At 38.3% G+C, this 142753-nt stretch overlaps 9 protein-coding genes, 7 long non-coding RNA genes and 1 pseudogene across 22 annotated transcripts; 7 read left to right on the plus strand and 10 right to left on the minus strand.

The window, feature by feature from the left end:
• Positions 1–360: 360 nt before the first annotated feature.
• LOC149668120 (fatty acyl-CoA reductase wat-like) lies at positions 361–1970 on the minus strand. Its single transcript, XM_089841292.1, has 3 exons — positions 1438–1970; positions 1178–1353; positions 361–1122 (listed from the first exon to the last, which is right to left on the minus strand). The coding sequence occupies exons 2-3, from the start codon at positions 1243–1245 to the stop codon at positions 702–704; spliced, it is 489 nt and encodes a 162-aa protein (XP_089697418.1). The 5' UTR covers positions 1246–1353; positions 1438–1970; the 3' UTR covers positions 361–701.
• Positions 1971–7755: 5785 nt separating this feature from the next.
• Positions 7756–8533, plus strand: LOC149668121 (uncharacterized). The gene is made up of 3 exons (XM_089841293.1): positions 7756–8134; positions 8206–8357; positions 8431–8533. The coding sequence occupies exons 1-3, from the start codon at positions 7760–7762 to the stop codon at positions 8468–8470; spliced, it is 567 nt and encodes a 188-aa protein (XP_089697419.1). The 5' UTR covers positions 7756–7759; the 3' UTR covers positions 8471–8533.
• A 4312-nt stretch (positions 8534–12845) lies between these two features.
• On the minus strand, positions 12846–31602 carry LOC149668122 (protein regulator of cytokinesis 1-like). 3 transcript variants are annotated; one of them, XM_089841005.1, is made up of 11 exons: positions 31360–31602; positions 29456–29984; positions 27604–27777; positions 26788–27085; positions 25501–25637; positions 25331–25426; positions 24229–24381; positions 22966–23228; positions 22760–22877; positions 13860–13982; positions 12846–13787 (listed from the first exon to the last, which is right to left on the minus strand). In XM_089841005.1, the coding sequence occupies exons 1-8, from the start codon at positions 31452–31454 to the stop codon at positions 23040–23042; spliced, it is 1671 nt and encodes a 556-aa protein (XP_089697131.1). In that variant the 5' UTR covers positions 31455–31602; the 3' UTR covers positions 12846–13787; positions 13860–13982; positions 22760–22877; positions 22966–23039. The 3 variants fall into 3 exon arrangements, with proteins under 3 accessions (XP_089697131.1, XP_089697132.1, XP_089697133.1); XM_089841006.1 differs by having other exon boundaries at positions 12847–13673; positions 13835–13982; XM_089841007.1 differs by lacking the exons at positions 12846–13787; positions 13860–13982 and adding an exon at positions 21498–22057.
• A 523-nt stretch (positions 31603–32125) lies between these two features.
• Positions 32126–39718, plus strand: LOC149668123 (uncharacterized). 3 transcript variants are annotated; one of them, XM_089841010.1, is made up of 15 exons: positions 32126–32266; positions 32775–33036; positions 33505–33605; positions 33679–33774; positions 33836–33942; positions 36388–36475; positions 36546–36668; positions 36742–36858; positions 36943–37546; positions 37609–37656; positions 37733–38445; positions 38507–38731; positions 38799–39030; positions 39099–39157; positions 39395–39718. In XM_089841010.1, the coding sequence occupies exons 1-15, from the start codon at positions 32246–32248 to the stop codon at positions 39701–39703; spliced, it is 3105 nt and encodes a 1034-aa protein (XP_089697136.1). In that variant the 5' UTR covers positions 32126–32245; the 3' UTR covers positions 39704–39718. The 3 variants fall into 3 exon arrangements, with proteins under 3 accessions (XP_089697136.1, XP_089697134.1, XP_089697137.1); XM_089841008.1 differs by having other exon boundaries at positions 36742–37546; XM_089841011.1 differs by lacking the exon at positions 32775–33036 and having other exon boundaries at positions 32145–32266; positions 36742–37546.
• A 3645-nt stretch (positions 39719–43363) lies between these two features.
• Positions 43364–45155, minus strand: LOC149668124 (uncharacterized). Its single transcript, XR_016367968.1, has 2 exons — positions 43588–45155; positions 43364–43469 (listed from the first exon to the last, which is right to left on the minus strand). It is a non-coding gene; the product is annotated as an uncharacterized LOC149668124 (long non-coding RNA).
• A 3430-nt stretch (positions 45156–48585) lies between these two features.
• On the plus strand, positions 48586–54024 carry LOC149668125 (uncharacterized). 2 transcript variants are annotated; one of them, XM_089841014.1, is made up of 3 exons: positions 48586–49358; positions 52281–52348; positions 52420–52559. In XM_089841014.1, the coding sequence occupies exons 1-3, from the start codon at positions 48586–48588 to the stop codon at positions 52551–52553; spliced, it is 975 nt and encodes a 324-aa protein (XP_089697140.1). In that variant the 3' UTR covers positions 52554–52559. The 2 variants fall into 2 exon arrangements, with proteins under 2 accessions (XP_089697140.1, XP_089697139.1); XM_089841013.1 differs by having other exon boundaries at positions 52281–54024.
• On the minus strand, positions 53159–64600 carry LOC149668126 (uncharacterized). The gene is made up of 4 exons (XM_089841012.1): positions 61863–64600; positions 60996–61220; positions 57596–57801; positions 53159–57098 (listed from the first exon to the last, which is right to left on the minus strand). The coding sequence occupies exons 1-4, from the start codon at positions 62195–62197 to the stop codon at positions 55453–55455; spliced, it is 2412 nt and encodes an 803-aa protein (XP_089697138.1). The 5' UTR covers positions 62198–64600; the 3' UTR covers positions 53159–55452.
• Positions 64601–66122: 1522 nt separating this feature from the next.
• Positions 66123–67216, minus strand: LOC149668127 (uncharacterized). Its single transcript, XR_016368131.1, has 3 exons — positions 66665–67216; positions 66549–66597; positions 66123–66478 (listed from the first exon to the last, which is right to left on the minus strand). It is a non-coding gene; the product is annotated as an uncharacterized LOC149668127 (long non-coding RNA).
• An 11634-nt stretch (positions 67217–78850) lies between these two features.
• Positions 78851–80532, minus strand: LOC149668128 (fatty acid hydroxylase domain-containing protein 2-like; annotated as a pseudogene).
• Positions 80533–84048: 3516 nt separating this feature from the next.
• LOC149668129 (uncharacterized) lies at positions 84049–86791 on the minus strand. The gene is made up of 2 exons (XR_016367981.1): positions 85761–86791; positions 84049–84467 (listed from the first exon to the last, which is right to left on the minus strand). It is a non-coding gene; the product is annotated as an uncharacterized LOC149668129 (long non-coding RNA).
• A 10278-nt stretch (positions 86792–97069) lies between these two features.
• LOC149668130 (uncharacterized) lies at positions 97070–98107 on the plus strand. The gene is made up of 2 exons (XM_089841294.1): positions 97070–97354; positions 97588–98107. The coding sequence occupies exons 1-2, from the start codon at positions 97157–97159 to the stop codon at positions 97759–97761; spliced, it is 372 nt and encodes a 123-aa protein (XP_089697420.1). The 5' UTR covers positions 97070–97156; the 3' UTR covers positions 97762–98107.
• Positions 98108–104389: 6282 nt separating this feature from the next.
• LOC149668131 (uncharacterized) lies at positions 104390–105457 on the plus strand. The gene is made up of 3 exons (XM_089841295.1): positions 104390–104446; positions 104511–104830; positions 104888–105457. Exons 1-3 carry the CDS (start codon positions 104402–104404, stop codon positions 105387–105389), a joined length of 867 nt encoding a protein of 288 aa, XP_089697421.1. The 5' UTR covers positions 104390–104401; the 3' UTR covers positions 105390–105457.
• A 7781-nt stretch (positions 105458–113238) lies between these two features.
• Positions 113239–113881, minus strand: LOC149668132 (uncharacterized). Of its 2 annotated transcripts, XR_016368133.1 has the most exons (3): positions 113599–113881; positions 113433–113534; positions 113239–113358 (listed from the first exon to the last, which is right to left on the minus strand). It is a non-coding gene; the product is annotated as an uncharacterized LOC149668132 (long non-coding RNA). The 2 variants fall into 2 exon arrangements; XR_016368132.1 differs by having other exon boundaries at positions 113433–113881.
• Positions 113763–114162, minus strand: LOC149668133 (uncharacterized). The gene is made up of 3 exons (XR_016368134.1): positions 114082–114162; positions 113851–114024; positions 113763–113795 (listed from the first exon to the last, which is right to left on the minus strand). It is a non-coding gene; the product is annotated as an uncharacterized LOC149668133 (long non-coding RNA).
• A 3055-nt stretch (positions 114163–117217) lies between these two features.
• LOC149668134 (uncharacterized) lies at positions 117218–118223 on the plus strand. Its single transcript, XR_016368137.1, has 3 exons — positions 117218–117894; positions 117966–118141; positions 118197–118223. It is a non-coding gene; the product is annotated as an uncharacterized LOC149668134 (long non-coding RNA).
• Positions 118224–126267: 8044 nt separating this feature from the next.
• LOC149668135 (uncharacterized) lies at positions 126268–127637 on the plus strand. Its single transcript, XR_016368138.1, has 3 exons — positions 126268–126653; positions 127021–127200; positions 127434–127637. It is a non-coding gene; the product is annotated as an uncharacterized LOC149668135 (long non-coding RNA).
• An 8607-nt stretch (positions 127638–136244) lies between these two features.
• LOC149668136 (uncharacterized) lies at positions 136245–137311 on the minus strand. The gene is made up of 4 exons (XM_089841297.1): positions 136914–137311; positions 136738–136845; positions 136600–136671; positions 136245–136512 (listed from the first exon to the last, which is right to left on the minus strand). Exons 1-4 carry the CDS (start codon positions 136931–136933, stop codon positions 136332–136334), a joined length of 381 nt encoding a protein of 126 aa, XP_089697423.1. The 5' UTR covers positions 136934–137311; the 3' UTR covers positions 136245–136331.
• Between the last annotated feature and the right edge of the window lie 5442 nt (positions 137312–142753).

Genomic DNA, 142753 nt, shown 5'->3' on the forward strand with positions numbered 1-142753 from the left:
GTATGGCGTTTAAACGTATCAATCCTCTAACCATGGACCTTGTCGGCAACTTGACCCTCATAGTATTCGCGGCGTTAAAGGGAGGGTCAAGTAGAAAATCAAGTGATTTTCTCAATGTTAAGGCATTTCCCTATTTTTGCGTCGCTCAGCCTTATCCGGAAGGTGATACAATTAGGCCAATAACAGCGCTAGGGTCGACGGTTCTAGCAAACGCAGCCGGGGTCTACGACTATTGGGAGTGCGCGCTGGGGAGATAAACCGGATGTGAGGAAGCGCTTTAGAACCACGAAATAATTCCTCCTTGACGCGTTTCACATCAGCCGCTGACGTCAAGTACTATTAGAGCCTAGTAGGTATAGGTAATAGAATGGATAGGAGGCAGGTATGCAGGTATAGCGTTTCGGACAGAGGAAATTCGGGTTGGACGTGCTCCTTCCTTCTGACCATGCACGGCGTATCAAAAAGCACGAAGAACTTATATAATGTAGCGAGCGGCGTTGCTGGCAGTTAGATGCATTCATTAGTATATTCGTTTCCAACCAAATATTACATATGGACAAACAAAAGCCGCAGTTGTTTTTATTCTTATTAAATGACCAGCAGGTTCTTTTCTGCCTTTGTATTTCACTCAAATCTGACTAACAAGTACTAGGCCTACAAAATAAATGGAATTATGATTGTTTATATTCCACAGAATGCTGTCAATAGCCTAGATTTTGAATTACCAGGGATAGATTTAATTTGAGAAGTAGGAATGGAGAACAGAGTAATATTTGGACGCGCGTCAAAGTACCGGACCCCCTTCCACGGGACGGAGGGGGGCGTATGAAAGAAGAGGCGGAAGGGTCATAGCGATAGAGGAAAGAAGGAATTACGTCACTATTTTTCGACGTCCCCGTCAGCAACGTCATCAAAACGTACCTGTTTAAGTGAGCCAATAAGATAAAAGATTCTACGAGGAAATCGGCTGTAACGGGTACTGGGTAGACAGTTTCTTCGATCAGCGGTTTCTGGCGATTCGAGTACGCTGTTGAGACGTAAACGAAAGCCAATTTCTCGTCAAAAGCTTGAAAAAGCTCGAGGACATTTTTCGTCCCGATGAAGTTGATGGCCAGGGCCTTTCTACAATAATTCAAGGGATTAGAGCGCGACACGCTCTCGAGTAATAAGAAGTTACTTGAGCGGTTCGTTGAACTTTGTGGTGGCGGCCAAATGGAAGACGATGGAAGCGTTTCGCCGTAACATCTCCCTGTCCGACTCGGACAATCCGAGTCCCTCTTGCGAGACATCTCCCCAGACGGCAACTACCTTGGACAGGGCTTCCGGTCTTTTCTCTCGAAGACGGTCGAAGACCTAAACGCGAGCAGGCACCACCACCACCACCACCGTCCGTTATACGCGCGTCTTACAATTAGGGTTGAAAATGCGCCTTCATACCTTCGATTTGAGCAGATTTTTCAGGCGATCTTCACCCACTGGATCGGTGTCTCTGGAACCTTTGGGCCGAATTAGAACGTAGGCGTTCTTGACAAGAGGACACGAATAGAAAATCTTCTCCAAAAAGATCTAATCGAAATGAAAACATCTTTTAATCGAAGTACAATCGATGGTGGTCGAGCGATAACGCGTCACTCTATCGGCATCATCGCGAGTGAAGGGATCAGGTTACCCCGATTTGGGAAAGATTATGATTTTCTTGGCGAGAAAGCCAGTTACCCCCGTGATGAATACTCCCTTGTTGTCATAAAAATCTAGTACTCCTTGCCTCGGTCCGTCCATAGCGAAACCAAGCGGAGCAGTGACTAGGAAAGGCGATTAATTAATTAACTAATAATTATTTATATTATGGTTAATCGCCATTAAGAAATACGGAGAGTTCCACGCGCAGGACATGATACTACTCGGAAAAAGCCAGTTGCTCGGATTCCTCGACGTTATTCTTAAGTTGAAATTTCGAAAAGAACTTTCATCATTTTGGAAATGTATCTTTTACCGCGTTCTCATCAATTGATTTCGACATTTTTATCACCGCGTTGACGCGTTTCTCGGTTTTTGTACTAGGGTAATGGCAGCGCCTGACCGAAGGCCTTACCTTAGACTGCGGGAAGATTACGTCGAGTGTCAAGACGCTTTCTCTCCAAGCTCTCAATCGAAACTGAACTTGTAATATTTTTGGGAGAGAAAGAGATTCGGGGAGAGGGTTCGAACTTCGAAACGCCTTGCAAAAAATGCAAACTACGTTTAAACGTAATTACTAATTTCGTCATACTTTTTGCCAAAAGCGAAAATTCTTTTGTCTGTCAGAAGTCAATCATTCGACGTAAATAACTAAAGTTTCGCTTTAAATTCAACGTTAAAAGTAAATATCTCGAACGAGAAGTATGGCGCGCGCGTTACGTCAGCTTCAACTTTCGAACTACATTTCTTAAATCTTTTTTAATTTTGAATATAATCATATAATAGATAATAATTAGAAAAGGTTCTAGGAGGAATTAACCTTGAAGGCCTTACGCGCTCTTTTGTGGCAGCAAAAACCAACCGTAATTAAGCCAAATCCAAATAAAATTTAATTACGGATAATAAGATGGATGGGCGGCGTAATACGGCGTCCAACCTTTGACCCACGATACTTCTTGATATCAACAAAGATATTAAAATTGGAACTAACTGAAATTATAAGTGCCGCGAAGGGCTTGGGAGCAATCTGACGATCACGTAGCCACTCGCGTACCAAGTCGCCAAAGAAAGTACCGGCGATCTGACTGTTTCTGGAGGACTACTCGGTTCTATGAAAATAATGGAATGTGGTTTTCCATTACACCGGTCACTTTGAAGCTGTTTATAGTTGGGACACCGATTTTACCCGAAACGTACCACTCCTCTACCCGTCTCCCATTGTTAGCCCGTCTTAATTTTTCCAAGGTTGGCAATTTCTCGCGAGACCCGCTCTCTATCGCGTATCCGACCCCTCGCTTTGAAAAAAAAGAAAGAAATGTTTTGAGAAGAGATTGCAATCTAGTTTAGTCAAAGGTCTTTGTGAAGGGTAAAACCCGAGGGGCTCGTCACTACGCCTCCGTGGTGGTCATCCCCAGACGGGCCCCTCCTCCCATCATACACAAAATGGATAATTTAAACCTCCCCCGGGTTTTTCAGGGGCGAACCCCCAGCAGCATCAGCCAGCGCGTGGCGCCGAAAACAAGATAGAGAGAGACTGAATGTAATAAGTCAGTCAAGGTCCGGGATAAGATTAAAATATGGGTGGTGGTATTCCCTTTACTGCATGGTTGTTTACCAGGTAGATTTTTGAAAAGACGCTTTACAAGTGGAAAAGTACCCCGCTCCCTCTATACAGAATGTAGCCCGAAATCTTATGTCGCAATGAAATATAAACTGCGAAAGTTGAGGGGTTTGGGGGGAACTACTTCTCATCGACAATTCATTTGTGATTTTCTCTCGTGTTAGGAAATTCTTCCACGAGACGTGACAGTCATTTCAAAAAGGCGGAAGATTCCTAATTGGAATGCAAATTATATCCAGGATACCTTGAATTAATTAAATAGTAGTAATTAGGCTAGGGAATTTAAATATGGACTAAAACGTTAGGAAGTTTGATTTCTCGGGTTGACGAAAACTGCAATCATGCAACTGGTTTAAGCGCGGTGTTCCGCTTTACGAGAAATACCAGGAATACGTATTTCTTGAAGAATCGACTTTGTTCATGACAAATCATATCCTTAAAATCGTTGCCATTTATAACGTTCTTTTGTTATAGGCTTAAAATATTATGGGAAAATGTAAGGAAATCATCTGAAAATATATAGTTTTAAAAGTAAGCCGCGGGAACTTGAAGATCTGAAAATTGATTTAAGATTTAATTCATCATTGAGTCGCTTTCAATGTTCGCCTATTTATCAAAAAACCCACAGTTTTTTTACAATCTTTCTGGAACAAAGCCGACTTAACGTGACGCAATACTCTAATTCCGAGTACATCCCTTGATGGGAAACTTCCGTTTTCCACCTCCCGGATGTGTCATCCATATCACTCGTACACGAGACGCGAACATTTGTTAGGCTGACGCGATCTATCTAGTTTAAAAGCGGCTGTCTTTCTTAATTTCAACTCATTTTAGACAGTACAATGTTGCATTCCATCATTTGCGTCTTGTTCCTTAGCTCCTTTCAACTCTTAAACGCCTTGAATCAGACGGATAATTATTTCGTAGGTTTCGTTTAGTACACGTTGACGTTGGCGTTTAAATTTAAAGGTACATTTCAGGATGAATCGAAATACGTCGAAGAAGTTCGACGTCACATGCAAGAGGTCAGAGACCAAGTTGGTGACGAACTGAAGGACACCTACGAGCGGGACATTACCGATTATATTCGTCGACGCAAAAGATCGAGTAGTACGAGTACTTCGCTTTCCCACGCATTTAATCACGCATAGTTTATCGGTACCAATACCTCGAAGTAGCTATAGTTACCATTTTGAAAAGAATCTACTTCTAGGGATTGGGACCGATCAACGAGTCGTTGTTGCGCGACATAATAATAATCTGGCTAAAGACGAATTTCTTTTGTCAGTTGGCAAAGGTTGCGATTTGCCTAAGCAAATCGGTATTAACGACGCTTGCATGTGTCAATCGGGACCTCACAAAACCATGGTCGAGTTGGAAATGATCAACGGAGATATATCCGGCAACACCGTAAATCAAACGAAAGATAAACTCGGGAAACATATTTTAAATCATTTCATTCATTGGTATATAGTTGCAAATACCGTGGTGCATTTCCATCGACAGATGCAGCAGTTCTTGCTTTTCACCCACGCACAAATGCGTCGCCGTCGACAAAGAGATGGTCAAAGTACCGGTAAGTACGCGTCTTCGAGTCGCGACCTTAAAAGGCCCGGAAGGTTTCCATTCTAAGTCCCACCCAAAACTTAGATGGAAGTCAATTAGAGACAAATATGTCCGAGAAAAGAAATTTATGGACGGACAGAAATTGAGCGGCAGTGGTTGTTCGAGCAGAGAGGTATGGGACCTCTACGAAAGCCTTCATTTCCTTAAAGACTCGATTAGCCACAGAAAGTACGTGAATACAAGAAAAATAAACAGCTAGATTTAACGATTCTTGTTTCCACGCAGAACAATTAACAATATGTCTCAAGCAAATAAAGACGAGGCGGCCGATAAGAATCCTGATAAGCCAGAAGATAGTCATGAGGAAATGGTTTTTGAACATGAAGATGGGGACTTCATTATCGAGGAGCCAATTAATGAGGCGGCAAATGCGCTGTCCGATGCTGACCAAGGAAATAACAGTTTGCCTAAGCCAAGAAAAACCAGCTCTACGTCTAGCTTGAGTGCAAGTGACAGTCGGCCCAGTACGTCTTCAAGCAAACGTGAAAGTGAAGAAACATTTATGAAATCAGCCAAATATAAAAAGCCAAAACAAAAGGTTGATGCCTATGAACAAACGCTCCTAAATATTTGGAAAGAAAATACAGGTAAAATCAATGCTAGCTCCTGCAATGCCATCCCAGAGGATCCGGATCGTTTATTTCTGTTGAGCCTAGAAAAGGATTTTAAATCTTTAAATGATAAAAACAAAAGAAAAGCAAAACATGCACTCATGCAAGTGCTCGATGATTTGCTTGAAGAGGAAGAACGTGACAAATTGGCAGAGCAAATTAATTAATAATCTGTATTTTCATAATAAAATCATTTTTATTAAACGAGTAATCTTTAACGTCCTTGGTATTCCATTTTACCATTAATAGTAAAATATTCCTTATAAGAATCTCTTATCTGTATGGCTCCTCTTCTACATGCTCTACCTCCTTGCCGAGGAAGCCCGGTCATATTACTGTTATGGTTAAGTCTCCATTCCCCTTTGACCAAATTTCCATGTTCATCAATATGGTCACCGTACTTGATTGGACAATACAAACGCCTATCAGTTTGTTCTTCCTTCGTCATCAAGAAGTTGTGCAAACATACTGCAGCTTTTACAACAGCCTCAGCATTCACTGGGTCAAGAGGTATAGGGCTTTGCAAACATCTAAATCTAGAACTGAGAATCCCAAATGAATTCTCAATGGTCATCCTAGCACGAGACAATCTATAGTTGAAAGTGTCTTGATCAGCTGGGAGATTTCTGCCAGCATAAGGGCGCATTAAATTGGGTTTAAGAGGAAAGGCAGCATCACCAACAAAACAAAACGGAAGTTCAGGCCCATTTTCTTCAATTTTTCTTGGTTGCGGAAAGAAATTTTCATCTTCAATTGCTTTCCCCAACTCTGAACCACCAAAAACACCTCCATCACTTATTCCACCGAAATTTCCAATGTCTACAAATGTAAATTTATAATATGCGTCGCACACCGCCATCAACACAATACTGTAGGTTCCTTTGTAGTTGAACAAGATGGCCCAAGGGCTGGGCCTTAATAGTAATTTTACACGGCTCACGTGACCCCCCGTATAGTTGATCTCCAATAAATCGTACAGCTAAAAACATTTCTGAAACGCAATCGTGTATCCCCTTAATTTCTAATAACGTCACATTTCAAATAATATTAATGAAACTAAATTGTGCACCCCACTAAAGTATAATTTTTAAAAACCATACGAATCAAATAATGTATCTAAAACAAAATCCTGGATCCCCTAAACCAGAAATCACTATGACCGTAAACCGTCCCCTCTATTTTACGAAACCTAACCTAACCATTCAGCATAATCTCTGATGTATCACGCGCACAAAGTGCAGCAGTGCACGAAAATTATCAACTTGTTTCTTCCACTCAAAAAAGCCCGCGAGATTTAAAATACCTTTCTTTCCTCTCTCTCCTCTCCGAGCGGGATGCCCCCTCTCCCTCTTCCCCCTCTCACTAATATACCAGGCAGGCAGCGGAGCTTCGTTTCCCTCCGATCTGGGTTCCATCTCTCTTCGTATCGCCATCGCGTACGCTAGCGATCTCTCTCTCCCATCGTAAGCGTACGCGAAACCGGTTTCGCGGACGCGTCCGGCACAGGGGATTGGTGCCCTTTCTTAAATTTTAACGGAATAAAATTCCGTGTAAAATTAAAAACATAGAGCCAGAATTAGCAGGTGCGACCAATTCATTATGTTTTCCGTCCAAGGAGCCAACACAATTAGGGAAATTCCACTTTTGAAAATAATTTAACGCGGATGTCATCATTGCTTTTTTAGTCATTGGTGGAAGATATATTGGCTGAACTGCATTCCATATGACGTTACAAGTCTTTGGTACAGTTTTAGCAACGGTTGATTTACCAATTCGATACGCTAATGACAAAGTTCGATAGCTATCTCTAGTTGTCAAATACCTATAGAAAAGCTAGTAAATTTACAACCAATTCAAATAATTAAACATAATACAAATATTACCTCAATGTGATGTAAAGTCTTTCTTTAGCAGATATGGCTTTTCGGTAATGGGTGTCTTGTTTAGTTAAATTATCTTTAACGAGACTCAATAAATAATCAAATTGGCTGGGTGTGACTCGAAACACTTCTCTGTACATATTGTCATTATGATATTCATAGCAAATTCTCATTTTCGGTATTAAATTGTAGAAGTCACCATCTACAGGTCGGTCCTGAAACACTTCTCGTACCCATATTCTTCTCTTTTTTTTATTCGATTACGGTGATTTACTATCAGAAGAGAAGCTATTACATTATTATTGAAACTTAAAATATTCTTCTGTTTGGAACACACAGGTGCCATGTTTAATTCCTACAGGAAAGAAGCAACCTCGATGACGAAATCGTTTATGACGTCAAAATATAAGCGTACGTTATTGGTTGATCCTTTGCGAACAACGCAAAACTTGCAAAAATCTTTGGCACGCCAAAGAATTTTGCTCTCTTCGCAAGCCTCGCTTAGTAGACGTTTTTTCTGGTGTGAACGAAACGCGACGGATGAAAGCGAACAATGCGAATGCGGCGAACGTGGCGAAAGACGCGAAAACGGTTGGTGTGGACGGGCTATAAGTACCACCCAAAACATGCAAGACGAATGCAGAGTCATCGAAGTTGAAAAACACAAGAAATGCGATTGCGTTTGCGCTCTCAGCGAAGCCAACTGTAAAGAGTTCGAAGTAATTGGTCTAGTCCTAACCTTTTCTCGCGAGTATTTTAGCTAATTAGTTCCCGGTGTCGTCTCTCTCAGATTTTTAACAAGAACACTTGTAAATGCGCCTGCAAGATTAATTCTAGCATGTGCGGACCGAAAATGAGACCGAATTACCGAGAATGCAGATGCGACTGCAAAAACAACAAAGAATGCTCCAGCGGTTCCCTATTCAACACCGATACTTGCGAGTAAGTTAATTTTAATATCGGGCACGCCCATAAATAGACAGAACAACTTAAGCGTGGATTTATATCATGGCAGATGCGAAGAAGAAACTTACGAAGACTATAACAGCGTTTAAATTGCAGCCTTCTTAATAAAAGGAGGCTTTCGTGTTTGTTTGCCTCAAAATTCCTATGGGGGGGGGGGAAGGGTCCTTTTCCGATAAAAATATTTTGGGACAAAACTTGCGCGAGAATCGCGTGTTGTAAATGCTGGAAAACATCTCGAAAAGAATAAAAAATTGATTGGAAAATTTAATAGAAATGTATTTTTCTGTTTACTACGCTGCATCCCACGGGAAAAAGGCAAGGTGCGCTCCTCTAGATCCGCCTACAAATACAAAGTTCGCCCTCCTTTAAACTAGAGTTTATAGCTAGAAACGTTAATCCTCTGGCAAACGACTAAAAACTTTTCGACGATTCAGGTTATTTTTAATCGTTTGGCTTATTGTTTCTGTGAGTGCTTTAAGTGGCACGTCATGCTACTTAACGCGTGCCTACAGAGTAAACTTTATTCCGATAATAAAGCAGTAGCTCCGATTGTCGAATCAAACTTAGGTTTTAACAAATGAAGGGTCGATGTCACAATCTGACTCTGTCGGTAGCCGCTATCGATGTAAGTCAATTAAGTAATCGAATCTGTCCAATTTCTCGCAAGGTAAGACTAATAATTAGGTACTGTAGCCGTGCGCGTGGTTAACTGTCGCGGACATGGGGGTTATAGGTACTAACTACAAAAATGAGTCCTCGTTTGTAAAATAAAACAAAACTTAAGTTTATTGGCAAAAGATTGAATTTAAAGTATCTCCATTGAGGAGTTAAAGAAGAAGCGAACTGCACTGCTTCTTTACTAAACAAGAACTGCCTTTCTCAAGCGAGAAAAACTAGCCCCTCTACTTTAAGGGGATTTACCTTTTTACAAACAGGTTTTGGGGTCTCTTGGCCCAAGGTCTGTATACCGCTTCGCATTATTAGGTCGGAGCATCCTTCAGGGGTGGTAAGCGGGAGATTCTCCTTTTTGTAGTAGGGGGGCTCTAGTAATTTTTTCCCTTACTATGACGTCTTACGTGGGCGAGAAACAAGTATCTGCGGTAGCTGCGTCCAGAGAGAAAACGTCTCTCTTGTCTCTACTTTGAAAATTGTATACCCCTTTCTTCTTCACCCCTACCGAACTTTCAACGGTTTAGGTAGGGCGAGGCCGATTATCCGTTATAAATTCAAATCTTAGGCGGTAACGGCGCGTTGCGCTTCGCCTTTAGTGGCTTTCAGACTAATTATTTCTGAAAGGTAAATATTATTTACGTCATGAACTTTTAATAGTAAGGTTTAACAAATCTACAAACTATTATAAGAATGAATTATTGCCATCACCTTTCAAAACAAACCAAAGCTGACGATGATAAAATTAAAATTAAAAAGTTACTACTTAATTGAAATAAAATTTGTTACAATTTTAAATGTAGGTCTATTATGGGTACATTATAATTATTCTAAATAACGGTAAACATTATTAAATATAGCAATTTTGAATGCAAAAAGACCCTCGTGTTTACACGTATATAAAAGCCTTTAACGCCGTTCTCCTTTTTCCGGACATACAAACTTTATATCTCATATAAGACAGCTCGCGTATTCTTTGGCGCCCACGTATGACATCAATGAAAAAAGCTAGACGAGAGAGGTAGCTAGAACGGTAAACCGTAAAATCCCAACACCGAATACGCCCGCCTTGCTCTTGGCCACCAACAGCGCCAGCCCGCCTTATATAGAGGCTTGGTCGAAAAGTAAAAAGGGGTACAGCAAGGATACATATGTGATAAATATGTTGACAGAGAATGGACAAAATCTGGCCGTTACAGTACTATCCCCGAATGAAGCACAACGCCTTCAAACTGCGCCACGTCCTTTTAACGGAAGGCAATTCGACGGTAGTCGGCCTGAAAGGGAGAGATTTTCAAATCCTCGAAGCTCTGTCGCGAAAATTGCGATTCCAGTGAGGATATAAGCTCCGTTATCCGAGGGACTAGTCATTCCGCGTAATAGGTGGACGGACGCAATTTCAGAGCATTTGACTAGTCGCTCACTCGCTAACTTTGAACACTTAAGGAAAACTTATGTTTATAACGCAGGTACCGGCTTTCAACGTCGTCCAACGGACAGTGGGGTTTCTGCGACCAAAACATGCCGGGAAACCAGTGCTCGGGACTGATAGGAATGGTGGCCCGAAACGTAAGATGACTTAGATAGATGTCCCCCCACCCCCTTTATGACCACGCATATCGCTTTAAACGCTGAATAGGAGGTTGACGTGGGCATTTCAACGGTGACCCCGACTCCGGAACGCGGTCGCTTCGTGGACTTTTCCTTCCCGTACGCCTACGACGAAATTACCTTCGTCACCAAAGAACCGGAGTCGCGCGATTTGGTCGACGACCTCCTTTTCACCAAACCCTTTCAAGTTCAAGTACAGACTGTTAAAGAAGTATTTGCGCGTTGCGTTTTTCGCACATATTTTACTATATTTCAAAAACTATTAGAGCTAGCGCTCTGGAATAAAGCGCGTTATAAAAGTTTTGCATTCCTCTTTCATATTTTACCCGTACCACAGTTGTCCTTTGCATACTTATACCGGAAACCAGAAATCTCAAACTTATCAATATTGGATTCTCGAGGATATAAATGCGATTTTCGGATTCCTTGGGGTCGATTCATATTTGAAAAGTTTTCACCAAATTCAATTCGGATGAATAGGTCACGAGTAATCAGCCTTTATTCAAAATCTGGCAACTTTGGTTAGAGTGGCGATAATTCATAATCGAGTATCGAATCTTTGTCGTAATAATGCTTGTTATATGTTATGGCACCTTATGCGTATATATACGATTGGTCTTGTGGCGTAATACTTCGAAACAAATCAGACGTTGATTAATGGGATGGTGAAGTGGAAAATAAAGTAATTTTTTATTGATTTTTCCATAAGACAGTGAAACATCGAAGAAATAACACCGAACGATTTTTAAACTACGATTAGTTTGAAATTTCATGAATAATTTTAAATAAGGACCTCCGACCAATCGCGTAGCGCCCTGCCTTTTTATGAACAATTTTCTCTTGGCACGCTGCGTGTTGAATAAATTTATCGCGAGACTTGAAAAAATTTGCGCGATGTGACAATTGTGGCGCGAGACATGGAGCGTGCCACGAGAATTTTGTTAACAAAAAGGCACGGCGTTACGCGATTGGTCGGTGTTCCTTTTTTGAAACTATTCTTAAAATCTTAGCCTAATTTGAATATTAAAATAAATGGGAGGTATTTCCTGAATTTTTCATTATGCATACTGGTCTCAGGATTAATTTCCTTTTCCCCTCTCTTTAAGAGAAAACCTGCGTCTTTTGAAGGAGAGAAGCGATTAGAAAATATTGTTATTTGGGCCATGATATCATAATATTTAGAACTCACATTAATTACGTTTGGGCCTTCAGCCCGACTCATTGCAGCCCAGTGAAAAACTCATTCATATGGCATATGCGCTTCACGAGATCCCTTCAAATAGACATATTCGACTATTCCATATAAGAAACAACTTCAGAGGAGATGGCTTCTATGCTAGGAATTTTCGCTACGCGATTGAGCTTCTCTAAACGGAGCCTGAGGTTGGGCTATAGCCTCCCGCGTTTACTGCAAATGTGAGACCAGGGATAGATTTAGTTTTAGAAGTGGGAATAGAGAATAGAGTAATCTAGGGGCGCGTCAAATTCCACGGAAAGGAAGGGTATGAAAGGAGAGGCGTGTCAAAGCAACAAAGGTAAAAAGGAATAACGTATTTTTCGCCGATCCCGTCAACAACGTCAGCAAAACGTAGCTTAAGTGAGAAATCAGAAAATTTTAACTTTTCATCACTCGTTAGAGGGAGGGCTCTATACTGGGCTATGAGTCGGACTGAATTAAACACTAACCGTTCTCCAATCCTACTACTAAAATTAAATCTATCTCTGTTGAGGCTTAATAATAAAGCCGACCGCAACCAAAGCATGGGCAAAGGCGTATTTCACAACTGACGTTCAAAGTTACCGATGGAAAACCCTAACAAATAAATGAGGAAAAAAAATGAATGCCGGTAACAATGATCACAACTGAAAATAACAGCTAACAGCTAAAACGAACCCGAACGGTAAACACTTGAAGTTGGTCTCTCTGCGCTGCTGGTCTGCTACTCCTTTCGTTTATTTTCTATGGTAAAAATACTAACTTTGGGAGGTATTGGGATATTAGGCCATTTTGTGTTTTAAGACTTTTATTGTGTAGGAAAGAAAATTATCCTTTTTAAAGAAATTTTGGATAACCATTAATATCATTATTGATAACTAGTTAAAAGTTGAAAAATATTTATAAAATTTGGAGGAAAATTTTCAAATAACAAGACTTCCTTCGAGTTTCAAACTGAAGAATGCTCGTGTGCTTTATTATTTACTATTTTATAGTACAAACAAGACAGTCTCTTTCAGCTTGAATTTTTGCTTGATATTTTATTGGACATACCCTAGCCCTTAAAGGGAGGATAAAGAGGAAAATAAAGTTATTTTTTATCGATTCTTCTTCTAATTATAAGACCATTTTGCATAGTGAAACATCCAGGAAATACCGTCTGCGTTCTTGAACAATTTATTACAAACAAGACTGTCACTTTCAGTTTCAATTGTATTTTACTTAACCTCGCTTAGCCCTTAAACACATTTTTAATCTTTTATTAAATGACAGACATAAACGCTAAATCGGGTTCAAGTCGCCCATCAAAAGAAACACATCATGTGGCGGCTGGGTCTCATGGAGGTGTCCAAAAAGGTCGCAAAGCGTAACCAGGTAAGCCAGGGAAGAACTTGGTGGACGATAGACACAACCGACCACAGCCGAACGAAAGCCGCAAGTAAAGGTCACAAATACCGCTTCGATTGGAATCCCATCGTCAGAGGTTTGGAATGCGCATGGGAGCTCGACAGGAACAGGATATAATGATTCATGTAACGATAATAAAACACCGCCACCTCTGGTAGGACGATCCTTCCGGAAAGTTATGTATTCCGGGGGTAGTAACTCCGAATCCATAACCGAAGAGTCTAGCCAAGTTTCCGTGTGGCCAATGATATCATAGCGCGAGGAGTTCAAAAGTGCTAGATCGTTCAGCTTGTTACGCAGGCTTCGAACATTGGCATGGAAGAAAGTGATGCAATTCGAACGTCGAGGGGGCTGTGTCGATAAGGCGGAATGATCCGGAGATGTAGGTTCTTGAATAGCAAAAAACGAGTCACTTAAGGCTGGTAGAGAGCAGGTCGGGCACATATAGGGCTCGTCTGAAGATATGATATTTGCACCCGACTTGATTTTTCATTTCACCCTCCCTTTAATAGGATGAAAAGTACAAATAAATATAAAACTCAATATTTACCCGCGACTAAATTTAAACATTCTACTTGAACATTTAAGACACCAGTCGCTGAACTGTTAATTTTATTGTTGAGAAAAATCTCGTTGATTACTTCAAGAAGACCCACTTTCTTAATAGTGGTAAGGATCTCATTGGTGACGCCATTATTCTATTAAATGCATTAAAACAATTAACATCGCATTTAAAGGAAAAGTTCAGGTAACATAACATTATACCTTTAAAAGTACGGCCTTTTTTAAATATAAAATGAAAACTAAATATCTCTCATTGCAAAATAATTAGCATTTAATTAGTCTTAAAAAAATCAAGCATTAAATGCTAATTATTTTGTAATAAGAGATCATATATTTCCTGTTTTTAACTTATTATACTTAATTCCATTTATATTCAGAAAAAGGCCGTTCATTTAAGGTATATTGTTTTGTTACCTGAAATTTTCAATTTAAAGCAAAGCGCGGGCCACCCGTAACTCGATTTTCGCTCACTAGATGGCTCTACCCAAAAATCTTGAAAGGCGGGATTTATATGGGTATCAGCCTGTTATTGGTTAATGCCATGACCAATAGCAACTTCAAATTTAAATTCGTCTGCACAGACTGCATTTCAAACTTCAAAAATATCGCGGTAGCTCTTGTTTTATGTATACCCAATCTGGAATTTGGGTATTCCCTTACAAAAAAGTGTAAGGAATTTAGGTAACTTTCTGGTAACAAATAGGTAACAATTAGGTAACCGTGGATTTTTGTAGAAACTTATAGGTAACTGAAGTCAACACAAATTGTTACCCATTTTTCGGGTAACTATGAGATAACAAACAGGAAACCAAATGTTACTATGGGTAAAAGAGGGCCACTTTTAGGCAACAACTTGTTGATCTTCATACCGAAGGTCGAAATGAGGAAACTATTAAGTCACAATATGTTTTGTAATTTTCATGGGCCGAAAACAGCAAACTATGAGGACACAAGTTGTTTACTACTTTTCATTGGTCAAAAAACCGAGAACTCTGTGGTCACAATTTGTTTACTTAATTTATTTTAAAAACTATCAGTAAACTTTTGAGCTAGCTGACTCGTCTACTTTTTGAGGGAACCGAAAGACAAAATCAAAATTAAACATATTTCCGTATCTTATTTAATAAAAAAAATTGCCGAACCCTTTCACCTAACATGCAAACTAACGCATTGCACCGTGTTCTAAGGCTAATTACGCAGACGAGGTAGGCCTAGTTACCCGAAAGATAACTAGTGGGTAACATCTTGAAAACAAGTTTTAAGCAAATGTTACCTAATAGGGAACGTGTAGGAAACTCTCATTTAAAAAGTTCGGTAACTTTCAGTCAACATGGCGAAAAAATGTTAGCTAACGGTTCGGTACGTGTTACGCAGCAGTTTAGCGAACATGACCTTCGAAAAAGTATAGCATAAAATGGGCAACAATTAGGTAACGTTTGAGGAACTATTTGTGACCTAAATTTTTGTAAGGGAAGATAAAGCTTCAATCGTCATGCGCAGTACGCGTTCTATTCCACATTCGTACTTTAACTAAACCTAGAACTAGAATCGTAGGATTGATAGTTCTAAATATTTTTCTGCCATTTCGACGTTTTAGTAATCAAGGGGTTATTTTTAAATTAGAATAGGTAAAAAAAAATTGGACTGGCATAGGACTCGATTAACAATATTTTGAGTCCTCGCTCGGCTTGTCCAGTTTCCCACTACTCGCAATTTGAGTTAGGACTCTCACACCTCTAATAAAATAGCATCAGAATCATTGACATGTACTAGGCCTGTGCGGGTAGTGATTTTTGTATGTCGGGTCGGGTACGGGTAGTTGAAAAACTTTAAATCGGGTCGGGTACCCGGATTTCTAACGGGTACTCGAATAATTAGGCCTAACAAAACTACCATTATTCGGGTGGCTTTCGGGTAGCAAAAATTCTTCCTTGAATTTCTGTCTGGCTGTATCACTTTGTTCTTCTCTAAACTCGTGGCTTTGTTCAGTTCCATTTGGAAGAAGAAAGAAAGTCAGGCGTCTAGCGCCCTCATTGGTGGTTTAAGGCACACCTTACCCGGTACCCCTTCGCCCGAGTGCCAACCAAGACCCGATTGTCCTAAGCCTTGTCAAGGGTATTGAGCGAAAAAATTTTAATATTTGAATAGTTTCGGGTATTAAGAAATTAAGTTTTCGGGTACCCGACCGGGTAATTGTTGGGCATCAGGCCTACCAAATACTGTCCTTTATTTCCTAGATAGGACCGGCTTTAAGTAACCCAAAGGGTCGCGAATTCTTGTCTTGTCTCTTTAATTCGATTTAAAACTGGCTTGTCGTTCCCTTTTTAAGATTTGAACAGTTTTAAAACCATCAATATGGGAGAACTGAGCGTAGTAAGCTAGTTTTAAAAGTTGAAATATTGTGAAAAGTGAAATAGACACGTGCAGCCTGCCTCAGTGTGAATGGGTGATGACATCGTGTTAGTGTCGCCTTCTGGTGTCGTTTTTAGTTTTGAAGACTATGCCAAAAGATAGTTGGCCTTGCCAGGGACACTATTTCGGCTCAAATTGTGGGCTTAAATAGTGCAAACGGGTAATTTCGGGCCTAGGCCAAGGACCCATTCGAGTCTGAGGACTCGAACTAGAGTCCCCGCACAGGCCTACTCTATACTCTAAAGACTTTTAGAAACTGAAAAAATGGGACTCTCGCACCAATAGAACTCGTTTTTTAAATTCTATTCAATAATATGCCTCTTTTTTTTAATTGTATAGGGAGCTAACAACTGACTAGGGGGAAGAGATAGTCTGACGTCACGCAGTCCCTCACTGGTTGGAATTTTTGTGCCTAGAATACTGTTTCCAACCATTAGGGGTGGGATGAAACTCCAGTAAGAGATAAAAGGGTGTGACGTTTCAGGGTCAGAACTGTTAGCTCCGTATAGATTGATAATGACATAAGTTCATAAGTTAGGTTCCATAAGTTTGTCACTGATTACTGAGAGTTTGTCATGAAGTGACGTGGGTGAAACATTGTAGATTCTCCTAAAGCGACGTCTGGCAAAATGCTGTCAAAGGCTTAGTACAGAATAAATAGGAAGATGGAAAGCCTGCAAAACCTAGTGTAGTCAGTTCTCGAACTCTCAAACATTATGAAGTATAGGTAGTGTCATATTTATGGAAAAAATGTTATAAATTTAAGTAATGATTAAACAAAATGAAAATAACAAAACTTTCGATTCTTTCGAAACACTTTATATAAGGTGTGAAAGTTAACCCTTAACGAAACATTAAATAGAATCCGCGGGTGACCACTAGGTAATGCTTTAGGGGTTCTTATGTGTCAGGTAAATTTACTACGTCCATTATGGCATTTTATAGGTAGATGTTTGTTACCAAAAGTATATAGATATGAAAACAAAAAAGTACACTTTGTTCATTGAAACTTGCTTGCGCCGTGTAATATGAGAAGCCCTAACTCCTTTATGCTGGAATAGTGTTGAGGGTCCCTCTGCGTATGATTACCTTTATCCCAGAATAATGTCGACCCCCCACCCTCTGCGGAAGATTACCTTCCCGACCGTGGCACAGGGAACAAGCCGTGAATAAGCTCGTAAAGTACCAAAAATGAACGTTTGGATCGCCAGCATCATGTACTACTTTCTATAAACCTGCGCTGGGTTGCCACGGGTCAGGGAAAACCTGGAAGGTCATGGAATTTTAAAAATTTCAGGAAAAGTCAGGGAATTTGATTTTAGTGGGTAAAATTTCTGGGGATAAGTCTTTATTGAAAGAGTAATGAAAGTTTCTCCTCATCCTCTCTTAACACAGAAAACTCTAGAGCAATCCTTAAAAGTGTCTAGAATTCTTTCTACAAAGTAAATGCTCTCTAAACAAATCTCTTAGACTGTTATTTATAGTTAAAAGGTTTCTTAGTCATTTTGGTGCAACAAATACATTGGAAAACTTAATGCAGATCGAGTTTATTTAATTATAAGTACTTAAAACGTGCTGTAAACATTCACACTTTCTGTGACGTCAAAAAAGCTCTTCCCTGATTGATTAGTTCCTGTAGGTGGTACCAGAAGTATATAATATTTCTCTTCGAGAGAAGTGTACCACAAAGCGGGGTAAGTGTAACGTCACTCTTCCCAACATCGGATCATTTGGAGCAAGGTTACTAAACCGAATCACATACACGATAAATAGTTCCCTCATCATTACTCTATTAGCATTTAAATATTTGGCACGACGTGCTTGTGCAATTTTTGTCCCATGTCAACACGAGGTTTGTGGGATGATTGCTGGGGATTTAGTGCCAAACAACGATAGAATTCACCCCACGGTGCGATGCCCATTTGTAGTTTGATGAGCGGGAACGCAAACCAAAAGGGTGAGCCTGGGAAGAATGACGTTACATAACTAAAGCATTAAGAGGATACAGAGTGTCATCCTTCTTCTATTATCCCCTTCTGGTGGTACTTTGCGTCTCAGTTTAGTTTACATGCAGTAAACAGCCAAAGGCAGGGAATTATTAATAAAGTGTACTTTTTGTTTTTTTACATCTATATAATTTTGTTCAAGTAAGAACTTTTTTTTAAAATGGACTGTACAGAAGGAATCATCAGGCGGGTAAAAATTATTTGAAAAACCTCAGACACGTGGTTCAAAGAAACTTAGTTTGTTTCATTTTGAAAACTTGCGCTGCAGGGAATTGGCGCTGATATTAGAGGTGAGTGGGCATGCCAGATATAGCGGGCTCAAGCGACCGCGGGCAGTGTCCCTAAGGGCTACGACCGTTATTCCGAGGGCTGAATTTAAGTTTCACGAGGTTTGTTGGTTACCGATGTGTGCCCGCTGTTGCAGGCGGGCATTGTCCCGTAACTACATGATATACAATGTACAGTTCCACAATGGCGCCTGAAGATTACATTGAACAGGCTTGATGACGTTTTAGTTGTTAATCTCTAGATTTTTGACTTTGCAGGCCTCTCATTGAACAAAAACTTATGCGCAGGCCTATCGTCGAACATAAACTTATATACAGGCGTTCGTTAGACTTTGCGTGTATTGTTACACTACGTGAAAGAGACAACTAAAATCGCCAGGCTTCCGCCCACGATAAAAGGACACTATTTTTTGAAACAATACCGTGATGCGTAAGCATCTGTGCAAGGATATTGGCTTTGTCGTGATGGTTTAAGACTAGTAATGCATGAAAGAAGCTCCGTTTTATAATTATTTCCAAAGAAATTTTATAGAGATTAGGCATTTTTATTTACAAATATTAACTAGGTCTACTGAATGTAGGACATAATCCCCCGGACATGATCCCCCCCATTTGAGAAGAAAAGGACATAATCCCCTCAGGTAGGAGACAAAATCCCCCGGACAATTTCCCCCGAATGGATGCCAAAGACAAAAAACCCCCAGCCCCAGGACAAATTCCCCACAAACTGTGTTTACGACAAAATACCCTAGAGAACGATTTCAATTTATATGAAGATTTTTAAGGAAAAAAACTTCAATTCATGCGTTTAATAATTATATTCTTTAATATTGAAAGTAGATTTTCTTAATTCCAAGCCAAAATATTTCCGATACAGTTCAAGAACTGTTCAATGTCAACCCAACCCAACCCAACCAAACGCAACCTAACCTAACCAAACGCAACCTAACCTAACCAAACCAAACCAAACCTAACCTAACCTAACTTAACCTAACCTAACCTAACCAAACGCAACCTAACCTAACCTAACCTAACCTAACCTAACCTAACCAAACCTAACCTAACCAAACCTAACCAAACCTAACCTAACCTAACCTAACCTAACCAAACCTAACCTAACCAAACCTAACCAAACCTAACCTAACCTAGCCTAACCAAACCTAACCAAACGCAACCTAACCTAACCAAACGCAACCAAACGCAACCAAACCTAACCTAACTTAACCTAACCTAACATAACATAACCGGGGATTATGACCGGGGAATTTTGTCTAGAGCGTAGGGGGATTTTGACTAGAAAGTAGGGGGATTTTGTCTACAGAGTAGGGGGATTTTGTCTACAGAGTGGGGGGATTTTGTCTTGATAGTGGGGGGATTTTGTACTCTTAACTTGGATGGGGGGAAAATGACCGGGGGATTTTGTCTTGAGAGAGGGGGGATTTTGTCTTGAGAGAGGGGGATTTTGTACGTTTTTAAAAATGGGGGGATTATGACCGGGGGTCTTTTGACTTGGGGGTATTTAGTCTGTATACCAGGTCGAATGGTATACGCAGATAGTAGATGATTTAAAAGTAGAATATAGCAAGATTGGATCTAATAGATTTAAAAAATATGCCATATCAAATTAGGCAAGAATCTAGGGTTATATAAAACAGAATGTACGAATGTGGACTTTAGACGATTAGATAAGGTTTTCGTTTTTAAATGGCAGTCCAGATTTACAAACGTTACTCAATTAGCATTTTTATATTTCCATAGAGTAAGTAGTACATAAAGTTCGTGTAGTTGCTGTGGCTATGTAGTAAACGCATAGAAGTTCATACGTGACAACATTTTGCAAACACGACCCAAATGCAGAGTTATTATATTTCAATAATTTCAACAACACGAAGTTTATTAGCGAAATAACTGGCTCCCCATAGATTGTTTTCACTCCCTCTGCCACGTAAATATTAACTATTAGTATCCCGCATTCATAACCAGATATCGTTACTAGATTCTGGCTCGACAGTAGCTCGATTCGGCTCGAGTGGAGTAGAATTAGCGCTGGCTCGACAATAGTTCGACTCGGCTCGAGTGGAGTAGAATTAGCGCTGGCTCGACAGTAGCTCGATTCGGCTCGAGTGGAGTAGAATTAGCGCTGGCTCGACAATAGTTCGACTCGGCTCGAGTGGAGTAGAATTAGCGCTGGCTCGACAATAGTTCGACTCGGCTCGAGTGGAGTAGAATTAGGGGATCGACTAATCTACTGAATGTCTGAACGTCTGAACTGCTGAAAATAGTAGAATTCCTACTATAAAATTCTCCCATCCTACCAAACCATAAACTGTCTGACTATTTTGCTGAAATGCCGAATTCTGAACAGTGAACAGTGAAATTAAAGTAAGAGATCGTCTGAACCTTTTTAACTATTTTGCTGAAATGCAGAATTCTGAACCATGAACTTTGAAATTAATGTAAGATAGAGACCGTCTGAACTTTTTTGACTATTTTGCTGAAATGCTGAATTCTGAACCGTGAATTTTGAAAATGAAGTAGAATGGAGACCGTCTGAACTTTTTTGACTATTTTGCTGAAATGCCGAATTCTGAACCGTGAACTTTGAAATTAATCTAAGATAGAGACCGTCTGAACTTTTTTGACTATTTTGCTGAAATGCCGAATTCTGAACCGAAATTAATGTAAGATAGAGACCGTCTGAACCTTTTGACTATTTTGCTGAAATGCTGAATTCTGAACCGTGAATTTTGAAATTAATGTAAGATAGAGACCGTCTGAACTGTTTTGACTATTTTGCTGAAATGCCGAATTCTGAACCGTGAATTTTGAAAATGGAGGAGAAAGGTTATTTTATTTCGGAAGTAGATAATTCTAAACAGTATTTTTTTCGAAAAGGCATATTATAATTAGACGGTCTCCATTCTACTTCATTTTCAAAATTCACGGTTCAGAATTCAGTATTTCAGCAAAATAGTCAAAAAAGTACAGACGATCTCTATCTTACATTAATTTCTGTTCAGAATTCGGCATTTCAGCAAGATAGTCAAAAAAGTTCAGACGGTCTCTATCTTACATTAATTTCAAAATTCACGGTTTAGAATTCAGCATTTCAGCAAAATAATCAAAAAAGTTCAGACGGTCTCTATCTTACATTAATTTCAAAGTTCACGGTTCAGAATTCAACATTTCAGCAAAATAGTCAAAAAGGTTCAGACGATCTCTTACTTTAATTTCAATGTTCACTGTTCAGAATTCGGCATTTCAGCAAAATAGTCAAAAAGGTTCAGACAGTTTACGGTTTGGTAGGATGGGAGAATTTTATGGTAGGAATTCTACTATTTTCAGCAGTTTAGACGTTCAGACATTCAGCAGATTAGTCTATCCCTAAAAACTGGGTGCACAACACGTTAAACCGACGACCCTATATCTACCAAAATGACGTCGGCACAAGCCGCACAAGACGAAGGGGAATCGAAGTTGGTTCAGTGTTAACGCAGAGCCGAACTGAAATGAATTTGGGTGACTATGTATTTATGACATCTCATGTTGCCCTCTATTGAATCTCTCAACAACTATCGTTAAATTTATTACTTAAATAATATAATTTTTTTTAATTATAATAATCATGTTAGCTAATTATAATTATTTAACTTTAAATGAGTATGTTTCATAGATTTAAATTATGAATTGCTAAAAATATTTTGCGCGCGCTACGCTCTCTACTCTCTCTCCTCTCCCGCTTACAAACGCGCGCTACGCTCACTACTCTCTCTCCTCTCCCACTTACAAAATCCGGCTGCAGCTGGTTGGCGCGCGTCGGGAAGGGGAGGGTGGGTTGCGATCCACATAATTCTACCTCTCTCTACTCTACAGTCTAACTTAACTCGGGTTTTGTACCAAGCGAGCGTGGCTTCGTGGTAGCACGCGCGGGCGCCTTCACTGGCGTCTCGTATGGATTGGGACATCGCAGGTTCGAGGCCCGGCACCGACGGGAAAATAATTTCAATTGAAATTAAACACGTTACGCCACCTATGAGGTGTAACGTGAACTACGGGTGAATTTCGAGTTGAAAGTTCGAAATATCATTTATGTCAAAATTCATCAGGTCACAACATTTCCAGTCACAACATATCCAGCCAACAGAGATCGGAACAATACGTTTTCCACTCTAAAGAGTGGCAAAACGTAAAAATAGCAGTAAATACCTGAAAGCCCATATACGTTATAGAAGACCTGGGCATATTCAACGAAGGTTGCTCTTCTTGAACTTCGCATAAAATCGTGCGGTTTAGCAATCATACATTGATTTTGCGCAATACGTTTCTAAAGTTATCATTTCGAAGGAAACCAAAAGGAAATTAAGTGAATCTTAACCAACTACCAGAGATAACAGAAAAATAAAATAATTTACCGGCGAATTGGCGTATTTTCGTGGAGAGGATTTAAGTAGAAGTTTCCGTGGCGAACTTTGAACGGCTGTAGCGCTTACTCCGGGAAACAAAACAATGGCGGGAGAAGGCGGAGCATTAGAATTAACCGATGGTATAACACCTTTTGTTGTAAACGCGGTGTTTTGACAGCGCTGGCTGGTGTATTTTTATCAGAAGTCGGTGGTGCTTTGCGTTTCATTGGGGTTACCAGTTTTTTCCCTCCATCTTCAGTTTTCTGTTGTGCCTAGCAAAGAATTAACCTTAGAGAGTTAGTATCACCATAAGTTAATTCATAAGATATGTTCCATAAGTTTGTAAAGTCTGCTAACTTAGGAACTGGAGCTTGTCATGAAGCCTGGATTAACTAACACCAGGGATAGTTCGTTCCCCCCAGAAAGATAACGCATGCGTGTTCCAAACGCCCCCTAGCAGCAGCTACTATCATTAACAGGAAGTTACAAGAAAATTGGACCAAGTATCACGCGTTCCATGACGTCAAAATTGAAATCCTGCCTAAATTGGGCAAAAACTACTTATTTTGCCGAGAGATGGCGCTATATCTACATCCGTTTTGGTCCAATAAATTGGGGGAATGAAGAGGGGAATCAAGGAATAATTCGGAACATGTAGTTGGCGACAGTACTACATGGGAAACACGGTTAGTGAACAATCCCTAGCGTTAGTTAATCCATGCATGAAGTGATTGAGGTAGGTCATAGATTAAGGATAAAGCGAGCCTGGTAAGGCGCTGCTCTCAAAGGCTTAGTAATGCAGACTAAATAATAATAAGATGGAAGTCTGCAAAATTAACCGAGTTTATCAATTCTCGCTTGTCGGTCATTAACTAGCTCGAGCTGTAAGTCTCTCTCAGTAGCATTACAAGTACTGTCATACTTATGGAAAATATCTTATAAACTTAGTTTACGAATTTTATTTTATAATAAAGTAAACATTGCCAGAAATAAAAGTATCTTTAAACTAAAAATATCACTTGTTAAATAATTATTTAGTAACTATTAAAATAATTTAAAAATAAAATGAATATATAAATAAATAAATGAACAAATAAATAAATAAACAAATAAATAAAAACGTACACTTAAAAGCCCCAATAAGTATTTTTTTTTATTAATGTTATTTTCTATTTAGTAAAAAATACTTATTTAAGGCTTAAGTGTAATATTGGGGTTTATATTTTTTTAATTTCTTTTTCAGCGCTTTTTTGGATTACGGCTTCTATTTACCCGCATTCTCTTGATATTTTCCAATTCGTTTTTCAAATTTTGACGTTCAGCCGCGATGTAATCTTGATATTTTTTGCCATTGATGAGAAGGGTTTCCGCATTATCTTGATTTCTTTCCCATTCAGCAATCATGAATTCAATTTCTGAATCCAACTAGAAACATATTTCACATTAGATTGATTGCGAGTGACTAGGATTTAACATAGTTACGAATTTTTGGAACAATTAACAGTAATTAGGGCTAAGTGTAGAGTGGAAATAAATAGAGCCTTAAAAGGAAAAGTTCAGGTAACGTTACTTTATACCTTAAAAGAATGGCAGTTTTCTAAATATGAAAGGAATTAAATATTAAAACAAGATGGCCTCGGCCACATTACAGTTTTGCGCGGACAAATTGGTAACACCAAAAACTGGGGAAGAAAGGGGAATAGGCGCCCAGCCGCAAGGGGACAGAACAATAGTTTTCCAGCTCTAAAGAGCGCAAAACTAAAAATGAATAAATGATCTCTTCTTGCAAAGTAATTTGTATTTAATTAGTCTTAAAAATAATCAAGGACTACTGCGCCATCTGCCTTTGGTTTAGTGGCGTCTGCTAAATCGAAGCTTTTACCCCTTATCTCTCTCAGCCTGTGAGAATTCTACCAATGCCCTAGGGGTGAGTGGTTCGATTTAGCAGACGCTACTATACCAATGGCGGATGGCTCAGTAGTCCTTGATAATTTTTAAGACTAATTAAATGCTAGTTATCATATTGTAATAAGAGATCGCTTATTTTATTTTTAACATTTTTTTTAACAAATGCCGTTCTTTGAAAGTATAATGTACCGTTACCTGAAATTTTCCCTTGAAGGAAAGCGAGGCTCTGTTGGTGCCCCTAAAAGATTGTCTTTCTACTACAAAGTGGCTAAGATTGCTAAAGGCTAGTTAAGTCAAAGGCAGGAACCAATGGGAACTAGTGAATTAGGTGTGATTGGTTCCTGCCTTGGCAAGGTAAAATTCGTGTCCAGAAGATTAGCCAGAATGCTAGGCGTGATCATGGAGCCGCGCTTTCCTTTAAAGTGTTAGACAAACTGAAAGGGAACTTAATAAGGTATAAATCTACCTTTGGAATTTCATGCTCCAGACGCTTTCGAGCTTTCTCTTCCTGCAATAGATTTCCGCCACGGTTTTGAAAACGGCTTGGATCAGTTCCCTTAATCTATAATGATATAGTTTGGGAAATTAAAATTGCAATAGCCACCAACCAAAGTGAAGTTATAAAATGGATATTACCTCGTAGGTTTTCTTTTGCTCCCACAGAGAATTTCTTTCAACAATCTTTTCATAAATGCCTTTATTATCTTCATACATTTGAGTCCATTTCGAAACTTCGCGTTCATGGAGCTCTAACAGATCTTCGGTGAAAGTTTCTGAAAATAAAAGAAATTGTTTTAAGTATATTCCATCGTACTTAGTTTGATCTAAGACCACTAAGTATAGATGGACTGGAAAAACTATACGCTAAAACCCCCGTTCTTCTAATGGCATCGCCACTAGCGGGAGAGGCCCGAAACTTAATTCGACTCATAAGCCTTTGCTATGCTTTGGGTCGAAGAAGTTTCAATATTGGTCGCGGTGTGGCGCTAGAGAGCCGCAGCCCTAAAAGAACAACGCCCCTTATCTCCATTCCATCTGCATTTAATGGTCTTAGGTTTGATACTATACTATAAGATCAATTTCCATAATTTAGGAGAATATCTCCAAATGAAATTAAAATCATAATAAGCACAGATTTCTTAATCATTCAGAGATATTGTCTTAATTTTTCATTACTAAAATTGGTCTTAAAATTTGAAGAAGAATCCCTTTAAAATAGAGGCGTGCGGTTAACCGTTTCAGTAGAGTAATTCAATCCGGTGTTCGATAAGCTCATTTCCACTGTTCGATACGAATATCGAACTAACTATTCGGTTAAAGTTTGACTACCATAAATATTTAGCCTGGCCGCCCTGACACTGCAACTCTCGCTACATAGACCCACCTTACATCAAAAGATATCGTCCCAATTTTATATATCTCCCATCAAAAACTACCAGCAAGTGCCTAGGAAAATTTTAAGAAATATTCGGCGACCAATGAAGAAACGTATTTTAAATTACTCTTAATTGGTCACCTAGTATTAACTATTCCTGAATATTATGGTTTAACTATTCGCAAATACTAGACTTAACTATTCGCAATTAATCGGGTAGTAAAAACTTACAAAGGCCTAACTATTCGGTATTCGATTTGGAAAAAACTATTAAATTCTGTATTTGATAAGGTAAATTTTTGGTATTCAATTCGGTATTCGAGAATGGTATGGTTAACTATACGCGAATACTAGGCTTAACTATTCGCGATTCACCGATTAGTAAAAATTTACCAAGGCCTAACTATTCGATTCGGTATTTGATAAGGAAAATGTTTTGGTATTTGCTACTATTTGGTAACTGGCCTGATACCCAAAACAAAAAAGTGGTATTCGCACACCTCTATGCCCAAGTTTTTGTCAAAAGCAAATTATTTGTCAGTTTTTACCATCTTTGAAGGAAACAAAATTTTCCCTTTCTTCAGTGCCGATAAAACATTTATCCCATAATGCAACGAGTTCGACTCTTAGACGATCAATGAATTTCCCCACATTTTGTTTTCTAATTTCTTGGTATTTAACGATTTCTCGTTGAACCATCTCAATCGTGGGTTGGCCGTGATTAATGCAAGTTAACCAAAACTCCTCCCGGTCCAACAAGCTGATTTCTAAGCCATCCCATAACTGTCCCAGTTGTCTATGCAAGGCCTTTAAGACGGCATCATTGGCGCTTTTAAGTTTTCGAAGCTAAAATTTGCAGAAATCAAAGTTACTCAAGTTACGAATAAATTAAGAAGTATTTTTAAGCAAAGGGTTAGCAACTAAGAGTAAATAATATTGTAAGTCTATAAGAATAAGATATGTTCCATAAGTTTGTCACTCTTTACAAACTGGAGCCTGTCACGAAGTGAGTGAGGTAGGTCATAGATTCGAGGTAAAGCGACGCCTGGTCAGGCGCTGTCAAAGGCTTAGTAGAGACTAAATAGGAACTAGATGGACTGCAAAGGAATTTTTTCCCGTAATTATAGGATTTTATAGGAGAAAATGTTTTTATATGAAAATATAGGAATAAAAATAATCATGTATTATAAATCTAAAAAAAAAAACAAATTGCATTTTACTTAAATTCAGGGGAACTTAGTCAAAAGTGATCTCAATAAAAAGAGCTAAATTTTGAAAAATTTGATGCTTAACTATACGAAAACTTCGACGAAGTCAAAAATATAGGATAATATGGGACAGGTTCAAAATATAGGATATCTTACTTCGAGCAACCAATTTTTAACATCAGTCATGCATTTTTCCGACAATATATTCGGGATGTTGTCATCGAGCGAGATGATGGCTTTATGAAAGCTGGTTTCGGGAGTAAGCTCCAGGTCTTCAACGAGCCTTACGATTTCGGTACGAGTTTGGTCGAATTTTGCCATCCGTCTTTCCTATGGTCAGAATATTATCAAATTATTAATTAACATAACTTTCATGTAATTTCGACCAATAGTAATGAAGAACATCAATTGGTTGGGCTTAAAGCAAAGCCCAAGATGACTTTTCTTCCGAGCTTCGGGTTTAGCTAGGCGAAGGCTAGTGAGCGGGATTTATAAACCCCGCCCACAAATGCTTCCTGCCTTCGCCAAGCCTAAACTGGAGTTCGTAAGGAAAGTCAACTTCTTGGGGCACCACGTGACCCGCGCTTTGCTTTAAAACGAGAAAATGAAGACTAATTTTACTAATTATTACTTTTCGTATTAGGAATATTAAAATATCTCCCAATATAAATCAGAACTCGTTAATGTCGAGGGCGGAGCTAAAACTAGCCATTGCTAAGCTTGACAAGCAGTCATTTCCTCTCCTCGACTATGGGAGCCATCTAGTTACAATTGTTTAAACTAAACCACAGACGCGACATGCTTAGACTAACTTAACTCAATAGAGCTATCACAGTTGTGACGTTAGTGCCTAGGTAAAACATCACGGGTTTAGCTTTGGCAGTGGGCGGCCTTGTTTGGTACTTCTGTGGTTTTATGGGCAAATAGCATGGGTGACGTCATGTCACACTAAGCCTTCTGAGATAGTTCTATAGAGTGCTGTCAGAAGCGCCGGTGTGACGTCACCCATGCTGTTTTCCCATAAAGAAAAAACAGTAACTGTCATGGCCGCCCATTGCTAAAGGCAGACTCGTGACGTTTAACCTTGGATCTGACGTCACAACTGACAGCACTCTATACACCTAAAACACTGGACTGGGAAGACTTTCCTTTGGCCTCTAACGAAAAATAAGACAAGATGTTATTTTTAAATTTATTAGGGTGCATGCATGAGGACAAATAGCAGATATTTGGAACCTTACGACAAGTTATTATTTTTTTTAATTATCATGGGTGAGTACTCATATGAATCGAGTATCAATAAGAGTACTATAATTGATTAAACTAGAATTACTAATCGAGATGACTACAGTTTTAATAAACAACTGATAAAATTAAATCTACATCTATATAAATAAAAGTCCTGACTGACTGACTGATAATCAACGCCCATTCCAAACCGCTTGCCCTAGAAGGCTGGAAATTTGCAGGAACGTTACTCATAAGTAGTAGGCGAGTACTAAGAAAGGTTTCCCCCCAATCCGCCGCCATCTTAAAAAATGGTGCCCAGAAATGTAAAAAATCTTCTCTATGCAACAAAGTCCGCGCGTTTCAACCGATTTCGCAAATATTTAGTTCACTGCTTTCCTTTAACCTATAGACGGGCTGAATGCTCTTTTGGGCTCGATTTGTTGCCATCTTTTAAAATGGCGGCCAGAAATTTAAAAACCCTTATTTATGGAATAATGTCCACGTGAAAAGTAATAAAAAATGTTCCGACGGGCTGACGGGCAAGGCCGAGTGCCTTCGCTCCTAGGGTGCTACAAAAGTATTAGTCGAATCAGTAAAATCTGCCCATTCTTAGTATCATTTTGATGGAAGTTCTTATTATACGCGAGCGACGCCGCGGGTAACAGCTAGTATATTATAAAAATGTTAATATATAATTAAATACTAGATGGCGTGCTGCTTCAGACATTCTTGTAGAAAGTATGGAACTAATCAACGGAGTTCATAAAAATGTTTTTACCTTTTCGTCTTGCAACATCAGGATATGTTGCTTTATTTCATTCAGCTGTTCTTCGGATGGAACATTGGCTTCATCAACGTCCTCGTCCCCAGCCCTGGCTGTTCCAATGTCAATTGGAGGCATGCTGAGTAACTGGCAGAGTTCTCGTTCCTCCTCCAGCAAAGTGGCAAGCCGCTCCAAGCGTTCGTCCTTGCTCTTGATAAGAGTTTCGACTCTTCCTTTCAGATGGAACTCCTGTTGTAGGAGTCCCATGTGTCCCATGCCATTAACATCGAGCTCCTGGTCCACTTTTAGTTGTTGGCAGAGATCGACGTACTCTGTTTTTAAGTCGTTAACGATGGTTTCTATTCGATGGTACAGATCTTCCTCCTCTTTCACCATTTGTTGTTGCAGGTCCTCGTGATAATTGTAGAGGTTTTGAAGTCTGTCCAATTGGTCTTTTTCGGATAGGCCAATCTTGGTCCATGTGTCGCTTAATTTTTTTTGGGATTTGGCTAGCATTACGGCGACCTTTTTGACCAGATTGAAACTACGAAAAAGAAAACGGGATACTTCAGAAATGTTTGCGAGATCAATCATCAGAGACTAAACAATAGGGACTTGGCAGAACTACGTCATGCAACGTCACGCTACCTTCCACTAGTGCTAAAAAACATACCAGGAGGAGGGGCTTATGTAGCTTTCATTCTGTTAAAAAAACATACCAGGAGGAGGGGCTTATGTAGCTTTCATTCTGTTAAAAAAACATACCAGGAGGAGGGGCTTATGTAGCTTTCATTCTGTTAAAAAAACATACCAGGAGGAGGGGCTTATGTAGCTTTCATTCTGTTAAAAAAACATACCAGGAGGAGGGGCTTATGTAGCTTTCATTCTGTTAAAAAAACATACCAGGAGGAGGGGCTTATGTAGCTTTCATTCTGTTAAAAAAACATACCAGGAGGAGGGGCTTATGTAGCTTTCATTCTGTTAAAAAAACATACCAGGAGGAGGGGCTTATGTAGCTTTCATTCTGTTAAAAAAACATACCAGGAGGAGGGGCTTATGTAGCTTTCATTCTGTTAAAAAAACATACCAGGAGGAGGGGCTTATGTAGCTTTCATTCTGTTAAAAAAACATACCAGGAGGAGGGGCTTATGTAGCTTTCATTCTGTTAAAAAAACATACCAGGAGGAGGGGCTTATGTAGCTTTCATTCTGTTAAAAAAACATACCATAATGGCGCTGGGGGCGGAGTTAAGTCCGAATTGCCAAGTCCCTATTGTCTTAAACATAATTAACTCAATAACTAAAGTCCATTATTAAGTACTATCAGTTAGAATTACGGGAATTACGTTGCTGACTCTCTTAGAAATGATTTCACTGCATGCACATTCAAGTGATCACAAACCCATTCCCAAATTAAAGAAACACCTAGCTTTACAAGCTAAAACTATAGCTGTTATAATAAATTTCCACCTCGCATATCCGACAATGGTCAAAGGGGTTACGTTACATATGATAAATAAGTACGATTTACGCTACTGGCTAAAACGAGGGTCGAGGGTTGTAGAAAGAAACTAAAATAGCAATATTGTATAACAGGTGGCAATAAACAAGCAATAATTTGGAAAAGGCAGCAGTATTTTGGATTAAAACCTATCAAATTTAGTCATTTTTAATAAAGGGGGTATCGACAATGGTAAAAGGGGTTAAGTTTAATATGCTAAATAAGTACGATTTACGCTACTGGCTAAAACGAGGGTTGTAGAAAGAAACTAAAATAGCAATATTGTATAACAGGTGGCAATAAACAAGCAATCATTTGGTAAAGGCAGCAGTATTTTGGATTAAAACCTATCAAATTTAGTAATTTTTAATGAAGGGGTATTTTATTCGGTTAATAATAACAAAAACGGGCTCATTTACCTTTCTATTACCAAGACAATATTGCTGTCGTCCTTCTCCTTGCTATTAAGTTCATGCGGAGCACCCAAAACAGATCTTCGATTTGATGACGCCATAATTAAACTTTATTAGTTAAATATTCGGCAAAAATATTTTTGTAGTATACTTCAAAAGTCAAATCGATAACTAAACTGAATCACGACCGGTTAGGCGTTTTTATATTCAACCGCCTCCGAATGCGCGTGGCTTTCGCGAATCTTATTGGTCAACAAATTTTCTAACTTCATAAATGCAGGGATGGAAATAACCAGCGAGGGAAATAAGGCCGTGGTGCAGGGCAAATGATCAGTTTGAAAATTAAATCGAAAGGGGTCAGTGGTCCACAGGACTGCTGAGGATTTTTAAAAATTTTCTTGATTCTTGAATATTAGGAACTCGGCGTTTTCAACTACAAATTAGTAAAGTAGTCCAGGCATTATCTAAAATATTTTAATTATTCACTTTTTTAGCTTAGCAGACGACGTGCCCTGGTCAATGGTCATAGACCACTATAATTAATTAGTCAGACTATTTTCACCCGGGAGGGGGGTGAGAATAGCGTATAAGCTATTTTCACCCGGGGGGTTGAGAATAGCGCGTAGGCTCATAGACATTAGAATTCTATAATAATATAATAATATAATAATATAATAATAATATATAATGTATCTCTATGCGTAGGCTATTTCCACCCGGGGGTGAGAATAGACACTCTCTTCTTGGATAATCGTTTTAACTTGACTCTGGTGATATCGTCTGCTAAAACTTCTGCCTTTCTTTTCTCAGTTTTTTTTTTATTTTGAAAGTCGCAACGTGGTTTGTTCAGTTTCTCGGTAAAGTAACAAGTTGTTTCGAATACAACATAGTCATGGACGGAGAGCTGAACGAGGTAAATATGCCATTTAATTTAATTATATAGTTAAATATCAAATTAATAATTTAATACCATGTAGGAGAGTGTTTCTCGTAGTTTAAATAACCAAAGTGAAACTTAGGTAAACCTTACATTCTGTGGCGCTAGACAGGGGTGTAGACTGTATATCCCTCCCTCCCTCTGGGCGCGCTCTTGTAAGAGGGGATACTGTACGCTCATAGTAGGGGGGATGACACGGAGCTAAGAGTTGGAAGGGTATGACGTTTAAATACGTAGTACTGCCATTACTTTATTGACTAGGGTCGTTAGAAGGGGGGTGTCCAGTAGGGGGATGGCAATGGCATTGAGCTAAGAGAGAGAAGGGTATGACGTTTGCGTACGTAGTACCGAGACTACTCTATTAATTTTGGGTTAAAGAGGAGAAGCCACCTACGAAGCCTCGAGCCACACCAATATGGCGTGTGGTAGTCCCAAATTTTACGCCTAATTTAGATCCATTTTCAATTTATTCCAATAATGTCAGACGCATCCTCGTAGACTGATACCGGAACTCTGTAGAAGTTTCTATAATCTTGGTTGGCTAACGGGGACAGGTGGCGCGGTTAGTATTAAACTTGGTGACGAAATATACCTGGCGCCATCTGGAATCCAGAAAGAACGAATTCAAGCTGACGATCTCTTTGTTCAAAACATAAATGGAGACGATATCGCTGGACGCTCCCCTTCTAAAAAACTTAAGAAGAGTGACTGTACGCCATTGTTTATGAATGCTTACATTATCAGAGGTAGACCTAGAATTTTTAAAATTTGCGTTGCGCTTTATATTGTAGAAATAGCAGTCCGTGTTAAATATACATAGAACGTAATGCAGTCAAACTCAGGAAGGTGCCATTACATTAGTCCCCCATCCCGCGAGAAAAATGAAGTAATGGTGGTCCGTGTTAAAAACCCGGGGGTTGGGGGGGGGGGGGTAATATCGCTTATATTTGCTTCAAGTTGTCTAAACAAGGATGAAGGGGGGAGGAGGAGAAATAGGCGCGTTAACTGTGGAACGGCTTAGGTCCGGGTGGGGGGGGGACGCGACCAAATGGGGGAGGAATGCTCGGACGCATTGGATAAAAGGGCTACAGACGAACCAACTACAATTGAGTCCGACTATTAATCCCCCTTTTTGGCGTCCCGCCCAACCTGAGCCATTCCACAGTTGGCGCACCGCGCACCTATAGCTCGGTGTTTTATTACGTAATCTAAAGGAGCCGGTGCCGCGATTCACACGCACTCAAAGGCAGCCGTTATGGCCACGTTACTCTTTGAAGGAAATGAGTTTAAGATAACTCATCAGGAAATGATTAAGGTGACCCTAAACAAACCCCTAATAACTTTAACATTTGTTTAATTGCCAAACAATTTCGCTCGCTCATAATTAGGGAATTAAAAATGCAAAAACGGGGCTCAACTATCGTTACGATGAAGAACTAATCGTTCCCATTATTGAGAACTTAAACTACGAAAGTGACCTGAAGGTAGACCTAAATCTCGAACTAGGAGGCAATACTAGGTTTAATTTCATCTTGATACAACTAGGACCCACTAGCTGAAATTATGGTTAAGTATCCCGAAACTTGCGCCGTTCTTGTACGAAGACACGGTGTCTACGTTTGGGGTGACACATGGGAAAAAACCAAAATAATGTGAGTACCAAGTTGAACCCGCTGTAGAAGCCCGTCCAGTTGGCCTCTAAACGCGTGTCACCCAAAAAATCTACGCAGTTTTTTGGCCCTAGTTCTGATATTGAAGGCTTTTAAAATGATCGTGAAAAGTTTCAAAACGAATAGTTATTTTCCTAAAAATTCCCTAAGTTACTAAATAGGTTCTGATTAGGAGAAAAAAAATCGCTCGGTGGGGCTACTATAGGAAATGCGGGCAAAGCGTGATCGAGTGGGCTGTGCTCGTACTATCAATAACGCTAAAGAGTGATGACGTCATAATTATGTCGCCTAGTACTGGAAAAGACGCGACTATCCGTATAATCTTTTAATTGTCAGCCTGTGGGAGTTTGAAATACTTCAAATTATAAAATTTAGGCCTAAATAATTTAGGTTTTATCATAAGTTTATAAGATATGTTCCATAAGTGTGTCACTCGTTAATGAGAGCTTGTCATGAAGTGACGTAGGTGAAACGTCATAGATTCTCGTAAAGCGACGCCTGGTGAGGCGCTGCCAAAGGCTTACTACAGACTAAATAGGAGGATGGACTGCAAAACCGAGTGTAGTCAATTCTCGCGTCGTTCTTGAACTAGCTCTCATTAAGCCTCTAGCATTACGAAGTATAGGTAATGACATACTTATGGAACATATCTTATAAACTTATGGTTTTATAATTAGAAAACAGAATAAAATAGGCGAAATGACGTTAACTGGGAAAGTAGGCGACTATCCATTTAATAGTCGCGCTTTATGATCTTTTTAGGACTGAGTGTTACGATTATTTGTTTGATATTGCGGTTCAAATGAAGAAATTTGGGCTAGATCCAGCCAAAAAACCAAGTTAATTAATTATTAACAATTAATGTTAATTAAGCCAAAAAATATATTTTCATCTACAAAATATATTCTTTATTCTAAGGGAGCGGTAGCTCCCTTAGATAAGGCCTGATGACGGCTCTAATGTATAAGGAAGGTTTTTGGATTGGTTGTAACTTTTTACCTCTCCGAGTGACGTATGTCACGGAGAGGTTCTAAAATCGACAGGCATGTCTGTGTGTGTGTGTGTGTGTGTCAGGCTGTTGTTATTGACTTACACCCCAGAGGACCGCGTTCGCAGTTTCCGAATCGAAGCAAATGTGTTCGCTATTTCCGGACCGCATTCACAGTTCCCGGAAAATTTAAAACTTGAGGCTATCCACAATTCAACTGGCCACTATTATTTCATCTGACTAGTCAATTGTCCATTCCACATGAACAGCAATCTGTATTCACTGGCTTCTAACACCACCATCTTCTGGGCGTTGCTTATGTCTATTCCACATAGACACCAGTCTGTATTTACTGGCTTCTAACACCACCATCTTCTGGTCTTCGTATTTGTCCATCCCACATGGACACCAGTCTGTACACCTGGCTTCTACACCACCATCTTCTGGTCTTCGTATTTGTCCATCCCACATGGACACCAGTCTGTACACCTGGCTTCTACACCACCATCTTCTGGTCTTCGTATTTGTCCATCCCACATGGACACCAGTTTGTACACCTGGCTTCTACACCACCATCTTCTGGTCTTTGTTTTTGTCCATCCCACATGGACACCAGTTTGTACACCTGGCTTCTACACCACCATCTTCTGGTCTTTGTTTTTGTCCATCCCACATGGACACCAGTTTGTACACCTGGCTTCTACACCACCATCTTCTGGACATTGTTTTTGTCCATCCCACATGGACACCAGTCTGTACACCTGGCTTCTACACCACCTTCTTCTGGTCATTGTTTTAGTCCATCCCACATGGACACCAGTCTGCACACCTGGCTTCTACTCCATCATCATCCTTAAGGTTAAGACATACGCGGCGATCGGCCAGGGTTACGAGAAACGTCCGGCCTCCCAATGGCGGGGTTTCCACCAAAGGTTCACGCAATTGCGCTGTTCTTATCCATAGCTGCGATTCGAAATCCTTATATACTACCATAAGTTTATAACTTATCTACGATAAGTGTGTCACTTCCCCTGTTTTCTATGGATATTTGTTAATGAGACCTTGTCAGAGAGTGACAAATCAATTTATGGACTGCCTACTGTTCTGTTAAACCTTTACCTAGTATATATACTTGTTGCCTTTGTGTTATTGGTCATATCAAACCGCGGTAATTTAAATTTGAGCCAATGAAAGGAGACTGAACTATTTTCTTTTGAAGTGGGAGGGCGCACCGTGAGTGTAGTCTGCTGGTTTTTGCATAGTCGAAGGTTGAATCGGTCGTTACGTGTTACCGTGCCACATTTAATTATTCTTATTTAGAATTAACATATTTAAATTATGAGCTGTCATAAAAGTACACAGTATAATTATTGTTCATCGATTGAAAAAACGGAAAAAGGGTCCCAAACGGTAAAAGTATCAACCTTTACCGCGTATAGCGATTTGGAAACGGTGCAAAGGCTTAACGAATCAATAACTTTGGCTCGTCAGACAATAAAGAAAATAACCAAAGATAATGAATGTCAGGTTGGTATTCTTATTAGAAACAAACTAGAAACTATTAGAATATTAATTTTCCCCTATACATTTGAATTAGACTGATTTAACTAGCTATGCCCAGTTCCAAAAGTTCAACACGGATTTAGGTTTGCAGTTTAAGAGCTTGGTAGCTTCGTTTAAGTCACTAATTTGGGTTGAAAAAGGATCAACGACAAAAGAGGTGTGTATATAATTACTTAATGTTTTCAACCTTTGTTTTATTTCATAAATCTAAACAGCGCCTTTTTTTCTAGTGTTATGTTGAAGTATTTAGAAGAGATGGCTATGAGCCTAAATTTAACTGCGAGTCAGCGAAATATGTGCTTTCTGAAGAAGGTTATCTCAGATTCCATGTTATTTTTAAAGGCGTAGTAAGGGAGTTTTTAGTTTCGAAGGCTGGACAACTCGATTCAGAATTGGTATCACAACTTCTCACTGATTTCGTCGACCAACAGTACATTCTTTGTGAAGGTCTTGGAGAAGAATCAGTTCAATCGCTTCCACAATTAGTGAACTTGCCAAAGAAACTCGTGAAACATGTATACCCTAAAGAACATTATCTTTCTTCTGATTGTCCTGCATGGTTCAAGAAACCAATCAATGCAAATGGACCATATCAAAACGTTTGCACTGCGTGTAAAAATCTTAATTCATATTTGAAGGTTTGTCTTAAGCGACGCCTAGAATCTAATAAATCACCGTGCCGTAAAAGAAAGATGGAACCTTCATCGACGTTTCCAGAAAAGTTCTTATCACCTCGTAGTTTATCTTTAAAGAAACGGCGCCAGCTTTTTCGTTTCCAAAATTTAAAACTTAAAAATGAAAAATTGGAAGCAAAACTAAAATCACTTGAAATTCGTTTAAAACCAAAACAACACAATGAGATGAGGCAAATAACTTCGATCATAAATGCTCAATTTTCGGAAGTGCTAGATGCGGCTTTAAATCCAAACACTAAAAACAATGAATGTGGAAGACTGAGAGACATCTGGGACAGCGACTATGCCACATATTTAGAAAATGAAAAAGAAGATTACATAGCTGATCAGAATAAAAATGGTAAATTGTCAAATTAACTTGTTTTGATTATGAAGCAACATTTTAATTTTAACTCCAATCAGCTAATGGTAAGAAAGGCAATCGTTGGAGCATCGTCACATATCGCATTGGTAAGTATTTATGATTCGATATTTCTTTAGACTTTTAGTAGACGTTGAATAATCTAAAGAACCACAACATTTGTAGCTTTAGCCGTTGCGTGCCGCAGCAAAGCAGCCTACGAAGCGCTCCGAAGTTTCAAAATTCTGAACCTGCCCTCTTGGCGATCAATTCAAAGAAAAACTAGCAAAAATTTGGATGAGCCAGGAATAAATATGGATTACCTAAAAGAGCAGAAAAACATTTATGAAAAGTTCGTAAACGAACAGGTCTCACTTGGGTTGTTAAAACCGCAGTGCGATGGGATATTAGTCTTTGACGAAGTTCGCGTTGCTGCTAAAGTCGTGTGGAATAGTAAAAATCACAAGCTCATTGGTTTAGCTATGCCTAGGGAAGATTACGCCTATCTGGATGACCTTTTCAGTGAAGTATCAAATGAAAAGGATATTTCAAAAGCAAATTTTATGCTTCAATTTTTATGGAGAGATCTAACCTCTAATTATGACATCATTGGCCCTTACTTTTCAACAGTCAACAGTTCAGATACCCAATTCACTTTTAAATGTTTGTTCGAAGTGATGAAGTCATTCCAATACTGTGGCTTCAATATAGCTGGAATAGTTTGCGATGGAGCCAGTGCCAATCTTTCTTTAATAAAGATGACTGTTGGTTTGGAGGGTCAATTCAGTTACTTTGACTCTAAAGCAACAAACGATATTGAAGTGGCCTTCAATCCGTGTTTTCAAAATCCGTATAAACTAAACCGAAATATTTATTGGATAATTTGTCCATCGCATGAAGTAATAGAGACTTTATATGAAATATAGTTATGGCAAATAATTTTAACTGAGGTATTTTTAGTTGAAGAGCCTAATTAACGCACTGTATTCATCGGACCCTGATAGAAGTAAACAATTCAAAAATAATGGAGTCCAATTTGGGTGGAAGCAGATCAAGGATCTTAAGGAGAGGGATGACCAACGTAGGGCCAGAAATATTCCGCGTTTAGTTCCCAATCTACATCAAAGTTACGTTGAAAGGGATCCTTGGACGAAACTCAATGTAAAGCCGGCGAAGATCTTACAAGTATATCCGAGAAGTATTATTGAACCAAAAACTAGATATTTATGTCTTGAAACAAATTTTTTAAAAGCAAAATGACGTTCTTGCTGCGCTGTATGAGTATGGGAATCCAAAGCAGACAGAACCACCACTAGATCAGGGTGAAGTACAGGCAGTGTTTGCCTATTTGAAAGCCTGCAACAATATCTTCGAGACTGGCATGCTCTCTCATACAAAAATAGAGGAGTCAACTGGAGGGCAAGTTATGGCAAACTGTCGTAATGGTTTGAATTATTTTACAACATGGCTCAAAAGCCTCATTAGTAAGTTATCGTCGTTGTTATAGAAAGCAATTATTGGAATGTTAATCATGTTTACAATTTGTAACTAGATGAAGACCAAGAATTCAAACCATGGGATATTAAACAGAAGAAATTCATCTCATGGCAGGTATATATTCATCTTTATAGTTTCCCGAAGAAGTGCGCGGCAGATTAGCTAAATATATTATTTGAGACATCAGTTTAGAACTTTTCAGGATAAATTATAAACCTTTGTATCAGATTAATTATTAATGAAGTTGAAATCTCATAATTTAGCTGTATCTAAATCCCGCACAATCTCATTCCCGCTCCTTTAAAACATGGAATTATGCAGATCATAAATTATATTTTTTGACTGATTCAGACCTGGGCTTTGTTGCGAATTATGGTCTACGGAGTCGAGGGATTAGTGAAAGAATTTTTCGATAACTATCCTGGAGGCTATTATCTATGCCCAGTAAGAATCAATGGCAGCGCTGTGGAAACACTTTTCTCGCAATTCAAGCAAAATGCAGGTGGAAAACTATCTAGCGTCAATTATAATACGGCAAGAAAAGCCATCCTCACAAAAATTGATGTCAAAGGACACCACAGTGGGCATGGATACAGAGATGTACCCTTGTACGTGAAAGATGCTTTCGCTGCAAAATTTAAGTCTTCGTCAAAAAAGTAGATAATTCTGTTATAAACTCATTTTTATTTTTGATACTTTGGTAGACAGTAACGTTTCCTACTAAAATCTAAAATAAGGAAAATAATAAAAAAGTTAACGATCACATGGCTATTTCATTTTCGAACTTATCACATGGTTATTGCATATAATAGTTTAAATAACGACTAGGAAGCTTCTTTTGTCTCTTGGCTCGATTAGATTCATCCACTTTGTTTGGAACTGTTAAGGATTTCTGGGTTGAACAATCTGGAGCAGTGTCTTTTGTGGTTGAATTTGAAACTTGACTATTCTTGTTGGAAAATGTAGGAACTTTGGCTAACCTATCACAGTTGAACTGAACATTTTCGTTCAAACTGGAATTATCACAAACTTGGCCATTCAGGCACGAATTATCACAAACTTGGGCAGAAAGGTTTAAAGGATCAGAATCTTTGCTATTTTGCCTTGAACTATTACAATCTTTAGAGTTTTTATTAGAAGTTTCTGGTGAATAGTTGCTCTTGTTGATGAGGTTTGCTACTTTGCTACGACTTTTAGGAACCTTAATGTTCATTTTTGAATTTTTTTGTACTCTGGCCTTCTTATTTGGGCTTGTCTTCGTTCCCATTTTCAATCGCTTAGGGGCACAAAAACGTGATTTTATGGGTGTTTCATCCAAAGAAGTGTGCGTTCTGGAACTGCTTGGATTTTCAGCGTTAGAAATGGGTTTTCTATTTTCCGTTTTGGCTTTCAATTTCCCTTTCCCATTTTCAATGGTTGAACCTTTTTGGAACCTTCCTCCTTTAGAAAGAACATATAGCTCATCTCTCAACCCACTGCAGCCTTTTGAAGACTGTTTCTTCCTTTCCACCTCTGATGCATCTTTAGCTGTTATGAATTCATTAGAAAGTGCGTGTAGAAATTTTCTTTGGAATTCAGCAAGGAAAAGTTTCGCGTTATCAGCTGGAATTATTTCTTTAGTGCACGCTAGAAAGCACGATTCCAACTCTTCTTGGTGATTTTTTACCCGGTCAAAAACAACCTAGTTGAAATTAAGTGGTTATTAAACTTCGATATACTTGAGAATCTACTTAAGCTCTTACTTGCAATATTTTATGTCCATGCGATTTAATTCCTTCGGGACATAAGATGTCTCTGCATAATTGATTTAATTTGATGAGGTATGGATTAAGAGACTGTTTGGGAATAAAGTAGCCTCCAGAATCTCTCATTCCTATCCCTGAAAACTCAATTTCTGCTTTTTCATCAGATGTTCGTCTTATTTTCAAAGAACAGTCCCATAAAATTTGAGAGGTTTTACGCTGTTGGTCTGTCAGTCTCATTTTCTTTCCAAATATTGTTCGTTTTTTGTTTAGTTTCCAAATCTCCCCTATGCAGCCCCCGCCTATCGTCATGAGCGATCTTTCATACATCTCGTTTGTCTGAGGAAAGTTATACACTATTTCATATATTCACATATCTTATAAATTTACACTCATACTATCGTCTTAACTAATGCAAATAACTCACCAGTTCGTTATTAGATGTTAAAGTTTCATTGCTTTCGGCTAATTTTTTTCTGTTCTTGCTCCAGTGAAACAAAATTTCTTCTGAATAGCATGACAATAATAGTAACAAATTGTTTTGTTCATTTTCAGGCTTATTACCGAATCCCAACCTTTCTTTGAAAGTATCAAAATTCTTTCTAATAACAAATTTCCATTCGAGATGGGCGGCTAAACTCTTTTGTTGAATGTCAACTTTTTTAACTTTTGAATTAACCTTTTGCTTTGGCTTATGTTTCCCTAATGTTTTAACAAAAAGCGTACTTAAATCATCAACGATTGATGAACTGGAATCATTTCCTTTCAATTCTTCATGGATGTTTTTAATATCACTAGAATCAAAGTTTTTTAACACTGCAACTTCAATATCACGTAGAAGTTCTTCCTTATTTAAACAAATTTCATCCATTTCGAAACGCGATAACTAAACGCGATTAATATAATTAATTACAACATAAGCTGCAAACTAAACTACTAGCCGCTCAGCCTCATAGTAACTTTGTAGAAGACTCACTAGCAGACGACGACGATATCCTTGACAAATATTAGTCTTGCTTTATTGGCTACTGTAGATATCCCTCCGCCTAAGCCGCGCCTCAATTTGTTTGAGTTTTAGCCGCATGGGGGCACTATTCTTAAAGGGTCTGACGTCACGCTGTCGTCTGCTCTATAACAAGCTCTCATTAAGCAATTGACTTAAGTGACACACTTATCGTAGATAAGTTATAAACTTATGGTCTCACCTAATGTTCAATACATTAAAGCCTTCATGACAGTTATTTCTATCGCCTATCGGCGTTAGTATAGCGTTGAATAATAATAAATAGTTAACTGAATTCCGGTACAGGGATGGTTTATAGAAGGAAAACTTCTAAATACCCACTATAATACCTACTACACGGGGGATAGAATTGTGTTATTCCCCGCAGATCTGAGCGCCATCGTTTGAAAAAGATTCGAACTTTAGGTCAGTTGTCCTCCCCCTTAACCACCTAGTCATTAATCGAATTATTCGGTTAATGGCACACCTCTAGTTTTTGGGTATGGGGACGGACGAGTAGTTGCAGGGTGTTTAAATAAATATAAACATTTTCAGATTACACTAAAATTCAAATATTGTCGAGTAACTGTATTAGGCAGAAAACCAATAACATCAGACGAACACAAATTTTAAAATCAATAAATAAATTTATACAAAAGAAAGCAAAACTATTTTTTCCATCTTTTAATATCATCTAAATACAGAATTGACAAATTTTTAAAGGGGAACTCTGCTCGGTTGGCGCCCCTTTAGTGAAACTTTCCTGTGTAGCTCCAAACGCCGAGAAAATGTGCTGCCGCCTAGGCGAAAAAGCTTGCAACTCAGTTTATTTCTAACGAATTTTCTACTCCCCCCTTTCCCCCATCCGTTACGCACCAACGACGAAGCCACGCTTCCTTTAGGTTCGCCAAACCCCCCCCCTCCCCCATGGATGATGCCCGCGCCACGTGACCGTTGATGGTAGGGATAGCTTAAGAATGTTAAACGGGGGGACGAAAAACGCCAGACTGGGTTTTCTTTTTGCCCCTATATAGAGTAGTGGCACTCCATGTTAATTTCTCATAGAGCGTAACGTAGCCAAAGGCAGGGACGTGCCATTACTATATAGTCTTTCTGCCATGATTATCCTGGGGACTGCGGTACCAAGAAGGGGTTCGGAGTTTTAAGAGGGCAAAGGTTTAAACTGAAACCCCCTAACATTGCAATACTATTAAGTTTTTTCTCTGTAAGAAGGAGTTACCTCCCCCCCTTTATTTTCAAATAAGGGCAGGGTAGCTTCGACCACCTGAATAGTTTGACAACCAATCACCTATAGTTGATTCCTTTATTCCCTTTTCCCAATGCCATACACACGCCTTTCAATCCATTTTCTCACTCTCTATGTGCTAAAGGCTAGTAGCTTTGTATAAAGATTCACTATTTTTTTCGATTCGATATTTTTAACTTAAAATGAAACTATGGAGACAAATATCTATACTCCTGTTTACCCGCACTTGAGAAACCGTACTTGCCATTATATATTGGCTAATGCTCCTCAACTTTTACAATACTGTCAAGTGAGGTTGAACAAGAGTATATAATGAGCATTTTTATTTATTTCTTGGAAAAACTGAAAAAGTACATTGGTTTGAACGTTCTTCAAACGAAAGGGACGTGATCCTTCTTTATATCCTGTGAACACCTGACGTGAAATGATTTGGTTATCCCGATCTAATTTCTTATATCGTGTGATAATTGCGAAGTGTTTCGAACATACTTCTTTCTGAAATGAAATGACTCGTTAATCGTTTTACAATTACCTTTGCCATGTGTAATTGGCGAGTTGTTCCGGGTACAAGTGGCGATTAAATAATGTTATAATCACTGCAGTAACCATAATAGTGAGTAGCCCCTCGACGAGACTGAATTCTATCTCCATTTCTTCGGTGACCACATTCCAATGCACCTAAACATTTCTTTTATCTCCTTTTAAAATAATGAACGAATGAACTTGTATTCAAGGTAGAAATGTCAGAACCGGCCGATATTATGGGTGTGTTTGGGAAGCACTAGCCACCCGGAATTTCACTTTAAAGCAGAGTTGATACTAAGAAAAGGGTAGGAAAACCTCAATTACCCTCCCGAAATTAACACCATCCGCCAAGACTAAGAAATGGTATACATTCATGGATCTGGAGGGAATTCTTAGAACCCAAACAAAAATAAAACCACATTTCTGGTTTACAGACCCCCTTTACCTACAAACTATAGAAAATTTCGGAATATAAATACTGAGTAACCAACCCACAAGGGAGAGGCGGCCATTGGGGTATTCTCCCTCGCGCCAAGAAGAGACGCCAGAATGAGCCCGAGTTCACTGCTCGCGGGAGGCTAGCCAACTCGCACTGAATCTAGCGTTGTTTCTTGGCGCCAAGGAGGATACCGCAATGGTACCGTATTTAATTTCCGAAATGGTCTATACGGTAGATGCCGTAGCATTCTCGTAGCAAGGAGGATTTATAAGAGAGGAGGTTCAGAGTCAGACAAAATGCACGTAGTCCGCAGTTCATAAAATTACACTGTGGCGTTCCCCAGTTACCATGATTACCACGACCCCCTCACGGCAAGAGAGCGTACGTTCTCGCCCATGCGTTCAAGCCCCCTTTTTCTAGCCTCATTAGCTTGTTTATAATTTTGAATATTCCTCGATTGCATGAACGATCACGTGACGTGCGCCTTTACCAACGGCTTACGCGCCGATGCATGTTTTTATTTCCACATTTCCAAAACGAGTCTTCTCTCTTATTCATCCTCCTTGCTTTTAGCGAGCCGGCACAAAAATTTTCCAACACTATCACACGCTTACCCCACTCAAAGTAACGAAGCAATTACCACTCCATACTACCCCTTAATGCCAATAAGGATGAATACATACATCTCCTTTGCTAATTACCACCTGGTATTATCTATCATTCGATGTTGCTAACAAAGACCAAAATTATTTTGCAATGTGCTAAGGTTGTACAATACCCAACAATGGTCTAAGGCTGTGCAGTGCATGACGCATAAGTTTTTTCTCCTTTCCTAAATCGTAGAAAATGTTTTAGCCTACCTATTCTCTCCCAAACCTGTCTCGATTTATAGATACAATAGTTTGAAGCGCTACACCCTTTCCCTCTTGAAGCTGCCAGTTTAACAGCTCTATGATTAGACACGGTTATACGAGAAAGATTCACAACATTTTATAGAAAACCCTGGTTGCTAAAGGCTTGTCTATATACATGTACAGGTACACAAACTGGTTCTGATGTTGTAAGACTGAAGTCAGGCCCGATATAGAGTAATGGCAGTACTACCTATGCAAACGGCATTCCTCCTATCTCTTAGCTCAGTGTCATGTATGGAACGCCGTTTCGGCCAAAATTATAGCTGGTTGTTGTCTAGATGGCGGGTTGTGGCCTAGATAGCGGGTTGTAGTCTACATGGCGGGTTGTGGTCTAGATGGACTTAGAAATTTTTCTCTCTACAGAAACTTTGGAGAGACTTAAAGAGGCGTTCCACAGCCCCTGTTATTATATTCTCCGATGTATCTGAATTGAATACTATTACTTTAAATAAAATTTTTGGAAATTTGTGACATTTATTTGTTCAAATTTTAATCGTAAAAATATAAATTAATTTTCTGTATAATTTAAAGTAATGACTTCACGCCGAGGGGTCGGACAAATCGCGTTTTTGTGTGCTGTATTTTGAATATATGAGAGATTTTGATATTTTAAAGCTAATTTTTTTTGGAGGAAATTTAAGATTTCATTGTTCATTTTCTCATGGAAAATATTTAGGGATTTTGGGTATTCGACCAAAATGTATGAGATTTTGAAAAGTGTCCAACCCCTCGCTTGACGCGGTAATATTGCATGCAAAACCAGTTTATCAAGCATTAATTAATGATTTTATACATTTACTTATTGATTTATTGAAACTGAAAAAAAAATTCTACAATAAACGCCGCTTCAGTCTGAAGTATAAAATTTTTCAAAGATAAAAAACCAAGTCCATGTAGACCACAACCCGCCATCTAGACCACAACCCGCCATCTAGACCACAACCCGCCATCTAGACCACAACCCGCCATCTAGACCACAACCCGCCATGTAGACCACAACCCGCCATGTAGACCACAACCCGCCATCTAGACCACAACCCGCCATGTAGACCACAACCCGCCATGTAGACCACAACCCGCCATGTAGACCACAACCCGCCATGTAGACCACAACCCGCCATGTAGACCACAACCCGCCATGTAGACCACAACCCGCCATGTAGACCACAACCCGCCATCTAGACCACAACCCGCCATCTAGACCACAACCCGCCATGTAGACCACAACCCGCCATCTAGACCACAACCCGCCATCTAGACCACAACCCGCCATCTAGACCACAACCCGCCATCTAGACCACAACCCGCCATATAGACCACAACCTGTCATACTTGTGTTTAATCGTCCTTTAAAAATTAAGATTTTCTTCATTTTGCTTTTTTAAGTCTAGTTTTCCAATTTTTTTTCGAAACAATATTATCTCTGAATACCTGTATGCTAAGGGTTTCTGGTTAGTCGACTATAGCTTAAGGTTCACCCATAAGGGTCCACGGTTAAGGGGCCCTATAGTTATTGTTTAGACCAGTCTTGTAACGTCTAAAGACGGCTAAAATGATTTTTCAATCCGTAATCGGTGCACAGGGATTATCAGAGTGATGAGCCCCACGTGAATTACTGATCCCGATTTGGCTAGTATTATGGCTGAACAAAACATGGACTAAAAATACTGAAAAATTTGCCAGCTTCACAAATTCTCAGAAAGTATACGTTATGCTCAAAATCTTAAATTTCACTTTTTGATTTATTGTAACGCGATGTGTTCAATTCCGGTCTAAGTTCTATTAAACGGTTATGAAATTGTTAATTAATCGGATCAGTTTAGATTCTTGACTGAAATTTGCTATGCAACATTGAATCGTGATAAGTTTGATTTTATCGACCAAGGGCACTTTAAAAAAAAACTCAAATTCAATTATAGATAGTTTTCACACATGGAGGATTCATACCATTTACACCAGGAAGCCGGGCTATCTGGAGGACAAAAGCAGGCGGGTTTTTGTCCGCCAGATAGCCCGGCCTCCTGGTGTAAATGGTATGAATCCTCCATGTGTGAAAACTATCTATAAAAAGATGATTTTAATTCAATTATAAAAAGATGATTTTACTAATTCCGTATCAAAACTAAAATGAAATGAATACCTTCTATAATATATACAAGGACACAACAGTTTTGAAAGCATTTTAAGCCAAGAAAGAAATTTGTTTAAAAAACAAAAACCTTTTTGCAGGTGTCACCATCGATAGGAGGGGTAAAGGTTTTCATGTAGCTGGAGCTTTCAGGCGAGGGGTTAACCACTTACGTTATTTGGTATCGAATATCAACCATACCATAAAGCTTCAGTCCAAATCATACATAATGAAAAAATTGGTGGGATCATAATATAATATTGCGCAATAAATTACCTGATGGTGTTCTCTTTAAATAAAAACTGAAGTGAACATCCTCTTGATAGCTTTATGTTCCTTTCACGATGCGATTTTTAAAATACTTCATATTAAATCGCATAAAACTAGGTGATTTGTGTATTGTTCGTTCCTTATTAATTATGTTCTTATTAAGTAGAGAATTCTTGTAACTTGTATGCGAATGTTATAGGCTTATGGGAATCTTATAGACATAAGCGAATCTTACAGACGTGTACGAATGTTTTAGACTTATGTGAATGGCATAGACTTATAAGAACATGTGTGGCGACTAATTCATTTTATCGAAAAGCCCGTCGCGCACAGTGGGAGAGCTAGCTTTGGGAACGACTGAAAAATTCCCTGATTGTTTTCGGAATTAAATAAAGACTACGAAAATTAAAATCGAATATACTGATTTAATTATAATCTGGTTTAAAACAATTACATTTGCTAATTTGTAGCTTTCAATTGTGCTCTTTTGGAGCTATCTAAATTTACATTTGCTAATTTGTAGCGAGCTAAAATCTTGCGACCATTTGGGCCCGCGTACAATTCGAGAATTCTAATAATTTTGTTACAAAAGCTTCGACATCAATTCTGTTTACCCTTGACCTTTGGTATAATTTCTTGCAAGATAGGTAAAAAACTGATCTATTTCTATTAAAAGACATCTTAAATGACAATCATAGATACGCCCCTTAAACATAGGTTTTTTTCGTATATCGTTTTTTTTATGACAACATTGGCTTTGATTTTTTATACAAATAAATGACAAATTTTCAACAACATGATAGACTTTAGCCATACAAAAATACAACACAAACCCTCTCTGTCTCTCTCTAGCCGTGTGGCCCAAAATGAAAAAGGGGGGGGGGTCCAAAACTTCAAGTGGGGCGCGAAAAGCGCCAAAAGAAAGAAATTCTACGTTTTCCCTTTTCAGGCAGACGGAGATTTTGCATTGGAAATAATAGGCGTGCGTCGCGATAGGTCATGCTCTTGTAGATTAGACCGGCGCTCTTTATCTATTACGCATTGTACGGCATTTTTGCATAGTCTTGATATATATGTATATTAAGAGGAATTAAGAGACAATTAGTTTCGCACTTTGCTAGCCTACAAAGACACCATCAGGTCTGCTTTCAACGAACGAGCGAGATATACACCTAATTTAGTCAGGAAACCACAACAGAGGCAACAGAATTTGAACTGAAGCTAATATAGCCAACGCAGGCTGAAATTTACGAAATGGGTGTGAAATGTACTTCGATGATTATGTTAATGATCCTGTTAATGATATTAATTATCGAATGTGGCTGTAGTAACGATATTATTCAATACTTCTGTGAGCTTGATGGTCTCTACGAATCTCTACTGCGATGCCGCCACAATCAAGATTTAAATGTTATAGAACTTCATCACAGACGTTTAGAAGGTCATTGCTCTATTATAAGGTCATTTATCTTATCAAATTTAAATAACGGAGAGACTGAGTTAAGTGTTGCGTTAAATGAACTTTTTAACACACTGTATATGGGGTTATGTGAAATGCTAGAAAATCTGCAAATTATTTTGAGTTCAAACATAGACTTGGAATCGGACCCTTATGCGTGTCCAATCATTCGATCTGGTGCAATTGGAAGACCATATTTCGAAGTTACACGAGAACAAATTATGTGGTGTCGAGATAGTTTAATCCTCTCATGGCGAAGGACTTCGGAAGTTTTGGGAATCAGCGTAAGAACTTTATTTCGGCGAAGATTATCCTTGAGTATTCCACCAGTTGAAGAAATTTCAAATGAAGTTTTGGATCGAAGCATTATGAGGATTTTAAACAACACTCATAACGTTGGTGAAACCTACGTAATCGGTGGACTACGAAGCGAGGGAATTTGTCACCGCGTACCTCGATGGAGAATTAGGGAACGTTTAAACATTTTGGATCCAGTTGGAAGAGCCTTGAGACGCAGAACCCCTATTACTAGAAGACGATATAACGTAAAAGGAGCAAACGCTTTATGGTGAGCATATAGCTACGTATATTATATAATCACAACTTTGCTATCGGGATTGATATAGAATTTTTTGAGTGTACGGACCGTAGTTCGTTAAGAGTACTTAGTATGGAATCGGGGCCTGTTATAATCCTCCGTCTTACCGGACGCATATAAGCTTTTCCATCAGCCTATAATACTCTTCCAATAAGTATGGGTCGAAAAAATATTTGCTAGTAGGGTGTGTCCTTTCTAAAGGGTAGAGGCGGCATATATCTCATCATAAGCATATCAAACTACCCGTAAGCGTGAATCGACGGGAAATTAGCCACAGGCATTGTCTAGGTAAAACTCGGGAGACAAGTCTTCCTGGTGGCACAAAAGGGAAACTTTATTCAAATCGCGCAAGGGATGCTACCGGAAGCTTGGGAATAAATACAAGGATTAATATATATCTTATTCTTACCCATTATAAGCTCTACCTCTATTAATACTTGTAATCATAACAAACATTGTCGTCTGCTAGTGGGGCTAAAACGTGGATTTTGAAGTTCGCGTAATAAAGGCATGCGGTAACCTACACTTTTATCTTTTGTACTTATCCTATTCATAAGAAACCAGTTGTACTGATAATTTGCTGTTCCTAATCTTAAACAAACAACTTAAGTCTTAAAAGCCCGTACTAAACCGATTACCGGTTACCGCTGCCATTTTTTGCAGAAGCAGACGACTGCTTAGATTTCCGGGTTATAAGGTGGTAGGGAGAATCGGGAAGGAGAGAATTGCTTCGTTTTCCCTCTAGGTGGCGTAGAACCTCAAATTTCTCTCTGGCGCCCTTGTACAATGGTGATTACCCGTGGTCTTATTGTGAATTCACGCTTACGGGTGGTTTGATATGCTTATGATCTCATTTATAGCTGATTGGTACAGACAATCTTCCGACCAAGGAAGCTAAACCACAATAGGCCCTGTCCCTATTACGTTTCCGGTTTGGAATAGAAATGAAGATGCTCAAACACAGAACTATCTTTAGTTTTTTTTTGCATGGGCAATGGCGCTGTCATTGGCTCCTACGGCAGAGCCATACATTTTGGTCCAGTATTATAGGGTTATGTTTCTACTGAAATCAGCAGTAAGTTTGAAAATCGCGACTTATCCAACAAGTCTAGATAGGCTCATAATATTGCTCAAAAGGATGGTAACGTAACATAACATAACAAACACTCGGTGTATGCAGAAAATTTGAGTGAGTAGTCCCTCGAATTGTATCGCAGGGTTCATAAATCCTGGAAATATCAGAGAAATAAATTTTTGACTCTAAATTCAGCGAAATATGCGCGATATTTATATTTTAAAGTAAAATTCAGGGAAACATCAGGATATTTACATCAAAATTAAACTAAACCTAAAGAGAAATTTAAATTGTCTGAATAGGGAAATGACCGTGCTGGCACGATAGAAACGAAATTAACGACGTAACCAACAGGAACGTAAGATTTTAGTCTAGTCTGAAAGGGCCTTTACATCTAATGCACTAGCTGATTACTATTAACACTAGCCAACTTGAATATTGAAAAGACTTTGTTTTGTTTGTAGTCTTTTCCGTAGCTTTGGGAGAGCTAGTTTTTGTTTTAGTGCAAAGAACCGACTGAAAAATCCTTTACATCTATTTTTAATTTTAAGTTTTAAATAAGAAGACTGATTTTTCTTCCGTAACGATTTTATTTTATTAGACCTTGGTTTTTAGCTCCTTACATTTCAAGAGTTTTACAGAATGTGAATTTTTCTGTATGCTATGGATTCAATCCCTACCTGGAAGTAACAAAAGGGGCACGAATGGCCCCACTAAAACCAAGATAACGTCGCTCTTTTTCGCCATCGTGGCGCCAGACACACCCTACAACCCTTTTTGCGGGAGAGGGTGCATTGTTGTCACCCGACACGAAGTCTCAACTTTGACCATTTACCTCCCAGGTAGTAATGCCATCCAAAGCACACAGGATTTTACTTAGGAAGTGTAGGAAATTATATTTTTAGTTGCTTAGTGGTAGAAGAAGATAAACTGAAGTACATAAGAGTTTTAAAGGTTAGAGATGCCAAAATATTTAGCAATATCAACCTTTAGAAAAAACTACAGTTCTCACTAGAACGGTTTTGGCCGCAAACCCAGTTGCGACTTGCGAGGCAATTTCAAACACAAGAGAAAGGCTACAAACATTTCTTAAGCCTCTTAGGTAAAACCAAGAAGGAATTTACTATAAGAAGGCCTAAAAAGACGTCCGGTGTGCGCGTGATAGTCGACAATCCCCCCTCATGGGTGGGGGGAGGCTGGAAACCAGGGCGGGACTAAATATTTTATCTTACTCTATATTTTCCACCAGCTATCTCTTTTAACTTTTCGTTAAGCCTTGGTTTGGTTTTTGGAACTGACGAAATTATAAGTACAGTACACTTGATTCGATTTAGAAACAATTATAGAACGAACGATTTTCACGTAGAGACACGTATTCAAAATCTATTAAGTAAGGTTCAAAACCTCTAACTAACTTGTTAATGGCAATTAAAACCCATTCTCGTACCGTTTCTACACCGCTGGGCCCTGGCATCCTTCATTATCTGTTTACTTTGCTCGAGGTTTTTTTTCTCTATTCGGAATACGTCAATCGCGTCTGTATGACCTATCCCCACGGGATCCAATAGGAAAGCGCAGAGCAATGACGGGCATGAAAGGGGTGGGGCTTATTTGTCCGCTGACACCGGCGTAAGAGTAGAAGCGTAAAATCTAGTGACTTAGGCATTCTTATAGTACATTTATTCTTGGTAAAACTATGTATAGGCACTATCTATTTCTAAAATGGTGCAAAAGTTAAATAATGATCCTCATTACTTTTGTGGATGTATATAATTTTTTCAAATACCAATGAATTTAAATATGTTTATTTTTAACAGGCATATGGATAGCAATCACAAACTTATAAGTTGGCGATTTGTCTTCCATGGAATGATAGACGGTTTCAGTAGGTGTATTATATATGTACAATGCGAGACAAATAACAGAGCTGCCACCGTATACAACCTGTTTATTCAGGGAACAAGAAACTATGGTCTACCGTCTCGCGTTCGTGGAGACATGGGCGTAGAAAACGTACATGTTGCGCGATATATGCTTACGGAAAGAGGTTTGGACAGAGGCAGTTTCATTACTGGATTAAGCGTTCATAATACACGAATTGAGAGACTCTGGGCTGAAGTGAACAGAGTGGTTTCATCATATTATCGAGCTTTGTTTAATTTCATGGAAGATATTGGAGTCTTAAATCAAAGAAATGAAACTCATATTTATTGCCTTCATTTTGTTTTCTTGCGGAGGATTAGAAAATCATGCGATGTGTTTCGAAATGAATGGAATAATCATTCTCTTAGAACTGAAAATAGGTATTCACCATTTCAATTATGGTCACTGAATCGATTAAACGAAATAAGGAGAGAACAAGAGAACACGGAATATTTTTCAAACCCGAATTTATATGGTGTTGACGAGTACTCGACACATTCATCTATAGTCACAAATAACAATATTGTTGTACCTGAAAACCGTTACACGCCGCCTCCTGAATTTCAGGATTTTTTGACGGAAATAGATCCGCTTTCGGAGGACGGAAACCATGGGATTAACCATTATTTACATATTTTAAGAAGATTAACTCCTTAGTCTTATTTTCTTACTGAATTGTAAGAATTTAAAAGAGAGCATTCTTTATCCAATCAAATCACTATAGATTTATTAATGTATATATAGGATTCTAAACAAAATTTATCCTCATATGAAGCAATGTGTTTTGAAATTATTCTTTTTTTTAATATAAACGAAATATTTTAAACCATATAATATACAAAAAATTATAAAACGAAAAATGAATGTTGTTTTTGCCAAAATGCATATTAATATTAATAAAATGGAGGGTGAAATCGATAACTAATTTTAAGACCTTGTATAGCGAGACATTTAAGAACTATATGCTAATGATTTTATAAATGAAAATAAGTTTGTTTAGATTTGTTTAAATACTTAGTATTAGGTAGTCCGACCAATCATTTAAAGAAATGCCTTCCACTTAAAATTTCTCACGCACACTATGTCACGCGCAACTTATCACGAGAAATGATAAAAGTGGCGCGTGACATAGACATGAACTATTATTAAGTGGAAGACAGGGCGTAACACTGTTGAGGGGACTAACTATTTGAAGAAATGTAACCATATTTCAAATTATTGACATAATAATTCTTGTTTCTTTGACTATGCAGGTAGGTCTAAGAATTAGTAAAGGAATTGATAAGAATTCATTTAATTTTAATTTTCACGCTCCATTTAAGGAGCAAAAATCATATAATAGATAAAGCGTTATCTATTGCAATCTCGACGATGTAACTAATGTACATTTTTTTTTCTAAATATAGAATAGAATTCGAATCTTAGTAAAGTTTCGTGGTTATTCCTCAAACTACTAAGCGTTGACGTTACCTACATACGTAACAATCTTTAAAGCAATTTTAATCTGTTTGAAGTTGTAACGCTCCAATTTAAAAATAATTAGCAATTGTTTAAAAGTATTGTTTCGTTTTTATACCCAAACCTAAAGTAAATTTTATCGAAATTACTTTAATAAAAGAAATTACACATTCCCATACATTATTATTGTTTCATGAATTATGACTGGGGAGTGTCCTGTTCTATAAAATGTACTAGTAACCTTAGCGTACGTGAAATTGAACCGTTAGATAATAATACCCATCGAATAAAATCTACCGGAGCAAAGTCTCGTAAAGTTTGTAGAATGAAACTTGACTTTCGTTTCTGAAATAGTGTAAAACAACTTGGTAGGAATTTCTTTTTGGTACAAAACAAAGAGCACGTAAATATTTAACAGGTGGTGAAAAGGAATATTAAGTTTTTATCGATTACTTTACTGATTATAAACATTCAGGAAATACTTCCACATGATTTTAAAAAACAAAATAGATCCAGTTTTTACAAATTAATTGAAATTAGAACCTATAACTAATTTCGTCCCACCCCGCGTTTCAGCCAATAAAAATTCCAAGGCATGCTCAATCTCGCACCATGTTTGTAACATCGCATGCATTTATTTGCCTATTAGGAAGGATTTTAATTTAACTAACCAAATTCTTTATTCTAATTTTACTACGGGTAGTTAAAAAATAGGTCAAAAATCTGTGGTCAAGAACGCTTTTAAAAATTTCATGAAATAACGGGGAAGAGTCTCTGACTCGTTAACGGACTCGCGACAGAGATTTCTCTACGTACTTTTGAAACTCATGAAAACTCCAAATTTAAAAGGAAATAGCGATGTATTGGATAAGGCGCATATTATTATTTTAGCATCTATAAGAGTTTAACTTAAGGTCGGGTAAGGTTAGGTTGAAGTCAGGGCTGTCAGGCAGGGTTAAGTGAAAGTAAGGCATAGCTAGACTAATGTAAGGTAAGGTTAGGTTAATGTTAGTCAAGATTAGGCTCATGTCAGGTAAGGCTAGGTTATTGTCAGTCAAGGTTTGGTATAGGTTAGGTGAAAGTCGGGCAATATTAGTAAAACAATAAGCATGTGCCTTTTTCAATATACTGCTATTTCCTCTTAAATTAGGAGTTTTATACGTGTCTTACAAAAGCCCATAGGAAATATCTTTCAGGAGTCCGTTAAGGGGTCCCAGCCCTCACCCTCGTGTATTTTTTGTTTTTTATTTAATTTTTAATTTTCATAAAAGTTTTTGGGAACATTCTGTGAGCTACTATTTTGTTTGGTTAGTTATATAATGCAAACTCAGTTTAGAATAATATCACGCTATAATCGCGCGGGCGTTGTTGAAGCTTTGTCAGCCGAGAAGCAGTGTGTTACGCGATTGGTCGTAGGTTCAAATTTCAATTTGTCGGTGAAATCTGGATTTAGTTTTATTTTTAAAATCATTTTCATATAAATATTTTGATTATTTTGAAAGGTGGATCTTAGAATTTGTAAAGGAATCGATTAAAAAACCACCTTATTTTCTTCTTAACCCTCCCATTAGGAACAAAAAAAGGTTCATCAAGTCAGTTTAAAATTATCTAAGTCTGGCCAAACCCAGGGCTGCAGATAATTCCCTCGTCCATTGCATCTTTGAACTGCTCATAGGTTTGATGCACAATGGGTAATTTTAAAATCATTGCGCAGGTGTTCGACATAGGGTATCTGCTAGGTGTTCCAGTGATTTCACTGACCTCATGCAAAAACTCTATGGATAGTTTTGGGATGAAACCTAGTGGGGGCTCTGATTCCGCCCCTGTGGTGAAAATTAAGACACCTGCCAGTGTCACTTCACATTCTCCTTCTTCAACGTCGATCAAATAATCCCTCCAGAAACCCACTGCTAAGTTTTCTTTTGTATAACGGTTTCCTCCACGTTCCGAAAACCGAATTGTAAACATTGAATTTAACTTCGACCTGGAAATTTCCATTGAGAAATCGTATGTCATAACAGGCCTAAATTGGTCTGGAAAATTTTTTATGGCTTCAAGAACACCTAACGTTGACAACCCATTTTTAAAATTGTTCAAATTATCTAAATGGCGACCCATCACAAGGTAATTTGTGACATCTTTTAACTGACGTTCTTGCTCGCTCATATCTAATATGGGCCTATCACACCCAGCGAGAAATCTAATGTCCGAGAGACCTTCTAAAATTACGAGTAGTTCCTCAAGGTTTGTAGCGTTACTAATGGCCATTACCCTTTCTCTCAAATCTTTATCTACTATAAGAGTACAGTCGACCGAAACACTTGAAGGTTCATTGTATAAACATTCGAACACCCAAGGGGCTAGACTTTGTGGGCCAGGGCCTCCATGTACAAGAGATAGAGCCATTGCGTACCCTGCGTAGTAATACATATTTTTTGAGACAGCGGAAGCATTCATATTAATACTTCGCAGTGTTGGCGGACCTTCAAAAACATTAGACGCCATTAGTTCTTTCAAAACTAATCTGAAAAACTCTCGAGATGGTCCACCAGCATCAGCGGCACCCTCGCCTTGCCCGCTATCATCTGTGAAAACTACATTCATTTTCCCACTTGGATCGAATGATTTTCTTTTAAAAGCGCGTAATGTCCCATCAAGAACATTTGCTCTGTTTACATTAATGTCATTTCTTTTCAATGAATAAATTTTAGAATTCAACCCTGAAATAATTTCCTTAATTTCTATGGGAGAATCCACCACATCAGCACTTGCTATCGCTGATGTTTCCCCACTTGCTGTGGCTGAGGTTTCCAAATTTGTTTCATTAGTCGTTTGACAACTGGCTGGGGCGGTCGTTTGCCAACTGGATGTGGCGGTCGTTTGCCAACTGGATGTGGCGGTCGTTCCCGAACTAGACGCTGCGGTCGTTCCCGAACTAGACGCTGCGGTCGTTCCCGAACTAGACGCTGCGGTCGTTCCCGAACTAGACGCTGCGGTCGTTCCCGAACTAGACGCTGCGGTCGTTTCCGAACTAGACGCTGCGGTCGTTTCCGAACTAGACGCTGCGGTCGTTTCCGAACTAGACGCTGCGGTCGTTTCCGAACTGGGCGCAACGGTCGTTTCCGAACTGGGCGCAACGGTCGTTTCCGAACTGGGCGCAACGGTCGTTTCCGAACTGGGCGCAACGGTCGTTTCCGAACTGGGCGCAGCGGTCGTTTCAAAAATCCTCTCAGAAGCAGTTTCAAATGCGTTTTCTATAAATACAAAACTTTCTTTTAGAAAATACTATGGATTGAAACTTCAATGCGACTATAAAAACAAGTTTAAAATTTAGTTTCTCCCTTCATTTACACGTAAAATTTCGATTCACTTCCCGAAATTATTCTCTCACTATCTATTTGAAAAGTCATTATATACCGAATCAAGTAAAAACTTCAACTATTTAAAGGGGCTTTTTGGACCCTTGGCTGCACCCGCGTATTTCTGACCCTTCCTCATAGCAGAGACGTACGCCATACTGGCTATTACATTTGGATACTTCTAAGAATAAGCTAATGGACTTCTTTTGTACTGTTACGCGTTAGGTAGGTAGTTCCTACTTTTAATTTATTAACTCTTGATGTATACTGATTTTTCAAATCATTAGGATATATCTTACAATTATTAAAATAATCGATAAATATCTTTTCATTATTATTTTCAGCCTCCCTTTAAGTATCATATTATTGTTATTATTTACATATGGTCTTACGTATATCAGGGAGTTCATCCTCAGTATTTTCATTGGTCTCCGAAACGTCCGTTTCTTCCCTTCCGGAAAATGGAATACTTCTTTTAGGACGGACGTACAAAGTAGATTTACCCCAACAGCGATGAACTATATCTCCAGTTAACGTTAGCCCCTGGGAAATTTTTGGTTTGACTAATGAAAGTCCGGAAGCGCGAAGTAAATCAATTCTGGAATTAAAAGTCATAATTTATTAAAGCGTCCCTTCTGCTCTCGAGTAAGCGCATTTCATAGAGCCAGTTAAAAATTAAAAATACTTGAACAAACTCGGAACAAATTTCATTCAGTGTGATTTTAATCGGCGATTTAAGTGATGATTAGCGGGTTTAATTCATGTGATTTTTAAAAAATCATTTCATTATTATAAACATACTAACAACCTAACCTAATTGTAAGAGTTCAGGCTGCCATCTAACCCCTATCTGCCCATACTTATAACGCTGGGCATAGACTAGCTACGACCGGAAATATTTTAACTCTATGTTCTACTAGTGTTTGGTTAAACTCGTGCAAAACTTTCTTTCCTTCGACATTAACATTGTGCATTCATACGCCTATACACGTCCCTTGGAAGTAAATCCCACTCCCTACTTTTTTTTTCGAAAGAGACTAAGGTAAATGCACGCAAATTTTAGCCACATCGTTTGATGGGGGTATTAGTTTGACTTGGTCTGAAGAAGAAGAAGATAAGTTCATCTTTTTAAAGGGAGAGTGAAAAGGGATTTTTGATTTTCAAAGGGTGGGGATTATGATTTGTCTATAACAGTGCAATGCGAATGTACAACGCACATGTTAATAAACGCACTTCAAGTGAAAAGGAGTAAACTGTGTTAAGGTGATATTTTTCCTTAATTGGCGATTTTAAAGGGGAAAGGCTTATGATCTGTCTCTAACAGTACAATGTTGCACTGTGAAAATATTAATGAACAAACAGTAATATCTGTAGTCTTTTATGAACATACAAATTTATCATATTGCCTTACCTAAAACGAAAAATTTCATTCTCTCTTTAAAAATTATCATACTTTAAGCCATGACTTTTCTAAGAATCCGAACTTTCTACAATAAGAAGTTCGGGGTTTACACAAAGAAAGAACTCAAGTTGGGTGTTTTACCGAACTCTTTCTCTTTCAAACGCTTCGTGGCATAAGTTCATGTTAAAAATTTATAAGATGCAAAAAGTGTGCATCGGCATAAGTCTATGTTGTAAACTTATCCAGGGGATAATCAATAAAACCATCTGTTCTTCGATTCGCCGGAATATTACAATTACAGCATAAGTAAATTTATACGGGTAATCATTTTATCACTCTTTAGGGTAAGTTATAGAGGGGTTATCCACTCATTAGGGTAGGGTACAGAGGGGCTATTCACTCGAGCGATGTAGCTACTGTTACGAGGGTCGTCTTTGTTAAAATTTCAGAAATAAGATCAACTTGGGGCGGAGAGCTAGTTCGAGAACGACAAGCGAGAATTGACTACACGCGGTTTTACAGTCCATCTTCGTGTTTAGTCTGTACTAAGCTTTTGACAGCGCCTCACCAGGCGTCACTTTACGAGAATCCATGACGTTTCACCTACGTCACTTCATAACAAGCTCTCAGTAGCCCACTGGTATGGAACCCCAAACCCACAAACGTATGGAACATATCTTATGAACTTATGGAAATACAAAAAACACAAAAAATATTTAGGAAAAGAAAAATATCGTGTAAAAAAAAAACAAAAAAAAAAAACAAATAAACGCCTTTGCTTTGAAGATTTTTCTTGAATGAGAAGGTACCCCAAAATGTATAGGATGGGAGTGAAACATTCAATATATACACGAATGAATACAGATGCATTTGACACATTTCAAGGTGGGAAAGTGCACGTGCACTAAAATAAATAGTAAGTAGTCCTTCGAAGCTCTACAGTAACCTTTAAAGGGAGGGTGAAGTAGAAAATCAAGTGATTTTTTATCGATTCTTCTACTAAATATAAGACCAGTCTGCATAGTGAAACATTCAGGAAATACTTCCGAATGATTTTAAAATTCAAATTAGGTTCAGATTTTAAGTATAATTTTAAAGAAGGTCCTCCGACCAATCGCGTAACGCCCTGCCTTTTTGTTAACAAAATTCTCGCGGCACGTTCCGTGTTGAATGAAATTTATCACGAGATTTGATAAAATTCGCGCGCGACGTGATAATCGTGGCGCGAGACATGGAGCGTGCCACGATAATTTTGTTAATAAAAAGGCAGGGCGTTACGCGATTGGTCGGAGGACCTTCTTTAAAATTATCCTTAAAATCTGAACCTAATTTGAATTTTAAAATCATTCGGAAGTATTTCCTGAATGTTTCACTATGCAGACTGGTCTTACAATTAGTAGAAGAATCGATAAAAAATCACTTGATTTTCTACTTCACCCTCCCTTTAACAGCAACTCGGTGCACTACACAACGGAGCAAAAAGAAAAGAAAATAGTATTCCCTCGACGTGCGTGCCTACAAAGAGAGTATAGGGGAGGAGTGGAAAGAGGGGCAAAACTTGTCTCGCTTTTCTACCGCGCATCTTCAATGCGCAGTACCGAGGCATTTCCGTTTGAGACATTAAATGGTATCGTAGGTGGCGCTATTGAGCCGGAAACTCCCTCGTACCGCTAGCCTTGCCGCTAGTATAATTTAGGCGAGACATAACTATTTACGCTTGTGGAGCGGGGGAGCTTCCACTCCTCCCTTATATTCTCTTTGGTGCCTACTATACAATGCGCTATATGTATTCAGGGTAAAATTGGTGTATATTCAGGGTAGAATTGGTGTATATTCATACCAGAAGGGAATTCTTAGAATCGAAAAAAGAAAGGAAGATTCTGGTTTTCAAAACCCCTTACCTACTATAGAGTAATTTCGGTTGAGAGAGGGAGTGAACTGTGTATCCCCTACGTTAGGGGCAACTTTGTACTAGAGAATACTATTTGCCCCCTGAAGGGAAGGGGAGGGGGGATATCACTAAGGTAAGAGATAGAGGGTTATGACGTTGCTGTATAAGGGAAAGAAATTACTCTATAAGGTAGCTACCGTTGCATTCTTTCTCGACGTGACGACGCGACGGGTTTCTAAAACTTCCCAACAAGAGAAAGTCCAGTTCCGTCCCACCTTACCACATTCCAACTGACAAAGCATTCACAAACACAAACACCTCTTTTACCACCCAATTTCCATCCTATGACACATCATACCATCATACGCTGTGGCTAATAATTCTATGATCGTAGATATACATCATACGATGTGGCTAATAATTCTATGATCGCAGATATACATCATACGATGTGGCTAATATATAATGTTAAGTAAAATATAAATTAAACCATACATACTTGTCATGTTCTTTTAGTTTTCCTTGGAAAAGCTTTAATACTTCCTCCTGAAGCTGCTCTGCGTCCCAGTCTTTACGGAAATTTACAGCGAAAAGAACAAAACCGTGATTGATCAAAGACGCTTTAAATCTACCTCTCGGGACTGTACTGCACTTTTGTTCCGGTATTAAAATGACAGTCATGTTGAATGTGGGATAAGACTCCCTTTCGGATTTAGGCCCTGACCTAAAAATAAAAGCACATAATTACAAAAACCAATTGTGATGCTGTTAAACATAGGTTTTGGTTTAATCCTAAACTTGCCGAAATAAAACCATTAAGGTTTAATAACTATATTTTTCATCACTTTATCCATTTTATTATGCTTTAATTTAAACATCATGTTAAACAGTTCTCTTCCATGATAAAGATTGCCGAATTGCATGAAAAATACGATGAAGTTGTAATTGAAATGACTGGTTATATCTGAACCAATTTACATATTTTTAAATCATTGGAAGACATTTCCTGAATGCTTATAGGTCTTATAATAGCAGAAGAATAGATAAAAAATCACTAGGCTTTCATTTTGACTCCCTTAACAGACCCAGGTTATTGTAAGAAACTTAACAACATCACGTTACTAACTCATCAATCATTTTTCACTGCTTTTCGTCGAAAAGAACCTTCGATAAGAACTATCAAAGCTAAGCTTACGCAAAGATCAGCCTCATGCCTAATCGTCATTATTAAAACAGCCTAAAACTATGGAACGCCAGACAGGACATAGTTATTTAATTTTTTTTTCATAGGCCTAAATTATTTTGAGTATTTGAATAAATCTCTATTCTAACATCCGATAATAAATTTGAAAAATAAAATCCTTACCTTAAAGTTCTTCCTGTTTTTCGTTTCTTGTTCGAGCAACTTCCAGTAAAATTGAAATGGGTGTTCATTGTAGCAGGTTGATCCGACCCTGCAGTACCGTTTACGTTTAGCGATCGCGACCTAAATAACCTACTAACCTCTCTATCAATTGATCCAAAAGATCTGCTGTTATGTTCTTGATTTATGGTTCCGTCAGTTGATCTACTAACCAATCTTTCACCTATAGAGCTTGAATTATTTACTGGACTCACACTTGATGATATTAAATCCATAAATTGTGGGCTTTGAATAATAGTTTGTATAGCGTTCCTGACTAAATTAGGTGTTACAGTCATATCTCGCTCATTCGTTGAAAGCAGACCTGATGGTGTCTTTGTAGGCTAGCAAAGTGCGAAACTAATTGTCTCTTAATTCCTCTTAATATACATATATATCAAGACTATGCAAAAATGCCGTACAATGCGTAATAGATAAAGAGCGCCGGTCTAATCTACAAGAGCATGACCTATCGCGACGCACGCCTATTATTTCCAATGCAAAATCTCCGTCTGCCTGAAAAGGGAAAACGTAGAATTTCTTTCTTTTGGCGCTTTTCGCGCCCCACTTGAAGTTTTGGACCCCCCCCCCTTTTTCATTTTGGGCCACACGGCTAGAGAGAGACAGAGAGGGTTTGTGTTGTATTTTTGTATGGCTAAAGTCTATCATGTTGTTGAAAATTTGTCATTTATTTGTATAAAAAATCAAAGCCAATGTTGTCATAAAAAAAACGATATACGAAAAAAACCTATGTTTAAGGGGCGTATCTATGATTGTCATTTAAGATGTCTTTTAATAGAAATAGATCAGTTTTTTACCTATCTTGCAAGAAATTATACCAAAGGTCAAGGGTAAACAGAATTGATGTCGAAGCTTTTGTAACAAAATTATTAGAATTCTCGAATTGTACGCGGGCCCAAATGGTCGCAAGATTTTAGCTCGCTACAAATTAGCAAATGTAAATTTAGATAGCTCCAAAAGAGCACAATTGAAAGCTACAAATTAGCAAATGTAATTGTTTTAAACCAGATTATAATTAAATCAGTATATTCGATTTTAATTTTCGTAGTCTTTATTTAATTCCGAAAACAATCAGGGAATTTTTCAGTCGTTCCCAAAGCTAGCTCTCCCACTGTGCGCGACGGGCTTTTCGATAAAATGAATTAGTCGCCACACATGTTCTTATAAGTCTATGCCATTCACATAAGTCTAAAACATTCGTACACGTCTGTAAGATTCGCTTATGTCTATAAGATTCCCATAAGCCTATAACATTCGCATACAAGTTACAAGAATTCTCTACTTAATAAGAACATAATTAATAAGGAACGAACAATACACAAATCACCTAGTTTTATGCGATTTAATATGAAGTATTTTAAAAATCGCATCGTGAAAGGAACATAAAGCTATCAAGAGGATGTTCACTTCAGTTTTTATTTAAAGAGAACACCATCAGGTAATTTATTGCGCAATATTATATTATGATCCCACCAATTTTTTCATTATGTATGATTTGGACTGAAGCTTTATGGTATGGTTGATATTCGATACCAAATAACGTAAGTGGTTAACCCCTCGCCTGAAAGCTCCAGCTACATGAAAACCTTTACCCCTCCTATCGATGGTGACACCTGCAAAAAGGTTTTTGTTTTTTAAACAAATTTCTTTCTTGGCTTAAAATGCTTTCAAAACTGTTGTGTCCTTGTATATATTATAGAAGGTATTCATTTCATTTTAGTTTTGATACGGAATTAGTAAAATCATCTTTTTATAATTGAATTAAAATCATCTTTTTATAGATAGTTTTCACACATGGAGGATTCATACCATTTACACCAGGAGGCCGGGCTATCTGGCGGACAAAAACCCGCCTGCTTTTGTCCTCCAGATAGCCCGGCTTCCTGGTGTAAATGGTATGAATCCTCCATGTGTGAAAACTATCTATAATTGAATTTGAGTTTTTTTTTAAAGTGCCCTTGGTCGATAAAATCAAACTTATCACGATTCAATGTTGCATAGCAAATTTCAGTCAAGAATCTAAACTGATCCGATTAATTAACAATTTCATAACCGTTTAATAGAACTTAGACCGGAATTGAACACATCGCGTTACAATAAATCAAAAAGTGAAATTTAAGATTTTGAGCATAACGTATACTTTCTGAGAATTTGTGAAGCTGGCAAATTTTTCAGTATTTTTAGTCCATGTTTTGTTCAGCCATAATACTAGCCAAATCGGGATCAGTAATTCACGTGGGGCTCATCACTCTGATAATCCCTGTGCACCGATTACGGATTGAAAAATCATTTTAGCCGTCTTTAGACGTTACAAGACTGGTCTAAACAATAACTATAGGGCCCCTTAACCGTGGACCCTTATGGGTGAACCTTAAGCTATAGTCGACTAACCAGAAACCCTTAGCATACAGGTATTCAGAGATAATATTGTTTCGAAAAAAAATTGGAAAACTAGACTTAAAAAAGCAAAATGAAGAAAATCTTAATTTTTAAAGGACGATTAAACACAAGTATGACAGGTTGTGGTCTATATGGCGGGTTGTGGTCTAGATGGCGGGTTGTGGTCTAGATGGCGGGTTGTGGTCTAGATGGCGGGTTGTGGTCTAGATGGCGGGTTGTGGTCTACATGGCGGGTTGTGGTCTAGATGGCGGGTTGTGGTCTAGATGGCGGGTTGTGGTCTACATGGCGGGTTGTGGTCTACATGGCGGGTTGTGGTCTACATGGCGGGTTGTGGTCTACATGGCGGGTTGTGGTCTACATGGCGGGTTGTGGTCTACATGGCGGGTTGTGGTCTACATGGCGGGTTGTGGTCTAGATGGCGGGTTGTGGTCTACATGGCGGGTTGTGGTCTACATGGCGGGTTGTGGTCTAGATGGCGGGTTGTGGTCTAGATGGCGGGTTGTGGTCTAGATGGCGGGTTGTGGTCTAGATGGCGGGTTGTGGTCTACATGGACTTGGTTTTTTATCTTTGAAAAATTTTATACTTCAGACTGAAGCGGCGTTTATTGTAGAATTTTTTTTTCAGTTTCAATAAATCAATAAGTAAATGTATAAAATCATTAATTAATGCTTGATAAACTGGTTTTGCATGCAATATTACCGCGTCAAGCGAGGGGTTGGACACTTTTCAAAATCTCATACATTTTGGTCGAATACCCAAAATCCCTAAATATTTTCCATGAGAAAATGAACAATGAAATCTTAAATTTCCTCCAAAAAAAATTAGCTTTAAAATATCAAAATCTCTCATATATTCAAAATACAGCACACAAAAACGCGATTTGTCCGACCCCTCGGCGTGAAGTCATTACTTTAAATTATACAGAAAATTAATTTATATTTTTACGATTAAAATTTGAACAAATAAATGTCACAAATTTCCAAAAATTTTATTTAAAGTTGTGCATGCAACCAGTTTTTATACATTACTATTGATTTATGGAAAAATAAATTCGATAAAAACCAAGTCATGTAGACACACACCCGCCATTAGCCACAACCGCCATCTAGACCACAACCCGCCATGTAGACTACAACCCGCTATCTAGGCCACAACCCGCCATCTAGACAACAACCAGCTATAATTTTGGCCGAAACGGCGTTCCATAGTCATGCCCCTACTGGGCGCGTACAGTATCCTCTCTTACAGAAGCGCGCCCAGAGGGAGGGATACACGGTTTTCACCCCTCTCTACCACCATTAGTCTATACACTGTATCCTCAAAAAGTTTTTATAAATACGAAGTTTGAAAAAATATTCTAACTATTGCGACTGTCCACTTAAAATATCGCGAGTGTCCACTTAAAATAACGCGAGTGTCCATTTAAAATATCGCGAGTGTCCATTTAAAATATCGCGAGTGTCCATTTAAAATATCGCGAGCGTCCATTTAAAATATCGCGAGCGTCCATTTAAAATATCGCGAGCGTCCATTTAAAATATCGCGAGTGTCCATTTAAAATATCGCGAGTGTCCATTTAAAATATCGCGAGTGTCCATTTAAAATATCGCGAGTGTCCATTTAAAATATCGCGAGTGTCCATTTAAAATATCGCGAGTGTCCATTTAAAATATCGCGAGTGTCCATTTAAAATATCGCGAGCGTCCATTTAAAATATCGCGAGCGTCCATTTAAAATATCGCGAGCGTCCATTTAAAATATCGCGAGCGTCTATTTAAAATATCGCGAGTGTCCATTTAAAATATCGCGAGCGTCCATTTAAAATATCGCGAGTGTCCATTTAAAATATCGCGAGTGTCCATTTAAAATATCGCGAGTGTCCATTTAAAATATCGCGAGCGTCCAATTAAATTTTGCCAAGCGTCCAGTAACCCAGTTCAATTTCATTTTGGTTCTCCCAGTGTTACTAAGCCAAGAGGCTGCAGGGAGAAAGGCTACAGTTCAGTTTGACCATCTTGGCTGACGTAGAATGCCTCACAATCAAAACATGGCACTGAAGATAAAGCTGAGAGATGGAGCAACTTCTCCCACCTCAATAATTTCAAACATTATTCACACGTCCTGTTAAATTATCAGTAACGTCCTGGTGTATACGTACTATATAAAAGTCACAAAATGTTTAGTCACTAATCTTTTAGATTGGTCAAACTTAACATTCGATTTTTACCTCATTTTATTTTTGATGTTCATTACCAAACACCACTAAAATAATTATCCTGATAAAACAAAGCATGAATTAAAACCAGGCATGGATATAGTTTTGATGCTTTTATTAATAGTTACCTATCATCTTCATATAAAACAGTTCCGAACACAATTGACTTCATGCGATATGAAGAAAGCTCAATTCGTTTCTTACTAACCGTCTTTCTGAAATCCCGTCCCTAAGAAAGATACCTAACCGATCGCTAAACGCGCCCGGCCCCAAGCCCCCAACCAAACCAAGTCGAATGATTTCTCCATTCCGCGAATTTCCCCTCTCCTATGACTATAACAGCATAGTACTAAACAAGACGGCCCAAGGGCTCGTAATAGTAGCCATATCGTACGAGTGAATAGCCCCTCTATACCCTACCCTAATGAGTGGATAACCCCTCTATACCTTACCCTAATGAGTGAATAGCGCTATCTTTTTCAATGCTTAAATGATTTACCGTGCATAAAATCAGAGTGAATAGCCCCTCGATTCCCTACTCTAAACAGTGATTAAATTATAACCGTATAAATTTACTTATGCTGTAATTCTAATATTCCGGCGAATCGAAGAACAGATAGTTTTTAGTGATAATCCCCTCGATGAGTTTACAACATAGACTTATGCCGATGCACACTTATCGCATCTTATAAATTTCTAACAAGGACTTATGCCCAGAAACTTTTGAAAGAGAAAGTTTAGTTATAGTGATTACGCATTTTAGTGATTATCCCCTCGAATTGCCTTTAGCAATGCTAAAATGATCAAACGCATAACGCTCATTTAAAACTATGTTAGCTCTATCTAAACCCACATTTGAATTAACCGCCAAAACGTTCCAGTCAAACATAACATAGATGACGATAGCTACCGAACGAGACCGAAACACATGAGGAGCGCGGTAGGAAACGGGGAAAATCGTTATCTATTTAATTAGCACATACATAAAAAGAAAATAAATATAAAAACCCCAAACATACAAATTCATAACTCATAAGTATCCGACCCCACAGATAAAAATTCAAAAGCTTCCGACCCCACAGATTAAGAGGTACCCCACCCCACATCAACCCGACATTTTAGAGATAAGAATAAATAATAAAAAACTCGAGGTTTCTATCAACTCTCTATGGTTCAGTTGGTAGAATGTCTGCTTATTGCGCCAGCGACCCGGGTTCGATTCCCGGGTCTGACCTGAAAATATTTTAATTATAATTAAATCTCTAACCGAGCCCAGTAACCCCTATGGGTGGTTTGTGGTAATATTAAGTTCCTTTTAATCTAAAATCTGACGATAACGAAGCGACAACCCCGGCCACTACTACTACTACTACTATTACGACGGCTCGGGTCAAACTAAGAGCCTATCGTATACTACGATATGGCTAAAAAAAAGAAAAATTCCAAGAATAAAAGAAGTTCCCAGGTGCGAAAAAGAAAAACCGCTCCTCGCTGTCACGAAAGAATGAGGAAAAGGGGTGCAAAATGGACTGCAAGGTTTTGCGCTCTAGGCGAGCTTCATTTATATTGATACGTGGAGTCCAGGTTGAGGGGCAAATAGAGTCTTTGTAACCCACGTGACGCTATTCGTCCACTCGTAGGGTATGGTCCTTTTTTCAAATTTTAGGCCACCGCCCCCAACGCGAGCGCCATTTAGCGTTCTAGATCGGTAATAAACCTCGCCGACGCTACCTTTAAGTTCTCCGCGGTATCCGGCGGCCTATTTGTCTGCTAGATTTTCATTCTCCAAAGGCTTAGGGCTGTCGATGTTTCGTTCTTGTGTAATTATAACCTCAAGTATGTATTTTATAGAAACTAATTTTAATTTTTTAATATTAATTCGGTATAATTATTTTTCATCTATTTATTACCTTCAAATTATCTGATTTTGGTATGTTCTCAATTCCCGTGGATCTAAATTAATTGCACAGCTTGATTTCGTTTATCAACATGAAATTCGGTAATTTTTATCTTCTTCAATGTAAAGTTGTAAACAAAACTACTTTTTATACGTCAACCGAGACGTCACCTTCTTATCTGACGTCACAGCTAAGACAGAAGTTAGATAGTAGTGCTGTGCGAGTACTCGATAAGACTCGAGTACTCGATCGATACTCGATAAGAGATTTTCTGAGACTCGAAACAGTTTCGAGTATCAAACCAAGGCTCGATAAATACTCGAACCTGCTTTTGGAAAGCCTTCAATTCTGAAAATAGTATGTAATAGCTCTAAAAATCTACAAGAAAGTCACGCTTATTGGTTAACAGACACACATTAGTGCTCATTGGGTAGTTTAGATCATAATGCCAGTGCAATGTAGTAGGGTAGTAGCTCCTAGCCGGCAAAATAGTGGAAGTAAAAGTAATGAACTACAGGCGCGCGTTTACTACTATTATTTTATTTATTTATTTATTTATTTTTTAAGTTTAGGTTAGAAATTTTCGTTTGGAACTTTGTGCGAAGTATAACAATGGCTACAAGTGAGGAATGAGATTCCGAAGATGATATTAATGAGGAATTAAGTTAGTTAAATTTAAAGGGAAGAAGACTTATACCGTCTGGGAATTGATGGAAGTAGTTGTCGATGATCAAAATTACACCAAATGTCTATTATGAGAGCAATAAATTAACAGAAAGTGTGAAAACACTAGAAAATCAATTCCCAATTACTCGATAAATACTCGAAACAAATTTTCCAACTACTCGATACTCGATTCGAGTACTCGAGACTCGGCTCGATACTCGATAAGGGAAAATTTCAATCCTCGAGACTCGACTCGAAACCAAAAATTCAAGGCTCGCACAGCCCTATTAGATAGCCAATCAGTGAAGGGTAGTTGATTTGAGGTTAGGAAGACTGTTGTTACGAGTGTAAAGCATTATGGAGATATAAAGTGTGTCCCTTCTCTCTTATTCCCTTCTGGTTAAAGGTAGAAGTCTGAATTTTCATTAACTAATAGTTTTAATAGGCCTACTTTTATAGCCAAATAACATGTTTGAACTTAATATAGTTTACGAAATACCTTGGGTCCAATTTTTTTATTTCATTGACCGACCGATCGTGGAAATTCTAAGGGAGATAGAAACTTAAAATTTAGGATTTATTTAGTATTTAAATTATAAAGTAAGGAAAAATTTAAAACTTCTGAAATTTCTTTGATTAGTCCCATTTCCCCCAAAATAGTTCTCCCAAACGCTATTTATCCCAATCCCAGTTTACCCAAAATTATTTCTCCCAATGACTTTTAACCCAAATATTTATTTATCCCAAAATTAAAATAAGTATCGTATTCATTTTACTATTCTAAATTAAAACCATATTTTATTGCCTCCAAAAACTCTTCGGGTGTTTTAGCGCCGGTGTCCAATTGTTCTCTTAGAATATTCTTTTTGTTCTCAAGATTGCGGAACGTTTTTAGAGGTGGTCTAACAGGGTGAAGACGGCTAATGGAGTCTATTTCAATTTCTTGATGGACCTCTTCTCTTTTCATAAACTGTATGAGTTCATAGATGTAAATCTGTTGAATCATGGACATTAATAATAATGCTAATAAAGGCAAAAACAGTTTATACCTACAAAACAGATTTCAATGGGTTGTCTGCGACTTCTTTCTTCAACTTCTGTAGGACCCTTTTTTCACAACTTCCGAATGATTAACTCCATGGTTATGCTGGTTTTCACATAGAGAATAGTCCGATCATCGCTACCTGCCGTAACCTTGCACTCGCTAAAAGGGCAACGCCAGTATTTTCTACAATTAGGGGTGTTCTTCAACATCATCTTTGCCTACCAATAACCAGAACAAGTCGATCCTTCGAGGTTCTAACCCACTCCATCTTGATAGTGACGAAATCAAACACCAATACAACAATCGCATATTTGTAACCCCCCCTAGTAGCACTGCCGACGTAGGGCCTACATGGTCGGCTTTGTGTGTCACCGACGAGTTGGTAAAAAGTCACTAAAAAGTCGGGATAGTAATGGTTTGAAAGTCGAAATGTCCGCCTGGAGGGACGACGGCCCGCCGGTTTTCCTACTGTTTTGAGGCTACTATAAAACGACTGTTGGCCGACTTTTTGTCGGCGTCATTATGCCTACCTAAAGCCGCGCTCAATCCGACGATTTCGCGGCTTTTTAGTATAGGAACGGTAAATCGTCGGTAAAGGGCTGGTAGAGAAAGGGTTTGAGAGTCGAAATGTCCGCCCGGCGGGACGACGGCCCGCCGGTTTTCCGACTGTTATGAGGCGACTATAAAACGACTGTTGGCCGACTATATGTCGGCGTCATTATGCCTACCTAAAACCGCGCTCAATCCGACGATTTCGCGGCTTTTTAGTATAGGAACGGTAAATCGTCGGTAAAGGGCTGGTAGAGAAAGGGTTTGAGAGTCGAAATGTCCGCCCGGCGGGACGACGGCCTGCCGGTTTTCCGACTGTTATGAGGCGACTATAAAACGACTGTTGGCCGACTATATGTCGGCGTCATTATGCCTACCTAAAGCCGCGCTCAATCCGACGATTTCGCGGCTTTTTAGTATAGGAACGGTAAATCGTCGGTAAAGGGCAGGTAGAGTAAGGGTTTGAAAATCGAAATGTCCGCCCGGTGGGACGACGGCCCACTGGTTCACCGACTGTTACGACACGAATGAAATTCGACCCTCATCCAACACGTTTGAGAGTCGACTTAACCGCCTGTCAGCAAGAGGTCCGACGCTTTTGCGACGATCAAACCTTAACTAGAGGCCCGACGGTTTTGCGACGATCAAGCCTTAACTCAAGGCTTCATTCGCTTATAGTAAAGGATACTGATACCTAGTATTGAAATTTCTTTAATAAATTTTCAATGAAAATCACTTTTTTTGTACTTTGAATATTTCAAATAACAGGTTGAGCATCAATTATAACAATTTCAAATATTAAACAATGTATTCGATATTACACGACTAGTCGAATGGAAATATTAGCTGCCTTGCTAATTGGTTTTAACAAAAAGTAAAATTTTTCAGGGCGAGTATAATATTTACATCAATTAAAGCATTTATTAATATTCATTGTTAATATCTTCGATGTGGCCAGTTACTATCTCTTAAATTACAAAAATCATAATGAAAAATATACAGGGTTGCCACGGAATTTTCAGAACCAAATTCCCTCACTTTTCCAGGTTTTCCCTGACCTTTTTCTCAGATTTTCCCTGACCCTTTTCTCAGATTTTCCCTGACCTTTTAGGGCGGTAGGGTAAATGGTTACAGCACGTTTTAAGTGCTTATAATTAAATACTCTCTACGTTAAGTTTTCCAATGTATTTGTTGCACCAAAATGAATAAGAATCATTTTAACTATAAATAATAGTCTTAAGAGCTTTTTTAAAGGCATTTCCTTTATAAAAGCAATTCTAGACAGCATTTTTAAGGATTGCTCATGGAGTTTTCTGTGTTAAGAGAGGATAAGGAGAAACTTTCATTACTCTTTCAATAAATACTTTTACCCACTAAAATCAAATTCCCAGAATTTGCTAAAATTTTTAAAATTCCCAGACTTTTCCAGGATTTCCAGGTACTGTGGCAACCCTGATATACACTTACAGATTTTTTTAAGGAAAAAGAAAAACATACAATTCTAAAGGGTATTATTTCACACTTTTTTCTCTTAAAATGTTTGAAACCGCAAAAAAGTTCTGTAACTAAAACAAATTGAGATCTATTTTGGAATTCAGTATTATTTTCACAACCAAAACTCTTTAATATATAAGGTTTTTGAACTCCAAGCGCCCCAAAGCACTTGCTTCTTTTATATTCAAACAAAGAAACGGCCATTATATACGAAAACTAAAAAGATTAATTAATCTAATCTTTTTTGTGCCCTTCTAAAAAATTAGGCATGTATAACGATTTTACACTTAAGAATTAAAAAGAAAGGTATAACCATTTTATACTTAAAACAAGTTGGGAAAACCAAAATATTACCTCTCCGAGTCGGGGAAAAGACTAGTATAGGACTCAATATCGAAATACCAGAGCAACATTTTTTCGCTTTGTTTTGTCTAACGAGGCTTAAGTCATTGAATAGTTATCTCTACATTGTCAAAATATATAATCATCCGCTAATCCTAGGTTTCAAATCATTATTTACAAAGAATATATAAGTTCTATGTTAAATTTTATTCTCTGATGCATACCACTAACCCGATAACGATTATCCCTTTCACTGATCTAATTGCTACCATGATGCTTTCTTCTATTGTAAAATCTAAATCTGATTATTTAAACGTGTATTTAACTTTCGGCTCACTCTGAACCGTTAATGTCCCTTCATTACAGACACGATAATCAAAACCCAAAGTTTACTGCACCTCAGGTCTAAATTATTTACTCTTTGTCTCACTAAGCCTATTTCGGATCAGACTTGATTTACCCGACAGAATCCAGGCCTTAGCTTTCGTCTGAAACAAATATCCAAGGATTATTCTATATACAGATGTAGTATAGCTTAAGTAATATATAAACAGCCATTTCAAATAATAATATTAAAAAACATCCTTGGAATATCAAAATGAAACAGAGCTTTAAAGCTACAAAAGTACTAAATGCATCGTAATTACGAAAAAGATTCCCACATATTCACTTTATATTATGGAAAAAAGTGAATATTAAGGTTCTGTAGGATTTCTTAACACATCAAAACAAAGCGAACTGCTAACGCGGCGCACTAGTGTGACAACGGACAGACACACACAGACAAAAAAATAGACTGCTTTTAAACTCTTTCCGTATTAATTTTGAATTGAGAAAAGAGATTATCTTAAATATTAAAATAAATATAATTAATATTTAATATTTTCTTCGCTAGTTGTTCGCCTTATTGAGCGTTACATCGTTTTAAAAGAGAATAATTAAACAATCTTGAGAAATTTGACTAATATTGGCGTTTGAAAAGAAGCATACGCCGGTTGCTTCGCCTTACTCAAATAGGTAGTATATAAAGGATTCGAATCGCAGCTGTAGATAAGAACATCGCAATTGCGTGAACCTTGGAGGAAGACTCCTCCATTGGAAGGCTAGACGTTTCTCGTAACCCTAGCCGATCGCCGCGTATGTCTTAACCTTAAGGATGGTGGTGTTGTTGGAAGCCAGGTGTACAGACTGGTGTCCATGTGGGATGGACAAAAACAAAGACCGGAAGATGGTGGTGTTAGAAGCCAGGTGTACAGACTGGTGTCCATGTGGAATGGACAAAAACAAAGACCAGAAGATGGTGGTGTTAGAAGCCAGGTGTACAGACTGGTGTCCATGTGGAATGGACAAAGACGAGAAGGTGGTGGTGTTTAGAAGCCAGTAACTACGGACTGGTGTCCATGTGGAATGGACAAAGACGAGAAGGTGGTGGTGTTTAGAAGCCAGTAAGTACAGACTGATGTCCATGTGAAATGGGCGAAAGACTAGAAGATGGTGGTGTTCAGAAGCCAGTAAGTTCAGACTGGTGTCCATGTGGGGTGGACAAATGAACAGAGAAGTGTTAGACAGGCAATGGAGTAATAGCCTGTAAGTTGAATACAATTTCCGGGACTGTAAATGCGGTCTGGAAATTGAATACACGTTTGCTCCGATTTGCAAACTGCGAACGCGGTCACGTGGGTGTAACAACAGACAGACACACAGACACGTCGAAATTAGAACCTCTCCGTGACATACGTCACTCAGAGAGGTAAAAAAGATAGATTTAGAAAGTTTTTGGGTTAAAGTGGAATTGGGAGAAACGCGTTTGGTTTAAATGGGAACCAAAATATTTTTGGGTTAAGTGAGAATTGGGAGAAATGGTTTTGGGTTAATTGGGAGCATACCATTTCTTTAAATGTTTTTGTTCTCACTAAAACTCCCTATAATAAGTTGGGAAACCAAAATAAAGCTCTCTGAGTCGAGACGAAATTAAGAGGTTTTTCTTAAATAACTATATAAATATAAATGATATTAATTATTTTAATTGTCTTTAATTTAGCTTCATTCTTGTTAAATCGTTTTAAGAAACTTTATTCCTAAAAAAGCTATTGTCGACGTTTGAATTCAAACGTATGCCTCTTTAACTATTGTTGGAAATTTATTGTATATAAGACGATTGATTCATGATAATAATAATAGTGTTTATTGTGCAAATCAACGGTACAATGTTAATGTCCTACAGGGATTTACACCGGTAAGTGCTTGGCACTATTAAGTTAAGGGGATGGCAATTTAAATTTTAGAAGAATTAAAATTTCTATTAAAAATCTAATAATAATAGTTTTAAAAATTATTTTTATAAAACAATCTCTTGGAGAGTGAGTCTTTTCTTGCTGAAGATTTCCACTTTAGTGCCGTATTTGTTATAATTATCCAATATGCGGCTTAGGGGTCGAGTCGACGATATATCAGGTTTAAAAGGTTTGTAGTTCGTTAGTCTATAGTTACCTTGTTGGGAATGCAGAAGCTTACTAGGTTCAATAATTCGCGGCAATCTATCTTATTTGCGACCAATTTTTGGGGGAACAGGATATCGTTCTTAATAAGTGTATCCTTTATGGTGTCCATCTTGAGTTTATCTAGCATTGTTTCGTAACATGAACTTGATTTATATAAGTAAATGAATTTTCTTTGGATTCGTTCTAACTTCCATTTTTGAGAGTAGCTGCAGTTGCCGTAAACCGAGGCCGCGAATAGTATATTCGGTAGAGTTTTTTGAAACATAGCGGCGAGTTTATGTTTCGGGATATTTTGAGAGCTAGGCATAGAGTTCTAGTGCATTTTGTATAGACGTCGTCAATGTGGTCGGAAAAAAATAGCCTTTCTTCAAATCAAATGATAAATGATAAGAAAACAAGCAATTGCGTGAACCTTTGGTGGAAGCTCTGCCATTGGGACGCTAAACATTTTTTCGTAACACTGGACGATCGCTGCATACTTCTTAATCCTAATGATGGGAGTAATACCAAAAATCGCTTTCTGCGAAAACGTTAGCTCCGATTTGCCATTTTCGAAAGCTGTGAGGGACACAGACACGTCCAGTGTAGTACCTCCCCGTGACGTTATCGCCACTCGGAAAGGTTAAAAGAAGTGACATCCTAACAAAAACAATTAAGTGCAAAAATATGAAAATCTTCGCTTAGTAGCTGCTAAACCGTATAAGTTCTCAGATTTCATGTACAACCATGTCCCATATAAATAATTTTTAGTTTTATACACTTTATATAAAACATACTGTCACTGGCTATAGCACAGCAAAATTGAGATAATAATAACAAAGTAAACATTATTATATCCAAGTGAAGATATTTAAAACTTGCCTGTGAATAGGATCTCAGAACATTATACCGTGTAGCATGTCCAAAGTGAAGCTGGTCATATTTTTCATGTTTTTGTTTTAGTACGGATAACTAGTTTAGAAGTTAATTTAACCAGAAGTATATAATACTTCTCTTCGAGAGAAGTATACCACAAAGCGGGGTAAGTGTAACGTCACTCTTCCCAACATCGGAACATTTAGAGCAAGGTTACTAAACCGAATCACATACACGATAAATAGTTCCCTCATCATTACTCTATTAGCGTTTAAATATTTGGCAAGACGCATGCGCTTGTGGATTTTGTCCCACGTCAAGACGAGGTTTGTGGGATGATTGCTGGGGATTTAGTGCCAAACAACGATAGAATTCACTTTACAGTGCGATGCCCATTTGTAGTTTGATGAGCGGGAACGCAAACTAAAAGGGTGAGCCTGGGAAGAATGACGTTACATAACTAAAGCATTAAGAGGATACAGAGTGTCATCCTTCTTCTATTATCCTCTTCTGATTTAACTTAAAATTATGATACTCTTTAGGCTTCTTTAATTGTAACTTACAAAATGGGCTTCTTTAATTGTAACTTACAAAATGGGCTTCTTTAATTGTAACTTACAAAATGGGCTTCTTTAATTGTAACTTACAAAATGGGCTTCTTTAATTGTAACTTACAAAATGGGCTTCTTTAATTGTAACTTACAAAATGGGCTTCTTTAATTGTAACTTACAAAATGGGCTTCTTTAATTGTAACTTACAAAATGGGCTTCTTTAATTGTAACTTACAAAATGGGCTTCTTTAATTGTAACTTACAAAATGGGCTTCTTTAATTGTAACTTACAAAATGGGCTTCTTTAATTGTAACTTACAAAATGGGCTTCTTTAATTGTAACTTACAAAATGGGCTTCTTTAATTGTAACTTACAAAATGGGCTTCTTTAATTGTAACTTACAAAATGGGTTTCTTTAATTGTAACTTACAAAATGGGCTTCTTTAATTGTAACTTACAAAATATCAATTTACAGCTAAGCGACTGCAAGACGCTACATGTTGTGTTGTTAAATTATAAGACTACTTTGCCGAAACCCATAACCATAAACTTTCAAGTTAGAAAGCTGTTGCTATATGCCTTATCAAAAACGGATTTATGTAAGAAGAACGTTGAAGGTAGCAAATTCGCTACCCATCCTCGCATACTTTATTGAGAAACTTCGTCTGCTTATATTTTGACTCCACCCACAAATTCTGTATATAGCAATTTCGAAAAAAAAAATTAACCACGAAAATAGAGATAAGAATGACATTTTCGATCTCTAGAAGTCGCTGTATACAGAATTTGTGGGTGGAGTCAAAATATAAGCAGACGAAGTTTCTCACTAAAGTATGCGAGGATGGTACTAGAGGCTAAAGCTACGATCCGACGTTCTTAGTACATAAATCCGTTTTTGGCCTTATTGGTATACGACTTACTACTTCATGATCAATTCAATAATATTCATGCCTGCTCTATCGTCCACAGCAAAGAAACAACTCGAAAAAAGTCAAGGTTATTCCGGGGCACAGGGTGATTCCCGTGAGAAACAAAACTTAAACCTCCGTTTATAATTTACTGATTCATGGTTTTGGAGAATAAGGGACTGAATGCATTTTTAGAGGTTTAATTTGTAAAACTACCACTCTTCATTTTCTTTTGCCTTTTACTGTTTAAAGTCTAGTTGAAGATAACATTTTCTAAGTATTATATTTATATTTTCACAAACATTATCCACTAAAATTAAATAAGGTCGATGTCTGACCGGGCCCCCGAGAGGTACGGGCCCCGGGAAAATGGACCGAATTGCCCCCCTCTCTCGACGGCCCTGGTCTTTGGGCGTGACGTCATGATGCTCATCGGATGCCCAACAGAAAAATCAGCTGTGAGGTTTTTTCGATGAGCATCAGATTCATGACGTAAATTTCGTCATTTTGCGCCGTGACTCAAAAAATGGAGGGAACCACATCCCAATCTCCTGCGAATAATGAAGAATTGACAAATATTATCCTTATGGATAATAATACTAAAAAGCAATGTACTATTTCGGTAAAAAAAGGATTATGATAGAGTTTTAAGAGGTAGGCGTTTCGATTTAATTGATGAATTGAAGTACAATATCTTTGTAAATATTATTATTTAAGCCTCTGCCATAACTTCATCATAATATCGTCGCCATTTTGAAAAGCATGGATTACAGGAAATTGTGCAGTTCAACAACTGCAACGTCATCATGACGTCAAAAGAACACATTTTCCCAAACATCGATGTTTTTCCTGATGAGTGTTACTGAACGCAGCCCAAAGTAAACCTCTCCGAATCGAGACGCAATTAAAGAGGTCTTTCTTAAATAATTAAAATTTATATTATTTTAATCGTCATTAATTTAGCTTAGCTCTATTTAAAACGTTTTAAGAAATTTTATTCCTAGAACAATTTTAAACATAGCTATTGTTGAGGTTTGAATTCAAGCCTATGCCTCTTAACAATTTTTTATTTAGGGTATATTCACTATAAACATGAATCTATATAACTATGAATATACAGCTGCGTTACGCTGTCTAACCTCTCGATATGGTTTGGGCGGGGCTTAGCGAAAGGAGACATCAGTCACGTCTCTGCTAGTGTTAGGAGCGGGAGAAGGAAGGGGGAGCCCGGGGCAGACTTAGAAATAAGGATAATTTTTAAACTAGTCCTTGGGACCAGTGACCCCTTTAGTGTCCTAAACAATAAACTGGTCTCTGAAGTGATCCCAGCCTTTGTTGTCCTATAGATTTGCAATTAATAAACTGGTCCCGAGGACCAGTAACCCCCACTTTTTGAATTAAAAAACTAGTCCAAGCAATTAATAAACTGGTTTTTGGACCAGTGGACGCGTGCTATTTCTAAGTCTGGTCCGGGGTTGTGTAAATTCGAAATTTATCGTCTTTTTGGTAGTAGGAGGCTTGTCAGCTTCGCTAGTCACAACTTTCCCCCGAACAAATTTTTTAAGATGGCGGCGGATCGGAAAATCTTTCTTAGTACGCGCCTACTACGTATGAGTAACGTTCCTGAAAATTTTCAGCCTTCTAGGGCAAGCGGTTTTGGGCTGGGCGACGGGCGTTGATTATCAGTCAGTCAGGACTTTGATTTAGATATAGATAGATTTTTGAAAACTTTATGTAATACTTATCAAACAATTATAAAGCTTGGTTCCAATTTGACAACGATGGAATATAGTCAATTATTTCCGTAATATAAATTGACTAAAATATAAAAGAGTATCTCCATCCAGGAATACAAATATTATTGAAAGATATCACTTTGCAATTATTTCAAGAACAAATTAAACCTTGAAATAAATGTTTGAACTATATTCATTTTAATCGATACTTTAGTCTTCTTATTGAAGCCCTCGGGATAAAGTTGTCTAGGCGGTACTAAAGTCAACATTAGAATATGTCGATGATAAGCCGAGCTGGCTCGAAAACCAGAATCGGTTCCGTGTAAACGGTCCAACACACCCAGAGCTCCAAAATTTTGATTGAACCTAATAATTTATTCATAAATTAAATATAAAGAGATCGTAACTTATTCAGTCATTTATTACTTCAAATGGTGAAAATCGTGGGTTTCTGGAGATGGGAAAAATGGCAAATGAAAACCACTGTGAGAGTTTAGAGTAATAAATAACATTCCAGTGAACCATGGCCATATGACCCCAATGTGAGATCCCATAATTAAAGGCCCCATATATCCTGGTAACATATTTGACATCAAATGCTCCACAGGATGACAATAAATCGCAGTTATTGATATCATATGGGTGAAGTCCATGAGTGGTGCTGTTTGTGGATATGTTTATACACAAGTGGATGGTGCAATAACCTAATATAACAATAGATATTTATGGACTAAAATTGAAACATTTTTACTTAATTTCCACGAGCTAAAAGGAACTAACTACCCTAATCCTGGAGCGTTGACCAAACCAAACCCGAGGGGGTAGACGCTTTGGATCTCTGTGTACTCCTGAGTTCAAAAAAGTTCAGCTTTGACAGTGCATTGAGCTCAAAGCCTTCGGAACTCACAGTTCAGCTTTGACAGTGCATTGAGCTCAAAGCCTTCGGAACTCACAGTTCAGCTTTGACAGTGCATTGAGTTCAAGACATATTGTACACCTGAGTTCTCAAGTATCTACCCCCTCGACCAAACCTAACCAGACCTAAGCGAAAGGAAAAACCTAATCTAGCCTGGCCTAAGTTTTACCAAACACTATCGACTTTAATTCCTTTCAAAAATATGCCCGATAAAGTAGGCGGAAAATGAAACAAGCTGTGTTTTTCCGAACTTTTACCTCACCTATGACTGTAATAAAACCCCGTTTCTTGTACAAGAGTGAAGATCATAAACTCGAACAGCAATCTTTGGAATGTCGGTAACTGTCCACAACCGCAACCTCGCAGTTTCAATAATAGGAACATAACTGCGCTGAAAGGTATTACCACTAGTTGGTTCAAGATCACTTGAGCGATTACTTTCCATAAACGGTTCGTTTTTATCTGAATTATTTTCATAAATATAAATTCTGGCAATTAAGAACCCATATATGACATGAGAACGTTTAAAGATAGACGGGGGGGGGGAGTTTCAGAGCCATATAACTGCACAGTGTAAATCCTAGGTTCTCATCAGTCTAGTTTTTAAATTCAAGAATTGGGGGTTACTGGTCCTCGGGACCAGTTTCTTAATTGCAAATCTGTAGGAGAACAAAGGCTGGGACCACTCCGTAGACAAGTTTATTATTTCGGACACTAGGGGGGCACTGGTCCAAAGGACTAGTTTAAAAAATATCCTTATTTCCCAGACTGGGACTCATCATGCCTTAATTAATTGTTAAGGTTGATGACATACTGGATACTCTCTTGCATTTTGTACTTCAAGAGAAACTCGGGTTTTCCAGTCACATCGATTAGAGTGAAAAGGCCACCCAACACCCAATAGACTATAAATCCTATTAGGTTCAATCCTGTTAAGACAGATTATTTAATTAATAAGTATCAGGAATGCATACAGCTAAAAGGAATCATTATGCAGCCATGCATATTCTCATTTACGTATGACGAAATTTTACCTCGCGAATAAGCTGTATTACACTTGGTCTTTCAAATTAAATATTTACGCGAATAACTTGAATTAAAAGTCAACTTACCCCAAACCGCCGCATTGAAATATTACACCAATATTTTCCCAAAAACATTGAAAATTCACGAAATTCATTGCAAAAGCCAAGGAACTATAGTTTCCAAATATTCTCCGGTAACTTCAGTTCCAGAATGAACTTTAAATTTGAAGACATTTTTCCATAATTTATTTTAAATATTCACTTTTTTAGCGTTAAAAATATCTACGCTGTTATTGTGCCAAGAAATTAATCAGAAGTTGTTTCCTACAAATATCTTTGCCATGTAGTTGAAACCGACTAGTGGTATAATTAAGGAAAATTGCAAAAACAATTTTTTCGTAACCTTGACTTACTAATATTAAAATATCGAAATAATAATAATAATTAATGAAAGTGGATTCAATTCGATTTTAATGGCTTTAAGCACAAACTTAGCTTTATAGACGCTCTCTATCTCGAGACGTTTAAAATTCATTATTTATAAAATTCAATAATTAAAAAAAAAAAAACGTAGAGATAATCTATAATTTATGCAAGTTTGGAAGTCACTAAGCTAAGCTGCAGCTCTTACAAGAAAAACCTGTTTTATCAAATCGCGTGTGTTGTTACCTCTCCGTGTGACGTAGTCCAGGAGAGGTTCTGTAACGGCCGTGTCTGTCTGTCTGTGTGTCTGTCTGTGTGTGTGTCTGTCTGTCCGTTGTTACACCCACGTGACCGCGTTCGCAGTTTGCGTATCGGAGCAAACGTGTTCGCCATTTCCGAACTGCTTTCACAGTCACGGAAATGGCTCCTCTACTTGAGTTCTCACACCACCAATCTTCTGGTCTTTGTCCATACCACACGGACACTAGTCTGTTCTTACTGGCTGCTAATCACCACCATCTTCTGGTCTTCGTCCATTCCACGTGGACACCAGTCTGTACATACTGGCTTCTAATCACCACCATCTTCTGTTCTTTGTCAATCCCACATTGACACCCGTCTGCACTTACACTGCCTTCTAACACCACCATCCACTGGTCTTCCGTCTATTCCACATAGACACCAATCTGTATCATTGGCTTCTACTCCATTATCATCGTTTGGTTTTAGGATATACGCGGCGATCAGCTAGGGTTACGAGAAACGTCTAGCCTCCCTAAGGTAGGATCGCTACCAAAGGTTTTCGCATTTGCGGTTTTTCCTTACTATTATAATGGAAACGAATCGTATATATACCCCAAAATTTGAAGAAAGCGGGAAGAGGGGTACCCTTCACTTTAAACGTCAATATTAGCAAAGTTTGAGAAGATAATAAGTATAACTTTATTTTAAACGATTTAACTATTATTAATGTTAATTATTGAAGATTAAAATAATTAAAAATAATTATATTTATTTAAATATTAAAGATAAACCTCTCGTGCAAAGAGAGAGATTATCATTGCCTCCTATATCTACCAAGGCCCGTGCATGCGATATATTTCCTTCATTGCCTCCTATATCTATCAAGGCCCGTGCATTGTGATATATTTCATTCATTGCATAAACATAAGCGAGATTGTTTTGGGAAAAAAATACTGCTTCCACTAATGGGTTTATACTCCTTGTTACTGTTGTATAGAGTAATCATGATAAAAGCTTAAAAAATTACGAGAGGACAGACATTTTTATCCTCATTCAAAAATATTTTTTGGTGCTAAGACTGCTTTAAAAAATCCAAACGGTTAGGCATTGGTAAAAAAGACAAATGATATTTTTCAAATCTTATGAGATAACGCCCACCTAGTTGAAAATTGCCGATTTTTATCCGCGGGAGCCATTCCTTATGAGAATTTCGATGCTAGTAGGTTGTCAATTAAACTACCGGTATATTATTGTTGTTGGAAATTGGATATTAAGTCAAATTAAGTGGTTGTAAAGAGTCAGCAGGTTTTTGCCACTTCTTTTTGTGAGTATTTGATTTTTATATGTAAAATGGAGGAAGATAATGTTGAGAGTAAGGATGAAATGCGGAAGCGCAAAGCGCGGGAAAGGATGAGGGCAAAAGGTCGACGTTTTCATTGGATACTTAAGGTTATATAATCTTCTCGACACGGAGAGGTAATATTTTGGTTTTCCCGACTTGTTTTATTTGAAATTCTTTGTCCCCTATGCAGATATAGAGAAAGGATTAACCGAGATATTTCGAAAGTATGTTTTCAGGTCGCAAGTGAAAGTGTACCTGTATTTTCAAGGGCTTAAATTGAGCGTAAAAATTTGAATAAATTTTACTGAGGTTAGAATCGATGCTCAAAAAACGTTAATAAAAGTCGCCAAAACATTCATTCACGATGATTTTTAACCGACCTCAACTTATTTGAATTTTGAACTCTGCAGTAGAAAATCAAGTAATTTTTTTATCGATTCTTCTGCTAATTATAAGACCAGTCTGCATAGTCAAACATTCAGGAAATACTAATGAATGATTTTAAAATTCAAATTAGGTTCAGATTTTAAGGATAATTTTAAATAAGGACCTCCGACCAATCGCGTAACGCCCTGCCTTTTTATTAACAAAATTCTCGTGGAACGCTCCATGTCTCGCGCCACGATTGTCACGTCGCGCGCAAATTTTATCCAATCTCGTAATAAAATGCATTCGACACGGAACGTGCCACTATGCAGACTGGTCTTATAATTAGTAGAAAAACCGATAAAAATCACTTGATTTTCTACTTCACCCTCCCTTTACGAAAAACCTTCCTAATAGACCACTCCATTAATTTCAGTAGAGAAGGCTCAAACACCACAAGAGAGAGGTCGCCTTCTTCCCGCGTATAGTGAACTGAGGCTCCGTCGGGCGGTGCTGTGCGTCTTGCAGCGAGGAAATAACCTTAGATGGCCGCCACGCTCTTACTAAGGTGCGCGCGCAAATAAACGGTATCGGTGGAATTTTCATATTAAACAACAGTTGCGTATTTCACAACTATAAACAAACCAAGGTTGTAAAACTAGTACTCTATTTTATTTATTTATCCAATTATACAGTGATACAGCTGTTAAATTATGTATTTAAATATTTATTTTTAATGTACACTTACAATAATTTAAAACTGAATGAGTTACATCACTATAGGTATAGCAGCATTTGCGATTTTAACTATGCTAAATAAAAGGGGAAATATTCTCCCACAATTTTAAAAGTTCTAGCAATATTCATAATACTATTTATTAATTAAAATAATACCGACAGGGTTTCAATACTGCGCTTAAAGCTGCTAAGTTATTCGTTACATTTTTTTTGGTAAATATGCTTATTCAGTTTTCTTAGTGGGAATTGCTTTCTCTTTAATATTATCAGGGTAAAGTTGTTTCAAAGGAAGCGATCCAATACACCCATTACACCAAAATTTTGATTGAATCTAATTATGAACGAGTAAAGAAGAGGAATACGTCAGACGGGGACTTTTGGAACTATAATGAAAGTCCCTACGTCAACCACGGTGACTTTAGGGAAGGTCCCCCACTCCCACTTTGAACTTTATGCCCTTATTTGTCAAACAAGGGAGGAGAGAGTGTGTCAGACTGTCAGTGTAGTAACCGGCCACTCGCGCGTGCGCATTAGCTAGAATCGTGAGGGAGAGAGAGAGAGAGAGAGAGAGATAAAATTCCTACCCTCCCTTTTTTCCCCTTCCATTTATATTACTGCTTCTTTAACATTAGACTAACACTCCCTCTCGCCTCACTCCTCCAAGGTTAAACTTACTGTAAAATGACTCATACCTAGTTTTCAACCACCTAAAAGTATTTGGGGATGACTACAAAGCATGCTACCCTCCCGACTCCTGTACAACACGAATTTACAGTTTAAATGCTCCGGACCCTCCAATAATGGAAGCTTTTCTCACTATATAGCGAAAACTTTGCTTTTATGACTTAAGCTGCTCCAAATAACTTTGATACTAAAAAGGGAAACTACCCGAGTTGCCTACATAAGGGTAGATGTCAAAAGAGAGAAAGAAAGGGAATTTACTGAAGGGGTGATTGCAAAGCAATGATAAGAAAACCTTAGCGGGTCCCGCGACCCTCATCTTGGATAGGGCGAAAGTATATAATTTTTGATAAATTTTCATGAGTAAATATTTTCCAGTAAGACGTTCTAATGTGAGAATATATAGCGTAAGCGCGTGTCAACTTGTACCAACATTATTAACAGTTAGTTTTGGGCGTCGTTTATAAAATTAACCCTTAGGAGCCACACTTACTACGACTATCACCATTTGCATAAGTTTATAAACTTATGCGAATGGTGATAGTCGTGGGCTTCTGGAGAAGGGAAAAATGGCATGTGAAATCCAGAGTGGGCATTGAGCGTCGAAAATGTGACCCAGGTGTACCACAGCCATGTAGTAGCGGCGTGAGAACCCATAACTAAAGGTCCAATCAGGAATACATAGATTTACTACTTCTATGTATTCCTGATCGCGATTAATATACCCTATTTAAAGATGAATAATAATCATTATCAGGAAGTCAATTATAACAATTTTATTATTAATTTTTCCATAACAATTTGGTAACAAATAACATGAGGGTTTGCTAAAGATGAATTTGTGGGAGGAAGCTTTGAAACCCTTTGGGTGTTATGAAGTTTGTGTAATGAGCTTTCACGACAGTGTCATTAATAGTGTAGTGGTTGATAATTGGCATCTTACCTTATTTTCTTAGAAGCCAATGAATTATGTTGGTTGAATATTTTCCGTCTTATATACCACAATGTTAATAGTCTTTCAATGTCATGGGCTGCGTTCAGTAACCGACATCAAAAACATCGATGACTAAAAGATGACATCGATGTCTTACTGAACGGTTTTTCGCGTCTTTGGGCGTGACGTCATGATGCTCATCGGATGCCCATCAGAAAAATCAGCTGTGAGAGGAGGTTTTTTTAATGAGCATTGGATTCATGACGTAAATTTCGTCATTTTGCGCCGCGACAAAAATAAATGGAGGGAACTACATCCCAATCACTGCAATTTTAAATAATAAAGAATTGACAAATATTATCCTTATGGATAATAATACTAAAAAGCAATATATTATTTCGTTAAAATAAGGATTATGTCAGAATTTAATTGATAAATTGAAGTACAATATCTTTGTAAACAGTTCGGTATCATTATTTAAGCCTCTGCCATAACCTTATCATTATATCGTCGCCATTTTGAAAAGCATTGATTACACAAAATTGTGCCTTTCAACAACTGCAACGTCATCATGACGTCAAAAGAACACCGATTTCATTTTTCCAAACATCGATGTTTTTACTGATGAGTGTTACTGAACGCAGCCATAGCTATTGTTTAAAAAACACAATGCTACACAAGCAATTTATTGTAATTTTTTTTTTTTTAAGAGGTTTCAATGTAAATTGGGTCCCAGAAGGGTCCGCGACAAGGATGCGATTATTCAGGTTTCAGTATGTGAATAATCAGGGAAGGAAATGAGGTTTACATGGGAGGTGACGGAAGGGGTGTGGGGGTCAGGTCACCTCCGGCGGACACGGGGCAGTCGGCACCTATAGGGTAGGATCGCCGACATGTGTCTTATTCCCTCAAACTTTGCCGCCCAGAAGCTTGGCTTACAGGAGTGCGCCACACTCCCGGCTAATTTATTGTAATTACTTCAGGAGGCAAGGGTTATCAAATGTCAGAGCAGACGAAGCGTTAGACGACGGTTTATAAACTTCTAAAATAGCGCGTGATCCAGTGGGCTATGGCTATGACATAACACTCGTTGGTTTTTTTCATTGATTTGAGAAAATTACCACTAGAGTGGACTTTGCCTATTGGGGTACGTGGGACACTTTTGAAAACATGGAACGGACGGACAGCTTCCAAGTTTCTCACGCGATGGTGTCTCCATCTCGAAGCCTAGATAAGAAATGTATAAATACATGTATTCTTGAAATCAGTCAAATTTCCCGCCTTTTCTTTTAGTTCTTTTGGTTGCATCGGGATGGCGCCACGAGCAGTGCTTAAGTCAAGTGGAGGCCCCAAGCGGTAACCATTTTGGGGCCCCCAAACTCAAGATATTAAAATTAAATAGTAGTTGTAAGAAGGAATTTATATAAGAAGGCCTAAAATAGCGTCCGGTGCGCGCGTGATAGTCGACAATCCCCCTTAATGGGGGGGGGGTGGAAAGGGAGCCGGGACTTATTATTTTATCTTATATCGTTTTTTTGGGTCGAGATCGCTCCAAATTTACGTGTTACGTCATCGCTCTAGCTCGGAGGACTAAATGTAGTTGCTCCGAATGAAAGACAAAAGTTTTTTCAGAGCGGTTTTGTGACGTCTTCAGGCGCTCCGTCTCTAGACTCTGAGCGGATGGGATCAATCCAGGAGGAAATCGGGAGTGAGCGACTGGGTCATTGTAAGACGCGCCGCCGTCTCGGAGCAGCTCGTTTTTACCGCAACAAAGAAAAACGCTATATGTTTTCCACCATCTATTTCTTTTACCTTTTCGTTAAGCCTTGATTTGGTTTTTGGAAGTCGCGAAATCATAGGTACACTTCGATTTAGAAACAATTACAGAACGAACGATTTTCAGGTAGAGACACATATACAAAATCCATCAACTTATGTATGTTCAAAACCTTTAACTAACTTGTTCAGGGCAATTAAAAGCAACCGTCGTAAAGTTTCAGCAAAGAGGAGAGAAAGACGGGGAGAGAATCGGTATAGGCAGCCGTGATCCATTCGTGGTGAAAACGGGGTTAAATATACGGTACACCGCGGCGCTTGGGCGCAGCTTTCTCGCGCATAGTTGACGTAGGGGATGACAGAGATAAAGCGAGGAGGTCAATCCCCCATGCGCAAAGGATGTGCGTCCTAAAACTAAACGTACCGAAAAATGTTTTTACAACCCCCCCCTATTTTCACATTTTTCGGCGGATTTTATATAGCTCGTTCCTATCGGTATCTTCCCATTGCGCAGAATTCCACTAGACCGAATTCCCATTAGACCGAATCCCGCCAATGTTTTTAATGAATTTAGCCCAACCGCGGATTTATTATTTACAATTCAAACGACGCTATTTGTCGAATTAAGCGACCCCAAAAATGCTATGTAGTTTAATTTATATTTATGTCGTTTATTAATAAAAGCGTTTTAAATACATTTTTATTGCTTTGGAAACGCCATTATTTGACGACTATACAACAAGATGATAATTAAAAACGACCTTTGGAAGTTTTCATTACCGTGAGTTCTAAAAGCATAATATAATAGTATACAGAAAAAGGGAAAATAGCACTTGACTATTTTAGCATGGGTTAAGGATTAATCAAAAACGCTTTCATCCAATAAAACGTTCTTGTTCAAAACCAGGTTAGGTTAGGTAAGGTTGGGTTTGGTTAGCAATATCTTCATTGACTTTTCAAATAATATGCCTTTTCCAAAAAATTACTGTTAGGTTAGGGTTAGGTTGGGTTAAGTTAGGTTAGTAATATTTTCTATATCATTTAACAATGTTACGCCTTTTCCAAAATATTTATGTTTATCATCATTGACTTCTCAAAAAATATGCCTTTTCCAAAAAATTACTGTTAGGATAGAGTTAGGTTGGGTTTGGTTAAGTTAGTTTAGTAATATTTGTAAATCATTTAACAATGTTACGCCTTTTCCAAAATATTGATGTTTATCTTCATGGACTTTTCAAATAATATGCCTTTTGCAAAAAATTACTGTTAGGTTAGGTTAGTAATATTTTCTAAATAATTTAACAATGTTAGGCCTTTTCCAAAATAATGATGTTATCTTTATTGACTTCTCAAATAATATGCCTTTTTCCTAAAAATGACTGTTATGTTAGGGTTAGGTTGAGTTTGGTTAAGTTAGGATAGCAATATTTATAAATCATTTAACAATGTTACGCCTTTTCCAAAATATTCATGTTTATCTTCATTGACTTCTCAAATAATATGCCTTTCCAAAAAATTACTGTTAGGATAGGGTTAGGTTTGGTTTGTTTAGAAGGACGTCTCTTTCTCTTAGGAGCGGTTATACACTTCAGTACAGTAAAACGACTGGCTTAAAGTATTTTCATGATAAATATAACATATAATAATAAATCAATATTAGCAATTGGTCTTATAATGTCATATTTTGCTGATTTATTACTATTTTGTTCTTAAAATCCTTAGTTTTAAAATAATAATTTAGAAAATTTTTGGATCTTGTGTTCATCTTACGTAGGCCTTAAATTGTTTTAATTTTATTTAAATTTCATGGGGAAAAACCCGAAGTGCGGGTTTTTCGGTGCAATGGGATTGTCCCATTGGACAGAATCGTAAATCCGCCAAAGCGCGGGTTTTTCGGTCGAATGGTATTGGTTTCGGTTGATTGGGATTCGGCGCAATGGTAGTGAAGCGTTTCTATCTCCTTCTCTCTTTCCTCTTTGGTTTCAGCACCGCGGGCATCCTCCATTTTCTCTTCTGTTTTCTTTGCTCGAGGTTTGCTTTTTCTCTAGTCGGAATCATTCGCGTCCGTATAACCTATCCCCATGGGATCCAATGGGAAATCGCAGAGCAATGACGGGCATGAAAGGGGTGGGGCTTACTTGTCCACTGACACCCACGTAAGAGTAGAAGCGTAAAATCTCGCGACTTACGTCTTCGTATATAAATCCCTTCTTGGTATAATACTGAAAGGGAAAATATTCGTCATTTACTTCCTTTTAAAACTATTAGTCTCATCCATTTTTTACTTTGAAAAAAAATTGTTAATGGAAGAAAATGAATTCTGCTCAATTCGGGGCCCCATGGCATCCCGGGGCCCCAAGCGGCCGCTTAGTCCGCTTACCGTTAAACCCGCCACTGGCCACGAGCGCGTGATATAATTACTTGGGTCTTATATCCTAGGATGGAAGACTATTCTAGGGGTAATTTTCTCAACTCAATGGTTTTTTTTTCGCCGGTCACGGACTCCCGTGCCTGAACTGGTTCACCTGACCTATTTAGCCAATCACATTCAAGAGATTTCCCGCCTATTCCGCGCCTAATATTTTCAAAATGTCAACTGTCACGATCAACCTTGGATAGCGTTGTCTATTCTCAATTGAAGTTAACATTTAGTTTCAATTAAATATTTAATTAATCTAGAATGTCGCGGAGAAAACCTTTAAAGGGAGATCCGCAGAAGGAATCTCGCGAGGCTTTAGCCCTAAAAATAGGACAGTTGGCTTTTGATGAACTTGAATATTCGGAAGAAGCAACTCGACCTTTTCTTGCGAGTGCGTGCAAGGTATTTCAAAATTTAAGTAAAGGCGTAAATGGGAAATTGTGGGAAAATGTAATAAACAACGTAAAACGAGTCAAAACAGATGGTCCAATTAACGCCTGTACTAGTAAAGCTTTAAAGAAACTGTCAGAATTGAATGAACATTCCAAGGCTCTTGATTTAGAGTTAATGCGAGAAATATCTAATGTTGAGGAGTTGCAAAAGACAGCAACTACCCTTCAATCTAAGATTGACAAAGATTTAAACCAAATAACCCACCTTCAACGCGTGACTGTAATGTTAGAGTCCAAATCCGAAGAAACCAAGTCTAAGGCCTTACATTTTACGCGAGTTAACAATCATCTTCGGGAGAGTTTTGAGTTATTGAAAAAACCTGACGAAATAGTCGATGAATCCTTTTCAATCGCAAGCACGTGTCAAAAAGTACAAAAACGGAAAATTTTAGCCACAAATTTAATGATGGAGATTGAAAAGAATGTTTATTCTCTTTGCTATGATCATTCTATTGGAAAGCTTAATACCGAAGAAGAATCCTTCAATAAAAGAATTCTCACGGCACAAATAATTGACTTAAAGAAAAACATCTCCTTGAAGACCATAATGAAATGCTTAAGCCATCGAGCCCAAGAAGCGACTAATGATGTAACCAAATTAAGAAATGCATTTTCCATCAGAGGACAAATGAGTGATCTGGGTGAAAGGGCAGCTTCAATGGGGGATGGGAAAGGCGATTTAATTCACGAAATTGAGGACAAGTGTATGCAACACCACTTTCATACTTTGCGTTGTAAACACGCAACAATTGATTCTGAATACAGAATGATTCGTAATCAGATTGAAACCTTACTTTCGAGGAGGAAAAAGCTTGAAGAAAAAATGGCCGCCTTAATCTCAGATAGTTCCAAACGTCAGATGATCTCTGATTTATTAAAATCCGAAATAGGCTTAAAAAACGCGGAGTCGAAGTTAAGCGCAATTCGCAAAGAAATAAATCTCATTGAAACTTCAGAATTTAACCCAAGTTTGAATGAAAAATTGGAGATTATTGAGGAAACTGAACGATTGATTCGACAAAAGCATATTTCAATATTGTCCGCGTTGTCTACGAATGCGAAAATGAAAGCTGAAATAGTTCTACGCTTCCAAAATCGAAAAGATGCGAGATTAATGTTTACACAAATGAATCTTTGCAATAACTTAACATCTATCGAAATATGGAAGGAGAAAATGGCACTAGGATTTCACATGTTCTGTGAACTGGATATCGAAAATTTATCCCGTCTAAAAATTAAAGATAAAGTTGTCCCTTACACAAAGACGAACCTCTCTTTAATTGAACGAAATCCGTTTTTGTCCCAAATTAAAGACATATTTAATGTTTCTCGAGTTCAAAGCTTTGACTACCTTATGAAACGCGCCATTAATGAAAAACAGATGTACGCAATGAATGGAGACATTTGTCCGCAACAAGTGCAACTAATTAATGAAATGAAGAATTTTCAAGCAAAGCAACGACAATTTGTAGAAGACTATCAGAAACGTTTGAAAGACTTGAACCGTGAAATGGCTCAATGTGTACCAGTTATTAAAGAATTCTTAAATGAAATACCCCTTATTGAACAGAGATGTAAAGAGACTGCGGAGCAAATTAACACATGGTGGACTCTACCCGCCTTTAATGTTAAATTTGAACCAAATAATTAATGCTTCTTAACCATTGTGATTTATCAAATAACATTTTTGTTACATTTACACTTCATGTCCTAACAAACCCGTAGCAGAACCAACTATTTTGTCTTTTTCAATTAACCCCAATGCAAAAGCAGCGACCAAGGCTGCACTTTGTTCCGCAAATTTCTTGTTCTTTTCACTATGAAAAACAAAGATGTTAAATTGTTTATATAATATTAAATAACCATGCACTTACTAAAATGAACTGGAGTATTTTTGGCCTCCAACTATAACCGCATAGATGAAAACATTTTCTCCATTATTAAAATATTCTAGCATTTTTACTTGAAATTGATTGTTTCATATAGCAAGTTGCATTTACTTAAGCAAGAATGTCTGATAATGTTATCAGAAGGGAATCTATGATAAGACACATCTTGAATTCTGGTTGACAAGAAAGTTGTTTGCCTTATACAAATCCAATACCTAATTACCGATAAGTTTAAGCCTATGCTTTGCCCGAATGTTGAAGTTGAACCTGATATTTGAATAACACATCAGCATCTGAGCTCAAGGTCCGTAAAACCGCAAAAGCTCTATGATCTGAGCTGATCCCATCTTGAAATTTAACTTATAATAAATAACCCTTTCGGATACAAGTCGTCAAGCTGCCGGTAGCCCGGTACCTTGGCCACCGGGCGGCGTGCCGGCCCGTGAATCTCGTCGTAATCCCTCTCGCCTCGGCTCTCCACAAAAAAGCTGGACTACATTCGGGTTCATGTTTTCGAACGCGACTACTTATTCCTAAAAAATCCGTAGCCAACTACGTCACGCGGCAGGGAATACATCGTTTTCTTGCCCCCCGGTGATTTTGAGAATTTACCTTTGTACAATAAGGCTTTATAAGCTAACCTAAATATAGCTTTTGCGATTTTACGGACCTTGAGCTCCCCCTTCCCCCAAAAATATATATCGAAACTAGGTCACAACACGCTAAATTTCCCCAGTCCATAATAGCTTAGCATCGAAACTGTGGGGTAGGACGTTTTAGAAAAGGTGTACGGTATTTCGAAATCCAATTTGATTTCTTCGGATTTCACTTGATTTCAAAATTTGATAAAGTCCGACGGATTTCATCGAATTTTGCGATTTTTTCCCGTGATTAAGACGGATTTTGGGATATTTCCCTTGATTTCGTCGGATTTTGTAATGGATTTCGTTTTTTCTTTACTGATTTTATGATTTCTTTACTGATTTTAAGATTTCGTTGCTGATTTCGGATTTTTTTATGGGATTTCGAAATCAGCAATGACCGACCCCTCGATCGAAAACACAGCCAATGCAAAGCACCAACCACGCACTATAGGTTGTGTCCCGAAAAGTGGCTTGGCCCGGCCAATTAAGACCATTAAGTACGCCGTGATTTAATATCGACCCCCCCAACCTTTCCCTGCGTAATAATGACTCCGATATATCTTAATTAGATCTAGAATAGCCTTACGCGTACGTGTACGCCTAAGCACATACACTACACTACAATTCCAATAAATGTACGGAGGAAGAACAGGGTTTATACAACTTTTCGAAGAAAACAAATTTCCCTGAGTTTTCCAGGTTTTCCCCGTATATGGAGTATCCTATGGAGCAAATGTTAACGAACGAGAGTTGTGGGCAAAAAGGACTATTACATACTCAGAGGGCATCCCCGTATCTCTATTAGAACCAGAGTTATAAGCCTTCAAAGTATAGTGTAATGTTAATCCTATGGAGGGTATGTTTGTTTACGTTTTGCTTAATTACTCGGCCCCTGTTTGTCGTAGCCCTACGTTTTTAGTATGGTTGGATGGGGGTCAAATAGGACTATAACATAATCAAAGGACATCCCCGTATCTCTAGTAGAACCAGAGTTATGAGCCTACAAAGTTTAGTGTAATGTTAATCCTGTGGAGGGGAGTATGTTTACGAACATTTTGCTTAATTACTTGGCCCTTGTTTGACACAAATTTCCCTGATTTCCCTCAATTTTACTAAGAAATTTTAAATTTCCCTGAGGTTTTTGTCAACTATTTTTTTCCCTGATTTTTCCAGGTTTGTATGAACCCTGAGGAAGTATGTTCCAAACACAAAAGGACACGAAATTGCGCCATAGAGAAACTAGGGAAAGTTTCAAGATGATCTACCTATAGTTATTGAATATATTCAAGATGGGTTTTATCGTAGAACAGAATTTCAAGTGACTCAAATCAGGGATATTAGATGTTTTAAATTAAGAGGCATTAGAATTTTAAAGGGAGAGGGAAATTCTGGAAAGTTATCGGCGTGTGCTCTGTGCCATCGCCTTATTTCACACGCTGGAGGTAAGGGTAAGGTAGAGCATAGCCAACTCAATCACGTAGGGGTAAGAGGTTCTATTCAGCAGACGCCATGCACTAAACCAATGGAGGGTGGTGCAGTAGTCCTTGATTATTTTAAACCCTAATTAAATGTACTAATTATAATTTGTAATAAGAGATCATAATTATTTTAATTTGAATTAGTTTTATGTTTATAATAAGACTGTTCCTTTAAGGTTACTTAAACTATCCCTTTAAGAAAAGACAAAGGGACATTATAAGATGGAGGCTTATAAAACAAAGAGCTACTGAATGAGGAGGTCGTTCAGGTATAGGCTAAAGAATGACGGGCGGTGCAGCTAGGGATTACCGCATTACTGTCTGTGTAATGGTTTTCCATTATTATAGTGAAGGATAAGCTTATACGAGCTCACAGGTATGCGACGTTACAGAGAAGACAGTTCTACAGAAGATGCATGCGTCATGGACTCATGGCTGCTGATAAGGATTGCAGTCGTTACCGAGGAGGATTTGCCATCGAACTGTAATGAACATCACTCTTCTTATAAGGAAGGACCAAAGAGGAACTACGTTATACCTTTTACAAAAGGTGCCATGGAATTACAAATACTGAATTATCAGTCTTGAGTTTATTAAAGGTTTAGAGCTTAAATTATTACTTGATCTAAACCCCTCTAATAAAACCACTAAGTCATAATAGAACGTCAGGTCATGATGTAACACCATAAGTTCATAAGATATGTTCATGTTCCATAAGTTTGTTTAATTAATCTCTGGTAGAAACTCAGCTTGTAATTTTGAAGTGAGTGAGTGAGGTCATAAGGTCATAGATTCGAGGATGTAAAGCGAGCGATGGGAGCCTGGTGAGTGGGGCGCTGCTGTCAAAGGCCTAATTAGTAATGCAGATACTAAATAGGAGGACCTAGATGGAACTTGGTCCTGCATGCAAAAAAAATTAACCACTTGCACAGAGTGTAGTAAGGACTTCAATTGAGTTCTCGCTTAATTGTCGTTCTCCTTCTCGAACTAGTTATCATCTCGAGCTGCTGTAAGTCTCACAGTAGCATTACTTAGCATTGAAAGTGACATACTTATGGAAGGAACAAATCACTTATAAACTTATGGTAACACCAATTTAACTAGTGCCCTATAACTAGAACGATCATGTTGAGGATAATATGGAATTTAACTTCCTCTCTCACTTGTTTTTACTTTTGCGCTCCTTGAGAGCTGCAAAACTATTAGCTGGTCACCTTCCGGCTGGGAACCTATACCCCCTTTCTTCCCCAGTTTTTGGTGTGACCTTCTGCACCATATTTAAAGTCCCCCGTATTTCAAATTTCCCGCTCAAATTAAATTTATGTATCGTGATCCCATCGCAGGTAAAATTTGGGTCTCTGATAAAATACTCGACTCCTTCTTTAACTCTCCAAGGATTTTAAAAACAAATACATCTGGATGAAGACCCGCTCACACGCCATTTAAGAAAGCAGCTTAAACTTTCAGATTCAAATTCCCAGCCTACTTGTTCAATGACCATGTCAAGAGTGCATTATTTGTTAAAAATAATATTGTGTTACAAACAAGTTAATTCTACATTTCGAAAAAATGCTGATTTAACAACGTTCAAAGCTTCTGATAACTCGTAAAATCCTTCAAGGTCAGTTTCTACTACGTCACGCCGATCACGCGTACTTTTATAAAACCAGTCTCTTTGGTACGTGCACTGAACGCCCCCTGTGTGACGTCGACAAAAATAGTAAACCAATGAGTAAAACTATCAGCTGCCCAAACAATTTTACGAAGCGCAGCTAGATGGGCAACTCCCGTTTCAATCGAAAAAATTATGCATAAGGGGTTTCATACCGTTTCCACCAGTGTTGCCAGGCCGTTGGTGAGTCAATAGATTGCAGAGTGAAAGGCTAGCAGTTCAGTTTCACTCAGAGCAACCTGACTCGCAGAACTAGGGCCTAACAACACCGCACTGAAGTTTAAACCGAGAGAGGGGGAAGAACTTTCCACAGCCCCTTTATTGAAAACTATCAATGCCGCGCCAAATTGGTAAGTTGCTGTCTGTTCGTGTAACCGCGGCTTAAAAATAAATTTTAGATTTATTGGTTCGTCCAGGGACACCAGCTAAAGGAAATTTGTTGACTCCGTAATTTTTAGCACGGGTGTCATTTATATGGACTCTTTGTTTTAGGCAAGATTGTCACGCCTAGCTTCCTTCCAAAGTAATAATAAATGAAGCATAATTACTTTATAGTATTTTGAAAAAACCGAGGGGACAGACACTGCGAACGCTTAACCTAGTTCACCCTGCAAAACCGCCTTTCAAATCGCTAGCAAATGAACTAATGCCCTATTACTAAGATGGCCAGTGAGAGCTCCTTTTGAGACCCTGTACTTGAACTCGAAACTTAAAGGACAAGCTCAGGTAACATAATATTATAGCCGCGTCAAGCCTATTTTATTCAGATTCGCGCGACATTATTAGTAGACTCGGGAGTCTCGGGCGCTCGCGCTTGGCTTCCGTCGTTCTCGAACTAGCTCGAGTAAGCCTCTAGCATTACGAAGTATAGGTAGTGTCATCCTTACGGAACATATCGCTTCTAAACTTAATGGTGTCTACAATCATAGACGGGAAACACTTCCCGGTATTCAGATCCTTATAAGACCGAGTAGACTATCGATAATATGAAAGGGAACGAGAGACAAAAGCGGGGTCCATGACGTACCGCTTGCCAGGCGCAATCGTCACACTCAATTGTTGAAAGTGCAGCTCAATGTCGATATCTTTTCAGGGTGACCTAAACCTTAATCCAATCACCAGATCGTATTTTACCGCAACACACCGTGATGGCACCCCGTATTTTTCGGAGCCAGTTATGTACGTTGACAATTACTTGTGGTCTGAGCGTCACGAGAAGGTTCAACGGGTAACGCCGGGAGCTTTGAACGACCTCGGATTGCTTTCTTCCGTGGTATGTCATGCCTCATCTTGGAGGAAAGAGTTATATGGACCGAGGGTATCTCTAACGTACTTCCATCAATGGCAATCATGTCCTATCCAGAATGCTCGTGGCCTCAACCCCCCGCAAGGTCCTCTGGGAGACGTTCATCACCGCGTTGTCCACCAACGAGTCTACTACGTCCCACTCTTTCCTCCTAGGTCTCACTTGACAAAAAACTAAAGGCTTCCATTCCGCGACCGCAGATCTGGTGGGGTGTCATCGTAGCCTGCTTCGCCATCACGGCCGTTGAGACCATCCAGAGTGGATTAAGAGAACTGAGAATCGCTCCTCATCGCATCTTCAACATTCTATCTCTCTACTTCGGAGCGCTCTTGGCGAAAGGTAGCGTATGGCGTTTAAACGTATCAATCCTCTAACCATGGACCTTGTCGGCAACTTGACCCTCATAGTATTCGCGGCGTTAAAGGGAGGGTCAAGTAGAAAATCAAGTGATTTTCTCAATATTAAGGCATTTCCCTATTTTTGCGTCGCTCAGCCTTATCCGGAAGGTGATACAATTAGGCCAATAACAACGCTAGGGTCGACGGTTCTAGCAAACGCAGCCGGGGTCTACGACTATTGGGAGTGCGCGCTGGGGAGATAAACCGGATGTGAGGAAGCGCTTTAGAACCACGAAAAAATTCCTCCTTGACGCGTTTTACATCAGCCGCTGACGTCAAGTACTATTAGAGCCTAGTAGGTATAGGTAATAGAATGGCTAGGAGGCAGGTATGCAGGTATAGCGTTTCGGACAGAGGAAATACGGGTTGAACGTGCTCCTTCCTTCTGACCATGCACGGCGTATCAAAAAGCACGAAGAACTTATATAATGTAGCGAGCGGCGTTGCCGGCAGTTAGATGCATTCATTAGTATATTCGTTTCCAACCAAATATTACATATGGACAAACAAAAGCCGCAGTTGGACCAGCAGGTTCTTTTCTGCCTTTGTATTTCACTCAAATCTGACTAACAAGTACTAGGCCTACAAAATAAATGGAATTATGATTGTTTATATTCCACAGAATGCTGTCAATAGCCTAGGTTTTGAATTACCAGGGATAGATTTAATTTGAGAAGTAGGAATGGAGAACAGAGTAATATTTGGACGCGCGTCAAAGTACCGGACCCCCTTCCACGGGACGGAGGGGGGGGGGCGTATGAAAGAAGAGGCGGAAGGGTCATAGCGATAGAGGAAAGAAGGAATTACGTCACTATTTTTCGACGTCCCCGTCAGCAACGTCATCAAAACGTACCTGTTTAAGTGAGCCAATAAGATTAAAGATTCTACGAGGAAATCGGCTGTATAACGGGTACTGGGTAGACAGTTTCTTCGATCAGCGGTTTCTGGCAATTCGAGTACGCTGTTGAGACGTAAACGAAAGCCAATTTCTCGTCAAAAGCTTGAAAACGCTCGAGGTCATTTTTCGTCCGATGAAGTTGATGGCCAGGGCCTTTCTACAATAATTCAAGGGATTAGAGCGCAACACGCTCTCGAGTAATAAGAAGTAACTTGAGCAGTTCGTTGAACTTTGTGGTGGCGGCCAAATGGAAGACGATGGAAGCGTTTCGCCGTAACATCTCCCTGTCCGACTCGGACAATCCGAGTCCCTCTTGCGAGACATCTCCCCAGACGGCAACTACCTTGGACAGGGCTTCCGGTCTTTTCTCTCGAAGACGGTCGAAGACCTAAACGCGAGCAGGCACCACCACCGTTATACGCGCGTCTTACAATTAGGGTTGAAAATGCGCCTTCATACCTTCAATTGAGCAGATTTTTCAGGCGATCTTCACCCACTGGATCGGTGGCTCTGGAACCTTTGGGCCGAATTAGAACGTAGGCGTTCTTGACAAGAGGACACGAATAGAAAATCTTCTCCAAAAAGATCTAATCGAAATGAAAACATCTTTTAATCGAAGTACAATCGATGGTGGCCGAGCGATAACGCGTCACTCTATCGGCATCATCGCGAGTGAAGGGATCAGGTTACCCCGAGTTGGGAAAGATTATGATTTTCTTGGCGAGAAAGCCAGTTACTCCCGTGATGAATACTCCCTTGTTGTCATAAAAATCTAGTACTCCTTGCCTCTGTCCGTCCATAGCGAAACCAAGCGGAGCCGTGACTAGGAAAGGCGATTAATTAATTAACTAATAATTATTTATATTATGGTTAATCGCCATTAAGAAATACGGAGAGTTCCACGCGCAGGACATGATACTACTCGGAAAAAGCCAGCTGCTCGGATTCCTCGACGTTATTCTTAAGTTGAAATTTTGAAAAGAACTTTCATCATTTTGGAAATGTATCTTTTACCGCGTTTTCATCAATTGATTTCGACATTTTTACCACCGCGTTGACGCGTTTCTCGGTTTTTGTACTAGGGTAATGGCAGCGCCTGACCGAAGGCCTTACCTTAGACTGCGGGAAGATTACGTCGAGTATCAAGACGCTTTCTCTCCAAGCTCTCAATCGAAACTGAACTTGTAATATTTTTGGGAGAGAAAGGGATTCGGGGAGAGGGTTCGAACTTCGAAACGCCTTGCAAAAAATGCAAACTACGTTTAAACGTAATTACTAATTTCGTCATACTTTTTGCCAAAAGCGAAAATTCTTTTGTCTGTCAGAAGTCAATCATTCGACGTAAATAACTAAAGTTTCGCTTTAAATTCAACGTTAAAAGTAAATATCTCGAACGAGAAGTATGGCGCGCGCGTTACGTCAGCTTCAACTTTCGAACTACATTTCTTAAATCTTTTTTAATTTTGAATATAATCATATAATAGATAATAATTAGAAAAAGTTCTAGGAGGAATTAACCTTGAAGGCCTTAGGCGCTCTTTTGTGGCAGCAACAGCCAACCGTAATTAAGCCAAATCCAAATAAACCATAATTACTGATAATAAGATGGATGGGCGGCGTAATACGGCGTCCAACCTTTGACCCACGATACTTCTTGATATCAACAAAGATATTAAAATTGGAACTAACTGAAATTATAAGTGCCGCGAAGGGCTTGGGAGCAATCTGACGATCACGTAGCCACTCGCGTACCAAGTCGCCAAAGAAAGTACCGGCGATCTGACTGATTCTGGAGGATTACTCTGTTCTATGAAAATAATGGAATGTGGTTTTCCATTACACCGGTCACTTTGAAGCTGTTTATTGTTGGGACACCGATTTCACCCGAAACGTACCACTCCTCTACCCGTCTCCCATTGTTAGCCCGTCTTAATTTTTCCAAGGTTGGCAATTTCTCGCGAGACCCGCTCTCTATCGCGTATCCGACCCCTCGCTTTGAAAAAAAAAAAGAAAGAAATGTTTTGAGAAGAGATTGCAATCTAGTTTAGTCAAAGGTCTTTGTGAAGGGTAAAACCCGAGGGGCTCGTCACTACGCCTCCGTGGTGGTCATCCCCAGACGGGCCCCTCCTCCCATCATACTCAAAACCCAGGTAGCAAAAACCCGTGATTTACACGTCTAAAAGCGGTGTAAAGTAAACCTAATTATGAACGTGTAAAAAACCCATACCATGTCACCTCTAAACACCATCTTATTCACGTTAACAAATAGTGAAGATCACGTTGTTTTTATTAAATATGTAAACAATATTTGCACTTAAAATTCACGTGAAAATAATGTAAGGTAATGAAATGTTCGTAACGTGCAATTTACGTGGGTAGCACTTGTAGCCAACGTTTTTCGGGTACCCAAAACCCGTGATTTACACGTCTAAAAGCGGTGTACGGTAAACCTAATTATGAACGTGTAAAACACCCATACCATGTCACCTCTAAACACCGTCTTATTCACGTTAACCAACAGTGAAGATCACGTTGTTTTTATTAAATATCTAACAATATTTGCACTCAAAATCAAAGTGAAAATAATGTCAGGTAATTTAGTGTTCGTAACGTGCAATTTACGTGGATAGAACGTGTACCCAACGTTTCTCAGGTACCTTAAACCCGTGATTTACACGTCTAGAAGCGGTGTACGGTTAACCTAATTATAAACGTGTAAAATACCCATACCAGGTCACCTCTAAGCAACGTCTTATTCACGTTAACCAACAGTGAAGATCACGTTGTTGCTACTAATAAATATCATAAGATAAACTTTAAATGGGTGAAAATGAATGGCACATGATCATTTAACTTGCTGTTATATGTTGAAGTCCAAAATATATCCAGGTTAAATTTTAAACGCAAAGCTGGAAACTAACCGCCAGCTAGCCGACCGAATACCAAATGGTTAAAACATTGCGATAGATAAGGAGGTCTAATATTTTTTAGACCTCGATTTAAAATGAAAGATTTAAAAAAGCGAACGGCCGAACATCTTACCTTAGGAGCACTATACTGAAGGAGACGTAGCTGTATTTTAAAGAACTTATAAGGCAACGTTAATTTCTAATCCTTAAATATTACTCCAGGGAAAATGTCAATAGAAAACGGTACTAGATGGTAGGTGTCATTGCCATATTGGAGAAAGAAAATGTGAGCTTCAACAATTTGCTGTGAATGACGGTCGGTCTTAACAACTATGAAGTCTATACAATAATCACTTATTTATTTTTACCCATACATATCACCGGTGCTTGCCTTTCTAAAAATTATATTAATACAATTGTATGTGTGGAAATTTGATTTACTATAAGTTTAAAGATAAATGCATTGTGATACTATAAATAAACAAATAATTTCATATATTAGAAATAGTATATATTTCAACTACTTTGTTAGAATCAACTTCAATCACACGTACAAATATCTTGTTCTTTTCAACCTCATTGTCACGTGATTTAGGCATATTGAGTAACTGTTAAATTCAACTTCATGTTCACGTGTTTTAAACGCTTTAAATCTCCACCAAATTAACGTGATGAGTTCAACCAAAACTCCACGTGTTTTACACGTCTAAATATACTCCACAATTAACGTGATAGTTTCAACCTATTCCCCACGTGTTTTACACTCCCTAAATAAACACCACAATTAACGTGATAGTTTGAACCTATTCCGCACGTATTTTACACTCCCTAAATCATCAGCTCTATTAACGTGATATTTTCAACCTATTCCCCATGTGTTTTACACGCCCTAAATCATCACCAAAATTAGCGTGATATTTTCAACCTATACTTCACGTATTGCACACGCTTTACATCGCCACCAAATTAATGTGATGTGTTCAACCAAAACTCCACGTGTTTTACACGTCTAAATATACTCCACAATTAACGTTATAGTTTGAACCTATTCCCCACGTGTTTTACACTCTCTAAATCAACACCACAATTAACGTGATATTATCCACCTATACTCCACGTGTTTTACACGTCCTAAATCATCAGCTCTATTAACGTGATATATTCAACGTATACTCCACGTGTTTTACACTTATGAAAAACCCAAACACGTTATATACACTAAGAACACTCAAAATACACATAATTTACATGGTGAATTGCTACCTGGGAATGGATAATTTAAACCTCCCCCGGGTTTTTCAGGGGCGAACCCCCAGCAGCATCAGCCAGCGCGTGGCGCCGAAAACAAGATAGAGAGAGACTGAATGTAATAAGTCAGTCAAGGTCCGGGATAAGATTAAAATAGGGGTGGTGGTATTCCCTTTACTGCATGGTTGTTTACCAGGTAGATTTTTGAAAAGACGCTTTACAAGTGGAAAAGTACCCCGCTCCCTCTATACAGAATGTAGCCCGAAATCTTATGTCGCAATGAAATATAAACTGCGAAAGTTGAGGGGTTTGGGGGGAACTACTTCTCATCGACTATTCATTTGTGATTTTCTCTCGTGTTAGGAAATTCTTCCACGAGACGTGACAGTCATTTCAAAAAGGCGGAAGATTCCTAATTGGAATGCAAATTATATCCAGGATACCTTGAATTAATTAAATAGTAATAATTAGGCTAGGGAATTTAAATATGGGCTAAAACGTTAGGAAGTTTGATTTCTCGGGTTGACGAAAACTGCAATCATGCAACTGGTTTAAGCGCGGTGTTCCGCTTTACGAGAAATACCAGGAATACGTATTTCTTGAAGAATCGACTTTGTTCATGACAAATCATATCCTTAAAATCGTTGCCATTTATAACGTTCTTTTGTTATAGGCTTAAAAATATTATGGGAAAATGTAAGGAAATCATCTGAAAATATATAGTTTTAAAAGTAAGCCGCGGGAACTTGAAGATCTGAAAATTGATTTAAGATTTAATTCATCATTGAGTCGCTTTCAATGTTCGCCTATTTATCAAAAAACCCACTGTTTTTTTACAATCTTTCTGGAACAAAGCCGACTTAACGTGACGCAATACTCTAATTCCGAGTACATCCCTTGATGGGAAACTTCCGTTTTCCACCTCCCGGATGTGTCATCCATATCACTCGTACACGAGACGCGAACATTTGTTAGGCTGACGCGATCTATCTAGTTTAAAAGCGGCTGTCTTTCTTAATTTCAACTCATTTTAGACAGTACAATGTTGCACTCCATCATTTGCGTCTTGTTCCTTAGCTCCTTTCAACTCTTAAACGCCTTGAATCAGACGGATAATTATTTCGTAGGTTTCGTTTAGTACACGTTGACGTTGGCGTTTAAATTTAAAGGTACATTTCAGGATGAATCGAAATACGTCGAAGAAGTTCGACGTCACATGCAAGAGGTCAGAGACCAATTTGGTGACGAACTGAAGGACACCTACGAGCGGGACATTACCGATTATATTCGTCGACGCAAAAGATCGAGTAGTACGAGTACTTCGCTTTCCCACGCATTTAATCACGCATAGTCGGTACCAATACCTCAAAGTAGCTATAGTTACCATTTTGAAAAGAATCTACTTCTAGGGATTGGGACCGATCAACGAGTCGTTGTTGCGCGACTTAATAATAATCTGGCTAAAGACGAATTTCTTTTGTCAGTTGGCAAAGGTTGTGATTTGCCTAAGCAAATCGGTATTAACGACGCTTGCATGTATCAATCGGGACCTCACAAAACCATGGTCGAGTTGGAAATGATCAACGGAGATATATCCGGCAACACCGTAAATCAAACGAAAGATAAACTCGGGAAACATATTTTAAATCATTTCATTCATTGGTATATAGTTGCAAATACCGTGGTGCATTTCCATCGACAGATGCAGCAGTTCTTGCTCTTCACCCACGCACAAATGCGTCGCCGTCGACAAAGAGATGGTCAAAGTACCGGTAAGTACGCGTCTTCGAGTCGCGACCTTAAAAGGCCCGGAAGGTTTCCATTCTAAGTCCCACCCAAAACTTAGATGGAAGTCAATTAGAGACAAATATGTCCGAGAAAAGAAAATTATGGACGGACAGAAATTGAGCGGCAGTGGTTGTTCGAGCAGAGAGGTATGGGACCTCTACGAAAGCCTTCATTTCCTTAAAGATTCGATTAGCCACAGAAAGTACGTGAATACAAGAAAAATAAACAGCTAGATTTAACGATTCTTGTTTCCACGCAGAACAATTAACAATATGTCTCAAGCAAATAAAGACGAGGCGGCTGATAAGAATCCTGATAAGCCAGAAGATAGTCATGAGGAAATGGTTTTTGAACATGAAGATGAGGACTTCATTATCGAGGAGCCAATTAATGAGGCGGCAAATGCGCTGTCCGATGCTGACCAAGGAAATAACAGTTTGCCTAAGCCAAGAAAAACCAGCTCTACGTCTAGCTTGAGTGCAAGTGACAGTCGGCCCAGTACGTCTTCAAGCAAACGTGAAAGTGAAGAAACATTTATGAAATCAGCCAAATATAAAAAGCCAAAACAAAAGGTTGATGCCTATGAACAAACGCTCCTAAATATTTGGAAAGAAAATACAGGTAAAATCAATGCTAGCTCCTGCAATGCCATCCCAGAGGATCCGGATCGTTTATTTCTGTTGAGCCTAGAAAAGGATTTTAAATCTTTAAATGATAAAAACAAAAGAAAAGCAAAACACACTCATGCAAGTGCTCGATGATTTGCTTGAAGAGGAAGAACGTGACAAATTGGCAGAGCAAATTAATTAATAATCTGTATTTTCATAATAAAATCATTTTTATTAAACGAGTAATCTTTAACGTCCTTGGTATTCCATTTTACCATTAATAGTAAAATATTCCTTATAAGAATCTCTTATCTGTATGGCTCCTCTTCTACATGCTCTACCTCCTCGCCGAGGAAGCCCGGTCATATTACTGTTATGGTTAAGTCTCCATTCCCCTTTAACCAAATTTCCATGTTCATCAATATGGTCACCGTACTTGATTGGACAATACAAACGCCTATCAGTTTGTTCTTCCTTCGTCATCAAGAAGTTGTGCAAACATACTGCAGCTTTTACAACAGCCTCAGCATTCACTGGGTCAAGAGGCATAGGGCTTTGCAAACATCTAAATCTAGAACTGAGAATCCCAAATGAATTCTCAATGGTCATCCTAGCACGAGACAATCTATAGTTGAAAGTGTCTTGAACTCTTGATCAGCTGGGAGATTTCTGCCAGCATAAGGGCGCATTAAATTGGGTTTAAGAGGAAAGGCAGCATCACCAACAAAACAAAACGGAAGTTCAGGCCCATTTTCTTCAATTTTTCTTGGTTGCGGAAAGAAATTTTCATCTTCAATTGCTTTCCCCAACTCTGAACCACCAAAAACACCTCCATCACTTATTCCACCGAAATTTCCAATGTCTACAAATGTAAATTTATAATTTGCGTCGCACACCGCCATCAACACAATACTGTAGGTTCCTTTGTAGTTGAACAAGATGGCCCAAGGGCTGGGCCTTAATAGTAATTTTACACGGCTCACGTGACCCCCCGTATAGTTGATCTCCAATAAATCGTACAACTAAAAACATTTCTGAAACGCAATCGTGTATCCCCTTAATTTCTAATAACGTCACATTTCAAATAATATTAATGATACTAAATTGTGCACCCCACTAAAGTATAATTTTTAAAAACCATACGAATCAAATAATGTATCTAAAACAAAATCCTGGATCCCCTAAACCAGAAATCACTATGACCGTAAACCGTCCCCTCTATTTTACGAAACCTAACCTAACCATTCAGCATAATCTCTGATGTATCACGCGCACAAAGTGCAGCAGTGCACGAAAATTATCAACTTGTTTCTTTCACTCAAAAAAGCCCGCGAGATTTAAACTACCTTTCTTTCCTCTCCCTCCTCTCCGAGCGGGATGCCCCCTCTCCCTCTTCCCCCTCTCACTAATATACCAGGCAGGCAGCGGAGCTTCGTTTCCCTCCGATCTGGGTTCCATCAGAGAGAATTTAGAAGGGGAGTGGAAGGGGTGGTTTGGAATGTAGCGCAACGTCGTCTGCTAAACGTTATCTAGGCAGGTCGATTTCCGGTATGATGCGTTGGTAATAGATAGATTTTAGAACACGTGACCGGAAACTCGCCTACCCCAAAAAGCTCAACGCGACATCTTGTTTGGGCGTCATCACGTTTAATAGAGTCAAAGGGGGGCCTTCCACTCCCCTTCTAAATTCTCTCTGGTTCCATCTCTCTTCGTATCGCCATCGCGTATGCTAGCGATCTCTCTCTCCCATCGTAAGCGTACGCGAGTGAGCGTACGCGAAACCGGTTTCGCGGACGCGTCCGGCACAGGGGATTGGTGCCCTTTCTTAAATTTTAACGGAATAAAATTCCGTGTAAAATTAAAAACATAGAGCCAGAATTAGGAGTTGCGAACAATTCAATATGTTTTCCGTCCAAGGAGCCAACACAATTAGGGAAATTCCACTTTTGAAAATAATTTAACGCGGATGTCATCATTGCTTTTTTAGTCATTGGTGGAAGATATATTGGCTGAACTGCATTCCATATGACGTTACAAGTCTTTGGTACAATTTTAGCAACGGTTGATTTACCAATTCGATACGCTAATGACAAAGTTCGATAGCTATCTCTAGTTGTCAAATACCTATAGAAAAGCTAGTAAATTTACAACCAATTCAAATAATTAAACATAATACAAATATTACCTCAATGTGATGTAAACCCCAGTAGCAAAATCGACGTTGGGCCAACGGAGTCGGCTCGAGATTCAACCGACACTGCCCTATACTGCCGCAAAATGGTCGGTAGACTTTCCTTTTGACAGTCGAAATGTCCTACCCGAAAATGGGTCGGTCCGGCGGTTTTCCAACCTTTTCAAACGTGCACGGAAAATTTTCGGGATTTCCAAAATGAGGTCGGGATAGAAATTTTGCCAGCACTTTAACCGACTCTAAAAAGTAAGCGTGGCTAGCTGTTACATAATCAAACAATTCCCCAGTAGCACAATCGACGTTGGGCCAACGGAGTCGGTTCGAGGTCCAACCAACACTGACGTAAAAGCGTCGGTAAACTTTCATTTCGACCGTCGAAATGTCCTATCCGTTTAAGCGTCGGCCCGACTTCCGGCCATAGAAATTTTGCCAGCACTTTAACCGACTCTAAAAAGTAAGCGTGTCCAGCTCTTACATTATCAAACAAGAAGTCGGCTTTGTTATCTGGTTATGGTCGGATTATTAATCTAATTGCGGTCGGCTTTATCGACTGTTATTTGTCGGATTTATGTTTGTTTGTGGTCGGCTTTATGGCTTTTTTATGGTCGGCTTTACGGCTTGTTTATGGACGGCTTTATGGCTTGTTTAGGGTCGGTTTTGCGACTTGATTATGGTAGGCTTTACGACTTGTTTATGTTCGGCTTTACGACTTGTTTATGGTCGTCTTTATGGATTGTTTATGGTCGGCTTTATGGATTGTTTCTGGTTGGCTTTACGGCTTGTTTATGGAGTGTTTATGGTCGGCTTTATGGTTTGTTTATGGTCGGCCCTATGGATTGTTAATGGTGGGCTTTTGGCTTGTTTATGGTCAGATTTAAGGCTTGTAGTTACTGTCTTCTAAACACCACTTTCATCTGGTCTTTTGTCCATCCCGCATGGACACCAGTCTCTACTTACTGACTTCTAAACAACACCATCATCATCTATTATTTAGTCCCTCCCACATGAACACCAGTCTACACTTACTGGCTTCTAAATACCACCATCATCTGGTCTTTTGTCCATCCCACATGGACACCAGTGTGTACTTTCTGGCTTCTATTCCTTCATCATAGTTAAGGTTAAGATCTACGCGGCGATCGGCTAGGGTTACAAGAAACGTCTAGCCCCCAATGGTGCAGTTTTCCCCAAAGGTTCACGCAATTGCTCTACTCTTATCCATTACTAAGATTCGAGATATTATGTACCAATTTGAGTAAGACAAAAATAGGCGTATGCTTCATTTAAAACGTCAATATTAGTCTAGTCTCTCAAGAATGTTCAAAAGTTATTTTTGAAACGATGTAACGCGCAATAAGCTTAATAGCTATCGAAGAAAATATAAAATATTAATTATATTTATCTTTATATTTAAGATAATCTTAAACCGTTGATACACTAGTGCACCTTGTTAGCAGTTTGCCTTGTCTTCATAATATAAAATGAATATATTGAAATATTTTTAAAAATTACGATTCCTTTAGTAGTTTTGTAGCTATAAAGCTGTTTCATTTTGATATTCCAAGAATCTTTTTTATATTATTATTTCAAATGGTTGTTTATACTATATTGCTTAAATAACTGGTATTGCAAAGTTTTCTAAACATCCATCAAGTGTACAATACCGCGTATTTGTATGCTTGGTTTGCCTAAAATTGCAAATGACCCAATTTGGGTTACTGCAATTACCACAAATTTTTTGCGTTTGAAATAACCCCATCCCAAACTACAGGGAAATATTTATCCAACTGCTACTTGGTTATTTTTTAACCAAATTGTAGTTAAAATTCAAATAGCCCAACTCATTCAACCCATGAGTTTTAAGAGTGTACCTAGCTAATACCCCTTAGCTTTAAGAGTACGATACATCATGATCTCGCTTAGCAATATCAAGGGCAATAGCTTATGCTCCCTACTCAATTCTCTCTGGTCGCACTCAGCCGTTTAATCCAATGACATAGGAATGATAATACCCTCTAGACCCCCCAATTGAATAGGCTGAAGCTGAAGGCCATGTTGAAATTTTATATAGGTGACGTATTTCCGAGCATTTTGACACGTGATTAGAAAGAGCGCGACTTTTTTCCTTTGGAAATGAAGAAATAAGCTTAAAAGACATTGTCTCGAGCGTATATTCACTTCGCGATAATTTCAGTCGCGCAATTGGGGGTCTGAAGCTAGGGTGTTATAATTCCTATGTCATTGGTTCAATCAGCGCCAAACTTGATATGCCTACCTCTCTTAAGTTACTTTGATAAAAACGCATTTTAGTTGGTAAGGAGTCGAGCAGCCAACATAATCCTTCATTACATTAACCGACTTAAAATGTAACTATCAGCCTACTCTATTCTATTGTTCTCAAGGCCGACTGCAAAGCGGAGTTAGCAACTGAAGTTGGATAAGAGTCGGATTTCCGTTGTAAGTGCCAACTAGACCATAAACCGACGAATCTACCTCGAACAGACTCAAACGCGGAAGAAGCTTCATTATAACGAAATTTGAAATGTTAAGTATTGATCGGAAGGTAGTCGGATACGCCGACCTCTCGACCCTTGTTGTTAATTAGATAAAAACCCATGCTAGTTGGTAAGGAGTTGAGCAGCCGACCTAATCCTTCCTTACACCAACCGACTTAAAATGTAACATAACAGTCAGCTCTATTTGTTTGTTCTCATGTCCGACTTCAAAGCGGAGCTAGTAACTGAAGTTGGATTAGAGTCGGACTTTAGTTGTAAGTGTCGACTAGACCATAAACCGTCGAATCTACCTCGAACCGACTCAAACGCGGAAGAAGCTTCATTATAACTAAATCTGAAATCTTTAGTATGATCGGTAGGTAGTCAAATATGCCGACCTCTCGTCCCTTGTTGTTATTTTGATAAAAACCCATGCTAGTTGGTAAGGAGTTGAGCAGCCGATCTAATCTTTTCTTACACCAACCGACATAAAATGTTACTATCAGACAACTCTATTTGTTTGTTCTCACGGCCGACTTCAAAGCGGAGCTGGTATCTGAAGTTGGATAAGAGGCGGACTTTAGTCGTAAGTGCTGACTAGGCCATAAAGCGAAGAATCTACCTCGAACCGACTCAAACGCGGAAGAAGCTTCATAACAACGAAATCTGAAATGTTCAGTGTGATCGGTAGGCCGTCGGATATGTCGACCTCTAGACCCTTATTGTTATCTTTTATTTGATAGAAACGCATTTTAGTTGGTAAGGAGTCGAGCAGCCGACCTAATCCTTCATTACATTAACCGACTTAAAATACAACTATCAGCCAACTCTACTTTATTGTTCTCACGGCCGACTACAAAGCGGAGTTGGCAACTGAAGTTGGATAAGAGTCGGATTTTAGTTGTAACTACCGACTAGACCATAAACCGACGAATCTACCTCGAACCGACTCGAACGCGGAACACTCGTGTTACTGGGGAAGTCTTTCTTTAGCAGATATGGCTTTTCGGTAATGGGTGTCTTGTTTAGTTAAATTATCTTTAACGAGACTCAATAAATAATCAAATTGGCTGGGTGTGACTCGAAACACTTCTCTGTACATATTGTCATTATGATATTCATAGCAAATTCTCATTTTCGGTATTAAATTGTGGAAGTCACCATCTACAGGTCGGTCCTGAAACACTTCTCGTACCCATATTCTTCTCTTTTTTTTATTCGATTACGGTGATTTAATATCAGAAGAGAAGCTATTACATTATTATTGAAACTTAAAATATTCTTCTGTTTGGAACACACAGGTGCCATGTTTAATTCCTACAGGAAAGAAGCAACCTCGATGACGAAATCATTTATGACGTCAAAATATAAGCGTACGTTATTGGTTGATCCTTTGCGAACAACGCAAAACTTGCAAAAATCTTTGGCACGCCAAAGAATTTTGCTCTTAATAGCCCGTCCACACCAACCGTTTTCGCGTCTTTCGCCACGTTCGCCGCATTCGCATTGTTCGCTTTCATCCGTCGCGTTTCGTTCACACCACAAAAAACGTCTACTAAGCGAGGCTTGCGAAGAGAGCAAAATTCTTACCGAAAAGCCATATCTGCTAAAGAAAGACTGTACATCACATTGAGGTAATATTTGTATTATGTTTAATTATTTGAATTGGTTGTAAATTTACTAGCTTTTCTATAGGTATTTGACAACTGGAGATAGCTATCGAACTTTGTCATTAGCGCTTCGAATTGGTAAATCAACCGTTGCTAAAATTGTACCAGAGACTTGTAACGTCATATGGAATGCAGTTCAGCCAATATATCTTCCACCAATGACTAAAAAAGCAATGATGACATCCGCGTTAAATTATTTTCAAAAGTGGAATTTCCCTAATTGTGTTGGCTCCTTGGACGGAAAACATATTGAATTGGTCGCACCTCCTAATTCTGGCTCTATGTTTTTCAACTACAAAGGAACCTACAGTATTGTGTTGATGGCGGTGTGCGACGCATATTATAAATTTACATTTGTAGACATTGGAAATTTCGGTGGAATAAGTGATGGAGGTGTTTTTGGTGGTTCAGAATTGGGGAAAGCAATTGAAGATGAAAATTTCTTTCCGCAACCAAGAAAAATTGAAGAAAATGGGCCTGAACTTCCGTTTTGTTTTGTTGGTGATGCTGCCTTTCCTCTTAAACCCAATTTAATGCGCCCTTATGCTGGCAGAAATCTCCCAGCTGATCAAGACACTTTCAACTATAGATTGTCTCGTGCTAGGATGACCATTGAGAATTCATTTGGGATTCTCAGTTCTAGATTTAGATGTTTGCAAAGCCCTATACCTCTTGACCCAGTGAATGCTGAGGCTGTTGTAAAAGCTGCAGTATGTTTGCACAACTTCTTGATGACGAAGGAAGAACAAACTGATAGGCGTTTGTATTGTCCAATCAAGTACGGTGACCATATTGATGAACATGGAAATTTGGTTAAAGGGGAATGGAGACTTAACCATAACAGTAATATGACCGGGCTTCCTCGGCGAGGAGGTAGAGCATGTAGAAGAGGAGCCATACAGATAAGAGATTCTTATAAGGAATATTTTACTATTAATGGTAAGATGGAATACCAAGGACGTTAAAGATTACTCGTTTAATAAAAATGATTTTATTATGAAAATACAGATTATTAATTAATTTGCTCTGCCAATTTGTCACGTTCTTCCTCTTCAAGCAAATCATCGAGCACTTGCATGAGTGCATGTTTTGCTTTTCTTTTGTTTTTATCATTTAAAGATTTAAAATCCTTTTCTAGGCTCAACAGAAATAAACGATCCGGATCCTCTGGGATGGCATTGCAGGAGCTAGCATTGATTTTACCTGTATTTTCTTTCCAAATATTTAGGAGCGTTTGTTCATAGGCATCAACCTTTTGTTTTGGCTTTTTATATTTGGCTGATTTCATAAATGTTTCTTCACTTTCACGTTTGCTTGAAGACGTACTGGGCCGACTGTCACTTGCACTCAAGCTAGACGTAGAGCTGGTTTTTCTTGGCTTAGGCAAACTGTTATTTCCTTGTTCAGCATCGACCAGCGCATTTGCCGCCTCATTAATTGGCTCCTCGATAATGAAGTCCTCATCTTCATGTTCAAAAACCATTTCCTCATGACTATCTTCTGGCTTATCAGGATTCTTATCGGCCGCCTCGTCTTTATTTGCTTGAGACATATTGTTAATTGTTCTGCGTTGAAACAAGAATCGTTAAATCTAGCTGTTTATTTTTCTTGTATTCATGTACTTTCTGTGGCTAATCGAGTCTTTAAGGAAATGAAGGCTTTCGTAGAGGTCCCACACCTCTCTGCTCGAACAACCACTGCCGCTCAATTTCTGTCCGTCCATAATTTTCTTTTCTCGGACATATTTGTCTCTAATTGACTTCCATCTAAGTTTTGGGTGGGACTTAGAATGGAAACCTTCCGGGCCTTTTAAGGTCGCGACTCGAAGACGCGTACTTACCGGTACTTTGACCATCTCTTTGTCGACGGCGACGCATTTGTGCGTGGGTGAAGAGCAAGAACTGCTGCATCTGTCGATGGAAATGCACCACGGTATTTGCAACTATATACCAATGAATGAAATGATTTAAAATATGTTTCCCGAGTTTATCTTTCGTTTGATTTACGGTGTTGCCGGATATATCTCCGTTGATCATTTCCAACTCGACCATGGTTTTGTGAGGTCCCGATTGACACATGCAAGCGTCGTTAATACCGATTTGCTTAGGCAAATCACAACCTTTGCCAACTGACAAAAGAAATTCGTCTTTAGCCAGATTATTATTAAGTCGCGCAACAACGACTCGTTGATCGGTCCCAATCCCTAGAAGTAGATTCTTTTCAAAATGGTAACTATAGCTACTTTGAGGTATTGGTACCGACTATGCGTGATTAAATGCGTGGGAAAGCGAAGTACTCGTACTACTCGATCTTTTGCGTCGACGAATATAATCGGTAATGTCCCGCTCGTAGGTGTCCTTCAGTTCGTCACCAAATTGGTCTCTGACCTCTTGCATGTGACGTCGAACTTCTTCGACGTATTTCGATTCATCCTGAAATGTACCTTTAAATTTAAACGCCAACGTCAACGTGTACTAAACGAAACCTACGAAATAATTATCCGTCTGATTCAAGGCGTTTAAGAGTTGAAAGGAGCTAAGGAACAAGACGCAAATGATGGAATGCAACATTGTACTGTCTAAAATGAGTTGAAATTAAGAAAGACAGCCGCTTTTAAACTAGATAGATCGCGTCAGCCTAACAAATGTTCGCGTCTCGTGTACGAGTGATATGGATGACACATCCGGGAGGTGGAAAACGGAAGTTTCCCATCAAGGGATGTACTCGGAATTAGAGTATTGCGTCACGTTAAGTCGGCTTTGTTCCAGAAAGATTGTAAAAAAACAGTGGGTTTTTTGATAAATAGGCGAACATTGAAAGCGACTCAATGATGAATTAAATCTTAAATCAATTTTCAGATCTTCAAGTTCCCGCGGCTTACTTTTAAAACTATATATTTTCAGATGATTTCCTTACATTTTCCCATAATATTTTTAAGCCTATAACAAAAGAACGTTATAAATGGCAACGATTTTAAGGATATGATTTGTCATGAACAAAGTCGATTCTTCAAGAAATACGTATTCCTGGTATTTCTCGTAAAGCGGAACACCGCGCTTAAACCAGTTGCATGATTGCAGTTTTCGTCAACCCGAGAAATCAAACTTCCTAACGTTTTAGCCCATATTTAAATTCCCTAGCCTAATTATTACTATTTAATTAATTCAAGGTATCCTGGATATAATTTGCATTCCAATTAGGAATCTTCCGCCTTTTTGAAATGACTGTCACGTCTCGTGGAAGAATTTCCTAACACGAGAGAAAATCACAAATGAATAGTCGATGAGAAGTAGTTTCCCCCAAACCCCTCAACTTTCGCAGTTTATATTTCATTGCGACATAAGATTTCGGGCTACATTCTGTATAGAGGGAGCGGGGTACTTTTCCACTTGTAAAGCGTCTTTTCAAAAATCTACCTGGTAAACAACCATGCAGTAAAGGGAATACCACCACCCCTATTTTAATCTTATCCCGGACCTTGACTGACTTATTACATTCAGTCTCTCTCTATCTTGTTTTCGGCGCCACGCGCTGGCTGATGCTGCTGGGGGTTCGCCCCTGAAAAACCCGGGGGAGGTTTAAATTATCCATTTTGTGTATGATGGGAGGAAGGGCCCGTCTGGGGATGACCACCACGGAGGCGTAGTGACGAGCCCCTCGGGTTTTACCCTTCACAAAGACCTTTGACTAAACTAGATTGCAATCTCTTCTCAAAACATTTCTTTCTTTTTTTTTTTACCTCTCCGTGTGACGTAGTCCAGGAGAGGTTCTGTAACGGCCGTGTCTGTGTGTGTGTCTGTCTGTGTGTGTGTCTGTCTGTGTGTCTGTCTGTCTGTCCGTTGTTACACCCACGTGACCGCGTTCGCAGTTTGCGTATCGGAGCAAACGTGTTCGCCATTTCCGAACTGCTTTCACAGTCACGGAAATGGCTCCTCTACTTGAGTTCTCACACCACCATCTTCTGGTCTTTGTCCATCCCACACGGACACCAGTCTGTTCTTACTGGCTTCTAATCACCACCATCTTCTGCTCTTTGTCAATCCCACATTGACACCAGTCTGCACTTACACTGGCTTCTAACACCACCATCCACTGGTCTTCCGTCTATTCCACATAGACACCAATCTGTATCATTGGCTTCTACTCCATTATCATCGTTTGGTTTTAGGATATACGCGGCGATCAGCTAGGGTTACGAGAAACGTCTAGCCTCCCTAAGGTGGGATCGCCACCAAAGGTTTTCGCAATTGCGCTTTTTCCTTACTATTATAATGGAAACGAATCGTATATATACCCCAAATTTGAAAAAAGCGGGCAAGAGGGGTACCCTTAACTTTAAACGTCAATATTAGCAAAGTTTGAGAAGATAATAGGTATAACTTTATTTTAAACGATTTAACTATTATTAATGTTAATTATTGAAGATTAAAATAATTAAAAATAATTATATTTATTTAAATATTAAAGATAAACCTCTGGTGCAAAGAGAGAGATTATCATTGCCTCCTATATCTACCAAGGCCCGTGCATGCGATATATTTCCTTCATTGCCTCTTATATCTATCAAGGCCCGTGCATTGTGATATATTTCATTCATTGCCTCCTATATCTATCAAGGCCCGTGCATTGCGATATATTTTTCAAAACAACAACAAAAATGGGAAACCCCAACTCAGAAACATAATAACGTTTTCATTGGATACTTTAAGTTTATATAATCTTCTTGACACGGAGAGGTAATATTTTGGTTTTCCCAACTTGTTCAAAGCGAGGGGTCGGATACGCGATAGAGAGCGGGTCTCGCGAGAAATTGCCAACCTTGGAAAAATTAAGACGGGCTAACAATGGGAGACGGGTAGAGGAGTGGTACGTTTCGGGTGAAATCGGTGTCCCAACAATAAACAGCTTCAAAGTGACCGGTGTAATGGAAAACCACATTCCATTATTTTCATAGAACAGAGTAATCCTCCAGAATCAGTCAGATCGCCGGTACTTTCTTTGGCGACTTGGTACGCGAGTGGCTACGTGATCGTCAGATTGCTCCCAAGCCCTTCGCGGCACTTATAATTTCAGTTAGTTCCAATTTTAATATCTTTGTTGATATCAAGAAGTATCGTGGGTCAAAGGTTGGACGCCGTATTACGCCGCCCATCCATCTTATTATCAGTAATTATGGTTTATTTGGATTTGGCTTAATTACGGTTGGCTGTTGCTGCCACAAAAGAGCGCCTAAGGCCTTCAAGGTTAATTCCTCCTAGAACTTTTTCTAATTATTATCTATTATATGATTATATTCAAAATTAAAAAAGATTTAAGAAATGTAGTTCGAAAGTTGAAGCTGACGTAACGCGCGCGCCATACTTCTCGTTCGAGATATTTACTTTTAACGTTGAATTTAAAGCGAAACTTTAGTTATTTACGTCGAATGATTGACTTCTGACAGACAAAAGAATTTTCGCTTTTGGCAAAAAGTATGACGAAATTAGTAATTACGTTTAAACGTAGTTTGCATTTTTTGCAAGGCGTTTCGAAGTTCGAACCCTCTCCCCGAATCCCTTTCTCTCCCAAAAATATTACAAGTTCAGTTTCGATTGAGAGCTTGGAGAGAAAGCGTCTTGATACTCGACGTAATCTTCCCGCAGTCTAAGGTAAGGCCTTCGGTCAGGCGCTGCCATTACCCTAGTACAAAAACCGAGAAACGCGTCAACGCGGTGGTAAAAATGTCGAAATCAATTGATGAAAACGCGGTAAAAGATACATTTCCAAAATGATGAAAGTTCTTTTCAAAATTTCAACTTAAGAATAACGTCGAGGAATCCGAGCAGCTGGCTTTTTCCGAGTAGTATCATGTCCTGCGCGTGGAACTCTCCGTATTTCTTAATGGCGATTAACCATAATATAAATAATTATTAGTTAATTAATTAATCGCCTTTCCTAGTCACGGCTCCGCTTGGTTTCGCTATGGACGGACAGAGGCAAGGAGTACTAGATTTTTATGACAACAAGGGAGTATTCATCACGGGAGTAACTGGCTTTCTCGCCAAGAAAATCATAATCTTTCCCAACTCGGGGTAACCTGATCCCTTCACTCGCGATGATGCCGATAGAGTGACGCGTTATCGCTCGGCCACCATCGATTGTACTTCGATTAAAAGATGTTTTCATTTCGATTAGATCTTTTTGGAGAAGATTTTCTATTCGTGTCCTCTTGTCAAGAACGCCTACGTTCTAATTCGGCCCAAAGGTTCCAGAGCCACCGATCCAGTGGGTGAAGATCGCCTGAAAAATCTGCTCAATTGAAGGTATGAAGGCGCATTTTCAACCCTAATTGTAAGACGCGCGTATAACGGTGGTGGTGCCTGCTCGCGTTTAGGTCTTCGACCGTCTTCGAGAGAAAAGACCGGAAGCCCTGTCCAAGGTAGTTGCCGTCTGGGGAGATGTCTCGCAAGAGGGACTCGGATTGTCCGAGTCGGACAGGGAGATGTTACGGCGAAACGCTTCCATCGTCTTCCATTTGGCCGCCACCACAAAGTTCAACGAACCGCTCAAGTTACTTCTTATTACTCGAGAGCGTGTTGCGCTCTAATCCCTTGAATTATTGTAGAAAGGCCCTGGCCATCAACTTCATCGGACGAAAAATGACCTCGAGCGTTTTCAAGCTTTTGACGAGATATTGGCTTTCGTTTACGTCTCAACAGCGTACTCGAATTGCCAGAAACCGCTGATCGAAGAAACTGTCTACCCAGTACCCGTTATACAGCCGATTTCCTCGTAGAATCTTTTATCTTATTGGCTCACTTAAACAGGTACGTTTTGATGACGTTGCTGACGGGGACGTCGAAAAATAGTGACGTAATTCCTTCTTTCCTCTATCGCTATGACCCTTCCGCCTCTTCTTTCATACGCCCCCCCCCCTCCGTCCCGTGGAAGGGGGTCCGGTACTTTGACGCGCGTCCAAATATTACTCTGTTCTCCATTCCTACTTCTCAAATTAAATCTATCCCTGGTAATTCAAAATCTAGGCTATTGACAGCATTCTGTGGAATATAAACAATCATAATTCCATTTATTTTGTAGGCCTAGTACTTGTTAGTCAGATTTGAGTGAAATACAAAGGCAGAAAAGAACCTGCTGGTCCAACTGCGGCTTTTGTTTGTCCATATGTAATATTTGGTTGGAAACGAATATACTAATGAATGCATCTAACTGCCGGTAACGCCGCTCGCTACATTATATAAGTTCTTCGTGCTTTTTGATACGCCGTGCATGGTCAGAAGGAAGGAGCACGTCCAACCCGTATTTCCTCTGTCCGAAACGCTATACCTGCATACCTGCCTCCTAGCCATTCTATTACCTATACCTACTAGGCTCTAATAGTACTTGACGTCAGCGGCTGATGTAAAACGCGTCAAGGAGGAATTATTTCGTTGTTCTCCCTTACAAAAATCTTCTTAAGAACTCTTAAGAAAATTCCTTGGGAAATTTCTTTGGAAATCCTTAAGGCGTTCTTTAGGAAATTGGGGAATATTGGCCTCTTTTTCTTTGGAAATTACTTTGGAAATATCTTTGGAATTTTCTTGGGAAATATCTTTGGAATTTTCGTGGGAAATATCTTTGGAATTTTCTTGGGAAATATCTTTGGAATTTTCTTGGGAAATATTTTTGGAACTTTCTTGGGAAATATCTTTGGAATTTTCTTGGGAAATATCTTTGGAATGTTCTTGAGAAATATCTTTGGAATTTTCTTGGGAAACATCTTTGCAATTTTCTTGGGAAATATCTTTGGAATTTTCTTGGGAAATATCTTTGGAATTTTCTTGGGAAATATCTTTGGAATTTTCTTGGGAAATATCTTTGGAATTTTCTTGGGAAATATCTTTGGAATTTTCTTGGGAAATATCTTTGGAATTTTCTTGGGAAATATCTTTGGAATTCTCTTGGGAAATATCTTTTGAATGTTCTTGGGAAATATCTTTTGAATTTTATTGGGAAATATATAGAGAAGTTGGTAAATTAATTTAGCCACTTGAAACGAGGATAGTCCTTACATGCAGAACCATATCCCAATACAGGAAGTGTAGTTCTTATATGCTGAACTACACCCCTTACAGAGAGGGAAGTTCTCGCATGCAGAGTGAAGTTGCTTTAAAAGTCAGACATTTAATCGACTTAAAAACATCCGTAAACGGCAGAAAATTTTAAACCTTGTGCAATTGTATGGGGTACTAAGTGGGTTTTGGAGGCTTTAACGGCCAAGCAGTAGATACAGACGTCGTTGTTAAATTTAATAATGTATATTCACTGAGAGTTTTTCGAGTATCAGAAACGCGTTTAACCTAATTTCCTCTACAATGTTTTTTGAAAAATATTTATTTTGGACTCTAATTACGCTCGAAATAAAGATAAAACATGCCATAAGAGAATTAAGCAAAAATTCCGACTGACAGCTTAGATTCCCTGTAAATCTAAACATAACGATTTTAATTACTCTTACTTTACTTTACTTTTAATCTATTTTATCCTTTACATAAACACCTCACGGATTATTGAAGGCAAAAAAAATATAATAAAAAAATAGGTAAATATAACATTCCATTTCAGCGCTTGCCTAGCCTTAGCTACGGGACAAGCCTTCGTGAAACGTTTTTAATTTTTTTAACCATCAAGTTAATGTCTATCTAGGAAAACTTTAGCTAAACAATTTGGGTAAAAATATTTTGAGATAATTATATGTAAAGCATAATTGCAATATATCTGGCCCTTTGAAATTCATCTCTAAAATTCTTAACTAATTTCGTTGGAAAATAAACCTTCTTTGGAAATTAATCTCTTGAGTTCCAAACGAATTTCGTTGGAAAATAAACCTTCTTTGGAAATTAATCTCTTGAATTCCAAACGAATTTCGTTGGAAGATAAACCCTAGATCTTCTCTGGAAAACCAACCCTAGAGCTTCATTGGACATTTATCTCAATAATTCATAACGAATTTCTTTTGGAAATAAACCATGGACCTTCTTTGGAAATTGATCTCAAGAATTCTAAAGAATTTCGTTGGAAAATATTCCCTAGACATTCTTTGGAAATTTATCTCAAGAATTTCTAAAGAACTTCTTTGGAAAACAACCCTAGACCTACTTTGGAAATTTATCCCTAGAATTCCTAAAGAATTTCTTTAGAAAATAATACCAAGAAATTCTTTGGAAATTTATCTCTAGAATTCCTAAAGAATTTCTTTAGAAAGTAATCCCAAGACATTCTTTGGAAATTTATCTCTAGAATTCCTAAAGAATTTCTTTCGAAAAAAATCCCAAGACCCTCTTAGGAAATTTATCTCTAGAATTCCTAAAGAATTTCTTTAGAAATTAATCCCAAGACATTCTTTGGAAATTTATCTCTAGAATTCCTAAAGAATTTCTTTAGAAAATAGTCCCTAGACCTTCTTAGGAAATTCATCTTTAGAATTCCTAAAGAATTTCTTTAGAAAATAGTCCCAAGACATTCTTTGGAAATTTATCTCCAGAATTCCTTAAGAATTTCTTTAGAAAATAATCCCTAGACCTTCTTAGGAAATTTATCTCTAGAATACCTAAAGAATTTCTTTAGAAAATAATCCCAAGACATTCTTTGGAAATTTATCTCTAGAATTCCTAAAGAACGTCTTCAGAAAATAATCCCAAGACATTCTTTGGAAATTTATCTCTAGAATTCCAAAAGAATTTCTTTAGAATATAATCCCAAGAGATTCTTTGGAAATTTATCTCAAGAATTCTTTAGGAAATTCCATGGAAGTCTTTGGAAATAGTTTCTTTAGAAAATGATCCCAAGGGCTCCGTAGGGTTCCAAAGAAATTCCTTTAGAACTCTTAAGAAGATTTTTGTAAGGGCGCGCAAAGACTTTTTTAACAGTCTGTACATCATACGACGTGGCTAAAAACACTGAATTAGGATAGGCAATAATTGTATACACTGTACATGATTCTGTTGGTTAAAGGTATAATGTGATAATTGCCTCATATTAACTATGGGCAATTTTAACTATGGAGATATTGTAACCAAATATATCTGGAACAGAAAGAGGACCATGCCTATCGAATAAATTGCCAAAAGGTGAGCTCCCCCCAACGGGGGCGCATTCGCCGAATGAAAGAGAGAAACTTTCGAAATCATACAGCTAGTAGCCAGTGACGTGCGCTGCTAGTAACCAGTGACGTACTGTATATTTTTTGGTGGTATTATTATGTTGACAATTTTATCTGTCTCTAAACTCCGTTAGCTGTGATAAGGCTAAGAGGATTGTGATTTTGGTAGTATATAAATAGTATAAAATTAAAATAATTCAAACTTGACAAATTTAGAAATATTTTAATTTCAAATGCTAATTTTTAAGTATCTGTTATAGGGAGAAAGAATAGAACATGCTTTTTTTCTCGAGTTGAAATTAGGAACATTATAATCACAAATTTAACAGTGTTTTCTCTTGTTTAATATACATAAAGTCGGCTTTCAGGTCTGTTTCATAATCATCAGGAGTAAAATGATGGGAAAATATTCTAGCATTTTTACTTGAAATTGATTGTTTCATATAGCAAGTTGCATTTACTTAAGCAAGAATGTCTGATAATGTTATCAGAAGGGAATCTATGATAAGACACATCTTGAATTCTGGTTGACAAGAAAGTTGTTTGCCTTATACAAATCCAATACCTAATTACCGATAAGTTTAAGCCTATGCTTTGCCCGAATGTTGAAGTTGAACCTGATATTTGAATAACACATCAGCATCTGAGCTCAAGGTCCGTAAAACCGCAAAAGCTCTATGATCTGAGCTGATCCCATCTTGAAATTTAACTTATAATAAATAACCCTTTCGGATACAAGTCGTCAAGCTGCCGGTAGCCCGGTACCTTGGCCACCGGGCGGCGTGCCGGCCCGTGAATCTCGTCGTAATCCCTCTCGCCTCGGCTCTCCACAAAAAAGCTGGACTACATTCGGGTTCATGTTTTCGAACGCGACTACTTATTCCTAAAAAATCCGTAGCCAACTACGTCACGCGGCAGGGAATACATCGTTTTCTTGCCCCCCGGTGATTTTGAGAATTTACCTTTGTACAATAAGGCTTTATAAGCTAACCTAAATATAGCTTTTGCGATTTTACGGACCTTGAGCTCCCCCTTCCCCCAAAAATATATATCGAAACTAGGTCACAACACGCTAAATTTCCCCAGTCCATAATAGCTTAGCATCGAAACTGTGGGGTAGGACGTTTTAGAAAAGGTGTACGGTATTTCGAAATCCAATTTGATTTCTTCGGATTTCACTTGATTTCAAAATTTGATAAAGTCCGACGGATTTCATCGAATTTTGCGATTTTTTCCCGTGATTAAGACGGATTTTGGGATATTTCCCTTGATTTCGTCGGATTTTGTAATGGATTTCGTTTTTTCTTTACTGATTTTATGATTTCTTTACTGATTTTAAGATTTCGTTGCTGATTTCGGATTTTTTTATGGGATTTCGAAATCAGCAATGACCGACCCCTCGATCGAAAACACAGCCAATGCAAAGCACCAACCACGCACTATAGGTTGTGTCCCGAAAAGTGGCTTGGCCCGGCCAATTAAGACCATTAAGTACGCCGTGATTTAATATCGACCCCCCCAACCTTTCCCTGCGTAATAATGACTCCGATATATCTTAATTAGATCTAGAATAGCCTTACGCGTACGTGTACGCCTAAGCACATACACTACACTACAATTCCAATAAATGTACGGAGGAAGAACAGGGTTTATACAACTTTTCGAAGAAAACAAATTTCCCTGAGTTTTCCAGGTTTTCCCCGTATATGGAGTATCCTATGGAGCAAATGTTAACGAACGAGAGTTGTGGGCAAAAAGGACTATTACATACTCAGAGGGCATCCCCGTATCTCTATTAGAACCAGAGTTATAAGCCTTCAAAGTATAGTGTAATGTTAATCCTATGGAGGGTATGTTTGTTTACGTTTTGCTTAATTACTCGGCCCCTGTTTGTCGTAGCCCTACGTTTTTAGTATGGTTGGATGGGGGTCAAATAGGACTATAACATAATCAAAGGACATCCCCGTATCTCTAGTAGAACCAGAGTTATGAGCCTACAAAGTTTAGTGTAATGTTAATCCTGTGGAGGGGAGTATGTTTACGAACATTTTGCTTAATTACTTGGCCCTTGTTTGACACAAATTTCCCTGATTTCCCTCAATTTTACTAAGAAATTTTAAATTTCCCTGAGGTTTTTGTCAACTATTTTTTTCCCTGATTTTTCCAGGTTTGTATGAACCCTGAGGAAGTATGTTCCAAACACAAAAGGACACGAAATTGCGCCATAGAGAAACTAGGGAAAGTTTCAAGATGATCTACCTATAGTTATTGAATATATTCAAGATGGGTTTTATCGTAGAACAGAATTTCAAGTGACTCAAATCAGGGATATTAGATGTTTTAAATTAAGAGGCATTAGAATTTTAAAGGGAGAGGGAAATTCTGGAAAGTTATCGGCGTGTGCTCTGTGCCATCGCCTTATTTCACACGCTGGAGGTAAGGGTAAGGTAGAGCATAGCCAACTCAATCACGTAGGGGTAAGAGGTTCTATTCAGCAGACGCCATGCACTAAACCAATGGAGGGTGGTGCAGTAGTCCTTGATTATTTTAAACCCTAATTAAATGTACTAATTATAATTTGTAATAAGAGATCATAATTATTTTAATTTGAATTAGTTTTATGTTTATAATAAGACTGTTCCTTTAAGGTTACTTAAACTATCCCTTTAAGAAAAGACAAAGGGACATTATAAGATGGAGGCTTATAAAACAAAGAGCTACTGAATGAGGAGGTCGTTCAGGTATAGGCTAAAGAATGACGGGCGGTGCAGCTAGGGATTACCGCATTACTGTCTGTGTAATGGTTTTCCATTATTATAGTGAAGGATAAGCTTACGAGCTCACAGGTATGCGACGTTACAGAGAAGACAGTTCTACAGAAGATGCATGCGTCATGGACTCATGGCTGCTGATAAGGATTGCAGTCGTTACCGAGGAGGATTTGCCATCGAACTGTAATGAACATCACTCTTCTTATAAGGAAGGACCAAAGAGGAACTACGTTATACCTTTTACAAAAGGTGCCATGGAATTACAAATACTGAATTATCAGTCTTGAGTTTATTAAAGGTTTAGAGCTTAAATTATTACTTGATCTAAACCCCTCTAATAAAACCACTAAGTCATAATAGAACGTCAGGTCATGATGTAACACCATAAGTTCATAAGATATGTTCATGTTCCATAAGTTTGTTTAATTAATCTCTGGTAGAAACTCAGCTTGTAATTTTGAAGTGAGTGAGTGAGGTCATAAGGTCATAGATTCGAGGATGTAAAGCGAGCGATGGGAGCCTGGTGAGTGGGGCGCTGCTGTCAAAGGCCTAATTAGTAATGCAGATACTAAATAGGAGGACCTAGATGGAACTTGGTCCTGCATGCAAAAAAAATTAACCACTTGCACAGAGTGTAGTAAGGACTTCAATTGAGTTCTCGCTTAATTGTCGTTCTCCTTCTCGAACTAGTTATCATCTCGAGCTGCTGTAAGTCTCTCAGTAGCATTACTTAGCATTGAAAGTGACATACTTATGGAAGGAACAAATCACTTATAAACTTATGGTAACACCAATTTAACTAGTGCCCTATAACTAGAACGATCATGTTGAGGATAATATGGAATTAAACTTCCTCTCTCACTTGTTTTTACTTTTGCACTCCTTGAGAGCTGCAAAACTATTAGCTGGTCACCTTCCGGCTGGGAACCTATACCCCCTTTCTTCCCCAGTTTTTGGTGTGACCTTCTGCACCATATTTAAAGTCCCCCGTATTTCAAATTTCCCGCTCAAAAAACTGCATATAGACCTAGGTGGCTTCACAAATTTTATTTCAAATTAAATTTATGTATCGTGATCCCATCGCAGGTAAAATTTGGGTCTCTGATAAAATACTCGACTCCGTTCAAGATACCAACTCCTTCTTTAACTCTCCAAGGATTTTAAAAACAAATACATCTGGATGAAGACCCGCTCACACGCCATTTAAGAAAGCAGCTTAAACTTTCAGATTCAAATTCCCAGCCTACTTGTTCAATGACCATGTCAAGAGTGCATTATTTGTTAAAAATAATATTGTGTTACAAACAAGTTGATTCTACATTTCGAAAAAATGCTGATTTAACAACGTTTCTGATAACTCGTAAAATCCTTCAAGGTCAGTTTCTACTACGTCACGCCGATCACGCGTACTTTTATAAAACCAGTCTCTTTGGTACGTGCACTGAACGCCCCCTGTGTGACGTCGACAAAAATAGTAAACCAATGAGTAAAACTATCAGCTGCCCAAACAATTTTACGAAGCGCAGCTAGATGGGCAACTCCCGTTTCAATCGAAAAAATTATGCATAAGGGGTTTCATACCGTTTCCCCCCGTGTTGCCAGGCCGTTGGTGAGTCAATAGATTGCAGAGTGAAAGGCTAGCAGTTCAGTTTCACTCAGAGCAACCTGACTCGCAGAACTAGGGCCTAACAACACCGCACTGAAGTTTAAACCGAGAGAGGGGGAAGAACTTTCCACAGCCCCTTTATTGAAAACTATCAGTGCCGCGCCAAATTGGTAAGTTGCTGTCTGTTCGTGTAACCGCGGCTTAAAAATAAATTCTAGATTTTTTGGTTCGTCCAGGGACACCAGCTAAAGGAAATTTGTTGACTCCGTAATTTTTAGCACGGGTGTCATTTATATGGACTCTTTGTTTTAGGCAAGATTGTCACGCCTAGCTTCCTTCCAAAGTAATAATAAATGAAGCATAATTACTTTATAGTATTTTGAAAAAACCGAGGGGACAGACACTGCGAACGCTTAACCCGGTTCACCCTGCAAAACCGCCTTTCAAATCGCTAGCAAATGAACTAATGCCCTATTACTAAGATAGCCAGTGAGAGCTCCTTTTGAGACCCTGTACTTGAACTCGAAACTTAAAGGACAAGCTCAGGTAACATAATATTATAGCCGCGTCAAGCCTATTTTATTCAGATTCGCGCGACATTATTAGTAGACTCGGGAGTCTCGGGCGCTCGCGCTTGGCTTCCGTCGTTCTCGAACTAGCTCGAGTAAGCCTCTAGCATTACGAAGTATAGGTAGTGTCATCCTTACGGAACATATCGCTTCTAAACTTAATGGTGTCTACAAACATAGACGGGAAACACTTCCCGGTATTCAGATCCTTATAAGACCGAGTAGACTATCGATAATATGAAAGCGAACGAGAGACAAAAGCGGGGTCCATGACGTACCGCTTGCCAGGCGCAATCGTCACACTCAATTGTTGAAAGTGCAGCTCAATGTCGATATCTTTTCAGGGTGACCTAAACCTTAATCCAATGACCAGATCGTATTTTACCGCAACACACCGTGATGGCACCCCGTATTTTTCGGAGCCAGTCATGTACGTTGACAATTACTTGTGGTCTGAGCGTCACGAGAAGGTTCAACGGGTAACGCCGGGAGCCTTGAACGACCTCGGATTGCTTTCTCCCGTGGTATGTCATGCCTCATCTTGGAGGAAAGAGTTATATGGACCGAGGGTATCTCTAACGTACTTCCATCAATGGCAATCATGTCCTATCCAGAATGCTCGTGGCCCCAACCCCCCGCAAGGTCCTCTGGGAGACGTTCATCACCGCGTTGTCCACCAACGAGTCTACTACGTCCCACTCTTTCCTCCTAGGTCTCACTTGATCAAAAACTAAAGGCTTCCATTCCGCGACCGCAGATCTGGTGGGGTGTCATCGTAGCCTGCTTCGCCATCACGGCCGTTGAGACCATCCAGAGTGGATTAAGAGAACTGAGAATCACTTCTCATCTTCAACATTCTATCTCTCTACTTCGGAGCCCTCTTGGCGAAAGGTAGCGTATGGCGTTTAAACGTATCAATCCTCTAACCATGGACCTTGTCGGCAACTTGACCCTCATAGTATTCGCGGCGTTAAAGGGAGGGTCAAGTAGAAAATCAAGTGATTTTCTCCATGTTAAGGCATTTGCCTATTTTTGCGTCGCTCAGCCTTATCCGGAAGGTGATACAATTAGGCCAATAACAACGCTAGGGTCGACGGTTCTAGCAAACGCAGCCGGGGTCTACGACTATTGGGAGTGCGCGCTGGGGAGATAAACCGGATGTGAGGAAGCGCTTTAGCCCTTACAAAAATCTTCTTAAGAGTTCTAAAGGAATTTCTTTGGAACCCTACGGAGCCCTTGGGATCATTTTCTAAAGAAACTATTTCCAAAGACTTCAATGGAATTTCCTAAAGAATTCTTGAGATAAATTTCCAAAGAATCTCTTGGGATTATATTCTAAAGAAATTCTTTTGGAATTCTAGAGATAAATTTCCAAAGAATGTCTTGGGATTATTTTCTGAAGACGTTCTTTAGGAATTCTAGAGATAAATTTCCAAAGAATGTCTTGGGATTATTTTCTAAAGAAATTCTTTAGGTATTCTAGAGATAAATTTCCTAAGAAGGTCTAGGGATTATTTTCTAAAGAAATTCTTAAGGAATTCTGGAGATAAATTTCCAAAGAATGTCTTGGGACTATTTTCTAAAGAAATTCTTTAGGAATTCTAAAGATGAATTTCCTAAGAAGGTCTAGGGACTATTTTCTAAAGAAATTCTTTAGGAATTCTAGAGATAAATTTCCAAAGAATGTCTTGGGATTAATTTCTAAAGAAATTCTTTAGGAATTCTAGAGATAAATTTCCTAAGAGGGTCTTGGGATTTTTTTCGAAAGAAATTCTTTAGGAATTCTAGAGATAAATTTCCAAAGAATGTCTTGGGATTACTTTCTAAAGAAATTCTTTAGGAATTCTAGAGATAAATTTCCAAAGAATTTCTTGGTATTATTTTCTAAAGAAATTCTTTAGGAATTCTAGGGATAAATTTCCAAAGTAGGTCTAGGGTTGTTTTCCAAAGAAGTTCTTTAGAAATTCTTGAGATAAATTTCCAAAGAATGTCTAGGGAATATTTTCCAACGAAATTCTTTAGAATTCTTGAGATCAATTTCCAAAGAAGGTCCATGGTTTATTTCCAAAAGAAATTCGTTATGAATTATTGAGATAAATGTCCAATGAAGCTCTAGGGTTGGTTTTCCAGAGAAGATCTAGGGTTTATCTTCCAACGAAATTCGTTTGGAATTCAAGAGATTAATTTCCAAAGAAGGTTTATTTTCCAACGAAATTCGTTTGGAACTCAAGAGATTAATTTCCAAAGAAGGTTTATTTTCCAACGAAATTAGTTAAGAATTTTAGAGATGAATTTCAAAGGGCCAGATATATTGCAATTATGCTTTACATATAATTATCTCAAAATATTTTTACCCAAATTGTTTAGCTAAAGTTTTCCTAGATAGACATTAACTTGATGGTTAAAAAAATTAAAAACGTTTCACGAAGGCTTGTCCCGTAGCTAAGGCTAGGCAAGCGCTGAAATGCAATGTTATATTTACCTATTTTTTTATTATATTTTTTTTGCCTTCAATAATCCGTGAGGTGTTTATGTAAAGGATAAAATAGATTAAAAGTAAAGTAAAGTAAGAGTAATTAAAATCGTTATGTTTAGATTTACAGGGAATCTAAGCTGTCAGTCGGAATTTTTGCTTAATTCTCTTATGGCATGTTTTATCTTTATTTCGAGCGTAATTAGAGTCCAAAATAAATATTTTTCAAAAAACATTGTAGAGGAAATTAGGTTAAACGCGTTTCTGATACTCGAAAAACTCTCAGTGAATATACATTATTAAATTTAACAACGACGTCTGTATCTACTGCTTGGCCGTTAAAGCCTCCAAAACCCACTTAGTACCCCATACAATTGCACAAGGTTTAAAATTTTCTGCCGTTTACGGATGTTTTTAAGTCGATTAAATGTCTGACTTTTAAAGCAACTTCACTCTGCATGCGAGAACTTCCCTCTCTGTAAGGGGTGTAGTTCAGCATATAAGAACTACACTTCCTGTATTGGGATATGGTTCTGCATGTAAGGACTATCCTCGTTTCAAGTGGCTAAATTAATTTACCAACTTCTCTATATATTTCCCAATAAAATTCCAAAGATATTTCCCAAGAACATTCAAAAGATATTTCCCAAGAGAATTCCAAAGATATTTCCCAAGAAAATTCCAAAGATATTTCCCAAGAAAATTCCAAAGATATTTCCCAAGAAAATTCCAAAGATATTTCCCAAGAAAATTCCAAAGATATTTCCCAAGAAAATTCCAAAGATATTTCCCAAGAAAATTGCAAAGATGTTTCCCAAGAAAATTCCAAAGATATTTCTCAAGAACATTCCAAAGATATTTCCCAAGAAAATTCCAAAGATATTTCCCAAGAAAGTTCCAAAAATATTTCCCAAGAAAATTCCAAAGATATTTCCCAAGAAAATTCCAAAGATATTTCCCACGAAAATTCCAAAGATATTTCCCAAGAAAATTCCAAAGATATTTCCAAAGTAATTTCCAAAGAAAAAGAGGCCAATATTCCCCAATTTCCTAAAGAACGCCTTAAGGATTTCCAAAGAAATTTCCCAAGGAATTTTCTTAAGAGTTCTTAAGAAGATTTTTGTAAGGGCGTTGCGTTTTTCGCACATATTTTACTATATTTCAAAAACTATTCAAGCTAGCGCTCTGGAATAAAGTGCGTTATAAAAGTTTTGCATTTCTCTTTCATATTTTACCCGTTCCAAAGTTGTCCTTTGCATACTTATACCGGAAACCGGAAATGTCAAAATTATCTCAGACCAATCGCGTAGCGCCCCGCCTTTTTATCAACAATTTTCTCTTGGCACGCTCCGTGTTGAATAAATTTATCGCGAGACTTGAAAAAATTTGCACGATGTGACAATTGTGGCGCGAGACATGGAGTGTGCCACGAGAATTTTGTTAACAAAAAGGCACGGCGTTACACGATTGGTCGGTGTTCCTTTTTCGAAACTATTCTTAAAATCTTAACATAATTTGAATATTAAAATCAATCGGAGGTATTTCCTGAATTTTTCATTATGCATACTGGTAGAAGAATCAATAAAAAAATCACTTTATTTTCTACTTCCCACTCCCTTTAAGAGAAAGCTCGCGTCTTTTGAAGAGGAGAAGCGGTTTGAAAATTTTGTTATTTGGGCCATGATATCATAATATTTAGAACTCATATTAATTACGTCTAGGTCTTCAGCCCGATTCATTGCAGCCTATGCGCTGCACGAGATCCCTTCAAATAGACATATTCGACTATTCCAAATAAGAAACAACTTCAGAGGAGAGGGCTTCTAGGCTAGGAATGTTCGCTACGCGATTGAGCTTCGCTAAACGGAGCCTGAGGTTGGCTATAGCCTCCCGCGTTTAGCGCAAATGTGAGGCCAGGGATAGATTTAATTTTAGAAGTGGGAATAGAGAATAGAGTAATCTAGGAACGCGTCAAATTCCCGGACCCCCTTCCACGGAAAGGAGGGGTATGAAAGAAGAGGCGTGTCAAAGCGACAAAGGTTAAAAGGAATAACGTATTTTTTGCCGATCCCGTCAGTAACGTCAGCAAAACGTAGTTTAATTGAGCAATACGAAAATTTAAACTTTTCATCACGCGTTAGAGGGAGGGCTCTATACTGGGCAATGAGTCGGACTGAATTAAACACTAACCCTTCTCGAATCCTGCTTCTAAAATTAAATCTATCTCTATTGAGGCTTAATAATAAAGCCGACCACAACCAAAGCATGGGCAAAGGCGTATTTCACAACTGACGTTCAAAGCTACCGATGGAAAAACCTAAAAATTAAATGAAAAAAAAATGAATGCCGGTAAGAATGATCACAACTGAAAATAACAGCTTACAGCTAAAACGAACCGGAACGGTAAACACTTGAAGTTGGTCTCTCTGCGCTGCTGGTCTGCTACTCCTTTCGTTTATTTTCTATGGCAAAAATACTAACTTTGGGAGGTATTGGGATATTAGGCCATTTTGTGTTTTAAGACTTTTATTGTGTAGGAAAGATAACTAGCCTTTTTAAAGAAATTTTGGATAACTATTAATATCATTATTGATAACTAGTTAAAAGTTGAAAAATATTTATAAAATTTGGACGAAAATTTTCAAATAACAAGACTTCCTTCGAGTTTCAAATTGAAGAATGCTCGTGTGCTTTATTGAACTATTATATACAAACAAGACAGTTACTTTCAGCTTGAATTTTTGCTTGATATTTTATTGGACATACCCTAGCCCTTAAAGGGAGGATGAAGAGGACAATAAAGTGATTTTTTTATCGATTCTTCTTCTAATTATAAGACCATTTTGCATAGTGAAACATCCAGGAAATACCGTCGGCGTTCTTGAACTATCTATTACAAACAGTTCAATTGTAGCTTAATATTTTACTTAACCTCCCGTAGCCCTTAAACACATTTTTAATCTTTTATTAAATGACAGACATAAACGCTAAATCGGGTTCAAGTCGGGCCAATCCAAAGCGTTAAATTCCTTCGTTGTCCAAAAATCTTGCAACGAGTCGGGACGTATGGGTTGGACAATTGTCCTGCTGAGCCTGAAACCATACACTAAAACAATGTTTTAAGTTAGTCAAGAATAACTATCAGGTTATTAATATTAATACCGGTCACGACTTGGGCTGGTTACTCATACGGAGAAAAAAATACCAGCGAACAGGGCGCATCTCTATTTTTAATATTACAATGCTTTACCTCCTAATTTCATTAGAGTTTATGTCTGTCTTTTAGAATACGATTAAGAATGTGTTTAATGGGAGGGTGAAATGAAAAATCAAATAATTTTTTATCGATTCTTCTACTAATTATAACACCATTCTGCATAGTGAAACATCCAGAAAATATTTCCCAAGGGTTTTGAAACTCCAATTAGGTTCAGATTTTACAGAAAATTTGAAATAATGACCTCCGACCCATCGCGTAACGCCCTGCCTTCCTATTGACAAAATTCTCGTGGCACGCTCCATGCCGAATGAAATTTATCGCGAGATTTAATAAAAGTTGCTTGCGATGTGACTATCGTGGCGCGAGATATAGAGCGTGCAACGGAAATTTTGTTAACAGGAAGGCAGGGCGTTAAGCTATTAGTCGGTGGTGCTTAATTCAAATTATCTTTAAAATCTGAACCAAATTTGAATTTTAAAATCATTCGGAGACTGTATTTCCTGGATGTTTGACTGTGCATATAATGGTCTTTTAATAAGAACAATCGATCAAAAAATCACTTTATTTTTCCTCTTCATCCTTCCTTTAACGACTAGGGGATGCCCAATAAAAGCAACAATTGAAACTGAAAGTGACTGTCTTTTTTGTAAAAAAAATTGTTCAATAAAGCACACGAACATTCTTCAATTTGAAACTCAAAGGAAGTCTTGTTATTTAAATATTTTCGTCCAAATTTTATAAAAAAATTTCAAATTTTAACTAGTTATCAATAATGATATTAATAGTTATCCAAAATTTCTTTAAAAAGGCTAGTTATCTTTCCTACACAATAAAAGTCTTAAAACACAAAATGGCCTAATATCCCAATACCTCCCAAAGTTAGTACTTTTGCCATAGAAAATAAACGAAAGGAGTAGCAGACCAGCAGCGCAGAGAGGCCAACTTCAAGTCTTTACCGTTCGGGTTCGTTTTAGCTGTAAGCTGTTATTTTCAGTTGTGATCATTCTTACCGGCATTCATTTTTTTTATTTAATTTTTAGGTTTTTCCATCGGTAGCTTTGAACGTCAGTTGTGAAATACGCCTTTGCCCATGCTTTGGTTGTGGTCGGCTTTATTATTAAGCCTCAATAGAGATAGATTTAATTTTAGAAGCAGGATTCGAGAACGGTTAGCGTTTAATTCAGTCCGACTCATAGCCCAGTATAGAGCCCTCCCTAACGCGTGATGAAAAGTTTAAATTTTCGTATTGCTCAATTAAACTACGTTTTGCTGACGTTACTGACGGGATCGGCAAAAAATACGTTATTCCTTTTAACCTTTGTCGCTTTGACACGCCTCTTCTTTCATACCCCTCCTTTCCGTGGAAGGGGGTCCGGGAATTTGACGCGTTCCTAGATTACTCTATTCTCTATTCCCACTTCTAAAATTAAATCTATCCCTGGCCTCACATTTGCGCTAAACGCGGGAGGCTATAGCCAACCTCAGGCTCCGTTTAGCGAAGCTCAATCGCGTAGCGAACATTCCTAGCATAGAAGCCCTCTCCTCTGAAGTTGTTTCTTATTTGGAATAGTCGAATATGTCTATTTGAAGGGATCTCGTGAAGCGCATACGCCATCATGAATGAGATTTTCTCTAGGCTGCAATGAATCGGGCTGAAGACCTAGACGTAATTAATATGAGTTCTAAATATTATGATATCATGGCCCAAATAACAAAATTTTCAAACCGCTTCTCCTCTTCAAAAGACGCGAGCTTTCTCTTAAAGGGAGTGGGAAGTGGAAAATAAAGTGATTTTTTTATTGATTCTTCTACCAGTATGCATAATGAAAAATTCAGGAAATACCTCCGATTGATTTTAATATTCAAATTAGGTTAAGATTTTAAGAATAATTTCAAAAAAGGAACTCCGACCAATCCCGTAACGCCGTGCCTTTTCGTTAACAAAATTTTCGTGGCACACTCCATGTCTCGCGCCACAATTGTCACATCGTGCAAATTTTTTCAAGTCTCGCGATAAATTTATTCAACACGGAGCGTGCCAAGAGAAAATTGTTGATAAAAAGGCGGGGCGCTACGCGATTGGTCGGAGATCCCTATTTAAAATTATCCATGAAATTTCAAACTAATTGTCGTTTAAAAATCGTTCGGTGTTATTTCCTGGATGTTTCACGATGCAGATTGGTCTTATAGAAGAATTAATAAAAAATTACTTTATTTTCCACTTAACCATCCCTTTAATGAACGTCTGATTTGTTTCAAAGTATTGCGCCAAAAGACCAATCATATATATATGCATAAAGTGTCATAACATCTAACGAGCATTATTACGACAAAGATTCGATACTCGATTATGAATTATCGCCAATCTAAAAAAGTTTGCCAGATTTTGAATAAAGGCTGATTACTCGTGACCTATTCATCCGAATTGAATTTGGTGAACACTTTTCAAATATGAATCGACCCAAGGATTCCGAAAATCGCATTTATATCCTCGAGAATCCAATATTGATAAGTTTGAGATTTCTGGTTTCCGGTATAAGTATGCAAAGGACAACTGTGGTACGGGTAAAATATGAAAGAGAAATGCAAAACTTTTATAACGCACTTTATTCCAGAGCGCTAGCTTGAATAGTTTTTGAAATATAGTAAAATATGTGCGAAAAACGCAACGCGCAAAGACTTTTTTAACAGTCTGTACCCTAGCACGCGCAATTTTTGACGTAAGCAAAGCATCTTCTCTAGGGAATTGTTCCCTTTTTTATTTTTATGACCTTTAGCTTTACGTTTTAGAAAAGGTGGCCTAATTAGTTTGAGCCCTCTTTCGTTACAAAGATCTTCAATAGCGAACCCCTTGTCTACCATTATGGCGTCTGCGTATGGTATGCATCGTTCTAGGACCCCGCATTCTTCAGTTATTTGTTTATCTGTTGACTTTCCCCCATATGCTCTGCTCACCATGGTGATCACACCGGATGGAGCTACACAAACGCGTACTTTTACAGTATTGGTCCCTTTGTAGTGAGAATAAGTCTTGATCTTGCATTTTAAACACTTGGGGTTTTCAACAGATACCTCGGTGCAATCTAATACCACTCTTGTATCAGTGTATTCCTTAAAGCAATGCGGCCTAGCTTCCACAATTTCTTCTTTCTCTAGCCATGTAACTGATGACTCCAAGAGAGTCGCTAACTTGCATAATGTTTGTTTGAAATAACTAGAAGTTATCTGCTGGCTTAGACCAAAAAGAGCTCCGAGAGCGGAATATGAAATACCAAGTTTAAGTTTCATTAGTGTAAGTAAAATTCCGTCAGCTACAGGTAGTGGACTTTTACTAGGATAGTAGGGGGAATATGCCGTTCCCAGTGCAGGTACAGTGGAAGGCAGGGGAGGATTGGAGGATGGGAGGATTGGAGGATGGGAGGATTGGAGGATGGGAGGATTGGAGGATGGGAGGATGGCAAGATGGCGGGAGAGAAAACGTAAACCTTTTGATTGACTCACCCCTCTCTCAGACCGGTAAGAGGGCGTTTATGATTGACTCACCCCTCTCATCCCCGCACCTGCAAGGGGTGTTTTTGATTGACAGGTCAATGAAGCGTGTTCGATTCTCGGATGTAGAAGTGCATACATTGGAGTATGAAGATAGGGTGAATTATGAATTAAGGAATAAACAGTATTTTAATATGTTAATTAGATTAAAATTTGAACCATTAATTTCTCCCGTATTAATCAAATGGTTAAGGGGGTATGAAACTCCAGATGACGTTGGGGGAAAATAAAGAATCCCCAAAAATCCCGACTGGGGAAAAATGGTACCATAGTACATGCAATACCGTACGAAGATTGGTTGAATTATGAATTAAGAAATAAATTTTTATAAAAATTTAGGAGACGAATAAAAATGAAATTCAAATTGTAACTTTTAATTAATTTACTTTTATTTTTCCTACTTTTTTTCATAATTAATGGTTGATGTAAGCTACCTCTAAATTTTCAATTACATTATTTGTTATTAAACCACTAATTTCTTTAATTATGTTAGTCTCCAGGTCTGCCACCTGATTCATTCCCTCTCCATAAGTGGAGTTTAACTCCCGAGAATCGCGTCTACGTAAACAGTACGAATACACTGCAGTCTGGATGCTAAAGATAATAGAAGTTAATTTAAAGTTATTGGAAATATAAGTCTAATTAAATTGTTAGTGAAAACTATGGGATATGTTAATATACCTGTACCCGTCGCAGTTCGGAACAAAGTACGTTCCAGTAGGAGAATAAACCCCATCCTCGTTTCTTCCAGGGCTGAATAGAAATAACATATAAATAATCTCGATAACACTAACTATATAATTTAGCAATTTAACGTACCGAGGGTGTATTTGCCCCGCTACAATGTCCTCGAGGGACATTAAAAAATGAGGAACTCCTTCCACCCCAACGCTCGGAAACAGAAGTTGACGGATTAAATTAATTATTCTAAAATACACAATAATTAGCAATCTAAAACCTAACTCCATAAATATATATGACAGCGATATATTTACTTGAACCCGTCACAGTTCATAACGTAAGAATTAATGAACGCATTGTAGTTTTGATAGTCTACTAGCTCCACCCTAATTGCATTTAAATAATGTCTAGTGTTAATGCTAATTTAGATAACAAGGATTATAAAAGTTACCTCAAAAGTCATAGGGTGTTAATATGGAGTCTGCTTCAGACTCATTGTCTTCATTTTCAACCACGACATCATCATCATCGTCATCATCGCTAATGCCGATGAAATTTGGAGTATTCACTTCCTCTGAGTTATATTCCTCCGTGGGCCATTCGGAATACAACGGAAATCTTCCCGCGACCATATTGATAAATTTAGTTTAAATTGCGGAAAGAATCTATTCTATCCCCTTGAGGTAAAAATAACGTTGTGACCAAATTTTCAAAATTGTCCATGTCCCATCTAGTGTGTGGTATTAAAACCTCTAAACCTTCCACGAATTTTCTCAAAATCACAATAGAACTTCAAACAATTAGTATGAATTGTAGTGTTAAAAACTCTACACTTACCCCCCCCCCTTGTGGGGATAACCCAAGAAACCCCGAAACGATAAGAAATCAGACATCTTTAAATAGGTGAATGCCCACTTGTTTGAATTATATTGCTAAGTGAAAGAATACGGTACAGAAAAAGAGTACGTATCCGACCGCTCGTTTCGAACCACCTTTGCGACGAAGCCGCGTACGTCATCATTCAGCTGGACTTCCCACGTCGATTTAACTTCTCGACCGAGAGGTTAAACAGCCTTGATCTATGGCACATATCACGCTTGGACATCAGGTGGTAGCCCGCCGATGGGCAAGTTATTAAGAGAATCGTACCTATTACTATGGTTTAAGATGGGGTAGCTTGGGTTGTTTAAATTAGAGAGTAGTTTTGACAGAAGGAGTTGACACGTCGAGGAATCATGTTGAGTTTACACTACCTAGAAAGTAATCCGAATTGGGATGAAGTTGTCAATCACCTCAATACAAATACGATGCTCTTTTCGTATTACACCAAGTTTGAACCAAGTGAGATGGATGACGTCAATGTGAATTCCGTAATACCGTGTTAAATTGCGACGTAAAAACTTTAAAACCTGGAAAACACACGTAGAAAGACACTGTTAAGGTTGACAATATTTTTAGCCCATGAGAAAATTAGGAAAGGAAGACCAGGCATAAACAACGCTGGGAAAGATTAAAAAACCCGTAAAATACGTGAAGAGTTGAAGAATTTAAAAACAAATAAAAAGAGTTGCTAAAAGGGTAAAACGTTGCCGAAAGTGTTAAATGACTAAATCTTGGTTGAAAGTGTTGTTAAATGACTAAATCTTGGTTGAAAGTGTTGATAAATGACTAAATCTTGGTTAAAAGCGTGAATAAATGACTAAATCTTGGTTGAAAGTGTTGATAAATGACTAAATCTTGGTTAAAAGCGTGAATAAATGACTACATCTTAGTTGAAAGTGTTGTTAAATGACTATATCTTGATTGAAAGTGTTGTCAAAAGAATAAAAAGTCGTTAGAAAGGGTTGATAAATGAGAAGATTATGGATGAATGTGTTGATAAATGACTAAAAAGGTAGCCGAAAATGCCGTTAAATCACTAAAACATTAATGAAAATGTCGTTAAATGACTATAGTGTGATAGAAAAAGATGTCAATGATTAAAAGTGGTAGAAATTGTCGTTCAATGACTTAAATATGAATGAAAATGTGAATAAACGACTATAATATTAAAGAAAACGATGCTAAATGACTGAAAAGAGCTTTGAAGTGTTGTTAAATGACTTAAAAGGGCTAGAAAGTGTCGTTAAATGACCAAACTGTGGTTGGATGAAAATTTAGTTAAGTGCCTGAAAATGTTGTTCAATGACTAAAAAGTGGTTGGAAGTGTTGTCAAATGAGTAAAAAGTAGTTGTATGGGTTGTTTATAGAATAAAAAGTGGTGGAAAGTGTTATTAGATGAATAAAAGTGGATTGATTGTGTTGTTAAACGAATAAAAAGTGTTTGAAAATGTTGTTCATAGACTAAAACAGGGGTAAATAACGAAAGGAGTTAGAGACGCTAGCTTCCGTAGTGTAGAATACAGTGGGACTTTCAAACGTAGACACAGAAAAGAGAAAACGCCTCGGTCGCGCCGTCTATAATTCAAAATAAGCATGATATTTTCCAACCAATAGCGTGGCAGCAATGTTTCGAAAGTCATGCTGGGATATCGATTTTCTCCTGTCTGCTAGTGTTCGTCTGCTTACGACTGAGTGACAATTAGGCTTAGAGTAAAGTTTATTCATTAAGGTGGACTTGAATTAGAAACATGCAACTTTAAAGTTGGTTAATTCCTTATTCGATAATGAAATGGAATTAAGTGTCGTTTTTGCATCCTTCAATACAGTTTTAGTTGTTTTAATTTTCACAGATACAGTCGATGATCCTGATCCCACAGTTCCCACTGGCACTGACTCGGAAAAATCACTAAGCCTTGGCTCACTGGGCCGACTCTGTAACCGCGCACTTACGGCAAAACAAGTTTGAACACATTTTGAGGATTTCCCCGGCTTCAAATTGCAAATTGTTGATTTATCTTTCTTCTTTGAATCGCTGATTTATGAGACGACTTCACAACATCGACACCTGCCATTTTACTTTACCCAGAATACCTTGCGGCGCGAGATTTTAAGGCAAAGCTTTTAAGGTTCTGGTCTTATTTACAATACAGTTCCAAAGATGGCACTACGTTAGTTACAAATTCTATGACGTTTCAAGGTCCCACTGTATTCTACACTACGGAAGCTAGCGTCTTTAACTCCTTTCGTTATTTACCCCTGACTAAAATGTGGTTGACAGTTTTGCTAAATAAGTAAAAAGTGGTTCAAAGTGTTGTTAAATAAATTAATCGTGGTTGAAATTGTTGTTAAATGAATAAAAAGCCGTTAGGTTGATAAATGAGAAAATGATGGATGAGTGTGTTGATGTACGACTAAAAAGTGGTCGAAAGTGTAGTTAAAGCACTATAGTATGATAGAAAATTATGTTAAATGACTAAAAATAGTGGTAGGAAGTGTCGTTCAATGACTTAAATATGAATTAAAATGTGAATAAATGACTAATATAAAAGAAAATGATGCTAAGTGACTGAAAAGCGATTTTAAGTGTCGCTAAATTAATAAAAAGTGGAAGAAAATTTAGTTAAATGAACATTGAGTACCTGAAAGTGTTGTCAAATGAGTAAAACGTAGTTGCATGTGTTATTAAATGAATACAATGTGGTGGAAAGTGTTAATATATGAATGAAAGTGGGTTGATTGTGTTGTTAAACGAATAAGAAGTGCTTGAAAATGTTGTTCAAAGACTAAAAAGTGGTTGACAGTTTTGTTAAAAATAAAAATGCTTCAAAGTATTGTTAATTAAATTAATCGTGGTAGTTTGATAAATGAGAAAATGATGGATGAGTCTGTTGATAAACGACTATAAAGTAGTCGAAAGTGTAGTTAAAGCACTACAGTGTGATAGAAATTGATGTTAAATGACTAAAAATGGGTTTGAAGTGTCGTTAAAAGACTTAAAATGGGTTTGAAGTGTCGTTAAAAGACTTAAAATGTTGTTGAAAGTGTCGTTAAATGATTAAAATGTGAAAGAAAATGTCGTTAAATAACTAAAATATGAATGAAGATGTGGTAAAATGACTATAATATAAAAGAGAATGATGCTTAATGACTGAAAATCGGTTCGAAGTGTCGTTAAATGACAAAAAGTGGTTGAATGTGTCGGTAAATTAATAAAATGTTTTTAAAATGCCGTTAAATGAACAATAATTACCTGAAAATGTTGTTTAAAAACTAAAACTTGGTTCACAGGTTTGTTAAATGAGTAAAAAGTAGTTGCAAGTGTCGTTAATTGAATTAAAAGTGGTTGAACGTGTCATAAGAGGAATTAAAGAGAGTTGAATGTGTTGTTAAACGAATAAAAAGAAGTTGAAAATGTTGTTCAAAGTCGAAAAAAAAGTGGTTGACAATTTTGTTGAATGACTTAAAAGTGGTTGAAAGTGTTGTTAAATAATCAAATAGTAATTGATAGTGTTGCAAAATAGCCAGATAGTGTTTGAAAGTGTTGTTAAATAACCAAATGGTGATTGAAAGTGTTACTAGATGATTAAAAAATGGTTAAAGTGTTGTTAAAGGAAAAAAAAACTGAGGGGGGGGGGGTTTGAGAGTGTTGTTAAATAATTAAAGCGCGATTAATTGATAAATGTCCTACCTTGGGCTCTCTGGCGCTGAACATAGCTGTATGTGTAAAAGATACGAAAAGCCAGTTAAATTTAGAAATTCCGTCATTTTCGGTTCTGTGTAATAAGAAACAAAAACATAAATAAGAAAAAATTCTACCATGATTCTAAACATAGAATATACGGATATGAAGATACGGCAGTGTGTACGTGAATGGTCGAATTTATCGTATCATAGAGAGACTCAGATCCAAAGATAAGGCTTTTTACAATTCTTCAAATTGCCCTCAAGATTTTTAAATAGGTCATGTGAGAACCAATTTACTCTAAATTATTTTTTTTACCTTTGCCCACGTTGTACCACGCCCTTAAGTGTTACATTATAACATTTTTACATAAGCCTTGACTTAACCCTCTGTAAATTATCACCCTTCTATGTACATTAACGTAATTATAAACGTCTAGATCGATTTAACCAGTTCTGATCAGATATTTTGTATAAGGGGTAAAAATCTTTCTTTTTGATGGGCATCGTCCACCTAGACATCACTAATTTAAATAGTGATGAAGTCGTCGGAGATGGAAACGTTAAAGATTTCTTTCAACAAAATATGGTTGAAAACGTTGTTAAATACTAAATTTCATTAAAAAGCGCGGATAGATGACAAATTTTTATTAAAAAAAAAAATTCGGTTGTATAACCAATTTCAATAAGAAGTTCTGCTTTTTTAATAATATTTGCTTTAAACTCTTTTTAAATGAGTAACAATTGTTGTTAATCGAGTAAAAAGTTGTTAACAAAAGATTAAATAGTGGTTAAAAGTTTTGATTAATGAGAGAAATGGTTGGAGTGTTGATAAATGACTTTAAAGTGGCTGAAAGTTTCGTTCCATGACTAAAACTTGGTTAAAGTGTAGTTAAGTGAGAAAAATATGGTTGAAACTGTTGTGAAGTGAAAAATATGCTATTGAAAGTGATGAAAAATAACTAAAAACTGTTCAAAGTGTTTTAAAACGATTAAAACATATAGGATGAAAGTTATTTCAATGATTTTAGGCATGTATAAATGGAGGATACAAAAACATCTCAACAGCGAGTGAATTTTGATCACACGAATACAACGAGAAATTGGTCCATTAACGTAACAGATGTGGACTACCTAAAAAAAAAATTTGAGTTAAATCAAGATTAAACGATATCATAACCAAACATTGGGTGCATCACGACGTTTCGAGGAGATTTTTGACAGTTGATTTTAGTCAAAACCTATTGGCGAGAATTTAACATTTGGTAAACTTGTTTGCAATATTAACCAAGGCTTTGAATGCAGAATTTATCAAGCCTAGACTATTTTATCAGTAAAAATCTACTCAAGACAAACTACCTTATCGGTTTGATAAATACAAATTTCATTGGTGGTAACGTTGAAATTGCGAAGCATACCAAAAAGCTCAACCCTTTTATCAGTATCATATTCTTTTCTAAATTACGGTGAAATTTCAAAATATACGTTGTTTCTCTAGGGTTTTTAATACCACAGTCACTGGATTGAAGGGGCTCCGAACCCCTTGACCGGGGCGGGGCCGGGGGAAAAACGAAAATATACATGTGTCCTA

This window comes from Phalangium opilio, unplaced genomic scaffold (genome assembly GCF_054372755.1).
Source record: "Phalangium opilio isolate 3A_F unplaced genomic scaffold, DU_Popi_V2 ptg000056l_1, whole genome shotgun sequence".
In the NCBI taxonomy this organism is placed as follows: domain Eukaryota; kingdom Metazoa; phylum Arthropoda; class Arachnida; order Opiliones; family Phalangiidae; genus Phalangium; species Phalangium opilio.

Coding starts and splice junctions, on each gene's coding strand:
- LOC149668136 (XM_089841297.1), bottom strand. CDS start 136,933: ATGAACTGTGACGGGTTCAA. Junction 136,672..136,737: donor GCGGGGCAAATACACCCTCG/GTACGTTAAATT, acceptor ATTTCTATTCAG/CCCTGGAAGAAACGAGGATG. Junction 136,513..136,599: donor CCGAACTGCGACGGGTACAG/GTATATTAACAT, acceptor TATTATCTTTAG/CATCCAGACTGCAGTGTATT.
- LOC149668122 (XM_089841005.1), bottom strand. CDS start 31,454: ATGGCGTCATCAAATCGAAGATCTGTTTTGGGTGCTCCGCATGAACTT. Junction 29,985..31,359: donor ATTGTCTTGGTAATAGAAAG/GTAAATGAGCCC, acceptor TCTTTTTCGTAG/TTTCAATCTGGTCAAAAAGG. Junction 27,086..27,603: donor TTAAAAATTGGTTGCTCGAA/GTAAGATATCCT, acceptor TGCAAATTTTAG/CTTCGAAAACTTAAAAGCGC.
- LOC149668121 (XM_089841293.1), top strand. CDS start 7,760: ATGTTTAATTCCTACAGGAAAGAAGCAACCTCGATGACGAAATCGTTT. Junction 8,135..8,205: donor CCAACTGTAAAGAGTTCGAA/GTAATTGGTCTA, acceptor CGTCTCTCTCAG/ATTTTTAACAAGAACACTTG. Junction 8,358..8,430: donor TTCAACACCGATACTTGCGA/GTAAGTTAATTT, acceptor ATATCATGGCAG/ATGCGAAGAAGAAACTTACG.
- LOC149668120 (XM_089841292.1), bottom strand. CDS start 1,245: ATGTTACGGCGAAACGCTTCCATCGTCTTCCATTTGGCCGCCACCACA. Junction 1,123..1,177: donor AAGTTCAACGAACCGCTCAA/GTAACTTCTTAT, acceptor GAATTATTGTAG/AAAGGCCCTGGCCATCAACT.
- LOC149668125 (XM_089841013.1), top strand. CDS start 48,586: ATGGGTGTGAAATGTACTTCGATGATTATGTTAATGATCCTGTTAATG. Junction 49,359..52,280: donor AAAGGAGCAAACGCTTTATG/GTGAGCATATAG, acceptor TATTTTTAACAG/GCATATGGATAGCAATCACA.
- LOC149668130 (XM_089841294.1), top strand. CDS start 97,157: ATGTCGATATCTTTTCAGGGTGACCTAAACCTTAATCCAATCACCAGA. Junction 97,355..97,587: donor TCGGATTGCTTTCTTCCGTG/GTATGTCATGCC, acceptor CCGCGACCGCAG/ATCTGGTGGGGTGTCATCGT.
- LOC149668126 (XM_089841012.1), bottom strand. CDS start 62,197: ATGACTGTAACACCTAATTTAGTCAGGAACGCTATACAAACTATTATT. Junction 61,221..61,862: donor AAAACAGGAAGAACTTTAAG/GTAAGGATTTTA, acceptor TTTTATTTTTAG/GTCAGGGCCTAAATCCGAAA. Junction 57,802..60,995: donor AAACTAAAAGAACATGACAA/GTATGTATGGTT, acceptor TTTTAATTCCAG/AATTGATTTACTTCGCGCTT.
- LOC149668123 (XM_089841008.1), top strand. CDS start 32,246: ATGGACGGAGAGCTGAACGAG. Junction 33,037..33,504: donor GAATGCTTACATTATCAGAG/GTAGACCTAGAA, acceptor CGTAATCTAAAG/GAGCCGGTGCCGCGATTCAC. Junction 37,547..37,608: donor AGCTGATCAGAATAAAAATG/GTAAATTGTCAA, acceptor AACTCCAATCAG/CTAATGGTAAGAAAGGCAAT.
- LOC149668131 (XM_089841295.1), top strand. CDS start 104,402: ATGGTCGAGTTGGAAATGATCAACGGAGATATATCCGGCAACACC. Junction 104,447..104,510: donor GAGATATATCCGGCAACACC/GTAAATCAAACG, acceptor ATTGGTATATAG/TTGCAAATACCGTGGTGCAT. Junction 104,831..104,887: donor GATTCGATTAGCCACAGAAA/GTACGTGAATAC, acceptor GTTTCCACGCAG/AACAATTAACAATATGTCTC.